Below are 144,179 nucleotides of genomic sequence, written 5' to 3'. Positions count from 1 at the left end.
TATGGAGACTTACTCATGGTGATTTAGGATTCAGTATGTACCTCCTTCTTGTGTAGATTACACAATCCAAGGCTTGAGAATGTAGAATCATGGTCTAGAGATCAAGAAGGAGACTTTAGAAATCATATAGCCCAAATGCCTTATTTTATAGGATATCCATTTTCTTATTACACTTCTCTGAGTGTTTCATCCCCAGGTGACTGACCCTAGTCCTGGCTTTTCCCATATCTATAGCTTTTTATTAAAAAGGCTTTATATTACTTCTGAAGCTTACCTAAATGACTGACAAATCCCTTCACTTCTCTGGCCCTCAGTTTCCTATGCTATATAAGAATAAGAACCTTCTGGCTCTGAATGTATGATTTTTTTTGTCTTGGCTGCTACTCTGAGCTCCAAGCTCATGCAGACAACTGCCCTTTGGACATTTTAAATTAAACATACTGGATGTGTATGTTTCAATATGTCGAAAACAGGATTTGCTATCTTTTCCCCAAATCCTTCCCTCTTTGCTACTTTCTATCCACAGTCTACCAAGTTCACAACTTTGCTATCATTCCTCCCTCACATTCACCCCACATAGCCCATCTGTCTTGTCATTTCTATTTTCATCATATCCTTCATAGATATCCCATTCTCTCCACTCAGATAGCTTTGGCTCTGGTGCAGATCCTCTGTACCATATGCCTGAATGACTGCAACAGGATTTTGATTCATCACTCCTCACTCCAGCACATCATCCTCACAAAATAACTTTCCTAATGCTCAAATCAGGCCATGTCATCTTCTCCAATTCCAATCAATAAATTCCAGCAGTTCTCCATTATTTACAGGATCAGATATAAAATTCTCTTTCTGGCATTTAAAGCTTGTCACAATCTGACCTCTTACTAGTTTTCTAGTCTTCTTAGCATGTGAAAATTTCCCCTTGGAAAGGGTAGAGGAGAATAATTTGTCCTAATGGCCAAGAAGGCAGATAAAACAGTTGCTATGGAGTTTGGCTGAAGCTTGGTTAGACATCTGAGATACCAAGGTCATCTCCTGCATCCCAGTCTATTGTCAGTCCTCTCAACTTTTGTCTTATCATTAGACTTCCATGACTCAAGAAGAGCTGAGTGTAATTCAGATGCAAATCAAGTCATCACCCCATGATGTTACTGGTTCTCTTTAAGAATAAAATACAAACAATAATAACAATAAACAACATTATATTAATTACCCCAAATTTATTCTGGAATTCAACTATCCTGACATTCTTACTGCTCTTCACCTACAACAATCCACACAACTCCAGATCTTTCGACTGGCCAGTCACCATTTTCAAAATGCCCTGTTACTTCCCTCTCCTTCCTAATTTATGAGGCTTCCTTCAAGATTTTTTGACAGGAAGCCTTTCCCAGTACTCCCCATTGCTAATGCCTTCCCATTAAGACACCTTTTACAAAAACATATCTTTTTATTGTTTATTTATTTCAGTTGCATCCAACTCCCCATGATCCTATTTGAAGTTTTCTTAACAAAAATACTGGAGTGGTTTACCAATTTTTTTTTTCTTCCAGTTCATTTGACAGGTGAGGAAGCTGAAAGAAACAGGATTAAATGACTTACCCATGATTAGTTATATAGCCAGGAAGTGTCTGAGACTAGATTTGAACTTAGGTCTTCCTGACTCCAGATCGGAGCTCTATCCACTTAGCTACTTAGCTGCCCAACAAATTTCCTATCTACATAATTTTTATATCTCCTCCATTAAGGTATGAGGGCAGAAACTGTGTTTTTGCCTTCCTTTTTATTCCCTGCCTGGCACAGAGTAAATATTGAATAAATGTTTATTTACTGATAGATTGATTCTGTATGGTTATGCAGTTGTAATAAAATACTCCTTTGTTGAATGAATGAACAAATGAAATGTGGTGAAAAGAGAACTAAATTTGGAATCAAAATGCCTGTTTTTGAATCTTATGTGTCTTGGAGAAACTACTTACCCTCTGCTCCTGTTAAGAAAGCTTAAGAGTGAATATTACCTCAGTTTTGGAGGCAAGAGATCAGGCTTTGAATCCTGTCTCTAGGATTCACTTACTAATTCTTTGACCCTGGAAAAGTAATGAGTTTTCTGAATTGTCTTTGGAGATTAAATTATTAATAATTTCTGTTGTTTGTTAAATTTTTTGTACTGTTAAAATATTGCTTATCTTAAATTATAAATAATTCTATTTCAGACTATAAATTCACTATGTACAGTTCTGTGTCTGTTCTGTGTTGCATATTGTTATTTAATGATGAGTGTTTAATGATGATAAGCGTGTAATTGGGATGAAGATGGAGATTATTGCCCAGACCTAGTTCCAGATATAGGGACATATGTAGAAAGAAGCTACACTTCTCCCATGACTCAAGTTTTTTTTTTTTTTTTTTTTTTTTTTTTAATACTTCCTGATTCTGAATATGGAAGAAAGTTTAGTCCTAGTTCCCCAACTCTCCTATCTGGCTATAAAGACCATCCAAATATGCATTATTTTCATATCGGATAATCTGAGAGAAATGATTTTTTTTTTCTTATATTAATAGTCAATTATTTTGGAGAGATCCAAGATTTTTTCCCTTCCCACTTCCTCATTCTCTACTAGGTCAAATCAGCTCCTGAAGAATAGGGCTGATAATGAAATTAGATTTAACCTTCTCGGTCTAGTCAAATCCCACCCAATTGGGGAAACCCATTGTGTTTTACTCTGGTTTGGTTGGAGGAGATCTTTTGTCTAAATTGCCCAGGACTGGGAGTGGTTTGGGAGAAAGACTGACATGATCAAATCATACCCCTAAGCTCCTTATGAGAATAGGCTCATTTCTAATTATAATATTCACTCATCTCATTAATTTCTAGCCAATCAGAGTTGATTGCCATCTGTCAGGCACACCCACTCTTCTGAGGCGTCAATAGCCACTGTGATCCATCTTTTGGTTGATGAGAGACAGTCAAATGACCATCCTTGTATTGATTATTTGCTAGCCATAATAAATAAATGAAATTATATTTCTTGAACTTTTCATGCATCACAATTCATAATAATGCCAGTGCCACCATCTGATCTTTATAACACATTATTGGCAAATTCATTCCAAGAACTCATGGTTCTGATTACCAAAATACCCTGCCTGCGTCCTTAAAAACCGTTTTGTTCAATTGTTTCAGTCATATTCAATTCTCCATGACCCTACTTTAGGTTTTCTTGGGAAAGACACTGGCTTGGTTTGCCATTTCCTTCTCCAGCTCATTTTACAAATGAGGAAACTGAGACAAAAAAAGGTAAATTGACTTGCCCAGAGTCACACAGTAAGATCTGAGGCAAGATTTTAAACTCAGGTTTTTCTAACTCCAAGTCCAGAGTTGGGACATCTAACTGATCTCAAAAACCTTTAGTAGCTTCCTATTGCCCACCAGGGACAGGAATAGTGACTGGATCTATGATTTCTTTGGAATAGGAAACTCCTAGATGAGATCACTCTCCCTTGACCATCACAAGCCAACACCTCAGCAATCTACTATCTCAGAAAGCTGTCTAAATTGTTGAGAGGTTGAGTCTTTCCTAGGGTTACAATATATTGGAGGCAGGACTTGAACCCAGGTTTTCCTGGTTGTCATCCCAACACTGTCCACTACAATATGCTGCCTCACTTGCCCCAGTATATTCCAAACTCCTTAGCTTGTCATTCATGGCCCTACAAAATCTGGCTCCTATCTCCTTTTTCAGCTTTGTTTTTTTCCCCCACTCCCTCCTATGTACCAGCCAGATGGTCCATCTCATATTCATGCCTTTCTCATGCCTCAAAATACCCAGTGTTTTCTTGCATCTATACCTTTGTCCCTTCCCTTCACTGTGTCTGGGCTGCCTTCCTCTTACATGACTGACCACTGAAATCTTGCTCATTCCTGCACTTGTTGTCAATTGTTGTTATAGGGCAAGTAGGCAAGTCAGCGAATGGAGAACCAGGTCTGGAGTCAGGATGACCTGAGTTCAAATCCAGACTCGGACACTTACTGTCAGAGTGATATTTGGACGAGTCACTCCACCCTGTTTTCCTCAGTTTCCTCATCTGTACAATGAAGTGGAGAAGAAAATGGCAAACCACTTCCACGTTTCTGCAAAGAAAACCCCAAATGTGATCACAAAGAGTGGGACACAAGCTAATAATCAGCATCTTTGATGTCTCTCAGAACTCTGTGTTAAACCTCTTCTGTTTACTATCACACTCCATTTCATATTGTACCTTTTTTTAAACAAAAGTATTATTTCATCCTACCTAATTAGAAGGTTCTTGAGGGAAGAGATCCTGGGTACCTTCCTACCTGTATGACCTTATGAGGCCCTTCCCTCTTCTAAATCTAGGATTTAAATTCTACTTTTGTAGGTTGAACACACAATAGGTGCTCAATATGTTTCTTGAACTCTGTGAAATTGGACAAATTATTTACTTTACCCCAGCCTCAGTTTCCCCATTGTAAAATGTCTTTTTTTTCTATTTTTAGTCTTTTTTTTCTATTTCATGGACTCTTTTTTTTCCCCTGAGGCAATTGGGGTTAAGTGACTTGCCCAGGGTCACACAGCTAGGAAATGTTAAGTGTCTAAGGCCAGATTTGAATTCAGGTCTTCTTGAGTTTGGGGCTGCACCCCCTAGCTGCCCTGTGTTTCATGGTCTCCTTTGGCAGTTGGGGGAATTCTTTATATTGCTTTCTTAGAATGGTGGTTTTAATTGAATAAAATAAAATATGTAGTATTCCAAGGGAAGCTAATCATATTGAAATGGAATTATCAAACTTTTTTTTTTGCATGGTCCCCAGGTTAAGAACTACTAAATTACACAACCTTATTTGTTGTTTTTGAGTTGTTTCAATCATATCCAACTTTCTATGACCCAATTTGGAGTTTCTTGACAAAGTACTGGAGTGGGGTGCCATTTCCTTCTCTGGCTCATTTTACAGATAAGGAAACTGAGGCAAATAGGATTGAGTGACTTGCTCAGGGTCACACAGCTAAGAAGTATCCTACAGTTAGATTTGAATTTAGGACTTCCTGACTTCAGGGGAAGTATTCCATCTACTGTGGCACCTCGATGCCCTAAAGTCTAGGGTTCTCAAAGTATAGTCTAGAGAATGCTGGGAATCTCTGAAACCCTTTTAGATTCCCAGATTTTAGATTAGAATAAAATTCCCAGAATTTTAGAGGGTCTACAAATTCAAAAATAGTTTTTATTTCCAATATGGTAAATGTTTATAAATATAATCCGGATAAACAAAAACGCTTTGGAGAGATCCTCAATAATTTTTAATAGGATAAAGATACTAAAAACAAAAGTTTGAGAACCACTGCCCTAGACAATCTTTAAGATCTATAAATCTTTGATTCTATGATCCTATGAATTGACTCAACTAATTTCAGAGGCAAAGAAAGTTCTGGAATCCAGAACTTCTCAAGCCATTCCACTCCCATCCTCACTGACATTTCAGAGAACAGCCTGGGGAACAGAGTTGGGATGTGCTTCTAATCAATTTTATTCTCAAACTCCGAAGTAAACAGTAGTTCAGAAAGAAAGTCACTTGAGCTGCAGAAGGAAATGGGCAATTATGGTTTGGGGTTTTCTTCTTCTTCCTTTCCCATCTTCTTGACTCATTCTTCCTCTTCCCTTCTCTGCCTTCTGAGCTCCTAGCAGGGAGCTTAATGGGTAAGGTATTTGGGGTGGTGGTGAAAACACACACCCACAAGGGAAAGTCAAGCTTTCCATCCACTTCCTCCTGAAAGAGCTTTCTGAACCTCTTGCAGAAGGCAGCTAATGCGCCTTGCGCTAATCCACCAACCCGATAATTCTCACCGAGGGCCTGGCAGGCTCACCCCACTCCTCAGAAAGAAATTTATTAGCCGAGGCTGCGGGGAGGGCTCATGTTACTAAGACTTCATTACTCTTACAAAATATACTATGGGACGTTTACTAGTGTACCGTGAAGTATGGCCGTAAATCAACTCCAGCTCCGTGGCACTTGTCAGAATAAATGAGCAGAAGGCCTTCTGTGCTACGGTCCCTGGCTCTAGTTCATCCTGGGGATTTGACTCCCAAGCTAATTCCCAGAATTTGGGAGCAAGAAGCCCATGCCCAACTCCTCTCCTACCCCATACCGCACCTCTAAAACATATCCAATCACCAAGGCACACACACTCACTTTTCTTTTTCTTTCTTTCTTTCTTTCTTTCTTTCTTTCTTTCTTTCTTTCTTTCTTTCTTTCTTTCTTTCTTTCCTTTCTTTCTTTCTTCCTTCCTTCTTCCTTCCTTCCTTCCTTCCTTCCTTCCTTCCTTCCTTCCTTCCTTCCTTCCTTTCTTTCTTTCTTCCTTCCTTTCTTTTTTTCTTTCTTTCTTCCTTCTTTCCTTTTTCCTTCCTTCCTTCATTTCTTTCTTTTTCTTTCTTTCTTTTTTCCCTATCTTCTTTTCTTCCTTCCTTCCTTCTTCCCAGCATTTATTAAGGTCATGATACAGCAGAAAGAGCACTGATCCCAGAGTTTTAAGACCTTAATTCAAATCCCACCTTTGACCCTTTCTACTTGTTTAAACTTTGAGTCTTCAGTACAATAGGTATGATGTAGCTTTGTGCAAAACAAGAACCTCAGTAGCATAAAGAATAGAATCTTCTGTCAGTAAAAATAAGTATATATACAAGAAGCAATCATATTTTTAAATGTCCTTTATTGCATTTCCTTGAGTTCTGCACCCTGTATTGGCTACCTTATTAAGCACTTACCAAGGTGGGCAACTAGATGACTCAATAAATGGAGTGCTGAGCCTGGAATCACAAATTTCTTAATTTGAATCCATTCTCATACACTTATTAGATTTATGACCCTGAGCACATCATTTAACCCTAATTGCCTCAGTTTCCTCATCTGCAAAAGGTGTTGCAGAAGGAAATGGCAAACTACTTCAGCATCTTTGGTAAGAAAATCTCATGACAATGTGGTCCACAGGGATCACAAAGAGTGGTGGTGGTGGGTGGGATGGGATAGATATGAATGAATGACTGAACAATGTATTGAACTCTGGAAGTGCAAACAAAGGCATAAACATAGTTCAGTAGAGATTGCCTTGGATCTTCAGAACAAATTCCCCTGCAATTTTAAACCAGAATCCTAGATTGTTAGAGATGAAAAGACCTTAGAGGCCATCTCATCAAACCTTATTTTACAGAGGGAGAAACTGAGGACCAGAGAGGAGCAGCACTTGGGAATGTTTGCTTGGAATCTGAGAGTATTGCTCATTTTTCCTTCCTATGCCCCTGTCCTAGAACCCACTTTTGAAAATTCGGCGACCAGATCTTTACCACCCACTGCCTATACAGTCCCATGCTTCCCACCCCCATCTCCCAGTCCCCACCCCCATCCACCACCACACACAAACTCTTTCTCAGACTGCATTGAAAACATTCAGCCCAAGGAATGCTGGCCTGGACTCACTTCCGTTGTGACAATCTGGAACAATCAGTGCTCCCAATGAACTTTTTATGGAGTTTCTTACTTTGAAGCTAAATAATGAGACTTGGCCTCTGACCAGCCCTTGAAATGTTCAAAGTGGCCTTCCCACCATCAATTAGTTAATCCACCCAGCATCCCCATGCGGTAGGTCGGGCCCCAGTTTATGGAAGTGGAAGTGGAGACACAGTGGGGTTATGTGATTTTGCCTGGGGCCAGGCAAGGAGATTGGGAGCAGGGGAGGGGGTGGGCAGCAAGTCAACCTGGCTAACTGAGCCAGCCCTTGGCCCTGACCATGAGCAACTCCCGACTGCTTGGACAGCTTTGCAGCTGCTGCAATGTCACAACATTGCAAAGTTGCAACCTGCCGTACCCTGTCCCAGACGATCCCCACCGTGGCTACTGACCTAAAAGCAAGCCCACCCTAAATGAGTAAAACCTTTTGCTGTTTTTGCACTCTAAAGGGAATAGGGAGAGGATCAAGGATGCAGGGGAAGTTTGCAAGTCCCTGGGCTCTGTTCTGGGTTAAGATAGAGTCAGAGAAATATTTGCTTTGGTGAAATCAGCCCTCCTTGGTCGAGAGAACCAAAGCTTGCTGGAGCTAGCTACGGTTCCACGGCTTTGAATTCGTGATTTCCAATTACCCATCACATCATATTAGGAAAGGAAAGGGATCTTCAGTCCACTCCAGCTAATTTTTTTTCCCTTGTATTTTTTTGTGAGGCAATTGGAGGTAAACTTAGGTTACATACCTAGTAAATGTCAGGTGTCTCAGGCTGGATTAGAAATTAGGTTCTACTAACTCCAGGGCCATTGCGCTATAGCTCCTAGCTGCCCTTTGTTTTACTTTTTTTACTTGTTTTACTTTTTAAAAAATATTTAGATCACTGTCTTAATATCGTTGGTTACTTTTGTAATCCTAGGCATTTTATTTTGTGCATTTAAAAAATTGATTCTGAGAAGGAATTCCAAGGTTTCACTAGTCTGCTGGCAAAGGAGTCCACAATATTAAAAAAAAAAAAGTGAAAAACTCTTGTTTGGTTCTTTTGCCCTTTCAAAGATACTGGTAGAATTGATGAAGAAATATTATAATTTTCTTTTCCAAAGAAAAAAGAAAGGGAATCTTATTTTCATCTTTTCACTAATATAATAAGGAAATACTCTCTCCTGCTCCTTCCCTCAAATAAGAAAGAGATGAACTAAGAGAACATTGTATAAATAACAGCAACATTTTTTAAAGAATGACTTTGGCCAAATAAGAACATTATAGATACCTAAATTAACTACAAAGTACACATAAAGAAAGACATTATTTGTATACAAAGAGAGAACTAATAAATAGAAATACATATGGAATAATATACCTATTTATGTCTCCTGATAGCTATCCCTGATGCAGAAAGGGAAAGGGAAAAAAGAGAGGGAAAGAAAATTTATATCTGCTGTGTATTTAAAAGAAATGACAAATTGCACACTGTGGATTTGCTGTTTGGTGTGCAATCAGCTTTTTTATCGTATTATGTTGTGAAAATGATTGTTTTATTCCATAAATTTAAAAAATATATTTTTTCAAAAAAAATAATCTTAACAACAACAACAAAACCTATTAGAAAATGTGAGCCATTGGTCTATTTCATTCAGAAGTGGCAAAACAGTTTTATGTCTTAATAATAGCATCTTGTTTTTAATATGGGACTTTAAGGCTTGCAAATTCTTTGTAAATTTGAATATCTTATTTGTTCCTCCCAACAAACCTATGAGGTAGGTGGTTTTGTTATTATCCACCCCATTTTAAAGATGAGGAAACTCCTGAGGCTCAGAGAACTAAGTTATTTGTCCAAGTTCATAAGACCATCAAGTATCCAAAGCGGAATTGGAATCTGGATCTTCCTGAACCTCTTCCCCAAAGTCCAGCACTCTGTCAACCATGCTGTGCTTCCTCCTTGAGCTGGGGCTCTTGCAGGGGCAATGGCAAGGCTTTCAATGGCATTTGGTTTTGATAAAATGTTGGGGGGGTGCTGTTGCCTGACACAGTTTTGTGTGTTTTTTTTCCTCTTGGCAGCTGGAAAGAGCCTGGAGATTGTGAGCCCTTGTTGCTGCCAGGATGGAAAAGAGGAACCGAGTTCTGTTTCAGTGGTAGCATGTTTAGGTTAGAAATAAGAGGAGTGAAAAGAAGATCCAGATTTGGGGAGGTGAACTTAAACTAAAGTGAGACAGAGAGAGAGCAAGCAGGAAAAGACCCCCAAAATCTGTCTTCCTCTCTACTGTAAATTATTACCCTGCTTCTTAAAAGTTCCTTCCCTGGAACAATGTTATTCATTCGATTCCAAAGTAAACAGGGGGCTTAGGCACTCAACAGTTTGGGAGAACAAACTGTCTTCTTTTTTTTAACAGCCTTTACCTGTCAGGAGCCTGATTAAACACATATATTTTCATGGCAGGCATCAAAAGCAAGGGTGGCCAAGGAGGCAGCCCTCCCTCCCCACACCCTGAGTTACCAAGTGGCATCTCCCTCCAAGGCCAGGCTCCAGGAGGGATCATCAACTTTTTTTTCTCTTCCAATCATGAATGGAGGTACAATAGAGGATCTGTTCACGGCTTGAACTTGGCCCATGAACCTTTGGGGCAGGGGGGATAGATTAAAGTCAGAAGGCCTGGAGGGCATCAGGAAATGGGGAGGAGGAATGGAAGGTGGTTCTTGAAATGTCTTGCAAGTGATAGATGTTTCTCCTGGAAAGGGTGATGACTTTGGGGGAAATTGGGGAGGGGTTGTGATAAATCATGTCACTGTTAGGAAAATGAAAGTCTATTTCCTTTCTAGTACAGAAGGCTCTTAATTAAGGTGGCCTTTTCCCCATAAATTTTAGTAGTCCTTGGAATCTTTTAGGATGGCAGTAGTGAGGAGGAGATGCTATCTAGGTTGCCCCTGAGCAAATAGATGGGCAAGCTAGGCTAGTAGCCTAGAATTCTGAATGGAGGGTTAATGCTAAGCTCCTTGAAACTTAGTTTCCCCATATTGGAAAAAGACATCATTCCGCTGAATAAAATGAGAAATTAGGTTAGCAGCAAGTCACCTCCCCACTCTAGATCTCAAGGAGTCAGTCCCTGCCATGTGCAGTTAAAAAGTCCAAAATCAAAAGTAAAGAGGAGGAATGTTGGCCAGAGGGATCCATATTCAAATCCTGGCTCAGTCACTTGAATTTGGGCAAATCATTTCTCAGTTTCCTCCTTTATAAAATTAGTGGGTATGGCTACATGAACTCCAAGGTCCTTTCCAGCATTTAAGTGTCCAATCCTATGCTAGTAGGCTGCTGCCCAGAATTTAGAAGTTGTCGATGTGAAACTCTGAAGGCAACCCAGATTGTCTCCCAGGACCCAGATGAAAGTTGCAGATGTCAGGAACATCAGGCTCCGAACATTTCCAAAACCTAGCTCTGGTGCCCCATTTCCTCGGGTCCGCCTTCCTCTGACACCTGCGGCTGGAATATTAAGCCTCCAATGGGTCCTCAGAGGAATATTTCATTTCCAAAGTACAGCCTGTTCCTCTTCCAGAGAGACTGATTTCTTCTCCTGGCTTATCTCACAGTGGCTTTCTCAGGGAGCACCCTGTCATCTCTCATTTTCCACACAAAGGAATATGAGCAGTTAGAAAGCCGGCAAAGATGTCCTTCCATGAATCTGACACCATGAACCAAGAGGAGCCAAGGTTTATGAGGAACTAAGGGAGGATCTGAAAATTCAGACTAGGCACATCATACTGAGGAAAGAAAGACAAAAACATACGTGTTTAATAATAATAATGTGACACATATATAGCAATCTAAAATATTCTTTTTATATTATTTCATTTGAGCTTCACAATAATGCCACGAGGTACACACTATAGGTATTATGCTTCTCATTTTACATAAAAGGAAACGAAGGCTTATCTAGGTTAAATTATTTGTTCAGATCATATAGCTAGAAAATTTCTGAGATGAAATGTAAAACAGTCTCACCTTAAGGCAGCTAGGTATCATAATGGGTAGAGTACTAAGCATAGAGTCAGGAATTTAAATCTGGCCCTAGAAACTTACTAGCTGGGTGTACAACCCTGAACAACTCACTTAATCCTAATTTATCTCAGTTTCTTCATATGTAAAATAAACTGTAGAAGGAAAAGGCAAACCATTCTAGAAATTTTGCCAAGAAAACCTCAGATAGGGTCACAAGAGAATCAGATATGAGTAAAGATATGACTTACAACAAAGAAACTTTTCTTCTTTGATTAGAAATATTGATTCTAAAGATTTCTTGGACAGAATTAACTTTAAAGGTTGTCTCATTAGTTAATTTGATAACACAATCTTTTATCCAGTTAAAAGGAATTTCCTGAGCAGCATGCCTTTTAAAGAGAGATGATCACTTATGTGACTTCTGGGACTGGAGGAACAAGAAGGAATTAAAGACATCACATGGGGGAACAAAAGACTTGAACCATTCTTTATTAGAGACAATCAGAATCTATGAGAAGAAAGATGCCCATCTAGCAGCCCTATTGTGTTTCCCTTCCTTGGGATTCAGAGAATTTCCAAAAAGAAAGCTAGATCCCTGAATTCTCCAACTTGCAATTATTAAAAAGACAATTCCTTAAGCTTAACATTGCTCAAGAAATCTTTATTTTCTAGCCAGAAAAGCCTCTGCTTTGCCTTTTCTGGAAACTCCTAGTTCCCTCTCTTTAAGGCAAAATTTAAGAATAATCATCTTCAGGAAGTCTTTCTTGATTCCCCATCTATAGTTCACATACACATACACACACAAAAAAATTCTATGTATTTTATATACATAGAAATATGCATTTTATGTACATATATGTAGTATAAGTGTATTGTATACACAAATAAATATATAGGAGATATGTCTCTATGCTTAGTATATGTTTATATCTTAGTATATACCTTAAATATATCTATAGCATATAGATAGATAAATCTCATATATTATATAGATAGATAGTTTATATAGAGATTTACAGATATATCTTTTATGTTCAATGATCTGTGAACATTTTCCTTGAGGGCAGGGACTATCTCATTGAACTTCAGAAAGAAAAGATGGTTTATTCAAGGTGACACATCCAGTGACATATCCAGATACTATTATCATTGCCACTGTTGTCATTGCTGTTGTGATAATAATTATTATTATTTGAGACTTATATGATCTGGGATTATATTAATATAAAATTATTGTTATTATGATTTGTTATTATGATACCAGATTATTTTATTACAAATTTTATATTAATATTACAAATATTATTACCTGGATTGTTGAGTTCATTTCTAGTAGTGTCCAACTCCTTGTGATCCCATTTGGGATTTTCTTGGCAAAGATACTGAAGGGGTTTACCATTTCCTTCTTCATCATTTTACAGATGAGGAAGCCAAGGCAAACAGGATTAATGACTTGGGCAGGGTCATAGAGCAAGTAGTATCTGAGGCCAGATTTGAACTCACGAAGATGAGTCTTCCTAATTCCATACCCAGAGGTCTAGCTACTGTACCACCTAGTTACCCTTTATTATATGGGACCAGGATCTAAATCACAGAGGCCCAAGTCAGAGATTTATCATTAACTATCTATGAGACCTTGAATAAGTCACTTTCCTTCTAAAGTGTTCAGTCTCCAGTCTCCAGTTTTGTCCCTTGTTCTTGAGGAAGACAGTGATATCAGGGAGATGATGTCATGATATGCAAGTGAATTGGATTTAAGTGAGGGAGGTTATACAAGGTTACCTGCCTCACTCTCCCCTCCAGAGCCATCTGGGTCCAGTGGTCAAATATAGATCAAGATGACTGGAGATGCATGGTATGACAACACTAGTCTACTTTTCAGAGAATCATGAAATGAAGAGCTAGAAAAGACCTGAAAAATCTAATTCAACTCCTATATTTAGAGTGGGGAAACTGAGGGTCACAAAGAGGAAGTGATTAGTTAGTAATAGATAATAGGGCCAGGATTTGAATTTATTTTCTCTGCCCACAGGTCCACTGATCTTTCCATTGTAGTAGCCTCATAAGGCAGTTGTGAGGTTCGGCTGAAAGGACGTATGTAATAAGTACTCGAAAAACATAAAGCTCTGGAGAAGTGAGAGGTATTGTTTTCTGATAACTTGTGGAGAAAGAAGTAGCTGGGAGATGTGCCTTTGGCAGATAAGATAGAAGGAGCTACAATTTGGGATTTTTTTGCACCCTCAAACCCTGAATGGTGAACTCTGCCCTGGGAGTCATCCCCCTCCATCCCTGTGTGCTGACTGTTCCCAGGGTACGCCCTAGCTGGTTTTCCTGTTGCTGGGCTATTTGTGTAGTAGGCCTGGTTTTCCTGGCTTGGGGTTGGTCTGCTTCCAGAATACAGGGACTTTACAGTAATGATGGAGGTGACTGAGTGCTGACCAGGCACTCCTCTCCCTACCATGACCCTTAACTCTTCCCCCTCACCAGCTGAACTCTTTCCTGCTCACTCAGCCCCTTGGTGAGACTAGGGAAGAGGGAGGAAGGGGGATGAGGAGGCATGATGGGAGAGCATCATCAGCCAAGTTAAAATAGGCCCCAGGGACAGGCACTCACTGGTAACATATAATCAGTATGGGGGAACCCACTGCCACAGGAAATGGATGAAGCACCAAGTTTGAAGAGATTTTAAATTAAATTAAAGAGGAAGAAACACACAAGAAATGCTTACTATAGGTTTCCATGGAGCGAGTGTCACAAGCAGAACTGTAAGGATGGAAAGAACCCAAAGTCTTACGAGGGAAGGACTTTTTTTCAGTCCAGGATAGCATCCACATGAACACCAATGCTTGTTCTAAATTCCGGAGCCTAGTGAGCAGACATCAAGACTGCCTGCCTGCTTTTCAGCTTTCCTTCCTTTACCCCTTGATTACCTTTCTTCTGTAATACCCTGGACTCCCCCGACTCCTAAATAGTACCCAGATTTGAACTACATTGCTTGAGTCAGCATCCATTCAAAATCATAATTCATAATCCCCCACTAATGTGCAACTTTTATTAGCCAACCAAAGTACATGACTAGTTCAAAGCAAATGATATTTGGATAAGGCTTAGCTGGCAAGTGGCAAGAAAATTTCCCTTTTGCACACTCCTCACTCATGCTGAGAAAGCACTGGTGGGGGAAGTTCTAAGCTTAAGGAGCATAGGTGATCAGAGAACATTAATGGTAGGACATAACATCTGACCAAAGCACATTGAGGTCATCAACCTAGTATTGCAAAGCCACCAAGATCCTCTTGTTGAGGTTCAAAGAAGACCCCAAAAGGTTGGGGTTTCAGATCAGTGTCGAGAGGTATCTCAAAAGAATTTGCAAGCTCAAACTCACTTCCAAAATCAAGTTTATTATAATTGTAATGCCAATTGAAGTGGGCTAATTTCCAAAAGAATTTAGCAAAGAAGCAGAAGCAAGGAAATAAATCTATAGGAAAAAGTTAGAGAGACCAGGAGCTTCATGTTACTGATTTGCTAGTTTTATGGTTTACAGGCAGGTTTGAAGGATGGTCTGTTCATTATTGTCTCAGGAACTTTGTTATCACTGACCAACAGACAGCAATGTTGTTGAGACTTTACTATAATATTCCTAAGACAAGGGGACTTTAGGATTTTTGACAAACAGATTGTTAGAACAAATGCATTCCTAAGGTCAGGGGGCCTCGGGATTATTGTGACATTCCCCTTGAAGCTGCACCCCATCACTCTGATGATATTAGCAGAAAAGCTGTCATTTTCTGGGATCCTCTGCTATTCTATTCTCTATTCCATGCTGCCTTTACCTCAAATCTTCCACTCTTACTGGATATCTCTGCTAATATTTAATATCTGTGTTACTGCTGCACTGTGCTATAATATTCTTCAGCTCAGAGGGATCTAAAGATCTTAGAGGAAGGTGCCTGCTACCCCTTTAATCCCAGGAATTTTCTCTAGCTCTTTTGTGTTATAAACCTAGCCAGCCCTTACCCAGAAGTTAGTTAGAAAAGCCCCGACTTAATTTTAAGCTTCTCTCTTAAATTCCTTTTCTCCTACTATTGCTGCTCAGGATATCTCAATCTAAACTCCAATCTGAATCATGGTCCAAAATTCCTTATATCATTCTCTCCCCCTTACATAAAAGCTCTCTTTCTGTTCTTTTCATCAACAATTCTATTCATCTATGTGGGAGGGGTAGTATCCTATATGTACATTCGTGTAACAACAAATTTTCTAATGTCCTTATATTTCCTCCCTTCCCTCCTTTTCTTTCTTCCTGTTTTGAACATGCTCTGGACCTACTATCCCAACTCCCTAGAATGATGAATATCCATGAAGGGTTTGAAGATAGTTTTCTAATCCTATAGAGCTCACAAGCTTTCACTGCCTGCCAGGACTATCAGTTAAGAATCATTTTCATTAATCAGATCTAAGTAACTTTTGGAAAGGGGTATTTTCTAAGGTAGTACACTAAGAAGAGTTAGTATAAATAATCTCCCACATTCTCCCCTAAGCAACTACATACAAAATCTAGGGGAAAGTGGGCGCAAATTTGGGGAATATGCATGGTAGGAGGCAACAACTGGTTCCATTTGGTGACTGGAAGTCCTTATTTCTTTTTTATAGTATGCTGAAGTAATTTCCCAATTTCTGTTGGGATCTTTGAGAGCTATAAATTCTATGTCCAGCTTATCCTTGGCTCTCAGCTACTATGTATGGTTCTCAGCAGTTCCTGACTACTCCCAGGCTTATGAGAAAATTAAAAGTCCAAATCCTCCTTCCAAATCTTGCAAGGTGCTGCTCTGGCAAAGGAAGGGAAGAAAGGAGGTGAAAGGAGATGGGAAGGGTGAGGGAGAACAATGTAGATGGGCATCTTCACTAAATAGCGAAGACTTCATTAAAATCCTAGAAAGTTTCCAAGATAAATTGAAAGGTTGTGACTTGCCTGGAACATCCAGTTTGAAAGGTCAATAATGACACTTGAACACAAATCTTCCTGACTTCTAATCACTTCCAATACAATTCCAGGTCCAGTGTTCTTTATTCACTGTGTCACTTAGATGCCCCTAACTTTAGCTGTTTGCTGGTCTTCCCAGGAAGACAAAAGGAATGGGATACAAAGAGGAGGCATAGAATAAAAGAGAAACTGATTTTATTAAAGTTTATAAGAAATAAAGATCTTTAGCAGTAAACATTTTGCAAACTAGTAAGAATTTGCCTGGAGATCAACATCAGTTGGTGAACAGTTTGTAAAACAGTGATATAAAAATTGAAAACTCTGTAATCTAAAATTCACTGTTCTCTAAACTCTGGCTCAGGGCACCAAACTGTCTAGCTCTTTGGTCACTGAGCCAAACTACATCTGGTCACTGAGCCAAACATCTGGTCAGAGCATATCTAGCCTACTGTGTCAAGGTCTGGGTGCCACATTTGCGGCAGAACAGTGATAACCTAAGGAGCATCCGGAGGAGGATAATCAAGATGAGGAAGAAGCTTGAGGTCATGCCATGTGAGGACTGGTTGAAATAAATGGCAATTTACAGAAATATCCTGAAATAGTAAACACTCAAAAGAAAGGGACAAAAAAAAGATAATTACCTTCAAGAGGCTATTTTGCAAAAGAGAGATTAAACATATTCCTTTGGCTTTAGAGGACAGCAACAGTCAGAAGTGGGCCGAACCAGGAAGAAGCGAGTTAGAGACATCTAGGTGACATAGTGGATAGAGTTCCTGACATGGAATTGGGGAGACTCATCTTCCTGAGTTCAAATCTGGGCTCAGACACTTCCTATCTATGTAACCTTGGGCAAGCCACTTAACCCTGTTCCTCATCTATAAAACAAGCTGGAGAAGAAGCTGGCAAATCACTCCAGTATCTGCCAAGAAAACCCTAAAAAGAGTCACAAAGAATCAGACACAATTGAAAAACAAAAATTGGGTTTCCCAATCAGAACTTCAGAACAAACTTCCAATGAGTTTCATAGGGATAGGAACTGGCCCTGGAATTTCTTTAGAACCACAAACTCCTATGTAAGTTAACACCTTCTCTTCATTTTACTGTCTTACAGAACTGGCCAGGGCACTGAAAAATAAAATGATCTGACCAGATCATACAGCCAGGATATAGAAGAGATGGGACTCAATCTACAACTCATCCTCTTATTCAATAAATTCCAGTGGTTCACTATGACCTCCAGGATCCAAATCTATTGGCTTTCAAAATATCTTCACAATACCCCTTCTTATCTTTCCAGGCTTCCTACTTACTCCTTTTAGCATTGACACTGGCTTTAATGCTGGCTCCTTGCCTAAGAGGTGCCATTTGCCCACTCTGCTTTCTCATTGACTGTTCCTCCTCCTTCATACCACCCCAGCCCAGACTTCTGGCTTCCTTCAAGCCTCAGCTCAAATCTCATCTTCTGCAAAAAGCCTTTCTCAGTGCTCCCTATATATAGCCTCTGAGATTATCTCCGATTTAACCTCCATCTAGTTTGTTTGTTCAAAGCTGTTTGCTTGATTTTTCTCCCATTAGACTGTGAAGTCCTTGATAGAGGAGATTGTTGTCACCTTTCTTTAAAACACTAGGACTTAAAGTTCAGTGTCTGACACATAGTAGGTACTTAAATAAAATGTCTGTTGACTTGAATTCCTATCTTTGAAACCAGTGCTTTATGCATCACACCCTGACTGTCTCTATCAATTAGAACTAATGTCAAAATATAATGGAGTGCCTCAAAAAGTAGTGAGGTTCCCTCTCAAGCCAAGTCAATTAAAAGGTCATATGGTAGAGGGAAGTATTTTTTTAATTTGAATTGAATTAAATGGCTGCATAAGCTATTACCAGTTCTAAGATTCTATGATCTTGTCTTTATTAATTGGCAGAAATTAGAATGGCAATTCTATTGTTGATCTTTTCTTTCTTTCTTTTTTAGAGGCTGCTAAGTTGCACAATAGATAGAATGCTAGACTTGGAGAGTTTAAATCCTGATTTAGATACACTTCCTACCTGTGTAACTTTGGAAAAATCACTTCATCCCTTTCAGCTCAGTTTTTTCCTCTGAAAAATGGGAATGATAATAGTACTGTTGCTGTGAAGATCAAATGAACTAGCATGTGTAAAGTACTTGGCAACTTTAAATAAAGACTGGCTCTAATAGTTTACAATTTATTTGTTTTTGTTTTTAATATTTATTTATCCTCTTATACTATTGCAGTCTGAATAAGTTAGTACAAGTTTTTTTTTTCTTTCTTTTTAAAAAATACTTAAAAATAATTTATATAGTATCTACTATGGGCCAGACACTATATCACACTCTGAATTTTGTACATATTATTTCATTTGATCCATATAACAACTCTGCAAAACTTGTTTTCCTGAGGAAACTGAGGCAAACAGAAATTAAGTGACTTACCCAGGATTATATAAACTATGTACTGCCATGTGATTGACTCCACTTTCTATGATGTTGTTTAGTTTCCTGGAAGTCAGCCACATATGCCCTGAATAATCAGCTCTGGTTAGATTTGAACCAGATCTTCCTGACTCCTAGAGTCAGACTTTATCTACTATGCCTTTTAGTGTATAGCCTAGTAGTTCTTCCACCAACTATCTTAAAATTGATTATCCCTTTGACCCCAAGAACCCTTTTCCCCACCATTTCAGTAGTGTCTTACTCTTCATGCCCCCAACTGAGGATGGGGATGGGGAAGTCTTGGCAGAGATACTAGAGTGGTTTGCCATTTCCTTTTCCAGCTCATTTTATAGATAAAGAAACTGAGGCATATAGGATTAAGTAACTTGCCCAGAGTCGCACAGCTAGTAAGTATCTGAGGCCGGCTTTGAACTCAGGAAGATAAGTTTTTCCTAATTCCTAGCCTGGTGCTCTATACCTCAGCTTTCTAAACTTTGGTTAGCAACTCCATATGATGTCTCATAATTGAACTTGGGGGTCATGAAATTATGATTTATTATCAGTAAATGTTTGATTTGTACACTTAATTTATATATTAATGGAAAAAGTCCTGTTCTAGCCACTGTGTCACCTAGCTGCCTGATTCTAAGCTACAGTAGGGCTAAAACCAATTGGGCATCTGCACAAAGTCCAGCACTAATATAGTAACTTGAAAGGATTGGAGTGGTAGGACACCAATCTGCGGAAGGAGGGACAAACTGGCCCAGGTTAGAAAGTGAATATGTCATAGTTTCCCTGCCTATCAGCAATGCCATCATGACTATTATATTTTTGCAGTTTGAGAAAAATAAAAAGACCAAGTCTCAAAAAACAAATTAACTGACTAAAAAGTAGAAGAAGCTAAATGCAAAATATATCATGATATGATCTGAAATAATACCCACTGAAATCTCACTGAGGCTCATTCCCCTTTGCTAAGAAAGAATGCATTCATGCAGTATTGGACGAAGTACGGGACAGGAAGTCAGGAGACATTTTACCTGGCTTAAACACTATGTGTGTGGTCTTCACCAAGTCACTTCATAGATTCACAGGAGCATGGACTTAAGACTCAGAGGCCACCTTAGAGACCACAGAATCTCAGGAAGAAGCCTTAGAGGTCACTGAACTTCACACTTCTATTGCTTGTTTATTCTAAGCTTATAGGATTCCTTTAGCAGCTTGCCTATTATCCAAATCACTGTTTTTTCTGCAAAGAGATGCCTTAACCTGAACCCCAGTCTCTCCTGCTGACTTGTCTATACTCTTGGGCAAGCTGCTTCCTCTCTCTGGCTACCAGTTTCCCTATCTGACAAAACGGGTTTGAACTCAATGATCTCATAGATCCTTTCTAGCTAAAAGCAGCTCTAGGAAGAGAGAGAAGCTGAGAATTAATTGCAGAATTGTTTAATATGTTAAAAAAAATCCCTTTCTACAGTATACCTTACAAGTGATCATTCAGTTTTCCTTAAAGACTTCTGGTTAGGAAGAACCCACTATCAAATTCCAAAACATGCCCTCCTCTGCTCTGCCCAGGCAGCATATTCCCCTTTTGAAAAACTAGTAGGAAAATTGTCTTACATTAGACTAAATTTGCCTTTTTACATCTTTCATCCTTTGCTTCCCTTAGAACTAGGCAAAATAAGGGTAATCTTGTTTCCACAGCAGAACCCTTCAGATACTTGAGGACAGCTATCATTTCCCTTTGGAACATCAGGCTAAATATTTGCCCCAAAAAGGAAAATGAGGTCTTTCCATTTAAAATGTAGGAAGGAAGGAAGGAAGGAAGGAAGGAAGGAAGGAAGGAAGGAAGGAAGGAAGGAAGGAAGGAACGAAGAAAGGAAGGAAGGAAGGAAGGAAGGAAAAAGATGGGGAGAAAAAAGAAAGATAAATAGAAAGACAGGTAATAGACAGACAGACAGATAGGTATCTTTAAATGTTTTACTTGTTGGGGCCTCAGTTTACTAATCTGTAACGAACTACGTTTTCTCTAACGTTCCTTCCAATTCTGAAAAAAGAAATGGAGAAGCAGACCCTAAACTTTTCCCCAGGTTTGTGTGAAGAGGAACTTATCTCTGGTAGCACAGTGCCCCCCAGTGCCATCCCAGGGTGTCAGCTCGGGCCTAGCCCGGAGCTGGGAACACCTCCCTACTTATGTGACTGACTCTGCACTTCCTATGATGTCGTCCGGCTTTTTGGAAGTCAGCCACCGAAGCCCTGAGTGATCAGCTCTGCCCCGCTCTGCTGCTAAGCTGGGGTATATGGCCACGGGGCTTAAGTCTCCCTTGGCTGGTGTCCTGCATATTTTACAGGCCAACGTGGAAGCGGGGCCCGGGAGAAGCCAAGCCCTACCTCCCTACCCTCTGATCTGGTACCCAAGCAACTTGGCCACATCAAACGACGTTTGAGGCAGATTAAAGGAACCACAGAGCCAGGGCAGGTTTCCTAGGGCCTCTCCCGCCTTACTCAAAAGCAGAAGGGGTCTCTGTTAGACAGAATTTCACTCCGGGAGAGCAAGACTCAGGACTGTGAGATGCTGAGCCAGTTGTTTTGCTAGAGTTGAGCCAAATCCATAAGGAATATAGTCGTTTCTGAAATTCCGGGCCAGGGTCAGTCCGGGCAAGACTGATTGAGCGATGGATCAGGTTTGGTTTTGTTTAAGGATCTGCTGCTTCTACCCCATAAAAAAAGCCAAGGATGGCGACTGGAGTGGGCTGTATCCCACCTCCTCCTGCTCCACCTGTTCTGCCACTGTTTCCCAAGGGCTTGCAGGAAGGGAGGGCCTTCTCAGTCCTCTAAGAAGTTTTATGCACCTTCAGTGACCATCCAAATGGGACAAGGAGGGCGTAGGGAGCTGAGTTTGTGACTCAGGAAGACTGGGTTCCATTTTTGTCTTTGACCTGTCCAGGCTGTGAGAACCTGAGCAAGTTAACATCTCAGAGTCACCCAGAAGGCACTGTCCAGGTGGGGCTGACCTGGGTTGGTCGAAGCTCCCTGTGGCACTCTGCTCTATGAGCAAAGCAGAATTACAGGAGATCAAAAGAAACCCGAGATGGGCAAATTTAGAGACATCTCCACTCTAAATGCTCATATGAAATCACAGGTAAAACCCCAAACAGTCATTGCCAGCAATATTTGTGGTCTCCAGAAGGCACATCTAGCACTGTGCAGACATTCCCGCACGTGCTCTCTTGGCACTGATACGAATTGGGTGGGAGGAATAGGCCAGGGAAGAGGAAATAGGATTCAATGGGGAAAAGAGACTATAACTTCATCCATATGGCCAATTCCAGGGGCCTCACACCAACCTCATGGTTGTTCTAAGTTCAGATCACTCCTCTGGCTTCATGATTTTTATCTAAATCATTGTTTCTCTGAAGAGATTTGTTAACTTGAATCTCAGTCCTTTCTGTTGGCTTGTCTGAGACCGGGTAAATTACTTCCCTTTCCTGAACCCGTTTCTCCACATGACAAATGAGGGGTCTGGACTTAATGATCTTTTAGGGCCCTTTCAGCTAGAAGCAGTTCCAGGGAGCAAATAGAATCTGGGAATTAATTTCAAAATTATTTCAGCTAGGATTTACCTCGTACATTTTGTGGATATTTTATTTTTCAGTCTAGTCCAATTCTTTGTGACCCCATTTGGGGTTTTCTGGGAAGAAACTCTGGAATGGTTTGCCATTCCTTCTCCAACTTTTATAAATGAGGAAATTGAGGCACACAAGGTTCAGTGATTTGCCCAGAGTCACGCAGCTAGTAAGTGTCTGGGACCACACTTGAACTATGAGTCTTCCTGACTCTAGGTCCTGAACTCTATGCACTTTGCCATCTCCCATAGCTGTTAATACTCTCTCTCTCGTATTCATTGGTATACAAAATATTCGTATTTTTCCTTGTATTCATTTTATATACCCTTATATATTTATGTTTTGTACCCTTGCAAAAAGGTGCCAGAGTTATGACTAGTTTAGAACAAATAGGGTTTTGTCCCAGAGTACTGATATAGATGAGAGACCACTTCCTTGCCAGCCTTCCTTTACAATATCTGTCCTTCTATCCAGTCCCACAGTAGCTACTCAAGTATAAACTCTGAGCTCTTCAAATCTGGATTATAACAATAGTCTTCTCCCTGTCTCAAGTCTCCCCATTCCAGATCATCCTCCAACCAGCTGCCAAAGTGATCTTCCCCAAAGCAGAAATCCAACTAGATAGCTGCCACAGCCCCCTGCAATCCCCTGCATGATAAACTTCAGTGGCTTCCTAACACCCCAGGTTCAAATTTAAATTCCTCCAGCAGTTAATGCTGCTTTGTCTCTTTCCAGTCTTCTTACCACTCTACTCCTTTCCACTTCTACAACCCAGCTTCACTAACTACTGCAGTTTCTCACACATAATACTCCTCCTGACTCCATGCATTTTCATTGACTTTCCCCATGTTTAGAAAATTTTCATTCCTCATGTTTGTGTCCTGGCTCCCTTTGCTTCCTTCCTTCAAAATTTTAGCTTCAATGATATTTTCTACAAAAGGCTTTTCCTGATCCCTGCCCCTCCTCCATCAACACCACTTCTAATCCTTACTGCCAATGCCTTCCCTCTATGTTCATGTAGAATACAGGTGCTCCTGTAGAACTAGACTCTCTGGGATAGAGGCTTACTGAATCCTTCCCAGGTCTGCTCATCTACCTCTGATGTTCACCTGTTACCCACCTCTCACCTGTGGCTTCATGACTACCACACTCGGGGAAAAACCATTTTTTGGCAGGTTGGCTAAAGGAGATGAAGGTAACTGACAGACTTCAAATCTGTCAGTGAATTAGGGGGATACCTCCCCTAACCATGAATGCAGAAGGGGCAGATGAGAACAATTTGTTCCAACAGCCACCCTGATGCTGTTACTGTGGAGTGCCTAGAGCTTGGTGAAACATCAAAGATATCAAGATCATCCTCTGAATCATAAGCCACTGCCAGTCGTCCTGACTTTTGTTTTGCCATTAGACTTTAATGACTTGGAAGAGAGAGGGAAGCTGATGACTTTATGCAATTCTGCCTCATAAATCCAATGAACATCAAGTCAAGACATCAACCCACAACATCATTGATCCTCTTTGAAAACGAAAAACAAACAACATTTATTTACAGTCAGCTGGTAACAAGAATTTGTTTTAAAAAAAAAACTTTATTAGGTAAGGACTAAGCACTAGGTGCTGAAAACAGACATGCAAACACAAAAAGAGATTCATACATCTACATACATATATTTACATACATAGTATATATATATATATATCATCTAAGTACATATTTTGTATATCTTTCTTAGTAGGATATGAGCTTCTTAAGAACCAGTCTTATGTTTTTGCCTTTTCTCTTATTGCCAGTGCTTAGGGAATTAATTGCCTGAAACAGTGTTAAATACTTAATAAATGTTTGTTGCCTAGCTGACCGATTCAGAGCAGTCCACCATCTTGTAGTCCCTACCTATACCTTGAAGTTTGCTATTACCACATTTGTTCTACTTCATACATTGGAAGTATTTTTACTCCTGAGGCCTCACTTCTGATTGGCTGTTCCTCCCAGAACTTCTAATTTTGGGAGGAAGCCTTGGCCAAAGATGATTTCATCCCTCCACTGACTGTAATGCAGCCTCCTCCTCTGCAAAAGACTTTCTCTATCATCTCTAGATACTAGATACCTTTCTTTCCCTTGCTCCTATAGCTTCCCTTTATATATTATCCTCCCCCATTTGAATGTAAGCTCCTTGAGATCCGGGATTTTTTTTTCTGTTTCTATTTTTATCCTCAGTCCTTAGTGACTATGTAGCATATATTATGCATAAAAAATGTTTATTGGTTGACTGACTGTTCCCTTACCCAGTCCCATCATTACAGTGTTCCTCTTCCTTGGTTCATCCCACACCTACTACTTCTCTACAGACTACCACCACCTTCAAGTGGAGGCTCTAGACTCAAGTTCAAGCGAACAATGGTTGTAGAACCCCATGTGCTCATGGGTTCATGGACTGAGTATTAGGAAATAGGCATTACTACACCAGACTGGAGCAGGGTCTTCTATTACATCATTTTTTTTCTTAACTTAATTTGTTCTAGGTGCAAGAATTCTAATTCCAGCCCCGGGACTGAAGCAGAGTAAAATAATTGCCATCCATATTAAGAAACCTAAATGTTCTTTGCTTCCTGTACCATCTGAATAATGAACTTATCACTAGGGCAAGCCAAGATTTTGTTAGCTGTCAAAAGGAAACACCAGCAAATGTCCAAAGAATTGAAGTCCTCTATCTCTACTATACCATATTTCTATTATAGGTTTATAAACTATTTCCTAAACTCCTCATCTATTTTCTCAGTTTCCTCATCAGAAGGAGTATGAGGTCTCTGGAGTCCAGCTCTACCCTGTGATCCTATGGAGGTTGGGTGGCAAGTGGATGGCATGATAATGGACTTGCAATCAATACGATCTGTGTTAGAATTCTGCTTCAGACATTCACTTGCAGCATAATTCTGGACAAATCATTTGATATCATTGTGCCTCAGTTTCTTCACATAGAAAGTTCTTGAATTTCCTTACATGAACATACTTTCTTCATATAGAGTGATACTCAATCCTTTTCCCCCTTCATCTACCTTCAGCATTTTGTCTATTCTGATATTTTTGAATAATTTAGACCCTTCTAGAATCATATGCCATTCATTAATTTCACCAAGTTTCCATGAAGACTGTCATGTCAAATCTGCTTTCATGTGTTACAATATGTAGTTACTCTTGCTTGTTATCCTTAACTTGTTTAATTATGTATAAACACCATTGGTTTCTTTAAGGATTTTGTCTCCTGTGATTCCGCAGGCATTTTTATTAAAATTTTTCTTGTGCTGTGGCTATTGTTTTCTATATAATCTAATTTATTAAATCTATAGAGTCAGCCAGGTGTAGTACTACAAATCTCTAATCCCTGATGCTGAGGGAGGCTGAGATCATGGAACAATTAAGTTCAGGAACTCTGAATTGTAGCAAGGCTAAAACCAATCCAGTGTCTACACTAAATTCAGCAGAGGACCACCACACTGCTTAAAGAAAGACAAAGCAACCTAGATCAGAAAAGTAAAATAGGTTAAAACTTCTATGTGAATCAGTACTGAGATGAGCCTATAAGTGGTTATTATACTTCCAAAACAAGGTGAAATAGAAAGACAGTTTCTCTCTTATCTCTCTGTCTCTGGCTGCCTCTGGCTACCTGTCTCTTTGTCTCTCTCCATATATACGAAAATTCATGTGTATGTATATGTATATGATACTATATTTCCAAGTAAGGTGAGATGGGGATATGATCTCAAATGATAGATAAGGAGAAAAAAAGATGAAAGGAAAAAAGAAAGAGAGAGATGGAGGAGGGAAGGAGGGAAGGAGGGAAGGAGGGAAGGAGGGAAGGAGGGAAGGAGGGAAGGAGGGAAGGAGGGAAGGAGGAAGGAGGGAAGGAGGGAAGGAGGGAAGGAGGGAGGAAGGAGGGAGGGAAGGAGGGAGGGAAGGAGGGAGGAGGGAGGGAAGGAAGGAGAGAAGGAAGGAGGGAAGGAAGGAGGGAAGGAGGAGGGAAGGAAGGAGGGAAGGAAGGAGGGAAGGAAGGAGGGAAGGAAGGAGGGAAGGAAGGAGGGAAGGAAAGATCTGTTGGGGGAATGAGATGAGGGGCAATTTTCTCCCTCTCTATGTATAGTTTAAAATTCTCTTAAGCTGGATTTTAAAACTCTAGGTTCATATATATTTAACCAGTCTTCATTAGATAACATTTTATCCCTATCCAAGAGCCTCACTACTCCTATCCAGAAATCCATGGTCCAAAAATTCAAGTGCCATTCTCAGATAAGATCTATTTAACCAGGTATTTTGCAGGTAAGGGTTTTGGTTCAATTTCTTCATTTGACATGTGAGGAAACAAACCCAGAAAGAAGTGACCGAACCTAGTATGTATAGTCAAACCGTGTGTATAGTTGTTGTTATTCAGTTATATTTTTCAGTCATGTCCAGCTCTATGTGACCCCATCCTCAGATATGATTTTCTTGGTAAAGATACCGTAATGGTCTGCCAATTCATTTTCTAGCTCATTTGATAGATAAGAACGAGTCAAATAGGGTTAAGTAACTTGCCCATGTCACACATCTATTAAGTGCCTGAGACCAGATTTGAATTCACAAAGATGGGTCTTCTTGACTTCAGATCTGATGCCCTGACTACTTGCACTGCCCAGCTGTTCCCTGCACAAAATAGAACTTAACAAAAGTTTGCAAAATTGTATGCATTTTAAAATCAGAATGTCATTTTTCATCTTTGTCTCAGGCACCTAACAGTGCTTTGCATTGATGCCTGATAAAGTATTTCTTGTTTTATTATGTTGTTTTAAATTCAATTTCTTTGCCAAGGTCAGACATCTAACAGTAATGGCAAGCTTTGAATCTGGGTTACCTAAAATTCCAATCCAGTGCTCAATGGATAGATGGATGGATTGGTGGGTGGGTGAATAGATGGCTAGATTGCCAAAGCCTTCAGAAGGAAGAAGAGGCTCTCTACAAACCTAAAGAAAAGTTACTATTGCTGTTTTAAATATATCTGTTTTCACACACAAACACAACCAAACTATTTCTTTTCCTAGGAGGCAAGAAAAGGAAAGAAACTTTCCCCTTTAGGTCTCCAGGAAACTATCCATAGAAATAAGGGCAGAACAGGAAGGCTTAAAGGAGGAAACTGTGGGCCTTTATGTCAAATGAAACTAGACGGAGCCAATTTTCCTACTGAAATAGCAAACGGGCACAAAATTAAGCCAATCCCCAATCCTTATTGCTTCTGCAAAGAATTAATCAACCATGACAACTTCTGAAAAAATCTGCTCCTAGATGCTGGGAAGTGCTTTATTGGGTTAGAGACGTTATGCCTTGATGATTAGAATGGTTGTACCACTCCATACCATACTGAACCACACCACACTGTGCCATGCACAGAGATGGGAAATTTGCCAGGAAGCAGTAGCTCAGTACAAACATGTAGCTTTGCTCCAAGCTACAATGCTGGGGATCAAAAGATCATAGAGCTAGAGCTGGAAAGGACTTTAAAGTTCATCTAATTCAACCCTCTCGTTTTACAAATGGGGAAGTAGGGAGTTGGAGGGCTATGGTATTTCTCTGCCCAGCTTAGAGCAAGAGAAGGGTCATAGGAACATAGGAACATAGACTGAAGTGTAGCTAGGTGGTTTAATAGATAGAGCTCTGAGTCTGAAGTTAAGAAGAACTGAGTTCAAATCCAGTGTCAGACCCTTAACTAGCTGTGACCCTAGACAAGTCATTTAATCTCAGTTTCCTCAACTGTAAAAAAAGAAAGAAAAATAACGATAATAACATTTACCTCCTAGAGTTGTTGTGAGGAACAAATTATTTCTAAAATTCCCTAAACATAGTAAGCACTACATAAATGCATTTTTGTATATTATATTTGGAGCAGTTAGATGGCACAATGGGTAGACCACCAGGCCTGGAGTCAAGGAAATGTGAGTTCAAATCAGACCTCAGATATATGCTAGCTTGTGAGACCCTGGGCAAGTTACTTAATCCTATTTGCCTTAGTTTCCTTATCTATCAAATGAGCTAGAGAAGAACATGGGGTACCACTCTAGTATCTTTGCCAAGAAAACCCTAAATTGGGTCACAAAGAGTTAAACATTACTGATCCACTAAGCAAGAACAAAAATATTGTATTTATATGTGATATATGTGTTTATATGAAAATATATTTAATACTTAAATAATGTTTGTATGTGAATATGTCAAATAATACAATTATCTAAATATATTTAGATAATATACTTATGCAAATATGTCTATATATTTAAATAATATATGTAGCCAGGCACTATGCTAAGTACTTTATAACTTTTGTCTCATTTGATCCTCACAACAAGCCTGGGAGAAGTGATATTATTAGTCCATTTTACAAATGAGGAAACTGAACCAAACATAAATTAAGTGATTTGTTCAAGGTCACATAGGTAATATACAGCCAAGCCAGGATAAAGAAGGAAAGAATAATTAGAGTCTTTAACAGAATTTTCCCAAATATTTTATTTATTTATTACAGATGGCATTCTCATCCCTTCATTCATTAGTTGCCTAATTTTCTTATGCTGCAGGATCATGGAGCATTATCCCCAGCCATAAATTTCCCTCTAGGGAATTAATTTGAAATTGCAACACTAGTGATTTCATTCAACTTTGTGAAAGGACTTTCCAACAGTGAGAGTTGACCCTGGCATGTTACTGAGGGACGGAACTTTTTATTGCACTTCGCAGCCACAACTAAATAGAATTAATGGGCCCTGGTTTATTACGGCTTGACTGTGACAGCGTGGACACGTTGACTACAAAAATAAATACAAGATAATTGAATAGGAAGAGGTACCATCAGCAGGGGGAAATCAGGAAAAGCCAGATGGAACAGCACCTGGTATATAGTAAGTGCTTAATAAATGCTTGTTGGATTGATATTGGGGTGGCATTGAGATGAGTTTTGAAGAAAGCCAGGAATTTTAAGAAGTGGAGGAAGGAAGCAAAACATTTCAAGCACAGGGAACAAGGCAAACACTCCTGGGTAATATGAGAAAGAGCAAGATTTCAAGTATTGGCTTCATCTTAAAAGTACTTGAAGAGGAGTAAAGTATAAAAAGACTAGAAGGGACTGCAGGAGTTAGACTGTGAAAGATTTTAAATGACAAACAGAAGAGTTTATAATTGATCCTGGAGGCAATAGGAAACCATGAAGAATTGGGTAGCAGCAGCAATATCACTAAAATCAGCAAATAGTAATAAAAGTATTTGTAATAATAACTATACTTGTTAAAACAGTAACAAAGTGACAAAGCAAAATCATAATCCTTATTCTAATCTCTACACAAAAAATCTTTTGAGATCAGGTATTTTTTCCAAGTATCATTCTAATTTGCCAGATGTTTATCTCATTGGAAGATATTAAGCAACTTGTCAAAGGACCCTCAGCTTCAAGTCTTAGACAGGCTTAATTTTATCTTTCAATCTGGCATTTAGGTGGCACCCATCCTGGAGTCAGAAATACTCATCTTCCTGAGTTCAAATCCAGCCTCCACTTACAAGCTGTATAGCCCTGGGCAAGTCACTTAACTCTGCTTGCCCCAGTTTTTTCATCTGTAAAATGAGCTGGTGAAAGAAATGACAAACCACTCTAGTATCTCTACCAAGAACACCCCAAATGGTATCACGAAGAGTCAGACACAAGTGAAAAACTGACTTAATAACATCTTTACTCTAAAAAAATGGACACCTAACCCACCCACCCCCCAACCTCTATCCTATCCGAGTAGTGCTAGGATTGCCCAGATTTTGAATGTCCAGTATTACTCCTATTACTTCAGACATAACAAATGAATGAGTTCAGCTACTATAAAGTATATACTTTACTTAACAAGCAAAATATAAATTTCTTGAGAACAGAGGTTGTTTTCTTTTTGCTTTTGTGTCACAGAGCTTTATACATACCTAGTACATGCTAGACACTAATTGAATTGCATAATCATAATGACCAAATTCAGCCCTAGAGAAGGGATGAGAAAATACACCTGCCTCCATTCTTTGTTATCATGGAGGATAATGACTAGGGAGCACTGCATATACTGTCAGATTCAATTAATGTGTGGGTTAGTTTTGTCAAATTGCTTCCCCAAACCCTACCCACATCTCTCTTTTATTTTATTTTTTTGCAAAGTTTGATTCACTATGTCTGGGAGAAAGGAAGGATGGATTTTAAAATGAGGATGATATAGGAACAAAAGAAAAAAACATTTTAAATTTTAAAAAATTATCCATAAAACTTTCAACATAAAAAATGCAGGATGGATGGATGGATGGATGGATCTCATCTTAGTTTGTTTTCTATACATGTTCATGCAATAGTGGGCTATTAGAGCAGCCTAACTCACAAACCTGACACAACACAAACATCCTACACATATTACCAATGCAACATGGGAAGAGATGAAAGACCAAATATCTAAAAGCCTGAGGCCTCTCAGATTCAATTTTGCTCAGGCCTATGCTCATTGCTTCATTACGAATTCTATTACTACTATACCGTGATAAGATATTGCCGTCTTATATCTCCTATCAGATTGTAAGTTCCCTGAAGACAAACTCTAAATTTACTCACTTTTATATTACAAGCTGAGCATAATACAGTACTCTGAACACATTAGGAGTTTAATAAAGTAGGTTAAATGAAGAGACTTTTAGGAGTTTTCTTAGTGAAAAAGCATGGCATAGTAGGGAAAATAAGGGATCAAGCATTTATTAAGTCTTATACAAATAATATCTCATGTTCAAATGTGAAAGATTTGGCTATTTTGATCAATACAACGATCTCAAGACAATTCCAAAGGACCCATCATGGAAAAGTGCTATTCCTTTCCAGACAGAGAACTCATGAACTCTGGGTGTAGATTGAAGAATAATTTTTTTCATTCTATTTATATTTCTTGCTTTTTGTTGTATCTTTTTTGCAATATGATTAATATGAAAACATGTTTTAGTGACTTCACATATATATAATTGGTGTCAAATTGCTTGCTTTCTCAAGGCAAGGGAGAAGAGTAAGAGAGAGACAAAATTGAGGACTCAAAATTTAAAGGAATGAGTGTTAAACTAAGTTAAGCATAATTAAGAAGAAAGAGGAGAAGGAAGGGGGAATGAGTAGGAAGAGAAGAAAAAAGAAGGAGGAGGAAGAGGAGGAGGAGGGACTAGATAGAAGGGAGGACAAAAGTAGGGGAAAGACATAGAAGAAGGAAGGAGGTAATAAAAGGGAGGGCAGATTGAGAGAGGGGGTGGTCAGAAGCAAGAAGAAAGTGTCTAGCCTTTTCTCCAAGAGATACTTTGTATATTCTATAAGAGAGTGAGATATTATATAGGAGAATATGATTCCTATTTACATGGACTATTATTACCTTCTCAATGGGGGGCAGGAGAGAAATTTTGGAATACTCAATTTTTAAAAAAAATATTTAAATATTTAAAATGAATGAAAACAATGGATATTTTTCAAAAAATAATATTTCATTTGATACAACAACCTTAGGAGGTTATATCATACCCATTTACAATTGTAGCACACAGTTTCACAGAACTAGTAAGTCTTTGAGGCTGGATTTAAACTCAGATACTCCTGATTTTAGAGCCAACGCTCTATCTACTTACGCCACTGAGTTACCTCTGGAAAGAGTCCCGGACCTGGATTCAGGCAAGATTGGTTTCAATTCTTTCTCACTTAATCAGTTCTGAATGTCTCTAACTCCTTATTAAAAGCAATAGAAAATCAAACCACTTGAGCCAAAACACTTGGGCCTCAGTCAGCTCAATGAAACAGGTGAGAGCGGGTTTGGGGAGGACCAGAATGATCCAACCTTGCTTTCATCCCCATCTCACTCTCCACGTGTAGACGCAGATCTAAGGACCAAAATCTTTCCGTCTGTTTCATCTTGTTCCATCCTCCTGGGCGATGGGGAACAGCTGTTCACCATTTTCTATGGAAGAGCCTTTCAAATACTTGATGACTTATTAAATCATGGCTTAATGGTGGCAAGGAAGATGTTGTGTCACAGCTTCCACGCTGATAGAAAGTGATAGGCCGAGCGGAACAGGCATTGAACTAACTGGACTCAGGGCAGGGCCGCATACGGTAGAAATTGAGCAATTAGAATCCCCTTCTGGTTTGGAATGTTTTACCTGGAGGCAGAGAGAATTTATTAAAATGTACAGGCTCCATGTGAAGACTATCAGTTTCAATCTCTTGAGCACAGAACCGGAGCTCCTCCACACAGCTAGGGGCAAAAAAAGTTGAAGAAGGGAAAATCGGGAAAAGGCCACGGAAGAAGATCATCTCATCACATCAGGAATGATAGAGAAGCCTAGAAAACGAAAAGTAGAAGGTAGATTTGGGAGATCATAGTGACTAGCCCCATGCCCAACTTGTACTGATGAGTAGTCAAGGGAGGATGTCACTGATGGGTAGAGTTAGAATTAGAAAACTGGTTTCTCAAATTCTCAGTTAATTTTTGTCTACAGCACCACACAGTTACTCAAACTCCTTTGAATGCAAAGCAGAGGAAGACCTAGGCTGAGGATCATAGTAATGCTCAGCATGGAAGATTTATTTAACCTGCTACAGTATTCTGCCGCTCCTCTGGCATTCTGATGGCTGTTCTCTTCCAGGAGCTCACCTTATTAGTGACATCTTGGGCTCACACCTGATGGACTTTAGCCTATCTGCAGCTTAGAACTCCCCAATTCAAATGCTGCTCTGACATATATGCATATATGTGTGTGTGTGTGTGTGTGTGTATCCCATTTCTTATTTCTTCCTCCTCAATAATATTTTATGTTATTTTATTTCAATTATAAGTAAAACTAGTTTTCACGGGCAGTTAGTGCACTAGAGCGCCATCCCTGAAATCAGAAAGACCTGAATTAAAATTTGGCCTCAGACACTTAATACTATGTCACCCTGGGCTAGTGCCTCACACACAAAAATAATAAAAGCCAGTTTACAAAATTAATTTTTGTAAGATTTTGAGTTCCAAATTTTTCTCTCCCCCTTTCCTTCCCTTCCATTGCTCCTTCCCAAAACAGCAAGCAATCTGATATAGGTTGTACTTCTACATTCTTATAGAATATATTTCTATATTAGTCATGTTGTGATAGAAAAAATCAGGACAAAAAGGAAAAACCAAGAGAAAGGAAAAAAAGTGAAAATGTACACTTTGATCTTCATTTAGTTCCCATAACTCTTTCTCTGGATATGGATAGCATTTTCCATCATAAGTTTTAGAACTGTCCTAGATCACTGTATTGCTAAGAAGACTTAAGCCTGTCATGGCTCATCACACAATATTGCTGTTAATGTGTATAATATTCTCCTGATTCTGTTCATTTCACTCAGCATTAGTTGATGTAAATCTTTCCAGTTTTCCAGATTTTCTGAAATCCACCTGCTCATCATTTCTCATAGAACAATAGTATTTACATTCATATACCACAACTTTTTCAGCCACTTCCCAACTGATGGGCATCCCTTCAATTTCCAATTCCTTGCCACTACAAAGAGCTGCTACAAATATTTTTGCACCTGTGGGTTCTTTTCCATCTTTTACAATTTCTTTGGAATAGAGACCCAGTATTGGTATTGCTGGATCAAATGATATCCTCAGTTATAAAGCTCTTTGTAGTTCATTTCTTATTAATCAAATGAGATGTTATAATATCTAAATAGCTTAGACTAGTGCCTGGCATATGATAGGTATTTAATGAAAGCTTTTTCACTCCCTTCCCTAACAGAAGTTAAACTCCATGAAGACAAAGATTATGTCATATTTTTTTTCTTCCCAAATCCTAGCATAGTTCCTGGCATGTAAGAAATGCCTAAGAAATACTTGTTGAATGGCTGATATGGAAATATGCTTCATATGACTTCACATATATAATGGATATAATATTGCTTGCCTTCTAAATGGGGGAGAGGCATAAGGGAAAAAATATTTGAAACTTAAATTTTTTTTTAAATGAATGTTAAAATTTTTATATGTAATTGGGAAATATTTAATGAAATAAATAAAAATATTTTAAAATAAAAAAATTCTTATTGAAAGAACAAATTAATGAACCTGGAAGATTTTTGACCATAAGAATAAGGCCCATTTATTCCAACTTTCTTACACTTAGTAATAATTTAAAACTAATTTACCATATATCTTTATTCTTCAACTGACATCCATTCCAGTGACTCATCATGGTGTATAAATGACACTAGTTTCTCATTGTGTCAACAGAGAATGAATCTGACAATGAAGGATATGTCTGACATGTGAGGACCAGTTTAAGTAATTTCAGATAGGTCTATTACCAGATAGTTATCCTACTGATTATCTTGAGGAGGGCTACAGTATCTCATGAAGGCCAAATATTTAGAGGAATGGAGATTTGCTTCAGTGAAGATCAAGTGCCAACATGGATGAAATCATAGATTTTAAAAAAGGATTTCAGAGAATATCTCACTCTGAAAACCTTATCCACCCCCACCCCCAAACAAATGTTATCTAGATCTCAGGTGATAGGGAAACAATCTTTTTTGCCTACTTTTGGATGATTTTACTCACTGGGAAGTTTCTTCATCTGTGAAATGAAGGGTTGAACTAGATAACTTCTGAGAACAGAATCAGTTCTATTTCTGTAGCCTTAAATGTAACTAAGCCATCCTATCCACTAGTTTCTCCAGCATCTGGGATTGTACAATTAATCCTTAACATTTAAACATTTAACTTTCACTACTTTAAATATTCATGTGATTTTATTGGTAATCTCATTTTTACTTTTGAGTTGGCAGTAGGGCACATTCACTGCTATGCATAATAGAGAAAAAACTTGCAATTCTTGCAAGTTTATATTTACAAAAAGAAAGTCTTCAAAAAAGCATACATGAATTCACTCCAGAAAGTACTAAAGTTTTCTCTCAATGAAGGAATTTTAAAAAGTGGAAAAACGGCTTCTGTCTATGGGTAAATATGATCATCCCATCCCTCTCAGGCACTCCCTAGAGTCCAGTTGGGGAACAGTGCAACCAAGAAACCCAAACGGAGATTAGAGATTGCAGGTTTCCCCCTTTTCCTTTTTTTACCTGTGGTTTTTCTGACATTACTGCCCCTGCCCCTCCCCACCCAGTCTGGAGTTGCCTCTCCTCTCCCTTGAATTTTTGGAGTTATTTCATGGTTACTGCACTAGGAAAACTGCATATTGTCAGAATTTATGTTTTGTTATAAAGAATTGTATGCAAAAAGTGTATTTTCAGCCATCTCTAGTGAAAGATTATAATTTTTGGTGGTTGCAGGAATTTCCTCTGTTACAGATTCAATGTATCAATATTTGTACTTTTTTATTTTTGTGCCATTTTCTAAGAATGTTATTAAGTTGAGGATTGACTATAATTCTTTCAGCCTTGTTCGAGTCAAGTCTAAGCATTTAAGTGATTATTACTATGTGCCATGGAATACAAATACAAGCAGAAAGGAAGATAGTCTCATGAGGAAAATACATAAAGGAAGCTGAAAAAAGAGGGGAGGGAAAGAACTAAAACAGGGAAATGGTAGAGAAAATATGGAGATTAAAAAATACAGCCTGCAGAGGAGTGAAGACATGGCTGGCTTGAGTATTTTCCTTAATGGACATTCTTAGAGGAACCAACCAATAAGAAAAAGGGGGCCTCAAAGGTCCAGGGGTAAAATGAACTTCCAGGGTAAGGATACTTCTGAGGTATGGTAAATAAAGTTGCGAGACTCAATAATGGAGCCTAGAGAGTTTCATTGGTAGCTAGATGCTGTCTTAGAATTTTCTTCAATCATCTTTGATTTCATTTCCTATGTAAAGCTGTATAGTACAGGGGAAAGAGCCTTGACTGTGGGTTTGAAGACTGTGAGTTTAAGCTCTACCTCTGGTATTACTAATGCAATTGTAAATAAAATACAACCTCCTTGGGCTTCAGTTTCTCACCTGTAAAAAGAATCTCCTGAGCCTCTGAGATCTTCTCCAGTTCTAGACCTGTGATTTTTATTTAGCCAATTTTCCTTATCCAAAGATTTCTCTCCTTCATAGAGAAAACCAATGAAAGTAAAAGTAATTCTGTCTTGAAATATGACAATAAAAAAAAATGCTGGGCTTAAGGTCACAAGATAATTGAATTCAAACCCACCTATGAGACTCATTAGCCATGTGACCATAAGCAATTCATAATTTCTGAAATCCTCAATTTCTTCATCTGTAAAATGAGAAAAATAGTGCCCATTGTAAGAAGGAAGGGAATAAGCATATGACACCTACTATATGCCAGGCACTATGCTTTACAAATATTATATCATTTGATACTCGCAACAACCCTGTAAGGTGAATGCTATTAGTATACTCATTCTACAATTGAGGAAACCAAGGCAAATAGAAGTTATGTGACTTGCCCAGGAGGTGATTGGGAAGAATAAGTGAGATAATATATAAAAAGCTCCATGCAATTTCAGTTTGTTAGCATTATCCATTATTGCTATTCCTCCTACCTTGAATAATAGTCCTATCTCTTCTTGAATCTTCTTCATGCCTCAAATAGGATTGGTTTTTTTTTAATTTACAAAGTTATTTTTATTTCCCTTAGCATTTTTATAACAAGCCCTAGCTTATTCTGAGCTTTCATCCTTGTGAGGCAGCCTCTGATAAAGCCATTTGATGAAACCAACAATTCTTGCAGCCCTTAGTCTTGGAGCAAGACTTAGATAGTGATACAAATGAGTTTTAGGAGGAGGTTTGGAAATACCAACTTTTGCAAAAAAAAAAATATAGAGATAACTAAAACAGGGGTTTTCACATATGCTCCTTCCCAGGAGGCCTAGGAAATTCAGAAGCCACCCTTGCATTTCAAAAGTAAGCTCTCCTTCAAAGTTTATAAACACCGGGCATCCCAGATTGGAGAAAAACAAATAGACAAAGAAATCACAGGGAGAGACAGAAGCCAAACAGCTCTGCGGGTATGCATCAAGCTGCCAAGGAACAAGATGCGCCAGGCGACCCAGGAGGCAATGGGACAAAACTGGAAATAAACGAGAAGCATTATCATTCATTGGAACCAGGTCATTGATAGTGCAAAGGAACGGATGGTTCATGAAAGGACTGGGACATTTGAACAGAAGATTAAAACAACTGAAAAACCAAAAGAAAACAAAGGGGAATTTAATAAAAACAACTGACTCCTTGTGAAAGTAAACAAAGACAAAAGGAAGAAGGAGAAAAGAGAAACCAGATGCATAACTTGCCTTCAACTAAAGTGGTGACTGAACAAGGCAAAAGCAATGATGGGAAAGCAAATCAAAATCATGGCAGAGGGACACACTGAAAAGAAGCAAGCTGGAACTGAGTGGAAAGAATGCCTGGTTCTGGATTAGGAGTCTGGCTTGATTCTGGCTATGTCACTTAGCTTTGCCACTTTGCAAATGACTTCAACTCAAGGAACCTCAATTTCCCCATTTGATTTAGTGTAGTTCCTAGGATATCTCCTCTCTCTTTCATGTGAGCCCTTAGAAAAATCATCCCAGATTCAAGACACTGTGCATCATCATCTATTCAGAGCCAGAGGTCATGGCCCTCATCAGTGTGCTTATTTTGATCAAAAATTAGTGCAAAATAAGACATTTAATCAAACAACATGGCAAAGTGACAAAAAAAAGTTCCCTGTGAACACATTAAGTTCACTGACCCACAGATTATTAGCCTAGCTCTAGAAGATTCATCATATATCATATGATCATATATCACCAGGAATCATACATGGAGACTATACATAGGTAATATGCATAAAAGCAAACATTTCAGCTACCCATTTGGTCAGAGCATATATATTAAAAATCAGTGTGGCTGCAGTAATTCATATCTCCAAAGTTGCAAAAATGCCAAGGTCCTCTAGTGATGTTATTGGGCTACTTTTTGCAGTTCTCCACAGAGCATTGTTCCTCTACTCTACAACACATTTCTCTCTCCATTGCTGAAAATCTTTCTTGGTTTTATAATTGCTGAGCCATTCTCTGCTCATAAGTCCTTCAAGGGCATTTATTGCTTTCTGCTCCTATCTCTTGAAGTGCAATGATTAAGCCTATTTTTAAATTGCCCTTTGTCAAGTTCTGATTAGGATTTATGGTCCCAATAAGTATATGACTTAGAAATGATTCCTTGTAACTAATTATGAGTTTGTATACTTCACACTCATTTTGAAAGCGTGGATTAAAAAGAAAAAACATGAGAAACTATGAAATAAATAGTACAAGCATTATTATAACTATTTGACAGAGGAAGAAACGAAGGCAGGAAGATTTTAGATAATTTGTCTAAAGTCATGCAGGTAATAAGTGTCAAAGCTGGGATTTGAACCTTGGTCAATTGACCCTAGTTGAGAAACTAATGAATTTTTCCTAAAAAATTCAAACTTAGAGGATATTGACAGTATTTGTAATTCTTTGGCAATGTGGAAATAATTCAGCTTTGCATCCAGTAGCAAGAATATTTTGTCAAAATAAAAAGCTCCCCAAGTATCTCTGATAAAAGTTTCATTTATCAGATATATAAAGAACTGAGTCAAATTTGTAAGACTACAAGTCATTTCCCAATTGATAAATGGTCAAAGGGTATGAATAAGGAATTTTCAGATGAAGAAATCAAAGCTATCTATCAATAGGCATATTAAAAAGGCTCTACATCACTATTGATTAGAGAAATTCAAATGAAGATAACTCTAAGGTACCCCTTCATACCTATCAGATTGGCCAATGTGACAGAAAAGGAAAATGATAAATTTTGAAGGGGATGTGGAAAAACTAGGGCACTAAAACAGTGCAGTTGTGAATGGACGCATCTATTCTTGAGAGCAATTTGGCTGTTAGGTCTATATCTCAAGGAATTTTTTAAAACAAGATTTTGGAGAGGGAACAGGGAGAGGACCTAGCTATATGAAAAATATTTATAGTAACTCTTTTTGTGATGAAAGAATTGGAAATTGAGAGGATTTCATTAATTGGGGAATTGCTGAACAAGTTGTGGTATATGATTTTAATGGAATATTTTTGTGCTATAACAAATGGTAAGCAGTATGTTTTTAGAAAAACCTGGAAATACATAGGAAAGACATATGCAGAGTGAAGTGAGCAGAACCAGGAAAACATTGTACATGGTAACAGCAACATTGTACGATGATTGAACTATACTCAGCAATTCAATGATACAAGATAATCTCAAAGTACTCATGAAGAAAAATGCTGTATGCTCCAGAGAAAGAAGTGGCGGCACGGCACCTGAATATAGACCAAAGCAGGCGTTCATATATTCTCATTCATTCTCTTTCTCTCTCTCTCTCTCTCTCTCTCTCTCTCTCTCTCTCTCTCTCTCTCTCTCTCTCTCTTTCTCTCTCTCTCTCTCTCTCTCTCTCTCTCTCTCTCTCTCTCTCTCTCTCCCTTCTCTTTCTCTCTCTCTCTCTTCTTCTCTCTCTCTCTTCTTCTCTCTCTCTCTCTCTCTCTCTCTCTCTCTCTCTCTCTCTCTTCTCTCTCTCTCTCTCTCCTTTCTGTTTTTCCTTTCCTTCTTATTTGAGTTTTTATGAGTTTCAATTCTCCTTCACCCTTCTACATCTTCCTTCTCATCCCCCAGAAGTATTCCCAGCACCAATCTTGATTCCCTGTCCTATGGTCTCTATGTTTATCTATAAGATATTTTCTCATACCTACGCCCAGGCACTGCTTTGTAGCATTTGCCCAAGCATTAAAATATCTAGTTATGGCTCTCTCTAATTCCATTCTTTCCACTACCCTGAAGCTAAATTGACTTGATGAGAAAGAAGCATGCTTTGGCTAACCCTAAACAGACTTGTTCATTGAAGTTATGAGAGAGCTTTTTCTGTGTTTATATTTGTCCTTCTATCCCATCAGCTGTCATTTCCATATGTTCAACTGCTTTTTGAGGTTGAAAAATAAACTCTGATTTTGTGAAATAGTTGAACTTTTAAAAAAAATGTGGCAGAGTGGAGAATGGAAAGTGAGGTATGGGAATAGAAGGAAAAAATAAAGACATCATTCTCAATCTTTCACAAATTATTTCAGGCCCTTTCAAAATTGATTTTTTTCTAAAGTAAATTACTCAGGATCTGACAAACACTAGGCTGACTTTTCTTCTCTTTCCAGCTGCTTTTTTCTCTTTCTACTTTTTCTAACTAGAATACTGGATTGGAATTATTTTTAAATGACTAACATTTCCAGCTTGTAGCTTTCTCAGTTTAGAAAACCAAGATGAAACCTTGTCTTCCTCAGAAATACTATCCCTTCCTCTGGAGACCCCCTAGCCTTCTCCTGTTACCCCTTCTCCTCTTCTTTCTCCTTTTACTCCATATCCAGTCCCTGTCCTGTGGAGTGCTAAATGGCTTTCTGGAATTTGCTCAGCTTAAAGGATCATTCCTTTTCCTTGACTGTTTCTCCTGCCTCTCACCCTTTCACCTACTTTCTTACCTCCTTTCCATCCCCTTGGGTTACTTTTAAACTGTGCATTTTTCCTTCCTCTCTAGAGTTCTTCCTGCCTCATTAAAATATATTTTTACACATATACATACCACCACCACTACCACCCTGCTTCTATAAAACCTTAAAGGATTTGTGGGTTTGCTGACCTGGCCACTATATTTGCTAGGCTTCCTAGGTGGTATGAGGGGTGTGAGACTAAACAGAGAGCCTGATTTCTTTAAGGCCCAGGTTTCATTCCTTTCAGATCCTAGGACTATGAAGTGATGCTGAATGGTATGAATGACTCCAAATGTTTCGATCTTCTCTTCTCTCTTTTTTTTCCTCTTATCCTCTCTGTCTCTCTCTCTGTCTCTCTCTCCATGTCTGTGTGTGTGTGTCTGTCTGTCTGTCTGTCTCTCTCTCTCTCTCTCTGTATGTCTGTCTCTGTCTCTCTTTCTACATATGTCTATAAACTTCTGTTTAGTAATTGCTAATTACATCTATCCAGTAATATGTAACCTGAGACAGAGTATAAACATCATTTGGGAAACAAGGATTTTTAAAGTACCAATTGTGTGTCAAGAACTAAAAAACTCAGCCCAACTGTGCTAAGAGCTAGGCAATGAATTGGGCCCAAATTTTTTAAAAAAGGAAAAGAGCAAGCTGGAACTACCTCTGAGAAATGAAACCCCCAACTTCTCCAAAAAGCAAATGCAACAGACATAGTACTCTGGTAACCCCATGATTTCAAGAGAAAGCAAAGAAGATCTATGGCATTGTTGAGTGATGCCCTATAGTGGACTTATGTGGGAATATAGACAAAGACGACTACAGGCAGGCAGGCATGGATGAGTTGCAATCTGCATGTTGGAGCATCTGATCGGATGAGATACCAGTCCCATTTAAGGATGGAATATTTTAGTAACTCCACACACTCCAAGATATAAATATTGATTTTAATATCATAGAACTTATTCTTTTTTCTGATTTTTTCTTGTAGGTATGAATTTATGACTGTTATTGTCCCTCATTTCATTGGTGTAATTTGTGTCCATATTGTTCTTTTATCTCTGCTAGTTTCATTCTGCATCACTTTACATTTTTCAATAATTCTTGGAATTTTTCTGATTTGTAGATGCTTTTGCCATGATGATATCCACTTAATTCCATATACCAGAATTTTTTCAACCAGTCTTCAATCAACACATACTTAATTTTGGAGGTTGTTCCCTCATCTCATCTCAGTTTTCTTATATTATGAATAATGCTTCCATTAAATATGTTTGTGTCAATAAGAGTTCCCAGGCAGCTAAATAGTGTAGTGAATAGAATAATGGGCCTGGAATCAAGAAGACTCACCTTCCTGAGTTCAAATTTGGCCTTAGACAATCACTAAATGTGTGAACATCATCAAATCACTTAACTCTGTTTACCTCAGTTTCCTCTCCGTCAAATATGCTGGAGAAGGAAATGGCAAACCATTCTTTCCCAAGAAAACTTCGAACAGGATGAGAATGATTTGGACAGAACTTAGCAACAACATCAATATAGTTTTCTCTTGTAAGTAATCACTTTGAGATATATTCTTAGTGACAAGACTATTGGATCAAAAAGAATACACAGTTTTTTTTTCCCTAATTCATTGTATAATTCAATATTGTTCTTCAAAAATGTGGACTAATTCACAACTCAATCAACAACAATATATTAAGTTTCTTCTATGTGTCAAGCATTGTACTGGTATCTGGAATTAAAAAAAACCTTTCCTAAACTCATGATCAGCAGCAGTTACCAATATCTGCCACATTTACCATACTGGCATAGAATTTGTAAAATCCTTTGCCAACTCAGGAACTTTTAAAAGTCTTAAAGTTAAACTCAGTGAATCTCTTGTGAGGAATTCTCCAAGTATAAAAAACTCCTGTGAAGGTGGGTAGTGAGATTACTATACTTTCTCCATACCTATTTTGCTAATGCATTGCCACTATGATTTTTCTCTTCCCTACACCTGGAAATGCGCCCTCCTTTCCATTTGCCCAAATTTTGATCATCCTTCAAATCTCAGATCAAATTTCACATCCGCCACACACTCATCCCCATGGACTTCCATCCTGATAGATCTGTCTGCTGTAGATTCCCATAACACTTATAAAATTAATAAGGAATAATTCATCACTTTACTTGCATACTGCCCTGTGATCATCTGATCTCCTCAGAGAGGCTTTTTGAGGAAAGAAACAAATCTTCTATTTCTTTTGTCCTGTCCCACCCTCCAACAATGGTGATGGAGATACTATAGACATTTAATAAATAATTAATTGACTAACATGAACTTTTATGAAATTATCAGGCTATATTATTATGTCCTACTGCAGTCTGTTTTTCAGAAACACACACACATAAAATAATAGACTGTAATCAATAAAAGAGAGTATCATATATCAAAGAATCATACAAAATTTTGAGACATGAGAGGGATCTAAACAGCACTGGGTCCAATTTTACTCAAGAAATCCCCACCACAATATACTTAACAAGTGGTCATCCAATGTCTGTTTGAAAATCTCCAATGAGTGAGAATCCACAGTCTCTCAGAGTAACCAACTCTTTCACTTATGTATAACCCATTGCAGCTATATGACACAATGGAAAGAGTGTCAAGGAAGACTTAAGTCAAAACTGACCTCAGATACTTATTAGCTATGCAACCCTAGACAAATCACTTAATCTTATTTAATTCAGTTTCCTCATCTGTAAAATGACCTGGAGAAGGAAAAGGCAAGTCACTACAGAATCTTTGCCAAATAAAAACCAAGTGAGGTCACAAAGAGTCATGATTGAAAACTATTGTACAACAATAAGAATAATAATGGAAAACATACACAAGAAAATAGCAGCATTAATTTTTCTCCTGATACAAGCTCTTTGAGTTCATCATCAACCACATCAAAAGGCAAAAACAATGACATTCTAAACTAACTTGATGAGAAGTTAGCCAGATAATTCAAAATTATTAAATAATGAGAAGAGGTCCACAGGCTTTATTAGATTGTCAAAGGGATACATTGCACAACAGTGGTTATTAACCCTTTGCTCTAGAGAGAATTCTCAGTCAAGCACGGAGTAGACTAGATAGGAAAAAGAAGAGAATGAAGAGGAGAAGGAAGAAAAAAAGAAAGAATCCTAATCAAAGAATAGAGTTAGGCTTTTTTTGGCCAATATTAGGATAAGGGACATTGTCTTTGCCTAAAAAAAGATAATACTAATTTAACTGAAGGTATTGGATTGGCCTGAAGCTGAAAATTATGGATACTACAGTCGCTATCAAGGAGAAAGCTGAGCTAAGCAGAGGAAAAGTTCATAACTGGAGTATCTGAAAAACAAGCCTAGCGAGAGGTAAATATCCAGCACTCCATCATTCAGTTGTTCCTAGCAGTAGAAGTATTTGTTTACACATAAGTTATACTTATCAAGGAATCTTCATGCATAATTTCTGAAAGAGGAGTATGGAAAGGTAGACCTTTCCAGACCCATGAATTACCCTGGGCATATGGCTTCTCAACATATGTGCCTTTCAAGCCTAGGACTTTAAGTGTGTGCCCTTCTCCCCACAGATGTTAAGTGTTTTGATGGTACTATGATTAATGTGTATGACAGAAGTATTCTATAGATATTATACATTTGCTTTCCATTTTACTTTTTGTATAGTAGGTTTATTTTTTATTAAAGCTTTTTATTTACAAAACATATGCATGGGTAATTTTTCAACACTGACCCTTGAAAAACTTTCTGTTCCAAATTTTTCTCTCCTTCCCCCCACCCCTTCCCCTAGATGGCAGGTAGTCCAATACATGTTAAATATGTTAAAATATATGTTAAATCTAATGTATATACAGTTATCTTGCTGTACTACTTGCTTTGCATTTTAGTAAATATTTTTATAAACATTAATTATGATTTATTTGTTCGCCAGAAATGAACTAGTGGAGATCTATGAACCTGTGTTAGTAAAAATTAACTCCCATAAGGATTACACCTAGATTACTGAAAGTCTTGAGTGTATAGCTGTCTCCTTCTGGAGATCCCCTAATTTGTCAACATAGAGGCAGGTAAAGGGAAACAAGCCACAAATAGAAAGAGAATGGGAGTTCTGGAGACCTGTGGAATAACATGCACTTTTCAAAAAGAGAGAAAACTTAAGAGTCTTTCCTAGAAGAAAGATATCAGAAAAAGTAAAAAACCAGAAAGCTTCACTTCTTCTTTTGTCTCAATCTGGTCTCAAAATAACACTGAATTCAAATTCTTCATCACAAATTAAATCAGTCAGGAATGCTAGAAGAATATATTCATCACCACTATTACTATGTTTACTCTATGAAAATGTGTCACCATTCCTGACCCGAGTCCCCCGGTATATAAAAAGACAAATCCAGCAGAAAGACTAAATAGGAAGATAAATGGACATTCATTGCCAGAATTTTTCATATAAAATGCTAAAAATTCTATTTTAAGGTTGCAATCATGAATCCTATCTTTGGTGACTTAGTACTGATAGTTTTAACCATTGCAACCTTCAGGGAAGGGGGATGCAGTATGGGAGATGACAGAAGAAAATATTATCTCCTTAAAATGAGAGGGGGGAAGAGAGAGGGAGAATGAAAGGGAGAGGGAGAGAGAGAGGAGACAAAGAGGTAGGGAAGGAAGGAGGGAGTGAGAAAGGGGGAGAGAGAGAGAGAGAGAGAGAGAGAGAGAGAGAGAGAGAGAGAGAGAGAGAGGAGACAAAGAGGAAAGGGAGAGAGAGAAGAAAAGAGAGGGAAAAAGGGAGGGAGGGAAAGAAGATGGAGAGAAGGTAGGAGGGAGGGAGACAGAAAGAGAGAGAAATGGGCAGCTAAATAGTGCAGTGGATAAAGCACTGGCCCTGGATTCAGGAAGATCCAAACTCAAATTTAGCTTCAAACACTTAACACTTACAAGCTGTGTGATCCTGGGCAAGTCACTTATTCCCATTTGCCTCACCAAAAGAAAGAGAGGGAGGGAGGAAGGAAGAGAGAGAGAATATAAGTGTTTTGAGTACAGGGATAAGTTTTTATTATTGTTACCTCTATATCCTTAGCACCCCGCACAAATTTTTGTTGTCGTTCAGTCATGTCCAATTTTTTGTGACTATTTGATGTTTCCTTGGCAAAGATACAGGAGTGATTTGCCATTTCCTTCTCCAGCTCGTTTTACAGATGAGGGAACTGAAGCAAATCAAGTTTATGTCTTGACCCGGGTCACACCACTAGTAAGTGTTGAGGCAGATTTGAATTCCTGACTGCTGGTTCAGCACTCTATCCACTGCAGCACCATCTATCTGCTCCTGCTCAAAGTAGAATCACATAGGCTTATTAGATAATTAATTTAGTACAAGAAAGAACATCTAGTCCAACCCCCCTCATTTTACAGATGAAGAAACTGAGGATCAGAAAAGTAAAGTCATCTGTCCCAAATCATAGAAGTAATACATAGCATAATTGGGATTTTCTGATAATAATGTTGCTTAGTAAATGCTTGTTGAATTGGGTGGTACTGACTGGTGGAAGTGATTTGGTAGGCAGGAACATAAGGAGATAGTCATAATACAACAGTGGCTGCTACTCTTTGGATGATAGCTTGACAACATAATGGTAGTTTTCTCAAGCCTCAAGGGCATGAGGCTGATTAAAAGAGCTCCCAGGGAAGCCATTGCATGTTATTCCAAAGAGATCCTGCTGGGTAGCAGGGAGAAGTGATCATAAATTATGTCACTGTGATATAAAGGTATCTATCTAAAAATTCCTCCTAGCACCCTAGTCTGGTTGACTTTGCATTATTGAGTTGAGTCATTTACATCCCATGAGAATGTCAATACCTCAGCTCCTTTGGCAGCCCAGAAAAAAAAATGTTTACATGATGACATTGCTGCTGACATAAACGATAAATGTTATTTATTTGCTCAAGATTCCTATTTCCCAGCAGGAGTGATTTTATGGAGCTGTCTACCTGCAAAAAGCAAAGCAGCAAATTTATGAGGGATGATTTATGGTGCTAGTAAAGCACCCACCACCATGCAGAACATGAGTCCAGTGAAAGCTACCCAGGGGGGATTCTTGTTTGAATCAAGTCATCATTCATTATACAAATATGGGATGACTGAAAACATATAAACTAAAACAAGAAGGAATGTACTCTTTTTAAGAGCTTCATACACATTGCTGCCATCATCATCATCATCACTGACATTGCCATTCCTGCCACCATTACCATCTTCACCATTACATTATTACTATCATCCCCATCCTTGCCATAACCATTAACACAATTATCACTATTACCACTATTCTCATTACTATTAACCTCATTATCAACATCATCAATACTACATTACCATTACTGTCATTGGGTGAGTGATTAGCCACCAAAGCCAAAAGTCTGTAATGCACATTATGTCTCGGATACATTTCATACCATTTTTAAAAATCCTATGGGCTTGTCAAGGGTTTATCTGCAAGTCTAAGTAACAGGCTGCCATCTGATGGCCATTTTGTATCTCTAGTGTATTCACTTTCCATTGGCATGAATTAGGCTTCAATCTATCTTTTCAGAATTATTTTTCTTGATGTAGTTGTTTCATTTGAGGTTGACGCCAAGAGCAGATCTGATCAGTATCAGAGATGGAGAACCTTTTACACAGCAGATAGGAAAAACAGTGAGGTTTAACATGGGCCATCTGTAACAGGAACAGTTTCTATAGTGAGGGTCCAGAGGCAAGCATCATAGTCGATTATGGGTCAGCAAAGTGAAATATTCAGGACCCAAAAAGAAAAATAGATTAAAAGCATCTAAATTCTAAGATTTTAGAAAGAATTACAAAAAGGTTTGAACTCAAGTAAAAGGAACTTTCTCCATGCTATGTATTCATATGTATCCATGAATATGTCACAATCATCAGGGCTAGCATTTATAGAGCCCCATAAGATTTATGAGGTTCTATACATATGTAATCTCATTGGTTCCCCACAACAACTGCATGAAAGTAGTAGACAGTATTATCCCCAACCTAAGTTAAATGACTTGCCCAGAGTGATCCAGCTAAGAAGTGTATGTGTGAGGCAAGAAGTACACTCCAATTTTCTTGAAGTCCAGCATTCAATCAATTATACCATCTACCTAGATCATTATGGTGGCCTTTTTAAATCCAATGTTTAGGGTTAACTCATACTTGGCTTGGATTTATGAATGAGGTACCTTATAACTATCTACATTTCCAATATAGAAAATTACTGTGTTCATGCAAACAGTACATTGTCTGTTGTCCTACGTGAATAGTCTACCCTATTTTTTAAATTTTTCAATTTTTTAAAATAGTCTTTCCTTATTCCTACCTCAGAGTCTTTTCTCATGTAGTCCCCTCTGCCTCATATGCCTTCATCTTTCTTCTCTACTCATCCAAATCCTACCTAGCTCAAGTCCTCTCAGTGAAGCTTTCCTGACCTGCCCAGTGCTGGCTTTCTCTTCTTGTGGAATCCTGCAGTACTTTATATTGCTCCTTTAGCATTTCAACAAACATTTATCAAGAATCTACTGGGTGGAAATCAAATTTTGGAGAGGTAGAGCCAACAAAAGGTCAAAGTTAGACATTTTCCAGTCCAAGGCTACTTAGGAGGTTGACAGGAGAGGTCTGTAACACTGGGATGGAGGCTTGTCCAGAGCACCAGAGCAGAGACAGCAACAGTGGCAGTGGCAGAAGCTGTTGGGGAAGGAAGAAAAGGGAAGAAGAAAGATTCAAGGGTAACTCTGAAATCCTTATCAAAAATATAGAATTTGGAAAGAGTGGCAGGTTTCCTGGAGAAGGGCAGTGAGGGGATCATTGTTAAAGTTCTATTTTCAACAATTTAATTTTGAGATGCTTATAAGACAGTAAAATACATAGGAGGCAACTGATGATATGTGACTGAAGTTTAAAAGAGAGATAGGGACTGAGGACCTAGATTTGAGAGTCATCTGAATGGAGATGATACCCTGGGAAATGCTAAGATTTTTTAAAAGACTGAAAGGGAAGGGAAAAAGAGAAAAGGAGAAATGAGAGGCCCAGACAGCTCAGGGAAGAGCAACTCTATTTTTTAATTAAAGCTTTTTATTTTCAAAACATATACATAGATAATTTTTCAACATTGACCCTTGCATAGCCTTGTGTTCCCAATTTTCCCTTGCTTCCCCCTACCCCCTCCCCTAGATGGTAAGCCATCCAATATGTTATGCATGTTAAAGTATATGTTAAATCCAATATATGTAAACATTTCTACAATTATCTTGCTGCACAAGAAAAATCAGATCAAAAAGGAAAGAAAATGAATAAGAAAATTAAGCAAGCAAACAACAACAAAAAGAGTTAAGATGTAATGCTGTGATCTACACTCAATTGCCACAGTCCTTTCTCTGGTTATAGATGGCCCTCTTCATCAGAAGATCAGTGAAACTGGCCCCAATCATCTCATTGTTGGAAAGAGTCACATCCATCAGCATTGATCATCATATAATATTGTGGAGGAATAGCAACTCTAAAAGAGTAGGAAATGTATGATGTTGCCTAGAGTCACACAGTTGGGAATTGTCTGAGGTCAGATAGGAACTCAAGAAGATGAATCTTAACTCCAGGCAACATATTCACTGAAACACCACTTAGCTACCTTCAAAGTTCAACTCATACATACTATCTAATACATGAGACTTTTCCTAAACCCTATCTTCCCTTCCATTGCTAATGTTTTTCCCCAAAATAATCTTTCATTTATTTTACACTAATATATATGTATGTGTATACTTATATGCAAACTCATATATATTTTATGTTTTAAATCCCCTCCCAATAGAATGTAAACTTTTTGAGGATAGAGACTTTCATTTTTATCTTTTGTATACTCAATGCTTAGCTCAAAATGTGGCACCTTTTTTAATATGTGGGTTGATTAAGTCAGAAGACCTAAAATTCAGATCTCAGTTCTAACATTCATTAATTTGGACAAAGCTTTTAACCACTGTGAGCTTCAGTTTCCTCATCTGCAAATTAGATTAATAATGCTTACAGTACCTACCTCCCAGGGCCATTATAAAGAATTTCCCAAAGGAAAAGTGAGCTGAGTTATAATGTATATAGTCAGTACTCAACAAATACTTGGTAGGAATGAATGACAAGAAGGTAATTTTATTCTTTTCTCTCACTGCTGCTATTGTTTTCCATCTTCCCAACATGAAATAATAGTATTTTCTGGTGATATGGAACAGGATGAACAGTGTGGATTTATATTTATCTAATACCTTGGAAGCCAGAGAAGAGTTGCCATAAAAACTAATAGCAGCACTGTTATAGACAGAGGAGGATTCGTGTGATTAGTGACCACCGAAAGCATTGCAGTAGAACAGTTAGTGTTCAGTCATATCCAATACTTCATGACCCCACTTGAGGTTTTCTTGGAAGAGATACAGGAGTGTTTTGTAATTTCCTTCTCTTGCTCATTTTATAGATGAAGAAACTAAGGCAAAGAGGGTTAAATGTTTTGCCCAGGTTACACAGCTAGTAAATATCTCAGGCCAGTTTTGAACTTATACAGATAAATCTTCCTGACTCCAGACCCAGTGCTCTATGCACTATGGTCATTAAGCAGTACTGTAATGAAGTAATTAGCAGTAAATGATGAGTTAAAATTTCTAGACAGAATTAATGTTGCCAGCTCCTGCTAGGTCATGCTGCCCCAAAAATTGCTGTTTCTTACTCATAATTTTATTTGGAGATGTTTAGAAAAAAAGTAGTATGATAGTTCTTATTTTTTGAAGCATGAAATAAAAAATTACCTCGAGGGGGTTTCATGGACAATATGAAGTCACCAATCATCTGAAACCAACTTCTCTTCTGAGTTTGAAATCCAGATCCCAAGAAGCACCTCCCTAGGGGATGTAAGGTGGGGGAAAGTGGCTCAGATCCAGGTCACATGAGGTCTAAGTTTGGAAAACTGATTCACTTAAGGATGGAAATTAATCACTGTTATTATTTTTATAAACCAAACTCTTCTGTTTGGATTTTCAAGATAAGTTCAGGTCCTGTCTCTGCTATTTGCTACTTATTTGACATTGAGCAAGTCAATCTCTCTAGTTCTCAGTAACTTCGTATGCAAAATCAAAGGACTGGATTAGCTTCTAAGATCCATTTCAGCTCTATATCTAGGGTCCTATCACTTCTCTGAGCCTCAATTTCCTCATCCATAAAATGATAGAGAGTTACAGAGACAATATGGTGTATTGGACAGAGAACTGAGCTTAAAGTCAGGAAGTCCTGAATTAAATGTAATCTCAGACACTTCCTAGCTGTGTGATACTGAACAAGTCACTTAACCCTGTTTGCCTCAGTTTCCTCATCTAGAGAAGGAAATGGCAAACCATTCCAGTATCTTTGACAACTGGGTCATGAAGAGGCAGAAATGACTGAACAAAAATTCCTCTTCTCCTCCTTCATCCCCTCCCCAAGACTTCTCTCTTCCTCATTAAATGTTCTCTTTTCAACCAATCTTCATATAATATAATCTGATTGTTTTCCTCTGGATCTGTTCCAGTTTGTCAATGTTTTTCCTAAAATGTGGTGCCCAGAATTGAAGAGCTCACAGGACCATAAATTTAGAATAGATTTAGGTCCCTTTCTCAAAGATCATCTAGCTCAAGCTGCTACTTTTATAAATAAGGAAATAAGGCCTCAGAGAAGCTACATTATTTGCCCAAGATCAAACCAAAAATCTCTAAATATAGTACCTTTTCTCATTATCCTAGATGTAGTCTGATCAAGACAGAACCCAACAGAACAATCACCTCTTTCATTCTGGGCATGATGCTTCTATTACCATAGCCAAGATTCTGTTTATTTGGAGGGTTTTGTGTTTGTTTTTGTTTTTGTTTTTTGTAGACTGTCCCATCACAGGTTTGATTCATCTTGAGTTTTTGATTCACTAGTTCCCTGGTGCATTTATATTCAAACCAATGTGTAGCATAGCAGGTACCTGTTTAATGTTTATTCCTTAACTGATAAGTTGATGCACATTTTGATAAATACACTACCCTAGTTGGAATATCATAGTATCATAGAGTATTGAAATTGGAAAAGACCTTGAAGCACAAGCTGATCACAAATTCTTGTGGGTTTGTCAATTTGGAGACTGTTTCTCTTCTGACTAGTAAGCACAAGAGAGCTTTGAAATACACATCTGTCTGAGTAATGGTGATACTCTTAAGTAGAATGGTTTGTTTTTTATAACTTTCCAAAACATCCTTGTTTGATTTTCCTCCGACCATCAAGATCAACCTTGAGTAAAATTTTGAAGTCTGAAAATTTGTCTCTGGCAACGTCATCCTCATTTTCCATTTCTGTACTCCTTTAATCAACCCTCATCCATCTTAGATCTCCAATGTCCTTATTGGGGGGAAATGGAGATAAGTTTGATTCATTCTTTTGTGCTAACTTGTTTCATGTATTATCTAACCCTCTCAGGGGTATTCCCATTCAAACAGAAAAAAGGGAAAACCAGTCAGGATTGGCTTAGACCAGTTCTTCTGATCCCTAAAAGAAGAGAAATTAGAAGACACAATGAAAAAGGATCATTTGTTGGACTAGATGGTCTTAACTCTAACATTCTGTATAAATCTAATGGTCATCCCAGCTACTGAATAACAAAATCAGAACTAGACTAATTCCCATCACATGTCACTTTCTGCCACTGAATTTGAGTTAAGGTCCATTTACTTCTACCTCCTCACTTAAAAGGCAGAAAAGAATACTGATTAATAAGGGGGAAAGGGGGAGGGGAGGAAGAGACATGATGATTAGCCATGGAAAGACAGAGACACAGATGAAATATTCTGTGCCTATGCGTTCCAACCATCTCCCCACGCCAGTACCCTCTCAGAAAAATCACTGCTCCTTGGAGCCCACATCTCTGCTGATTAATTCAGGCAGTTGAGCCCTGAACAAATATCAGCTACCCACCCCTCCTCAGCTTGCATTTCTGAAGATTTCCACATTGCCAGGACACTTACAGTAAAGTTTTCAAGTCAAAATGCATACCACATGGGGAGCTGCCTACAGCTTTTCCCTGGCAGAGACTGAGAAATTGAAAGAGGGACCCTTAGCCTCAGGAGTCCCGCCTCCCTCCCTCCCGTCTGGGGAGACAATGCATCCTTTGTCTTCCCCCTCCTCTTCCCAGAAGAGTGGAACCCTGTAATGACTATTGGAGCCGCCCGTCTGTTCCTCCCGCCTTTCTTTCTCCACCTTCCCAATCCCCTAACCCTCCTCATTGTTCTAGCCATCCACAATGCCACAAAACACACTTACCGATTACTGAAATTCCTCTAGATTTTTGCCTTGAGTTGAGACAGTGACCCTTTAGAGTTTATGGTCACTTTGATTTTATCATGAGAGCCAGAGAGACCTAGAAGAAGAAAAAGGTAAATGATGATGGAAGATGCCCAGGGAATTAAATTACTTGCCCAAGATTACACAGAGAGAAAGCAGTCAGTCAATCACCTACCATTTATTTACTGTCTACTGCATGCCAGGCATTATGCTAAGTGCTGCAGAAAAAACAAAAACAAAAACAAACAAACAAACAAAACACTCCTGCTCTCAAGGAGCTCACATTCTAATGGGGAAAAGAAAAGGTCTGATGGGAGTGACCAACCTGAGACTATAGAGATTTGAACTGTGCTCCTTTGACTCTGAAGTCAGATCTCTTTCCATTAATGGAAAGTGGCCATCCCATTTCTACACTGCATGCACACAGAGCCACTAAGAGATTCATATATTCTAATACAGGTACACTCTAAATTATAGACATTAATACACAGATTATATATATATATATATATATATATATATATATATATATACACTAATGCACACATGACACCAAATTCATTAATATACACATATTCTAATACATAATATACACTAACATACTTGTACACACTAACACATACACTAACGTATACATAATACACACATATACACTAATGTGCACATACAGTAATACACACTAATACATAATATATACTAATAGATTTGAACAAACTAAAACATATACACACTAATATAGACATTAATACACACATACTTATATGCTCATATAGACTAATATACACATACACACTAATACACACTATTTAGTGTTTATTGCTTGACTGATAAGTTGATGCACATTTGGTAAATACTCTACCCTAATTGTAATATCATAGTATCATAGAGTATTGAAACTGGAAAAGACCTTGAAGCACAAACTGATCACAAATTCTTGTGGTTTTGTCAATGTGGAGACTGAAGCCACATGCACTAATATACCCATATATACTGATATACATACATACTTACCCATACAATGCACTACAAATACACAGTAATGCACACATATAATGCCACACACTTATACACATATACACACTAATACAATACACACTAATAGACTTGTACAAACTAACACATATATACAAACTAATTAATGTGCACTTATAATGTCACGTATACCAATACAAACATATATACTGATATATATATACATACACACACACATACTTATACACACCATTTACTACTTATACATACTAATGTACACATATAACACCACATACACTAATACTAGTATACATACATACTTATGCACATATATACACACTAATATACACAAATGCACACTAATACACTCACTCATATACCATACTAATACAGACACACTTTTTTACACATATACATTCTAAGACATCCATATACACACTCATACACATATACACAATAAAATACAGATATGTTATAGAGAGGCAGCTAGATGAGCACTTGTCCTGAAGTCAGAAGGACCTGAGTTCAAATCAGAGCATCAGTAATTACTTTACATATCCTAGCTGTATGATCCTGGGCAAGTTAATTCCAATTGCCTCACAAAAAATAAAAATTATATATCATATACATACACACTAATACATACCAATATATATTCTAATATATATATACATACATGCTGAATCCATATGAATATACATATAATATGCATGCATACACATTAATATATACATTAACACACACATATATTTTACAAAGAAAGTCACATGCCCAGTCACTTGGACACAGCAACAGAGATTGAACCTGATCCAGACTTCCTGATCCCCAAATCTGATGTTCTTGACCTTCTCCCCTCCACTGCCTCACTGCCAGGATCAGGCCCAACATATATTGATGCAAGTCTTGACCTCCAGGAGAATAGTCAGGCTGGAGGAACTCACATGGCTCACCAAATAGTTTTTGGTTTTTTGTTTGTTTTGCTAAGGGTCAGAGTAGAGGTTCTAGCAATAAGTACTTGCAAAGAGCTAGAAGGACTCCAGTCACCAAGGACTGGGAACAGTTAGGAAAGGATTCCTAGAAGAGGTAGGACATAGAGAATCTGAAAGGAAGAGAAAGTATTGTAAGTAATAGTAGTAAAGTAAGTAAAAGCAGGGGCAGAGGTGAATGGAAGAAGAGAACACTGAGAACAGACCTGGTTTGACCCAGAGAGGCCTCTCTAGTCCTTTGAACCACATAAGACAATCCCAGGGAGCTCTCATGGGTCCCCAATTTATTTAATTATTTATTTTGTGAATTTTAGCACCTAAAAAAGTATTTCCACATACACAAAATGGAATACAAAAAATGATAGAGCCCTTTTTTAAAAATAACCTATTCAAACAGTTTTTATTAATATTCATAAATATACACAACAGTGCGCAGAGAGATCCATTGTTCCTCTCCCATTTGAATGTGGAGTATTAGGATGCTTTTGCTTGTTCAGGTACAGGAAACAGAAATCACCTCTACAATGCTAACTATATTTACCTGCTAGAAGTAAAAATTAGTTAACTAGAAATAATGATCATATTCTTTTTCTTCCTTCTTTTTGAATGCACACAATGAATGAGAATGACAGACCTGAAATTACAGATACTAAAACAAACCCAATATAGTTGTTGTCCATTCTCATTGACAAAATATAGCATGGAGGACATTGTCTACAAACTGAAATGTCATCAGAGGAGGTGGTGGAGATTCATTTCCTTTCTTACTCTTTGAAATATAGATTTTTTTCTTTTTTCTTATTATATTTTAAGTTCCAAACTATCTCCCTCTTTCCTTTCCCATCCTGCACTAGAGAGGACCACCATTAGACATAAATATAGATATCTGTAAAACCATACTATGCTCACTTCTATTTATCAATTCTTTCTCTAAAGGTGGAGAGCATTTTCCTTCCTAGGTCATTTATAGTTTATTTAAATATTTATAATAACTTAGTAATTCTTTGAACAATATTGCTGTATATAACTATCCCTTCTATATCACAGGGATCAGCGATATAGTACTCCTGTGATATAGAAGGAACATTAAATTTTTTGGCCCTCCCTTTAATACCAGAGAAGTATGAATTATTATGATATTAAGAGATAAAGTATGTTGATATTAAATACTACTACACATATGTTTTGTGCATTTCAGAGTTTCTAAACTTTTTCTGTGTTATCTTCTGACCTTGATGTGATATCAGAAGTTTACACAAAATTCTCACCAAATTCTCTTTTAGTTTCTTATGCCAACCTACAATATATCGAAACCACAATAAGGAAAATCACAATGTGGAAGGGTTAATGGTACAATGTTCTCTTGGTTCTGTACAGTTCACTATGCATTATTTCATACAGGTAAATTTAGATTTTCTAAAGCAACAAAAGATATAATATCTATATAACCCATGACACCAAAACCTTCTCCATTAATCCTTTTCTGAAGAGGATTTTTCTTTACAGTAGAAGCTCTTGGACAAATAGATCATTTCCTCACTTTCCATCAACTGATACTTTGTTTTTTAACTCTTACATTAAGACAATAAGAAGCAGCTTCAGAATAATAACAATTAATAAGTGTAATAATTTGTTTACTTTTTTGCATTTTATGGGTCAATTATTGCTATTGTTGTATAATTGCAACAATGATGCTATTCACATTTATGTTGCATTATGGACTGTTACCATGCTGCCTGTCCTTGTCTACAAATAGCTGCAACTATTATAAGTAAGAAGCCAAGTAGCCGGAGGAATTGAGGTAACCTCCTACAGAATATTCTGTCTCTGATAATTGAGATGAAAATTCAATCATAGGATCCAACATTTCCCTATTGCCCAGAGAAAATGAATATTGAGAAGAAGAAAACCCACCAATAGAATAGCTAGTCAAGTACATATTCTATGGACATACATATCTCCTAACTCCTTGGCAAGAGTAAAATATTTGGGGCAGCTGGGTGGCACAGTGGATAGAGTACCAGCCCTGAAGTCAGGAGGACCTGAGTTCAAATCTGGTCTCAGACACTTAACATTTCCTAACTGTGTGACCCTAGGCAAGTCACTTAACTTTAACTGTCTCAGAAAAAAAAAAAAAAGAGTAAAATATTCTATGTATGCGTAGAATTCTACTCTATTCATTTAAATGTCTGGAAGAAGTGATGGAGACTGGATAGAATACTGGGCCTGGCATTAAGAAGACTCATCTTTGTGAGTTTAAAGTAGGCAAGTCATTTAACCCTGTTTGCCTCATCTGTAAAATGAGCTGGAGAAAGAAATCGTTATCTTTGCCAAGAAAACCCCAATTGCTAAACATAATAAAATTCAAATGTAAAATTTGCTTACTTTAAAGTTAGCTATGAACTAGTTAGGATTTCTATCAGGTAATACTACACAGATTTGACAAATTTTTTCTGTGGATGTTTCTGAAATGTTCAGAAGTAGCATGTTTGAAAAAAATATTTCCATATAACCCATTTTTTTTACAATAAGGATAAATATAGGCAAACCTTGGAGATATTGCAGATTTTGGTTCCAGACTACTGCAATAAAGCAAGCATTATCATAAAGTGAGTCACAAATTTTTCTGGTTTCTCAGTGCATATAAAAATTATATTTATACTATTCTATAGTCTATTAAATATACAATAGTATTATGTCTTTAAAAAACTACATGCCTTCATTTAAAATAATTTATTGATAAAATGTTAAGCATCATCTGAACTTTTAGCAAGGCATAATCTTTAAACTGGTGAAGAACCTTGCCTCTGTGTTGAAGGATGCAGACTGACCAGGGTGGTGATTGCTGAAGGTTGGAATGGCTGTGGCAATTTCTTAAAATAAAACAACAGTGAAGATTGCCATATCAATGGACTCTTCCTTTCAATTTGTAGGGTTATTAAATGGTGTAATTTCAATATTGTTGTGTCTCAGGGAATAGGGATGTCTAAGGAGATGGAGAGAGATTGACTCCAGTCAATGAGTGGAGGAGTCAGAACACACACATTAGTTAATGAATGTCACTGTTTTATATGGACCAACTCATGACACCACAAAACAATTACAATAGTAACATCAAAGGTAACTGATCACAGATCATATAACAGATATAATAATAATTTTTAAAGTTTGAAATATGATAAGAATTACCAAAATATGACCCAGAGACACAATGTGAAAACATGCTGTTGGAAAAATGGGACTAACAGATTTGCTTGATGCAGGATTGCCACAAACCTTCAATTTGTTAACATACAAACAACACAAACACTACAATAAAGAAAAATAAAACAAGGTATATCTGTAAAAAACGGCATCTGCTCTACTGAGAAAGCTTCTCAACCACAATATAAATCAAAATCTATCCTTGTTAAAATACACTGCATTAGATGGTCAATTGCATGCCTTATTATTATTGCATCATTTTCATAACAAGATGTAAAAGCAAATAAACACGTGTATCTTCATCCTCAAAAATTTTCTTTTTTATATGCATCAGAACTGACACCTTCACCTTGGGACATCCCAGCTTATCTGATGTAGGGAACTGACTGAGGGAACTGTTCTGAGCTGACTGCAGGCAGAAAGAGAGTTAGATGGTGCCATGAATAAAGTGTTGAACTGGGGTCAGAAAGACAAAAGTTCAAATATGATCTCAAACACTTATTTGATATATGATTCTGGGCAAGCCATTTAATCTCAGTAACAACAGTATTGTAAGATGATCAGCTGTGAATGACAGAACTATTCTCAGAAATACAATGATCCAGGGCAACTCCAAAGGAGAAAAATGCTGTCCATATCCACACAAAGATCTGATGGTGTTTGAAAGCAGATTGAAGAATATTTTTTGTTTTTACTTTACTTTTCTTGAGAGTTTTTTTCAAGTCTGTTTTCTTTCAAAACATGACTATTATGGAAATGTTCTACTTGATTATACATGTGATAATCTATATTGAAGAGTTTGCTTTCTCAATGAGGGAAGAGTGGGAAAGGAAGAAGGGAAAGAAAATTAAAAGTTTTTAAAATGAATATTAAAAATTATTTTTACATGTAGCTGAGAAAAATAAAATACTAAATAAAAATTATTTTTAAATTGTTTTAAAAGTATAAACAAAAAATTGTTATTATAACAAAAAGGTATAGTTAAACAAAATAAAGATCCATAATGGCTGCAATGGAACCTTGACTGTGACATTCTTAGATTAATTTCACCTCTTTCCAAGTTAATGTCCTGGCCAACTTCAATTCTCACATTTCTTTCTGGAACTGAAACTTGGAATCCTCCTGTTCTTCCTTCTCAGGCTTTGCTTAGTACTTCTCTTAGGCTAGCCCAATACAAAGTCATTGAGTAAGCTTTGCTATCAGCATCCATAGTTAATATTTTTAGAATCCTTCTCCTCCCTCTTTTGCCCAACTTTTGCCCTCTTCTCTAATGATTTAATCTTGCTTTGGTTCGGATTTTGATGGCTCAGAGTGAGTATAAATAGCAATTATTTCTGTTCTGTTAGGAAAACATGAAGGTTTTCCCCTCCTAGACTTATTCTTTTGTGAGAACAAACTAGACCATCTTTTACCTCAGTTTTTACCTAGTTTTAATCACTGAATAGATGTTACCTCAAACAAAGACCTGGGAAAGATCTCAGCTTAAAAAGTCCAAGATCTCCCAGTGCATCTGGAGCCATCTCCAGTCATCCTGATCTGATGATTCTGGAAACAAATGAGCTGATGATTTTGCGCAGCCCTACTTCATTAAATCTAATTCTCTTATACATCATGAACCTCCTGATGTCACTGGTTCTCTTTGAGAAGAAAGGATGAACAATGTTGGCTCCAAAACTCTGGTACTTCTATCCTCTCATGACCCCTGTGGATTTCCCTCACTATTATTCTTCTTTTACTTTTCTCAAGCTGTTTGTTTTTATGAAGGTGTCTTTAAGTATTGCATATCTTTTCTTTCTATGATTGCCATTCCTTCTATGAGCCAATTGTGCTGCCCACAAGCAAAAGTAAAAAATACTGGGGCTGAAATGAGCAATCATCCTGGGCAAGTTAACTGAGCTCTCTGAGCCTCATTTCTGTAAAATGAGGGGGTTAAATTTGATGGGCTTAAAGGTTCTTTCCAATTTTAAATGTATGATCCCTCTAAGCTAACTTCCTCATTTTCTAGAAAAGGAAACTAAGTCTCAGTTTATCACCACTGTAATCAACATCATCATCATCATTATTAGTTGTTGGTATGGTTATTGTCATTATTAGTAAGCATCTACTGTGTGTAAAGCAAGCACTCTGGCAGGGGCTTGACTTTCAGAGGTGAAAAAGGGCACAGTCCTTTCTCTCAGAGTATAATCAACCATCAAAATCACTTTCCTAAATTACAAGTTCTACCATGCCCCATTCCCCACCTCCCATATTCATTATACTCCAGTGGCTCTCTATTTTCTTCAGTATCAAACACAAAATCCTTCATTTGGCATTCAAATCTCTTAATAGCCTAGCCCCCTCCTACCTTTCCAATCTTCTTGTTATTCAGTAGTATATAATTCTTCATGACCCAACTTGAGATTTTCTTGATAAAGATACTGAAGTGATTGATTTGCCATTTTCTTCTCCAGCTCATTTTACAGATGATGAATTGAAGCAAACAGAGAAGTGATTTGCCCAGAGTCACATAGCTAGTAAGTATCTGAAGCCAAATTTGAACTCAGGAAGAGGAGTATTCCTGTTTTCAGGTCTTATACTCTATCCACTGAGCCACCTAACAGCCAAATAGTCTGGAATCAGGCATACATGTGCATGCCCCAAGTGAAGAACAGAGCACCTTTATTCCACAGCATCAGGCACTTCCAGAAGAAAGCTTACCAATTACCCATGATCCCAGGACCAAGCTCTCATTGGCCAGTCTCCTATTATAAAGGAAAATTAAGTTTTGTCCAGTCTGGAAATGGGCAAACAGAAAGGCGAAAAGATGAATCATTTAGGACATCCCCTAGTCTTCCTTAAAAGACAAAACTCTGCATTCCAAATTGCATTGGAAATAATGACTAGGCAATTGTCTTTCTGCATTGTCCTGGGGCTTCAGTGTCATGATTGTGTTCTTAATTTATCCCAGACCCTATCCAGGGAGTGAGTTGGTGGCAAGATGGAATGAGTTATTTGGTCTCCTGTCCCATCCCATCCTTTCCTCTAAGCTAACCACCATACCACACCACGCTCCCTCCATTTGTTTTTCATCCTCTTCCACCCACCAGGGACCTATGCTGTGGCTTCTGCTACCATGAACTAAGTTGTCTTTGCTTCTGTTAGTCACATTCTCATCAGCAAACAACAATCCTCTGGGTATCACAGATAACCAGTTAACCAGTCAGGGAATATTGCCCCCAGGAAAGGGGGAGGAGTGCCAGACGCAAAATAGAAGGTTGGCAATGAAGTGGAAAAAGTAGAAATCCAGAAAAGATGGAGGAAGAAGAGAAGATCCTTGAAGACATATCCATGGAGACAACATATGATGCTATACCCGATTCCAAACCACGCTGCTTCAGAGTTTGTCTATTGAAAGCCAGTGGGAGTGTTTTCTCTGCCATTATTAATAATCATCATCCAGAAATTGGAGAGGTGGAAGCAATAATAGGAATGGATGAGGAAGGAAAATTAGAAGCAAAATATGAAGTTAATAAAAATACTTTATCCAATCAAACTCCAAAGTAACAGCAATGACATAATGGTAAATGAAGTTGGTCTTTCTGATTTTTCACTTTGGTTAATTATCTAATGGTTTGCAGAGCTTCCTGGTATTTTATAGCTTTCACATTTCCTTGCTGTTTTTTTCTTATTTACACACACACACACACACACACACACACACACACACACTCCTAATTCCAACTCTGTTTCCTTGTAGTCTGATCCCCTCAAAACGTCCTTCTCCTGCCTTTTTTTTTTTTTAATGAAGAGAACACCGAATCAATCCTTGAATCTAATATCTTCTGAATCCTTATTGCATGCAATACCCTGCTAAATCAGTGTCAGGGGTACAAAAAGGCTTAAGATGCAAATCCTCACTTAGAGGAATTGAATACAGTAAGCTGTGGTGACCAGAGATACTTCACAAAATAAATGGAATAAGGAAGTTTCGGTTAGATGCAGAGGCAGAGAGAGAGAGAGGGAGAATTCCAGGAAGGGGAGCAGGAAGTGAACAAAGGTAAAGAAGTAAGAAAATTTGAGAAACATTCAGAGATGAGTGAGCAGCCAAGTTTGTTGACATAGCATGGCTTTGGTCTTACTCAAGAGAGACAGAAACATTTTGCAGGAGGGAACTGACCTACTGGAAAGGCCTTTCCCCAGAATCTCAAGTTCTGCTTTTGATCTTGATCTTGGAAGGGAACTAGTGGAAAGGAGAACACAACTCAAGTGAGAAGATGCCTAAAATGAGCTTTTAGTATAGTTTTTTTTAATACTAGCTTTTTATATCATAAAGTTTTTAAAATGTCAATATTATCACAACATAGCCCATAGTGAATGAATATTAAAGTTAGAGTCAGGATGAACTGAATTCAAACCTCACCTCAGTCATTACTCATTCTGTAACTAAAGGCAAGTCAGTCTCTTTGAGCCTGAAACAATTGCTTAAGAAGTTCACATTTTTAAAAATGTTTTGAATATATGGAATAAAATAAACATCATCATAGCATATCACAACAAAAAAGGACAATTGTACATGAAATTGCAAATCTACTATGCACAACTTGCTGTTTTCATCTAAATATACAATAAAATATTTTGTAAATTTAAAAAAAAACACTAGCTTTTTATTTTCAAAATATGCGCAAAGATAGTTTTCATCAGCCTTGAAAGATCTTGTGTTCCAAGTTCTCTCCCTTCCCCCCACCCTCTCCCCTAGATAGCAAGTAATCCAATATATGCTAAACATGTGCAGTTCTTCTATACATATTTCCAAATTTATCATACTGCATAAGAAAAATCAGTTCAAAAAAGAAAAAATTGGAAAAAAACAAGCAAACAATAACAAAAAAATGATGTTGTGATTCACATTCAATCCCCATAGTCCTCTTTCTGGATGCAGATGACTCTCTCTATCACAAATCTATTGGCCTGAATCACCTCATTGTTGAAAAAAGCCAAGTCCATCAGAGTTGATCATCACATAAACTTGTTACTGTGTAGAATGTTCTCTTGGTTCTACTAACTTCACTTAGCATCGATCAGTTCATGTACGCCTCTTCAGACCTTTCTGAAATCATCCTGCTGATCATTTCTTATAGAACAATAATATTCCATAACATTTATATACCACAACATATTCAGCCATTCCCTGATGGGCATCCACTTAGTTTCCAGTTCCTTGACACTACAAAAAGGATTATGTAGTATAGTTTTTATAATTCTGGCCTTTGTCTCAAAAAGATACTTATTAGCTATGTAATCCAAAAGAAATCATTGAATTCTTCCATGCCTCAGTTTCTTTATTTGCAAAAATGATGAGTTATACCCAATGATTTCTAAGATTCTTTCAAATCTAAATCTATGATCCATGAGAATCTTCATGAGGGTTCCTTCATTATAAATCAGAACCATGGCTAGGAGAATTAAATGTTCAATCACATGCAGTGAGAACATAACTGATGCTATATGACCCTCAGGAACAATCAAAAGTGCAGAACCAGGAATGCCCATCAATTGGAGAATGTCTGAAAAATGACTATGAATCACTACATAGAATTCCCAATTCCTCTATTTTTGTCTGCCAGCATTTTTTTATTTCCTTCACAGGTTAATTGTACACTATTTCAAAGTCCGATTCTTTTTGTACAGCAAAATAACTGTATGTACATGAATATATATATATTGTATTTAACATATATTTATATACGTATATAACATGTATTGGTCAACCTGCCATCTCGGGGAGAGAAAGGGGGATGGGGGGAGGGAGGGGAAAAATTGGAACAAAAGGTTTTGCAATTGTCAATTACCCATGCATATATCTTGTAAATAAAAAGCTATAATAAAAAAATTAAATAAAAATTTTAAAAAGTGCAGAACCAAGAATCAGCAGTCCCTGGTTTGCTGAGAGACATGCATCTAGGTTAACATTTTCCCTTGATTTTTTTCTCCAGAGAAGTCAATATCCCAGGATCCATTAATTCATTTGATCTCTTTAAAGAAAAAAGTCACTTATCCTCTTTCCAAATTGCAACAAAAGTAGCTAGGCATATACATAATATCTACATCTTATCTTTTCCTTTCAATTTAGATATACTAAATTACTTATCATGAGATGCACTGGCTAGTGTTTCCAATCTTGCTTGATTATAATGTGCCATTCAAAAGGGATGGAGATCTAAAGTGTTGAAATTTTGTAAACTCAATCTGAAGTGAGCTGGTAGAAACTGATGGGAAGTTCCAAGCTATACTTTTTAATTTATGTAAGAATTTGTTAGGTTATTTAAATAGATGCCCTGTTAGAAAGAGAGGGAACCATATCTGAGAAGATATTCCTAGTAAACATTTACTTTACAACTCTACAGATGGAAAGGATAATGGGGAGCAAGCAAAGTAGTCAACTGGTAGTGTCAACTGATACTACTCACCTGAATGAGAAGGAAGGAGTTCTCCTAACATGCACAGATTAAGTCCTATGTCTCAGGAATCATTAACCTATTTGCACAGCTCAAATTGCCTTGCTAAACAAAACCACTTAGTATCTATAGTAGAATGTAAATTAATATATTAAGAAGTCTTTAATCCCAATCTACATCCCCCTGAGACCTTGGAGACCCAGAACAGAAATCTAAGGATACTATCATCCCCATCGCCTTTCAGGTGACTCCAAGACTCCCAAATCCAGCTGAGTTATGGTCTAGATCCTTCTCTCCCTACCACAGATAATATATGCCTCACTGACTATCTGGCGTTTATACCATAGAATCCTTAATAGTAATAATGGCTATGTTCTAGCACTAAATTACATATACTATGTATTTTATAGAGCACTTTAAGGTTTGCAAAACACTACTTTGGAATCTCATAACAACCGGGAGGGGGGGGCACTATATATTTGTTTGTTTGTTTGTTTAATCTATAAGGAAACCAAGGCTCAAAAAGGTAGTGATTTGACCTAAGTCACACAACTACAGTTATCCTTTCTATATTATTATGCTTGGGGCATAGCACTCCCACAACATGGAAACTCCACCCCAAATTTTTTTGGCCTTCTCATCATACCAGAGAAGAAGTGTGAATTATTACAGTATTAAAAGGTAAAATATGTTGATATGCATATATTTTATCCATTTCTAAGTTTCTAAACTTTTTTCTCTGTCTTGCTGGCCTTCACATGTCATCTGTAACTTCTACAAAACTTCCTCAAAATTCCCATTTAATTTCTTATGCCCACACATGATATATCAGAACCAAGATGGGAAAAGAGTCATAAAGTAGAAGGGATAACTGTAATAAGGGGCAAAAAGCAGAATTTGTAAACAATTCTTCCTGATTTCAGCTCCAGTGCTCTCTACTACTCACACTGCCCAAATGCTTTTCTAGATTTCATAGCAGATGGTGGGAACAACCCATGAATCAAGATAAAGGAAAGGAAAGGGATGGGGAGGCCAGCATTTAATCAGCAGTGGACTGTAATATTACCTAACATCCAAGAGAATGATTGTTCAACAGAGAGTGGGGAAAGAGAGGGAGAGGGGAAGGAGGAGGGAGAGAGAGGAAGGGGGAGGGAGAGAGAGGAAGAGAGGGAGAGAGAGGGAGAGACAGAAAAAGAGAAAGAGGGAGAGGAAGGGAGGGAGAGAGAGGGGAATGGGGGGGAGGGAGAGAGGAAAGGAGGGAAGGAGGAAGGGAGAGAGGGAGGAAAAAAGAGAGGGTGAGAGGGAGAGAGAGAGAGAGAGAAGAGAAGAGAGAGAAGGGGAGAGGGAGGGAAAGAGGAAAGAAGAGGGAGAGGGAGGGAAAGAAGGAAAGAGGAAGGGAGAGGGAGAGAGGATAGAGAGGGAGGGAGGGAATAGGAGGGAGAGAGGGAGGGAGAAAGGGAGAGAGGGAGAGAGAGGGAGAGAGGGAGAGAGAGAGAGAGAATAGGAGGGAGAGAGGGAGAAAGGGAGAAAGGGAGAGAGGGAGAGGGAGGGAGAGAGGGAGAGAGGGAGAGAGGGAGAGAGGGAGAGAGGGAGAGAGGGAGAGAGGGAGAGAGGGGGAGAGAGGAGAGAGAGTAAAGAAAATCCTGCCAATGATTAGAAAAAGTGATTTCATCTGTAGGAGGGCTCCACTCCCCTCCAATACCCCAACTCCACCCCAACTCCTCCCCAACCCTCTGCACTTGCCCTGCCCCAACAGAGAGCTGTTGATGAGAGCTCCTCATCTTTGAGCATACTATGAACTTTTGTGCGTCCTAAAGGACCAACAACCAACTTCTAAGAGACAGATCAAAAAGGTATAAAACAAGGTTATTACTCTGAGATCAGCTGGAATTCCTAGCTATTACCTCTTAAACCTTTCAGGTGGGAATAAAGCAGAGTCTGTAACTCTAAACCTTATGATGTCCAAATCGTTCTGCCGAATAGGAAATCAAGTCCTTTCTATGGGCCCCAGTGGATGCTCCCTGGCAAGGGCAGACCATCTGTGTGATTTAACCATTACCATGTGTATTGGGTGGGTTACAAGTACTTTCCAATTCCTGCTACCTGGGTGCTGCTATATGCAATACAATTGATAGCATTCAGGAATAGATCAGGGCATGTAATTAATAAAGGAAAAGGGAAGAAATAGTAAGAACCTCCATTTTTTACTGTATTTGGAGCCATGGTCAATCTCTACCTTGATTATCAAGGCCCAAGCTCAGCTAATTAAGATGGGAGAAAGTGATAGGAGGGAAGACAGCAACAGCTATAAGGAAAAACATGCACTTAACAAATGTTTAATAACTTGCCTCTCCCACCAAAAAAAAAAAATATGTTTACATACATACTTTTAAGTTTAATCTTCATTATTAACCATTTCTTAAGTCTAAGCCAGAAGTGTCAAACGTGACAGGCTGCATGAAGCCCACAACACTCTATTGAAGTAGGACCAGATAAAGATGTAATGAGGATATATTTCACCAAATAAATAAAAATATAATAAAAACACATATAATATTACACTAAATATAATGTCAACAAAAAGCTGTCATTATACAGTCTGCAAAGATTCTTATATGCAGTTTCTATTTGAGTTCAATACCATTAGTATACTCACTAAAACAATAAATAAAGCCTGAATTTGCAGTGTTTCCTGTTTTTTCAAAGTATAAATGTTAACCCTAAAAATTAGCAATTAACTAAACTATCCCAGGCTGATTAGAGCTGTCTCCAGCACACCTTTGGGCAGAGGAAGGAGAATTCAGCTTAGAGGGAGGAAACCTGAGTTTGAATCTTCTCTCTGAGAGAGTACAAGTCATTTAACTATTATATTCAATTTAGCAAGCATGTATTTGGCAATAGCACTATACCAGGCCTGAGTCCTCGGTCTCACAGCAGGGATACAATAAATTTATAATACAAAGTAAATAACTAATAAACACAAAGTAGTTGTATTGAGGGGGGAGGAGGTTTTGAAGACTATTGACTTAATGGCTTTATGTCAGGAAAGGCTTTATGTAAGAAGTGGCCCTGATTTGTGGGTTGGGATTAGGATTCCAAAAGGAAACAAGTGTGTGCAGGTGGTCACATGTATTCAAATTTGTTTTATTAGAAATTATACTTATTTAAAATATGGTTAATTGGTTGTAATACAATGGAAATTTTTATTGCTGAAATTTTATTGCTCCATGACCCCACTTGGAGTTTTCCTGGCAAAGATATTGAAGTAGTTTGTTATTTTCTTTTGCAACTCATTTTACAGATGAGAAAACTGAGGTTAACTGGTAAGTGACTTTCCAAGGGTCACATAATAAGTGTGTCAAGCCAGATTTTAACTCAGGTCTGCCTGACTCCGGGCCCAGCACTCTATCCATTGTGTTACCTAGTTGTCTCAACACTGGAAATAATCAGCGTTCATTTGAATAATGTAATTGCTTTGTGGAATTCATTATTTGCACTATATAATCAATCTACAATCATTTGCTCAATACTATTTCTGGGTCATTCACTCTGCTGAATGTTGGAGACATAAAGACAAACATGAAATAGGCCCTAACCTAAAGAACCTTATTTCTATAAAGGAAACAAATATGAAATGACTACAGAAAAATAGAAGACCAGTACTAGATGCTAAGGGGAGAGGATAGGATAGGTAATCTAAGGGTTTGAGTCTGAACTGAACTTTTACAGAAAAAGAGATTGTTAGAGACGGCTAGGCGGAGCCATAGTGCACAGAGCTCCAGGTCTGGAGTCAAAAGATTCATTTTCCTGAGTTCAAATCTGACTTCAGAAACTCATTAGCTGTGTGACCCTCTTTACCTCAGTTTCCTTAGCTGTAAAATGAGCCAGAGAAGGCAATGACAAACCGCTCCACTATCTTTGCCAAGAAAACCCTAAACGGGGTCATGAAGAGTTGAACACAACTGAAAAATAATCCAACAAGAAAGAGATTGTTAGAGACAGAACCCAGGAATGAATTCCAGTCATGGGGAATGATCTGTGAAAAAGTACAGAAATAAGAGATGAAATAGCATGTGCAAGGAACATCCAGAAGGCCAGCATGGAAGGACCAAATAGTAGTGTATAAATGGGAATAACATATTAGAAAGCTGCTTTAAATTGCCCTAATCGTGAACTTAATAGTTTTTAGAGAAGGAAGGGTTAGTTTCCAGCTGGGAGAATTAGGGGAGGGTTTGAGGTGATGTACTTTAAAGAAAAAAACATAAAGGCGTGAATGAAATATGTTTTCAAGCATGGATAAGATACACACAGAGTTGGATGAGAAAACAAAGGATAAGTTTGAGAAAACTCGAGTTGTTAATCCTTTTTGGTGAAAGCATAGAGTATGTGAAGGATAAAAGTATGACATGAAGATGGAAGAGTAATTTGGAGTCATTCTGTGGAGGATCTTGAATGCAAAGCCAAAGATTGTAGATTATTTGGAAGACTATGAGGAGTCAGTTAAGCTTTTTGAGCCAAGAAATGGTAACTAGAACTGTGCCTTAGGAAGAATATTGCAGCAGATGTTTGAAAGATAGAGTGAAAAGAAAAAAAAAGGAGACAAGGAGACTATTTTAGAGGCTCTTACAGTAAATTCTCAAAAAAAAGTGATGGGGGTCTGAATCAGGAGAGTGGAAGAGGCGAGGATGGGAAAGGTAACAGAGATATCATGGTAGTAGAATCAACAGGACCTGATAATGGATTGGCCAAAGGAGGAGAGAGAGAGAAGAAAAGGCTGAAGTTCTAAGTTTAGAGCCTGAAAAGTTAGAGATATCAAGAAAAATAAGGAAGTATTTTTAGAATACTGGAAGAAAGTCAAATAAGTTCTGTTTTAAACATGTTGAGTTTAAAGTATCAGTAGGGCATAGAAGTGAAAATGCCCTACAGACCACTAAGAGTACAGCTCAAGGCTGGAATTTTGGACCATAGAGTGATTACTATATTACTAATTCAATTTGAGATATTATAAATATCTAGATATAGATAGATGGCTCAGTGGATAGAACCTTGGGTTTGGAGTCAAAAAACCTGAGTTTAAAATCAAGCCTCAGACATATACTAGCTGTGTGACTTTGGTAAGGCACTAATGTATGGTGCTTGTGCTACAGCTTCTTGGAGCCCTGGTAAGCTCTGGGTGAAAGATAGACATCAAAGGTGGATGAGCAGGCTGAAAAGAGCTAAACAAACTCCCACTGAAGTATTAGTTCTCATACATCCCTAGTTCCTTAATAAGTGTTTGGTTTTTGTGATTAACTATGATGGACTTGACTCTTTAACAATGAGTTGATCCAAAACAATTCTAGTAGATTTATGATGGAAAGTGCCATGCACATCCAGAGAGAGAACTATGGAGCCTGAATGTGGACCAAAACATAGTATTTTCACCTTTTTGTTGCTGTTTGCTGGCTTGTTCTTTTTTCTTTCTAATGTTTTTCCCTTTTGATCAGACTTTTTAGTGCAACATGATGAATATAAAAAGAGTTTATGTGCATGAATTGTGCATGTTTCACCTATATTAAGTGGCTTGCTTTCTTGGGAAGTGGGGTGGGAGGGAGAAAAGGAGAAAAAATTGGTATACAAGATTTTGCAAAGATGAATGTTGAAAACTGCCTTTGCATGTATTTGTAAAAATAAAATACTATTTAAAAAATAAATGTTTGTTTTCTTCTGATGGTGGGAGATGAGAGAAAGACTATTAAGCTCTCCACATCTACCTTAGATAAGATCTGGGTTTAGAATTGGAGTCCAACTATGTCATATTTACAATGAGGAACTGAAGGCAAACACAGAAAGATTGGAGAGAGCATTTGAACCAATGTCCTCTGACTCTACAATGTTCTCTACCATTTTGTAGAGCTTTGATTTCTTCCCATCTGGAGAGTCCTTCAATGTAATTTCTTTACAATTCAATAGACAATCTTCAGTTGTTGGCCTTTTATGCATCATCAGCTTCCAACCATTCAGAAAATCTGGGAACATAAGAATTTAATTTAGACCCAAGCTCATTGAAGAGCCTTTCTGAATTAAGTTAGACTAGTCCTTAGGTGACGGGGAAGCTAGGTGGTACAGTGGATAGAGTGCCAGTTCTGGAGTCAGGAAGAGTTCAAATCTGGCTTCAAACATTTACTAGCTGTATGATCTTAGACAAGTCACTTAATCTAGTTTACCTCAGTTTCCTCATCTGTAAAATGAATTAGAAAAGGAAATGGTGAGCTACTCCAGTGTGTTTGCCAAGAAAACTACAAATGGGGCCACAGAATCAGATGCAACTAGTCAGAAGAGATGGGAATAAGGTAGAAGAAAAGGAGATTGCCCTCATAAAGGAGAAATGACAAAGGATATGATAGCTATCCAGCCCTAAAGACAAGGTTCTTCTATGTCACAGGTTTCTCCCAGGGCAAGTGGGAATTAGGATCCTTATCCAAATCCAAAATCAAAATCATAGAATGTTTGAACCAGAACAGAATGTTTGAACCAGAAACTAAAATGAACATAATAATGTTGGAATCCTTACAAAGTGTTAACTCATTAGAGTTGATAGAGATAATAATTATCTAATTTAGCATGGTTCAGTATGATTGATCTGATCTTAGAAGGAGATGTTATGGGCCAGAACTTGAAATAAAGTACTAAGTAGAACTGATAGAAACAAGGCTAGTGTTCACATCTTTAGAGAGCTCATATAAGCTAGAAGCTCTTAGGGCCAGAGAGCACTCTGGAACAGACACGGAGCACTTTGGGACAGACACAGGGCACTCTGGGAGAGCCAGAAGCCCTCTCTCGGAGGCAAGACAGATTCATTTCAACTTTCACCTTGGTGCTGGCTGAAGATATTTGGAATGGTGGCTGGCCTCCTGCACTTCCCCCACTGCAACCAAGGCTGATCTGAAAGGCTCTCCAGAAAGCTGACCAGCCCCAGGCAAGGAGACAAGAGATTCATTCCATTTTCCACCTTTGTGCTGGCTAAAGGCTGAAGGACAAACCTTTGGGTTTGGAGACATTTTGGAAGGAGCTTTTGGAACCAAACAGAGAGATAGGCCACCAAGAAAACTAACCAGGCTATTTTGAAGGAAGCAATAAAAGATCTGAACTTTTATCACCTGGCTGCGTTTTGAGGTGATTATTACTTTTAACTGATACTAGGGCTACCTCCAGAAAATCTCCCCAGGAAACTTGCTCCCAGAGAGAACCTTCATATTATATTTTAAGGAAAAAAAAAAACACCACATAGTAATGAGAATGTTGGATCCTGAAGAAGAGAACCTGGATTCACATTTGCCCTTATTGTCATTTCATTTCTATAGACTTTCTTTTCTCATACATAAAATGAAAGTTGAATTAGATAAACCTTACAAGGTTCCATCAGGCAATCTGTGTTTATTTCTGTCATCTGAAAGGCACATTAGAGATCATTTAGTCCAAAAAGGTCATTTTACGATTGAGGAAAATAGACCATAGTACCGTCAGTATGTCAATTTAGAGCACTTCGATTCTAATCCTGAATTTACCAGCTAGCTGTGTGACTTTGAGCAAATTATTTAACTACTCTGGGGAATATGAGGGGATTAGACCAATGATTTCTAAGCATTCTTTTAGCTCTGAGTCTCTGATCTCTGATCCTAAAAACTTTTGGTTTCCAGATTCTCAGCACAATGTCCTTTGTACTAGTAACCAACAGACTCAGGCAATCTTCTCAGCCTCCTCTTTTAGGGGACCCTTCTAAACAAGAGAACAGCCTGGACGCCCCTACCTCTAACCAGAGCCAGGGAGGAGACACCTGGCTCAGGCTGCAAGAGAGATTACGTGCTCAGGGAAATCTGAACAGACATAAGAGACCCAGGCACACCATTCAAGCACTCACAGGGAGACAGGCATTAATCATTCACAGAAGGAGGAGGTGGTAAAAAGGGTGGGGGAGACAAATGGAGAATCATCCCAAAATCCCCTCCCTTACCTCCACTGGAAGCCAAGACTTCACAGACACTTTCCCCAGTGTCAGAGTTTTAAACATTTGATCTCTCCTTCTTTTCTCTCACCCCATCCCCAGGATGAATTATAAATCCATTAGCCCACCTCTTGCCTGGTGGGAGGAGGAGAAAGATGCGCTCATGAGCTGACAGAAAGTGTTATCTGTGGGATAGAAATATCTGGCTCAGAGCCAGGTACCTGGAAGGCACTACTGATAATTCAAGTTCTTGGCAACATCATCTTCCTTAAGGGATCAAAAAGAGGGGAGGATCCGGATTTCCATTTGACTCCTTCATCAGACCCAGAGAGCTTTGTGGGTGGGGAAAGGGAAGCACGCATAAAGAAGGAACAAGCCCTGAGGAACTGTTGACAGCTAAGAAACCAGACCAGAAAGAGAACTTCACCTCCACCCCTTCCCTAAGTGGTCTGTCCCCAATGAAAATTTCTTAGAAATCACCTTACTCTGCAGAGGTTCATGAGCATGAGTTCCATTTTGGGGAATCACAGGATTAGGAATCAACTCCTTAATCTTGCATTCAAGGACTTATTTGAAGTCAGCCTGTCAACATAAATCTCCTTATTCTGCACAGCAAGAAACTGAAACCCCAAGGAAAGGAAATGTCCACGATCACACAGGTAGGAAATGACAGCTACAGGATTTGAATTCAGATCCTGATTCTAAGCCCAACACTCTTTCCACAATACCACAAATTCAGATACATGAGCATTCTAAGAAAGAAGAAAACTGTTGGAATCCTTACAAACTGCTAACTAATTAGAGTTGATCTAATCTTACAAGAAGATGTTTTGGGCAGAACCTGAAACAAGGTACTAAGTAGGACTAATTAATACAAGGCTTGTGTTCACACCTTTACTCATTGGAGTTCACAAGTATGGGAGTTTCACAAAGTAAACTTTGTAACTTTATGAGTTCACATCTCCCATAGTGCTCTCTGGCCCAAAGAGCTTTAAGGGAGGTGTGAACACAAAGGTGTGAACACAAGCCTTGTATTAATTAGTCCTACTTAGTACCTTGTTTCAGGTTCTGCCCAAAACATCTTCTTGTAAGATTAGATCAACTCTAATTAGTTAGCAGTTTGTAAGGATTCCAACAGAAAACCATTTTATCTTTAATCTACTTTGCAATGTTGTCATGAAGAGAGTAGAGCATTATCTTTAAAATCGTATTAACCTGAAGTAATTTTCTTTTTTCCTACCTGCATCCTTTGTCATCTCAGTTATGTCTCCCTATCCCACTCCATCTACATCCTCCTCTATGCTTGAAGTTAAAGCCCACTGGAAAAGTCTATTAGACCATTATCTCATGGATTCCTCTAGGACAAATGTTCCTTCTCTTGACAGGAACCTTGACATGAAACCTATAAAACCCTTCTCATAATAGTTTTTGTTGCCTACATTCACGTTCAAGGGAAACTAAATCTCCTGTAGAGGTAAATGAAAATAAAGATGCCATTTTTCTCCACCTAAATTCATAGCTCTCCTAAAATCTATCCCTAGACCCCAAGTTAAGAGTCTCTGACATAAGATATAGAACAGTGGACACTATTTGAGAGTAGATAATATAGCAATATTAAGTCAAGGATCATAAAATTTCGAAGTTAGAAGTTAAACTCCTACTAGAAAATGAATCCACCCTACAGAATACTTGACAAGTTGATCATCCAGGACCACCTAAGAATCACTGGGAATTACCATCTGCCCTGCAGCTGCACCCTAAGGAACCCCCCATCACTTGCCTTATGCCCTGTAACTGAACCTTTCTATATGTGTTGTCTCTTCCAATTATAATGTAAGCTCTTTAAGAACAGGGATTGTCTTATTTTCTATTTGTGTCCCCAGTATTTAACATGCAGTATGTATTTGGTAACTACTTCATCCAGCCTTTGCTCGATATCTCTAATGAGGGCCATTATAGTACTTCCTAAGACAATCCATGACATTTAGAGATAGCTCTGGTTGTTAAAAAGTTATTTCCTTGTAACAGGACAATGGCTTTGTATGGGCTTCTCCTATCATTCCTGTTCCTCTGGGCCCAAGTTAAACAAGTATTAATCTATCTTTCACATGAAAGTTCTTCAAATACTAGAAGACAATTATTGTATCATCCTGGGCATCTCCTCTTCTCCAGGCTAAATACCCCCCCAGTTCTTCATTTGATTCCCATGGAACAAATACTCAAGTATCATCACCAAGCTGGTTATGTTCTAGAAATTCCTTAAAAGTCTTTTCATCTGTCCCCACTCTCATCTCCCTACTGTCCATGAATGAACATGGCTTTTACTTTTTGATTCTTCCTGGTATTCCCCGAAGAACTGGAGCATTAATGTTCCTATTTCTGAAGCAGGCAAGGGAAAGAAGTAGGGAAGGGAAGGAAAGAAGGAAGGAAAGGGAAGGAAGGAAGAAAGAGAAAGAGAGAAAGGAAGAAAGAAAAAGAGAGAGGGGGAAGAAAGAGAGAAAGTGAAAGAAAAGAAAAGAAAAAAGAAAAGAAAAGGAAGGAGGGAGGGAAGGAGGAAAAGAGAAAGAAAGAAAAGGAGGGAGGGAAGGAGGGAAAGAGGAAAAGAGAAAAAAAAGAAAGAGTTGAAAAGGTAAGTTAAATTTTCAATGTAGAGGACAAAAAATGCCAACTTAGGGAGTTATTAATTACTGCATTTAAATGGGAGGAGGGTGGTAAAAGTTGTACCATTTAAAGTTTTCCAGATGGTCCTTCCTTTGTTCCAGGGAAGTCTTGGAAGTTCTGAGCACCAATAAAAAAAAAAAAAAAAAACCTGAAGTCTTTGAACAGCTGGTCTTATTAAAAAGAAAAAAATTAAGCCCTACGCCCACACATCCTCTGACAAATGTAAGCTTCACTGGTATCTTTTAGGAATAAGATTTATATTGAAGCCATAAGGAAGAGAGGGAGGGAGGCAGAGTTAGTGTGGAAAACTTTATCAGGAGAGGTAGATTTCCAGGACTGCCCTTGATTGTCTGCGGATCTATGCATTCAGCAGAAGAGAGGGTGGTCCAGACACTATTACAGAAAGACCGAAGTAATCTGTCATCAGGAACTAAAGAACAATAACCCCCAGATACGTACCCCAAGTTCAGAGAGAATTTGGAGCCAATCATGCCAGGATTTTGGAAACCGGATATGAGCAATCTTCAAAGTAAGCCACATGATATCATTAATTAATCTTAACTCTTTCAAATCAGTGCTTGAACTATAATCCATCTTCATTAGACTTGTCCTTGCCCACTCCCAGCCCCTACCCTCTAAATGGTGCATTTCCTCAAATCTAATTAAGAGAGAAACATTACAAGACTTTGGATCATAGCATGGCTTCAGTCTCAGGCATGTACACACATTCACGTCCTTAGAGTTTCTACCCAGAGACCTTCATACATACTCACATATTGCAGACATACACACACCTACCTTCCCTCACCCACCCCCCAGAACACTCACGCACCCACTGACCACACTACAGTCTCAGACCCTCACAGTCTACATGGTCACAACCAGAGACCCTTATCCACTAAGTGAGGCACATTTACACGTAGACACATTTGCTCACAATGCAGCATATTCACAGACCCTCAGACATGCACACAACATACTCATTCACACATGCATATATACAGTCACACACTTACACTTAACTCACTCATTCACTCACATCCCCATGTTCTCACACTGAGAGCTTATGGAGATACACCCCATATGTTCCAAGCAGCCATGGAGTCACTGCCTGCCTGACCATTTGGCTTAATACCACCATGCCATGGTCTTCTTTGATAGAATGACAATTATTTGGTCTTATTGGTGTTGCTATAGTTCGGGCATTACAGTTGAGTCTGACTGATCCCATCTGGGATTTTTTTTGCAAAGATACTGGAGTGGTTTGCCATTTCCTTCTCCAATCATTTGGCTAGGATGCCATTAAACCTTTACAAGCAAATAGATCTCTCCCACATCCATTCCATTCATTCTCCTTAGCTTTCTTTATCTTATATGTACACTTCCTCAAAAACCCACCTATTCTGTATGTAACAATACATGACATGCATATTTTTCTTAGAAGCCTATCTCCCTCCTTGGTTCCAAGACAACTGGGCAAAGCACTGGTTTCCCTCAGTTTCCTCACTTATAAAATGGGAATAATCATAGCATCTACTCCCAGGATTGTTGTAAAGATCAAATGAAATGATAATTGTAAAGCACTTAGCACAATTGTAAAACACTTAACCTGGCACATAATAATTATTATATAACAGTTAGTTCTTGTTGATTCCCATCTCACACCTTACTTTTCCAAACCTTCTCTTCTTCCAAGTCTCCTTCTTCATCCTCCTTTGTCCAGTTAATGACCTCTACCCTCCCGCTTTAAGACTGATGCTCCCCATAGGATAACTCATTGGAAAGCTTAAGATTGTCCATGCTTCACCCGGCTAATCCCTTCAAAATTGTTTTGGGAAAAGTATATCTTTTGTCATTTAAACCCTCCAAATACTTTATTCTTTATGTGCCAAATTACAAGCTCCTTGAGGACAGAGTCCTTTTTAAAAAACAAACGAATAAATAAATAAAACTTCTGTCTTTCCCTAGCCCAATAGTTAGTTGATATTGATAAGAAATTGTACTTTTGATTTCACTGGCACTGGGGTCTCCTAAATGAAGAAACTTCTTCCACAAATACAGCTTTTTGCTTTCTCTTCACTTATTTATCCTTCCTTCTTGAAAAGGGCTAATAATACCATAAATGTGATTTGAATTTGAGTGAGGCAGAGTTGCACTTTTTTTTCTCCATCTTATATCCCTAGAGCTGTCTGTCTAGAACACTAAGAAGTTAAATAAATGCCTTACCCAGAATCACACACCATGAAGTATCAGAGTTGATCTTCAAGCCAAGTCTTTGTGGCTTTGAGGGGAACTTTCTATTCCCTGCAACACTGCACATAGCAGACAATTAATAAATGTTTGTTGAGCAGTCAAAAGGAAAAGAAACTTAGGAAGAATCCTCACAATAAATGTTCAAGTAGAACATTAAGTTCAGTTGAAATTTTGAAAGCCTTATACTAAATTAAGTAGTAGGCACACTCTGTATTAGTTAGTGATGAAGGTACTAGAAAAAACCTCATTTGTAAAATGTCACTAGACTGGTGAATTTGAGAAGGATGGAGCCTCTTTGTATACCAACGTCCATCCTTTTGTGTTTCACAGGAACAGAAGTTCTATTAAGTTCAATGAATGGGATGCAGCTAGCCAACAGAGATTTGATGATTTGAGATAGAGTTATTGTTAGGATTCTTATAAGATGCTCAATCGGTTGTCTAATTTTAGCATCGTGCTTAGCAGTTCTCTGGCTCATTAATGTATTTAGTACTCATTGGAGTTCTACAAGATTCACAAGTCCAGGAGATTCACAAGTTCACTGGAGGAGATTCACAAGTCACAGCTCCTACAATCCCACTCTCAGAGGAGGAGTCAACCTTTGAGTTCACACCTTTAAGAGATCATATATAAAGAGCTCCCACAAGCCAACTAGAGACTAAGAGGAGATGGAGAAGCCAGGATTCAGTTGGGCAGAAGCCAGGATTTGGAAGAAGAGAGGCTGAAGCTGGAAGAGGCAAAAGACTAGCAACAGGAGCTCTTGGAACCAAGATAGGCTTCTAAGAAAGATAACCGGGCTATTCTGGAAGAATCAATAAAGGACTGAACTTTTAACTTCTGGCTGCATTTGAGGTGATTATTACTAGGAACTGAAACTAAAGCTGCCTCCAGAAGCCCCGCAAGAAATCTGCTCCCAGACAACGATTATATTTTAGAGAAGAAAACACTACAAGTTATTACTTCCAAGCTCTTGTGCCATTTTAACGTTTGATATAATATCAAACAACTTTTTTTTTAAATGCATACCTGACTGGAACAGAAATCATCTCTGAGTGTGACTCTCCTGATTGGTGACTCATTCCCCTGACCCACTATTGCAGGCAGACTTCAGGCATGCTTTGCTTTACTCTCCATTTCTCAGCCCTCTCACCCATCTCACCAGCAGCCCTTCTTACCTTTCATCTTTTCCAATTCTGGAACTATGAGCCAATCAACTTTGTCATTAGTCCTACTATACAGAGTGTGTCATCAGTCCACTTCCCCCAAACTCTACTCACTATCTCAGAAACATTTTGGACCTAAAAAAACTCCTCCTTAGCTTTACTATGTTTGTTGTTTCTCTTTATTAGAATGTAAGATCCTTGAAGGCAGAGACTTGGCACATAACAATCATTTAAATGTTCTTTCTTTCTTCCTCCCTCCCTCTCTTTCTTCCTCCTTTTCTTTCTTCTTTTCTTTTTTTATTTCATAGGAGAGAGGTTCTTTACTGGGGTCCATAGATCCCTAAAAAATTCATGGGTAGATTTCAGGGGATCTCTAAATTTGGACTGGAAAATAATTACTAGCTTCTAACTGAAATTTAATATTTTCTTTGATTGTGATTTTAAAAACACATACAAAATATTATTCTGAGAAGGAAATCCATAGCTTCATCAAACTGACAAAGAGGCCTATTAAAAAATAAGAAGCCCTGTGCTAGGGATATATAACAACAAAGTGGATTTCCAGGACAGAAAACTAAGGCAAAATTCATTGTTTTCCACAAAAAGACAAAAAATAGTATGCTGTGACCCAATCAAACTTACCTTCTCTCTTTTTCCACATATGGCACTCCAGCTCCTATCTTCATGTCTTTGTCTGTGCTATGGAAGGAGGCATTGACAAGTGGGGAGACTGAGAAAGACCATATAGAAGTTGGTACTCAGGCTATATCTTAAAAGAAGAGAGGGTAAAAAAGGATATATTCTACATATTAGAGAATAGCCACTGGCGTGGGGGTCTGATTGTGTCAAACTGAGGAATCCAAACTTTGTCCACTAGGCAATGGAGAATCGTTGAAGATTTTTAGGCTAAAGAGTAGCATAATTAAAGAAGTAAATCTGTTATGAATGGAGGGGAGAAGGGAAAGATTGGATTGGAGGGGAGAGACACTGGGAATGAACGGGACAGATTGAAAGGCTAATGCAAAAGTTCATATAAAGTATAATTGGGCTAGGATAGTGGCAGTAAGATTGTGACAGTTTTAAAAGTTTTTTAAAAGAAAATATTCAGTTACAATGAAAAGTCAAATGGCCAAACCATTACTTTCTGCCTCAGGTAGGATTTCCTGTGTTTGCCACTTGATTAATTAGGAGCCTAGATCTTTTTGACAGGTGTGGCAAACTCTGTTGGGTGCCAGGAGCCCTGTGTAAAGGAAGGTTAGAGCTTTATGAGTTCACTGGCCATACTTAAATGCTTAAACATGAGAACTAAGTTCTAAAAGTCCTAAGTATTAAAGCATTTCTTGCTTCCACAGAATTTCCTGAGACTAAAACAGAATCAAACATTTCCAGAAATTCCTGCCTTGTAGGGAATGAGTTCCCTGTCACTGAAGATGATCAAGCAGAATCTGGATGACTATTATCAAGATGTGTTATAAAGGAGATTTATCCTTTGTTAAGATGAAGTGACAGAACTGGAAATAGGCAATAAGATAACTCAGCAGCTAGATAGTAGATAGAATGCCATGAATCTTCATGTATTCAATCTGGATTCAGACATTTACCAGCTATGTGACCCCGGGAAAGTCATTTAACCCTGTTTGCCTCAGTTTCCTCATCTGTAAAGTGATTTGGAGAAGGAAATGACAAACCTGTAGTATATTTGACAAGAAAAGGAGTCACAGTTGTTCATCATTTAAACAGCTCAACAACAACAAGATTTTTGCCTAGAAAGAAGCATGTTAAAAGACATTTTTACAAATTATCAAAGGAAGTACTTTGAGAGCAGGAGTGGTTTCTTTTTGTTGATGCTTTTTGTTTTTGTATCCCTAGCTCCCAACACTTAATAAATGCTTATTGACTATCTGATATTTAAGAACATCTTTCTAGTGCCAGAAAATTCTACCATCAATGGCAAGTATGTATTGTATGATGTCAATTAACCCTCGATGATGATAATAATATCCAACATTTATATAAGCACTAATGTGTGTCAGACACTATGCTAAACACATTACAGATATCATTTCATTTGATTCTCACAACAACCCTGAGAAGTAGGTGCTATTATTATTCCCATTTTACATATGAGGAAACTGAGTCAACTAGAGATTAAGTGACTTTCACAGTTCCGAGTTCAAATCCTTTACTCTACTAAATCACCTAATTGGCTCCTGATGCCTAATAATAGTATGGAGGTAAACCTTGGCTGCTAGAAGGATATACCAACCAAACTGTCATACATCTTACCAAACTAGGAAAGTCTTAAACCAGAGCCAATAATGTTTCATCTATCTGTCACCCAAAGAATTAGCTCAAACTCAGTAGGCTAGCTGTGAGGTGAGAAACTTTTCCAAAAATCAGCTTGAGAGGTTACAGTCTGTATGGGCAGAATAAGTTAATTAGTTTAAACAGAATTGTCATTTTTATTGACATTGCTTTGGCTTATCCACAAATAACTGATATTTTCCCAGTTGTTTAGATCTGATTTTATTTGTGTGAAAAATGTTTTGTAATTGTGTTCATATATATACTTTCTGGGTTTATCTTGGCAGATAGACTTGTAAGTATTTTATATTGTTTACAGTTATTTTAAATGGAATTTCTCTTGCTACTCAGCTTTGTTGGTCATATAAAGAAATGCTGATGATTTATGTGGATTATCTTATATTCTATAACTCTGCAAAAGCTATTAATTATTTTAAGTAGTTTTTTTAGTTGATTCTCTAAGTATACCATCATATTATCTGTAAAGAGTCATGGTTTTATTTCCTCATTGCCTATTGTTATTCCTTTGATTTCTTTTTCTTCTCTTATTGTTATAGCTAACATTTCTAGTACTATAATGAATAAAATAGTAGTGGTAATGGGCATTCTTTTTTCATCCTTCATCTTACTGGGAAGATGGCTAACTTAGTCCCTTTACAAATAATGATTGGTGATGGTTTTAGATAGATATTGCTCATCATTTTAAGAAATGTTCCCTTTATTCCTATGATTTTTGATGTTTTTAATAGGAATGGATTCTGTATTTTTGTTAAAAGCTTTTTCAGCATCCATTGAAATCATACAATTTCTTTTGGTTTTTATTTTTGATATAGTGAATTATATTGAGAATTTTCCCAATATAATCCCACCTGATCATAGTATATAACCTTGTAATATATTGTTCTAATCATCATACTAGTATTTTGGTCAAAATTTTTGCATCAATTAGGGAAATTGGTCTATAATTTTCTTTCTCTGTTTTAGTTCTTCCTGGTTTAGGTACCATCACCATATTTCTGTCACAAAATGAGCTTTATAGGATTCCTTTTTTTGGTCTATTTTTTCAAATAGTTTGTGTAGTATTGGAATTAATTATTCTTTAAATATTTGGTAGAGTTCACTCATGAACCCATCTAACCCAAAATTCCTAGGGAGCACTAATGGCTTTTTCAATTTCTTTTTTAAAGGTGGGATTATTCAGGCATTCTATTTCTTGATCTGTTAACTCAAGTAATTTATATTTTATTACTATATATCAATTCTGTCACATTTATTGGCATATTATTGGGCAAAATATTTCCTATTGATTGCTTTAATTTCTTTTTGATTGATGATGATTTTACTCTTTTCATTTTTGATACTGGATATTTGGCTTTCTTTTTTTCTATATTATTGGTTTTTTCCCCATAAAATCAACACCTAGATTTATTTATTATTTCAATAGTTTTTTTTAACTTTCAATATTATTACCCTCACCTTTGATTTTCAGTATGACCAATTTGATGCTCAATTGGAGATTTTTAATGTTTCTTTTTGAGTTTTTTAAGATGTATACTCAATTCTGTTCTTTTTCATTTTGTTTTTTAGAGAATTTAGAGAAATAAAATTTCCTCTAAATACTGTTTTGCCTGCAGCCCATAAATTTTGGTAAGCTGTCTCATTATTATCATTCTCTTTAATGAAATTATTGATTGTTTCTATGATTTATTCTTTGACCTGCTAATTCTTTGGGATTAGATTATTTAGTTTCCAATTAATTTTAATCTATCTTTCCACTGCTCCTTATTAAATGTAATTTATATTTCATTATATCCAAAAAATTAATTTAATTTTTTTGCATTTCTATATTTGATTATTAAGGTTTTATGCCCTGTCACATGGTCCATTTTTGTGTAGGTGCCATATGCTGAGAAAAGGTCTATTCTCATTCACTTTTCTCTAAAAGTTGGTCATATCTAAACTTTTCTAATAGTCTGTTTACTTCATTAATTCCTTTCTTGTTTATTTTTCACTTGGATTTATTGAGTTCTTGTTGGAATCTTTACAAACTACGAACTAATTAGAGTTAATCTGATCTTACAAGAAGATGTTTTGGGCCAGAACCTGAAACAAGGTACTAAGTAGAACTAATTAGTACAATGCTTGTGTTTGCACCTTTACTCATTGGAGTTCACAAGTATGCCAGCTTCACAAAGTAAACTTTATAACTTTGTGAGTTCACACCTCCCTTGAAACTCTTTGGACCAGAGAGCACTATGGGAGAAAACCCATAATCCCATTCTCTCAAAAGAGTCAGATATAAGGCCAGTGAAGAGAGAGCTATTCCAGAATATTTTTCACTTGGCTGTCTGGTGGTGGAAGAAGAGTTTTCAGAGGAAAAAGCTACGAGTGGAGAGTTCAGTGGACAACCAGATTCATCTTCATCTCACACCACTGTAGTTGGTGGCTGGGCTCCTGCACTTCCCCCACTGAGAAGGAGACAAGAGATTCATTCCATCTTTGTGCTGGCTGGAGGCTGAAGAAAGCAGAGGCAGAGGCTAAAGGACAGAACCTTTGGATTTGAAGATATTTGGAGGGTTCTAAGCTAAACCAGCTGTGTTTTGAGAAGAACAAGAACTCCAACATTATAGTTTTGCTATCTATTTCTTCATGTAACTCACTTAACTTCTTTAATAATTTGGATGCTAAACCACTTTGTGCATAAATGATTAGAATTGTCTTCATTGTCTAAGGCTCCTTTTAGCAAGATGTAGTTTTCTTTCTTATCTCTTTTATTTAGGTGTATTTTTGTTTTTACTTTGATATCAGAATTGCCAATCCTGCTTTTCTTTTTTACTTCAACTGAAGCACAATAGATCTGCTTTCAGCCCTTTAGCTTTATTCTGTATGTATGTGTCTCTCTGCTTCAAGTATATTTCTTATAAACAATATTTTGTAGGATTCTGGTTTATGGTCCATTCTGCTATCTGCCTCCATTTTATGGGAAAATTCTTCTCATTCACATTCATATCTGTGTGTTTCCCTCCACACTTTTCCTCTTTTCCTCTTCACTAAGACTTAAATGAAGAGTCCACGTAATTTAACTAAAATACTAAAAAAAAAAAAAAAAAAAAAAAAGTAAGCCAGCAATGAAGGAAAACTCCTTCCTAATATTTTGCTCCTGTCTGCCATATCCTTTGATTTGCCCTCCCTTCCATCAATCCCCCTCACTTTACCCAATTTCTTTCTCTCCTATTTCCCTGGATAAAATAGATTTTTATATTCAAGGAATCGTATATATCATTCCTTTTTTGAGCCAATACTGATGAAAATAAGGTTCAATTGATGCCCATCACTTATCTTCCTATCTTCTCCTCTACTCCAATACATCTTTTATGCCTCTTCATATGAAATAATTTACCCCATTCGACCTTTCCCTTCCTTCTGAATTCAATGAACTTCTTTTTCTCATCCCTTAATTTTCTGTCATTCCCTCAAATTCATCGTATACCCATACCCCTCTATATATTCCGACAAATTATAATAGTAGTGATCCTATTTTAAAGAATTGTAAGTATCATATTTCCAGGTAGGGATGTAAACAATTTAGCTCTATTGAATTGCTTATCTTTTCTTTTCCCTTTTTACCTGTTTATACTTCTCTTGGGTCTTGATATTGAAGATCAAATTTTTGGTTTAGTTCTGGTCTTCTCATGAGAGCTTGAAATCCTTCTAGTTCATCGAATGATCATTTTTCCCTTGATATATTATGCTTAATTTTACTGGGAAAGTGATTCTTAGGCTATTACCCTAACTCCTTTGCCTTCTGGAACATCATGACTTTTGATCTTTTAATGGTCATCTTCCATAACCTCTGATCTTTTAATGTTACAACTGCCAAGTTCTGCTTGTGGAATCCCCACAAGCTTGAATTGTTTCTTTATATTATTTTTTCCCTTTAATACATCTGAAATTTGACTATCATGTTCCTTGGAGTTTTTATCTTGGGATCTCTTTCTAGTGGTGATTGGTGGATTCTTTCAAATGCCTATTTTGCCCTCAGGTTCAAGTTTATCAAGGAAATTTTCTTTGATAATTCCTTGAAAGATATTCTTCAGGTTTTCCTTTTGATTATGGTTGTGAGGTGGTCCAATGATTTTTACACTGTCTCTGCTGGGTCTATTTTCCAGGTTGACTGTTTTTCTTATGAAGTATTTTATACTTTCTTCCATTTTTTATCTTTTTTAATTTGTTTGATTTATTCTTGAGATCTCTTAGAGTTATTAACTTCCATTTGTCCAATTCTAACTTTTAACATGTTTTTCTCAATTATTTTTTGTACTTTTTTTCCTATTTGACCTTTTGTATTCTTCAAAAAGTTGTTTTTTTCAGTGAATATTTGTGTCTTCTTTTTTATTTGGCAACTTTTAGTTTTTAAGCAGTTGTTTCTTTTCCTAAGCTGCTGACTCTTTTTTTTTTTTTAACACTTTCATTTCTTTCCCTAGTTTATCATCTACTTCTTTCATATGATTTTTAAACTCCCGTTTGAGCTTTTACAAGAGTTCTTTCTGACTGGAAAATGAATGGATGCCCATCAATTGGAGAATGGCTGGGTAAATTGTGGTATATGAACGTTATGGAATATTATTGCTCTGTAAGGAATGACCAGCAGGATGAGCAGAACCAGGAGATCATTATACGCTTCGACAACGATATTGTATGAGGATGTATTCTGATAGAAGTTGATTTCTATGACAAAGAGACCTAACTGAGTTTCAATGGATAAATGATGGACAGAAACAGCTATACCCAAAGAAGGAACACTGGGAAACGAATGTGAACTATTTGCATTTTTGATTTTCTTCCCGAGTTATTTTTACCTTCTGAATCCAATTCTCCCTGTGCAACAGGAGAACTGTTCGGTTCTGCAAATATGTATTGTATCTAGGATATACTGCAACATATTTAACATATATAGGACTGCTTGCCATCTTGGGGGGGGGTGGAGGGAGGAAGGGGAAAAATCGAAACATAAGCGAGTGCAAGGGATAATGTTGTAAAAAATTACCCTGGCATGGATTCTGTCAATACAAAGTTATTATTAAATAAAATAAAATTTAAATTTAAAAAAAAAAAAAAACAAGAGTTCTTTCTGGCCTTGAGACCACTTCACATTTTTTCTTTAGGGTTTTACCCATAGGTGTTTTGCTATTTTGTCTTCTTCTGAGTTTGTATCTTGATCTTCCCTGGCACCATAATAACTTTTAATAGTCAGATTTTATTGTTGTTATTATTTTTGTTGTGCGCATCTATTTTTGGCCTTTCCCTTTTCTTTTAAATGTGGATTCTGGTCCCAAATGGAAGAGGCAGTGCCTCAAGTTTCTTATGGCAAGGACTGCAAAAACTAAGTATTTACTTGGTGCTATACTGAGGTAGTCCTGAGACCCACTGAGGACGCTCATTTTACCTGGTTTACCTGGTGCTGAACCTCAGCTCCTAATGGCGGTATCTGGTATGTGTTGAGGCTGGTGAGACATTTCTGCATTTTCCTAGGATTATACTGAGGTACATGTCAGTCTGGTTGCTGTTTGTTCTGGGATATGCTGAAGTGGCAAGGGCCCTATACTGGTGGCTGTTTGTTTTCTTAGGCAGGTAGAGGCTATTTGTTTAGGCACATAGGACTGAAATTTACCTGTTTGACCAGAGCTATGATGAAGTACCAGGAGTCTGACAGCTGGAAGTTGCCTCTTTTCCCGGGATTATGCTGAAGTAAAGCAGCTCTCAAAGCTGGAGTCTGCCCATTCTCCTGGTTATTCTGAGGCATGGAGGGGGTGGGAGAAGGGATGTTCCTGGTGTTGATATTTGCCTACACCACCACATTGGGACTCAGGATTTCCTGCTGGATTTGCTGAAGTGAAGCTGGCTGCTGGCTTATGCATGTGATGCTTCCTGTCCTGAACTACATTCCCCTTTTGCTAGAGTTGAGGCAGACCTTTCTTGGTGATCTTCAAGTTTTTTGGATTAAAAGATTGTTTCACCCCAATTTTTTTTGCTGATTCTGCTGTTCAGGATTTGTTTGGGGGAGCTATTTTATGGCTGTTTGGAGTTGAATATGGGAGAGTTATGGCAATTTACTCCACCATCTTGGCTCCCAGAAGTGAAAAGCTTCATTGTTCTTTTAAGGATCAAATGAGAAAATATTTGTAAAGCATAATGCCTAGCACATAGTAGGTTTTTAATAAATGCTTATTTCCTTCCCTTCTAATGGCTTTTCAGTTCTAAACCTATGAGTAGATTTCAATTTGAATTTAAGGAGGCAGGAAAGCATTGTATGTTTAGGATCTAGGTTTGAGTCAGCTTTCCCACTAAATTTAGGGTCAAGTTTTGGATTGAGATTCAGACTGTGACAGGTTTGCATTCTGAACAGGGAGCTGGTTCTGACTTTGATGGGCATCTCATGGTTTAGTTTGGATCATTCTTTATCAGCACAGGATGGATCATGTCAGCAAGTGACTGATAGTTTCCATTTGCTTCCTATGTGAAAAGGTGTCCAGTAAGTATAAGCATGCTACACATAGTATGTAAAATTATCTAGGGCTATTTCTTTCATAAGCCCTTTGGGGTTTCCATAAGATTAGCAAACTTACTCTCTCATTTCTGGTTGCCACTCTCCAGAGCCCAGCTCAGCCCCCATGCCTGCCTGCTGGCTGTCATGGTTCCTGTTGGTCAAACCCTGGGGGAACTCCTAATTCCAGTTCTTGCCTAAATTACACCAAAAAGTACATGCTGTGGCTAGGGATACACCAGTCTTTACATACCTGTGGCTTCTTGCCTGCTCAGAAATTTTAATGATCCATCTAGATGATTTCTCCTTTTCACACCAGGAGCTTAGATAACCCCTGGAGGCAGTAGGGAATATCAGCCTCTTCTCATTAAAAGAGCATCCATCTTTCTAAAACAGCTTATAAGGTATTTGTAGAGATAAAAGAAATGGAGTAGAAAGGCAAATGGCTCAGAGGTCAGAAAATTCTGTCTCTGGCACATAGTGTCAAAGTGATTTTCCTAAAACTACATCTTATCAAATCACTCCCCTACTCAGTAAACTCCAATGTGTCCATATTACCATTAAAATCAAAAGTAAACTCTGTTTGATATTTAATATTCTTCACCTTCTTATATATTGCCTAACTTCCTGGATTCTTCTCTCCTGGCTAGGTAACCCTGAGCAAATTACTTAACCTTTCAGTATGCTCAGGTAACTCTGTATAATCTGACTTGGTAGATGGAGTTTCCTGATGAGATGTTCCCCATACAAATGAAATCAAAAGTTTAGTCCAATGAAAGAAAATGGACACATAGCCAGTGTTGGGTAGTGGGGTAAGGGCTGGCCTCAGAGTCTGGAAGATTGGTCTATAAATACTGCCTCTTGACACATCAATCAATAACATTTATTAAGCATCTACTATTGCCAGGCACTGTGTTAAATACTGGGTATTGACTATTTGACCATGGACAAGTAACAATATTTCAATGTGTCTGTCAACTCTTTAAAACCATATTTTGGAGAAGATTTGCAATAGGTTTTCAAAGAAAGAAGTTTCCATTTTAGGAACTCCCTACACTGATCAAATCAGAGATCAAAATATAGAAATAGAGTGAGAGAATGCATGTACCTATGTCTCTATTTTTATATGTACACAGGTCTGAAAGAGACCTTAGAGATCCTGTCATTCAACTCTTCATTGACAACTAAGAAAACCAAGGGTTCTTAAAGGCTGTAACTAGATAAAGATCAACCAGTTAGTAGAAACAACTAGGTGATATAGTATTAGACTTATCTTGATGAGTTCAAATCTATCCTCAGGCACTTCATATCTGTGTGATGCAGGGCAAATCACTTCACTTTGTTTACCTCAATTCCTCCTCCATATGAACTGGAAAAGGAAATGGCAAGCTACTCCAGTATCTTTGCTAAGAAAACCCCAAATGGATTCCTAAAGAGTCAGACACACCTGAAACAATCAAACAATACACAGTAAATGGTAGAACTGAGGGTCTGAAACCAACTCCTCTGATTCCAAATCTAGTACACAGGCATATATATACATATACATGCATGTTCATATACACTTAGATATGTGTACATGTGTATATATCTTTGCCATGAAAGTCAATATATGATAAGCAATTCGACAAACATATATAAAGCAACTTCTATGAGGAAGAAAGTGTTATGTCTCAGTTCCCCTGAATTGTTCTACCTCAGTCTTGCTGGTGGCAACCCCCACTTCCTGGCCATTAGGACTGAGATAATTAGGATTGGGAGCCCTGGCCACTAGCATTCCAAAGAGTCATAAAACCCCAGATGTCTTATCTCAATTATCTAGATGGGACCCTTTGAACCAGACAGTGTCTCCTAGCCTCTCAACTTATCAGAATTTATGATCCTTGCTCCTTACCCCCAACCTGTCAGAACTAAATTTATGGTCCTTTCCTGGAAGTTTCCACTCACCTGTGTTCTAACCCTGCCCTTTGCCTTTGTTTTTCTGATTGCTGGAACCCTATAAGAGTTTCTGAATCTCCTCCTCATAGTTGGATGCTTTGAGACAAGAGTCCCATTCTCCTGGCTGGGGTCAAGATGGATCTTGTTTTGCCCCCAGTCAAAACTCTCCCTCTAATAAAATATTTTAAAACTTCTAATCGCTATCTTGCCTCAGTTTCTCCAGCATTACAAAAGAAATTACTTTCCCTCTCCAGACTTCAATTTTCTCCTCTATAAAATGAAACAGTTGGATTAGAATATTCCCTCAGGTCCTTCTCAGAGCTATTATTCTCAGATTATTTTTGCATAGAAAACATTGTGTGTGTTTCTTGAGTGTAAGAACTATTGATGAAAAAGTGACTATCTTCCCTTCTTGGCAGACATAGAATATATGAGTGGGAAATATTCATATACTGTCAGAATCAATTGATATGCTAGTTAGTTGGGCTACTTTTTTTTCCTCTTCCTTCATTGTTCAGAATATAGTCTATGAAGGTAAAGGAGGGGAGAGATTTATTTGGAAATAAAGGTAAAAACAAATTACATCCATAATTTTTTAAAGAAAACATGAAAAAATAAACAAAAAATCTTTTAAAGAAAACATGGAAAAATAAACAAAATGTCAAGTTTCATTAAAAGCATTTTACAATGTTCAGCTATTTAAGTAAGTGGCAAAGAGAAACAGTGAGAAGAATGTTGTATTTGAGGTCAAGAAACCGAGTTCAATTTCACTTTTTAGCTGTATGATCTTGGGCAAATCACTACCTCTGAGACTCAATTTACCCATCTTTAAAATGAGAGGCTTGAATTTGACTTCAACCTTATTTTTTCCAGTTCTAAATTCATACATCTATGATTCTATAAATAAAAATGTTAGAAATCAATTGTGGATTAAAAGGATACCTTGGTTAAATAGGTTGATTGTTAAATGGAGAGAGATTTGTGAACGGGTTTAATGTAAAGGATCTTTCACTAATAAGTATAATAAATATATATTATAAATATAGTATAAAACATTCCAATATACAACAATTACATAATAGAATAATATAATATATAATATAAAATACAATTATATATAGTATATAATTATGTGTAATTGTATGTATGTATGTATAATAAATATTTTAATGTATTTTTTAAAATAAAATGCAAGGAAAAGAATATTAGATGGTAGTTGTTAGTTTTCTAATTTAGATTCAAATCCTAGCTCTAAGTTACTACCATCATAAATTTGAGAAGGTCATTTCATCTCAATGCACCTGTTTCCTCATCTGTAAAATGTGGAAAATACAGACCTAACTTACCACTTGCCAAAGGTATTGTAATAGTTACTTCATTAGTTTCTCTAAATCTAATCTCTTCTCTCTCAATCCATCCTCCACACAAGATTCAAATTAATGCTTTTAAAGCATAATTTTGATCTTGTCACTTCTCTACTCAAGAAGGAAACAGCATTTATTAAGCACCTATTGTATGACAGGCATTGTGCTAAATGCTTTGCAAATATTATCTCACTTGCTCCTTACAACAATGTTGTCCTATATGTTCTATTTTTATCATCCCCATTTTACAGTTGGAAGACTGAGGCCCATTGAGATGAATTACACAGGAATTCAATGTTAGAGCTAGGGTTAGTAGTTTGCTAGTATGAGTCTTAAGTCTGGAATTGAGGTCTTCTTAATTACAGGCTCAGAAGATACTGAGACACCTACTACCTCTTTCAAGAAGTTTCAGTGTTTTCCTATTGCCTTGGAATCAAGCACAAATTTCTTTATCATTTAAATCCCTTTATGATCTATCTATAGGCTTATTTTTACTAATCTGTGAGCATGTTGTATTCTCTTAGCATAATGGAAACTTCTTTAGGACAGGGATTATCTCTTTATTTTATATTTTATCTAGCACATAGGAAATCCTCAATACTCATTGAGTAAAGTCCTTTATGCACCAGGAATACAATATAAATGTAAAGTATCATTATTAGAAGTTACAAAGTCTATACCATACTCTAGTTGATCCCCACAACAAAGCAATGTTCCAGGTAGGCAAGGCAGGTGTTACAAACCCTGTTTTTCAGGCTCTGAAACAAAAAGTGACTTAGTTCACATAGCTCCTAAGTATCAGAACTGGAACTCAAAATCAGGACTGACATGTTCCATAGAATATGTAATAGCCACATCAGAATGGCAAGCCTCATATGGCCAATGAGTTTTTATTTATCATCAAGTAAAATTTATGCTGCATATTCCACACAACCACCTGCCCTTGGCCATTCACACCACTGGACCTGCTTTTTCCTAGTTGGAAGTGTTGCTTAACATCAACAGAAAAGATATTTCCAATCCTTTGGGGAGTTAAGATACTCAGCTTCAGAACTCTTTCCCTTGGCCTAAATAGCTCTTTTGATTAGTGAATGAATGAATGGAACTTCAACTATCCCACTAATAGCTAGCCAGCATCAAATCTTCAGAGCATTCTTTATATCCCATCTGAACATCTTGCCATACATTGCATGTACCTCCTTTTCAGAAAAGCCTCTTACACTTTTCACTTCTTGCTCTGGTTTACATGATCAAATCAATACTATTTTACTACTTTTGTTCTTGGTAAAGTTGTGTCAATTAACTGTTCTATGGATCCCCTGACATCCCTTTCCTGGTCCCTACTGCTCTATGTGTTTTGTCTGCTCCTATTAAAATATAAGTTCCTTCAGGTCTTTGAGTCCTGTCTGAGGATTAGTGCACTTTAATCTTTGTACTCCTGGTGTCTACTAGAACTTTAATAAATATTTGTTAATCAATTCAAATTAGAAAAATTTTATTGACTATATAATAATATGCCAGGCACTGTATTAAGCACTGAGTGTATCATAAGAAAAAAAAAGCCTCTACCTTAATGGGGAATTGGTGGGAGGAGAGAAGGAGAGGGATAATGCCAAAGTCCAAAAAGGTCAAGAGTAGAGCAGAAAAAGAATGAAGGGGTGCCCTGAAAACTTTCTCAAAACAGAGGCTCAAGGAGAAACTTGCTGATGAGAAAGGGGTGTCACAAAAGCATAGGGATCTTTCAGTGTGAGAACACTGACTGCCAAAGTGAAGATTCAGGAATGAGCATTCACTCATTCAATCTATTTTTTAAAGTACTGTTTTAAAGTAATGTCCAAATCAATGTAATGAGAATAAGGATATGCTCAAAAATCAGCCCTCCAGGATAAAGTGGGACAGACCATACAAATAGACCAATAAATCTTGGCCAACAGTCAAGCTAGTCATTGCCTTTGGGGGAAAACTAATAATGTAGCTAAATTTACTGACACAACTGTCTGCCTTAGTGGAAACATTGCCTAAAAACCTACATTAAAGAGAGAAACAAATCTGTCTGAGGGATTCCAGCCAACACAGACATTGTGGAATATATCCCTCAAAAGACAGTCATGACCTCAGTGATGAGGATGGTTTCCTGTATATTCAGTATGGTGATGTGGGGAAACTAATAATATCTCACTCCCAAAAAGTCCTTTCCCATGTACAAAACACTTCGATATTTGTTGTCTTATAGGATATGGATAGCAATCATGTGAGAAAGAGCAAACATTATTATGGTCATTTTTTAAGAAAGGAAACTGAAGCTCGAGCATCTAAAGGGACATGACAAGACTTTTATATATTGGACTCAGAATACAAAACCAGCTCTTCTGTATCCAAATATGGTTCTGTTCCCTTTCCACCCTATTCTTCTCAGGATCAGACTGGATCATTTCTCTGAGGTCCCTTTCAATTCTAAAATTCTGATATTATTAAGTCATTGATTGGATGACTTTCTGGTTATTCACCTTTTGGCAGTGATTCCAAAAACAATATTTCTAGGCCCTTGTCATATCACCAAGAGAATTCTACCCCCCAAACAATAAGTTATTGTAATGTATCTGGCTAGACCTCAACTATTTCCATGGAATTACACCTGACTCATCTGTTACAAATAGTAAAAATGATGATGATAGGAATAATGCTAATAGAACTTTTATAGTCCCTTTCCTCCCATAAGCTCAAAATGCAGTCATCCATACTCCATAATTTGCCTTCAGAGATTGTTATGGGTTATGAGTCAAATAGTCCTGTGTCAGTTTTTACAGAGAAGGAAACAGTGGCTATGATGAGCTGTCCCAAGATAAATAATGTATAAGACTCAAAGTCACCAGCTCATCCTATTTTAGAACAAGGAAGACCTAGTCTGATCCTCTCATTGTACATATGAAGAGATTGAGACCCATAGAGATGAAGTAACTTTTTCTGAGTCAATGGCCAAAGTTAGAATCTAGCTTCTCTGATTTACAAGTTTATGCCTTTTCCACAACCCCATGTTGCCTGCTTCCCCTGGGTTGTAATCTTGTTCTGTGACTGATTTAGAAAACATAGACAATAGCTGTCTTCCCCAATAGATGGTAATCAAAGGATATGAACAAACAGTTTTCAAGAGTCACAAAATATTCATAACCACATGAAAGAATTTTCCAAATCATTAATAAGAGAAATGCAAATCAATACAACCCTTAAGTTTCACCTCACACCCAAACTGCATATTGGCAAAGATATCCAAAAGCTGGCAATAGTCAGTTTTGGATGGGTAATGGAAGATAGGCACATTAATTTGGAACTATACAAATAAAGTAAATAAAATGTCCAAATCCTTTGAACTAGACACTTCACAACTGGGCTTAGACTTAAAGAAATTATCAATGAAAAGAAAATCCCCACATACATCAAAATATTTATAGCAATACTTCTTGTAAAAGCAAAGAATTGGCTCCAATTGATAAATGGTCAAAAGATATGCACAATTTTCAGATGATGAAATTGAAACTATTTCCACTCATATGAAAGAGTGTTCCAAATCACTATTGATCAGAGAAATCCAAATTAAGACAACTCTAAGATATCACTACACACCTGTCAGATTGGCTAAGATGACAAGAAAAAATAATGATGAATGTTGGAGGGGATGAGGGAAAACGGGGACACTGGTACATTGTTGGTGGAGTTGTGAGTGAATCCAACCATTCTGGAGAGCAATCTGGGATTATGCCCAAAAACTTATCAAACTGTGCATACCCTTTGATCCAGCAGTGCTACTACTGGGCTTACATACAAAGAGATACTAAAGAAGGGAAAGGGACCTGTATGTGCCAAAATGTTTGTGGCAGCCCTGTTTGTAGCGGCTAGAAACTGGAAAGTGAATAGATGCCCATCAATTGGAGAATGGCTGGGTAACTTGTAGTATATGAATGTTACGGAATAGTATTGTTCTGTAAAAAATGACCAGCAGGATGAATACAGAGGCTTGGAGAGACTTACATGAAATGATGCTAAGTGAAATGAGCAGAACCAGGAGATCATTATATACTTCAACAATACTGTATGAGGATGTATTCTGATGGACGTGGATTTCTTTGACAAAGAGAAGATCTAACTCAGTTCCAATTTATCAATGATGGACAGAAGCAGCTACCCAGAAAAGGAACACTGGGAAATGATTGTAAACTGTTTGCATTTCTGCTTTTCTTCCCAGGCTATTTTTACCTTCTGAATCCAATTCTCCCTGTGCAACAAGAGAACTATTTGGTTCTCCACACATATATTGTATCAAGGATATACTATAACATATTTAACATGTATAAGACTGCTTGCCATCTAGGGGAGGGGGTGGAGGGAATGAAGGGAAAAGTCGGAACAAAAGTGAGTGCAAGGGATAATGTTGTTTTACCCAAGCATATGTTCTGTCAATAAAAAGTTATTAAAAAAAAAAAAGCAAAGAATTGGGAAAGATGACCATGAATTTGACAGGTGGCTAAAGAAATTGTAGTAGTCCATGAGGATAATGGAATATTTCTGTGCTGAAAGAAATAATTTTGTGATGAATACATGGTAGCATAGAAAGATCTGCATGAAGTGAAGAAGAATCAAGGCAACAATTCACATAGTGACTTCAACTATGTAAATAGAAAGAAGTACCACATTCCAAAAAAATCAAAGGTGAAGGTAACAAAATTCAAAACGTCCAGCAAGATTTGAATAAAGACATGAAAGAACACCTCCAATCCATTCTTTCATAGAAGAGGGAAATCTCTACAAGTGTTACACATTGCAGATGTTTTCAGAACATTTCATTATATCCATTAATTGTGTTAGTTATTTTCGACTTTTAAAAAAATACTGTTTGTAACATGGGATAACTTTCTGGGGAAAGTTGATAGATGGATATTGTAGTTATCTATGATAATGTAAGAAACAGAAGGCATCAAAAGCTTATTTTAAAAGAATTTAATGCCTCTTAGCTGATTCTGATAAAATGTCTTCTTGAAGGCAGCTAGGTAACATGGTGGATAGAGCACTAGTCTTGTAGTCAGGAAGATCTGTTTAAATCCAACTTCAGACACTTACTATGTGATTCTGGCTAAGTCACAACCTCTGTTTGCCTCAGTTTCTTCATACATAAAATGAGTCAGAGAAGGAAATGGCAAACCATTTCCAAATTCCAGCATCTTTGCCAAAACAAAACAAATGGGGTTATAAAAAGTTGAACATGCCTAAAGATGACTGAACAACAACAAACTTCTTCAGGACATAAGCAAGATTGCTTATTTTTGTCTTGTATCTATAATAAACACTTAACAAATGCTTAGCACTTGATTCATCTTTCTGGATCCTCTTTGATTATCCCCCAAAGGATTAATGACTACCTATGGGACCCAGATATCTTGGAGGGAAAGGCCCCCAAAACCTTCAGCTCCTAAACACTACTGGCAGAGATACAAAAGAAGAAGGTTCTCTGAGGGTAGGGGTACTGATTTGTTCATTCAAGGGAAAGGAATCCATTCCTTCAATTCCAAATCAAGATACACATTTTCAAATATCTGAATGTTTTCCCAGTCATCTTCCCTTAGGACAGACCATCTGCCAGAGATCAGGTTCCTGAACCAGGAATTTTTCTTATAATACTTTGTCCAGGGAGGAGCAACCCAAAATGGCAAAGAATGGATCAGAAGTGGGTTAAAGGCCAAGGCCAGAGGAATCATCAGGAATATTGAAACATTAACCAACCTGGAAGTAATGTTGCATGCAAGATGGTATGACTTCCCATCTCTGAGCCTCAATTTCTTTATCTATAAAATAATGATCTTTTGACTCAATAGCCCTAAAGTTTCTTCCACGTCTTGATCAATGATCCTATGATTTCTAAAGCCCCTTCCAATTGTTGCCAATCTGTGATCTTCAAAGTTATGATTGTTGAATCTATCATTCAAGCATTTTAAAAATAGAATTCCATAATCGAATGGATGCCCATCAATTGGAGAATGGCTGAGTAAATTGTAATACATGAATGTTATGGAATATTATTGTTCTGTAAGAAATGACCAGCAGGATGATTTCAGAAAGGCCTGGAGAGACTTAAAGGAACTGATGCTGAGTGAAATGAGCAGAACCAGGAGATCATTATATACTTTAACAACAATACTGTATGTGGATGTATTCTGATGAATGTGGCTCTTTTCAACAGTGAGATGAACGAAATCAGTTCCAATTGTTCAGTAATGAAGAGAGCCAACTACACCCAGAGAAAGACCTATGGGAAATGAGTGTGTACCACAACATAGCATTTCCACTCCTTCTGTTATTGTCTACTTGCATTTTTGTTTTCCTCCTCAGATTATTTTTACCTTATTTCTAAGTTCGATTTTTCTTATACAGTAAAATATCTGTATAAATATATATACATATATTGTATTTAACATATACTTTAACATATTTAACATGTATTAGACTACCTGTCATCTAGGGGAGGAGGTGGGGAGAAGGAGGGGAAAAGTTGGAACAGAAGGTTTTGCAAGGATCAATGCTAAAAAATTACCCATGCATATGTCTTGTAAACAAAAAGCTATTTAAAAAATAGAATTCCATAATCATGTTAGCCTACATTAGGTTCAAGGTAAGAGTTATAAATATGTGATTAAGAAATATGTCATTCTGTTTTCAAGACTTGAGGAGATATTTTGTTTTATTTGGGAGGGCTAGACCTGTGCTTTCAGGTAAGCTGTAATGAATTCCCAGCTTAGAAATTCTCTCCATTGACTTAGATCATCAAATAACCTGCAAAGTTATAGTCTTAAGAGAGATGAATGGAGCATGAAAGGTTAAGTATCTTGCTTATGTGGCTGAAGGGTAAGGTTTCTTGATTAACATGTCTTCAAGGCGGGATCTAAAGAAGACAAGTCATCTTGACTCAGTCAGTCAGCCATCATGCCAGCGTTTCTCAAACTCTTTGATCTCAAGACCCTTTTACACTCTTTTTTCCCCCAAGACAATCAAAGTTAAGACTTGCCTGGAGTCACACAAGCTAGCAAGTGTTTAAGGCCACATTTGAACTCAAATCTTCCTGACTCCCAGGCCAATGCTCTATCCATTATGCCACTTAGTAGTTCCACTCTTTTGCACTCTTAAAAATTGATAACTCCTCTTAAAGAGCTTTTGTTTATGTAGATTCCATCCAAGAGTAAGCTAGTAAATGTTTAACAAACCAACTGGGTGGGGCGGTAAAAGGGGGGATTTCAGGACACCTTTTAAAGTTTAATCTGCATTATTAACATTTTCTCTTCACTAAAGTCTAGACAGTCAACAAAGCAACAAATCAAACCCTGATTTGTATTATTTTCTGGTTTCTAAATTGTAAATGCTCACATTGAAAATTTTATTATCAATTGGGGAGCCAGTAAGAGCTGGCTTCAGCACAGCCATTATATAGCTATCATTCTTTTCTGTATTCAAAATTAAAACAACCCACTATTATTAAAAAAAAAAAAAAAGAGTTACCTCTATCACAGACTCCCTGATAGAGTAGATCCACATACACTACACCATTATTACTTCTCTTTCATAGTACATGAGAGTATTTTATAGCAAATAATAGAACAATTTAGAGAGATAATGGAACAATAAGGAACAATTGGGGCAATTAGGTGGCTCAGTGGATAGAATGCCTGGCCTAGAGTCAGGAAGACTCATCTCCAAGAGTTCAGATCTGGCCACTTATTATCTGTGTGACCCTGGACAAGTCACTTAACCCTATTGGCTTCAGTTTCCACTGATGTCAAATGAGTTGGAAAAGCAAATGGCAAAACACTCTAAGATCTCTGCCAAGAAAAGCCCAAATGGAGTCATAAAAGAGTCAAACATGACTAAAAAATGACTGAACAACAATAACTGATGAACAGTACAGAGAGGCAGACAACCTCCAAGTCAAGACAGTCTGAGCTGATTCCTACCTCTGACATATATCAACTCTGGGCAAGTTATTTAACCTCTTACTGCCCTTAAACAACTCTATTGAGTCAGGGGTCCTCAAACTACGGCCCGTAGGCCAGATGCAGCAGCTGAGGACGTTTATCCCCCTCACCCAGGGCTATGAAATTTCTTTATTTAAAGGCCCACAAAACAAAGTTTTTGTTTTTACTATAGTCCAGTCCTCCAACAGTCTGAGGGACAGTGAACTGGCCCCCTATTTAAAAAGTTTGAGGACCCCTGCTATAGACTGTAGGTTTCATAATAGCTACTGATCTTTGTGGGGAGTTTCCTATAGCAATGGAATTATAGATTTGATGGAGTGAATAAGACCCCAGCAAAAGACCAGGATCCTTCCAGGTAGGACATAGGGAAGGGCACTAACAGGAGAGAATCAAATTTCTTGAACTGACTGGATTTCCTTGACTCCATAGTTACTGTACACAAACAGAAGGCCAAGATGTCCACCTCTGAGGTATTTTGTATCCTATAAAAGGTCTCTCCTTTCTCCTTGTTTATTGTGACTTCCACTAGGAAACTTGGCCTGCCCTACGGTATTTTTCCCCTTGTAAATGCTTGAATTCCTTAGGAACTTTACCCACCTTATGACATCATAATAAAGCTTTTTTGCCCCTTAACTAAAAGAAAACCTGAATGTGTGAATTCCTTCCAGATGACTCCCTACCTCCTTGACTTCTTGAACCTCATCACTATGACTTCAATTATCATCTCTATTCAGATAATTCTAAGATCGATTTGCCCAGCCTAACCTCGCTCTAGATCTTCATCTAGAAGTTTTGCATTTCCAACTCCCTATTAGACATCTCAAACTGCATGGCCTATGGACATCTTAAACCAGCATGGTTTAATGCTGTATATGGAACTTACTATCTTTCCCTTTAAATCTTGCCTTCTTAATTAATCTACTGTTGTCAAAGATACCACTATCTTCCCAGTCATCCAGGCTCACAACTTAGGTGTCATCCTCACTCTCTCACTCTCCATATCAAAGCAATCTTGAAAACTCATATTATTTCTACTTTCATAACATTTCTCATATATATCCCTTTCTCTTCTCTGACATTGCTGCCATTCTAGTGCAAACCTTCATCACCTTATGCCTGGACTATAGAAACAACCAGCAGGTGGATCTTCCTGCCTCAAGTCTCTCCCCACTCCAAGCCTCCTCCACTCAGGTGTCAAACTGATCTTTCTAAAAATATAGATCTGATAAAAACAACCTCCCTCACCCCTTAAATAAACTCCAGCCATTCCCTATTACCTTCAACATATAATATAAAATCCTTTGTTTGGCCCTTCCTAACATGGCTCCTTCTTACATTTCCAATCTTCTTGTCCCTTACTCTTCTATATATTACTCTATTATTCAGTGACACTAGCCTCTTTAGTGTCCCTTCCCTACTCTATCTCTGGACTCTGAGCATTTTCACTGGCTATTTCTCTATTTCCTATCTGGCTGACTTTCTCAGATTTCTTGAGGAAGGGCAAGTCCTTCTTTGCTTTCCTTAATACAAGTGCCTTCCTTTCTGATATTAGCTCTAACGTATCTTGTATATATCTTGTTTGTATATAACTGTTTACATTAGACTGAGAGCTCCTTAAGAACAGGGACTGTGTTTGTTTTCTTTTGTTTGTTTTTGCCTTTTTTTATCCTTTACATTAAGCACAATGGTTGGAATATAGATAGCACTTGACAAATACTTATTCTTTTCCCCACTTCTTCCTTCTATAATGCACTCTCTTGAGTCATAGAAACCCTTCATGATGAAGTTCAAACAGTATCTTTTATACAAAACCTTTTTGAGGTCCACCTCCATTGCTAATGTTCTTCCTTCCTAGTTATCCTATATTTAGCTATTTTGTTGTCATTTTGTCATTCAAGTAGGTGCTATAAAAATGTTTACTATTGTTGTTAGATATATATATATGTATACACACACACACACACACACACACACACACACACACACACATACTGTTTCTTCCAAAGGAATTTAAGCTGTTTGAAAATAAGGATTGTTTGATTTTTTTATATCAGTAGCAGAAATATCTAGCAGAATGCTTGGCCCATAGACATGTTTGTTCATTGATTTATATTGTGTATACTGTTTTCCTGGTTCTGCTTACTCTTCTTTACATCAGTTCACAGATGTCTTCCCATGCTCTACACTATTTCTTATGAGGAAGCCATCATTGTTAGCATACCACAGCCTACTCAGTTCCATCATTTATCTTTCCATTGCCCTTTGAGTCACCTATTAATAATGACAAGGACAACGTATTTCCAGGGTTATGTTCTCCCTGATAAGTAATAAAGCACCCAAGACCACAAGGTCATCTCTGTCTGTATATTTTATAGCCATTCACAGACACAGAATCTTTGCCAAGTCCTATAAAAATTAAATATCTTTGCTCCCAAGAGTCTTTGGGGAAGTTATATTGAAAGTAGTAGCAAAAACTGAAACCAAGGCAACAAAACATAATTCTGAACCTAGTCAAGGGGTAGAAATTCGGTAACTTCTGCATTCAAATTAATACTAACAACAAGGCCTTAATATTTGTCCTGGGATATAAGCAACACAATTCAGATCATCTATTTGGCATGTACTGTGCACCTGGTAGATTCCCATATACCACATTCTATCTCCCTCCTCCATGTCTTTGTACTAGCTGCCCTACATATCTTGAATCCTTGGCTCTCTTCAAGGCTCAGTTCAAATACTACAAACTATTCAAGGCTTTCCTTTATCCCTCAAATTGTTAGTGCCTTCCCTCCACTCCTTAAATTATTTTTCATTTGCTTTGTATTGTATTGTATTGAAAACTAAAGGACAGCTAGATGACATGATGAATAAAGAGCTGATCTTAGACACTTACTATCTATGTGATCTTGGCCAAGTCATTTTACCTTGTTCACCTTAGTTTTCTCTTCTGTAAAATGAACTGGAGAAGCAAGTGGCAAACCAATCTAGCATCTTTGCCAAGAAAACCCCAAATGGGATTTCAGTCAGACACAACTGAAATCACTGGGCAACAGAAATACAAGATTAATTTCAACTCCTTATCTGATCATACATTTCCTGAATGATGTAACATATGTATAGGATTTCAATGGAAATATTTTATCATCTATTCATCTCTATTAGTCTTCCCTCTGTTGATCTCTAGATCATCAACATTTTTAATTTGTCAGACTGTGTTGCTGCAGAATTCAAAATAATACAGCATCAACAAAAAGGAATTCATATTTTAAAAAATATATATGGACTTTAATGCCAGGGAACAGTTAGGAATTATTCATCTCAGTATACAGTATTCCAAAAGTAATTCTGTTCTTTTCCTCCTATTCAATTTTAAGTCCAATCCATTGTCTATATGAAATACTTGTCCCATATGTCTGTACTGATATACTAATTCAATGGACAGGGTTCTCCAATCGCATGTTAGTTAACACAATAGGCATTTCTCATTTATTGTGTTTTTCTATATGGATCATATGTTCTATTCTGTTTTTCAGAAATTCTACTACTGGATTAGGTTTTACACCTTCTTTTATAAACCATTTATTCTCCTTTCAATTTTTATTTTTAGAACTCTTACTTTCTATATTCTTGCTTTATTTCTTCTATCCACTCTTGGAGTCCTTGTGGTAAAGTCATGATTCTTTTCTCTTAGCCTTTACTTGTACCTAGAATAGAGTTACTTTCATCTACTAGGTTCATCTCTCAAGCTTGTCTTAACCCATAGTACTTCTTCATTACTTTTGTAATTTTCTTCTATTTCTTTTTCTCTCCAGTTCAGTTCCTATATTAATACTTTGTGTCAGGACCAGACTGTGCCTTTTTGCATAGTCTCAGATGGGACAGAGGGTCCCAGTTAGGTTTTATTATCTCTAGTATAATTGCTACTGCCTCTGACATTCCAGTTAGGAATGAGTTCTACCAGAAGACTAGGTCCCAAACTCTGCTGCAACTCTTGATCTGTCTCTCCATCTTCTGGCCTCATATGTATGCTGGTCTCATATCTATATTTTTTTTTGCACCATCCCCAATCAGGAGTTAACTCCATTCCCTGATGGAAACTTTGTTAGAAGTCAGGGATATTGCTGGTCTTAGGTCTTCTGGAAGGTCTCCTCTCACTAAGTTGACTCTGTATTCTTCTGAGTGTCCCAAGATATGTATTAGCCATGTTTTCCTGTGCAGTATCAAGATATCTCCAATAATTACTCCCCGAATCCAACATCTCACAGGCTTCATGTCCTGTTTACAGGAATTTGTACTGATTTCCACATTTCTCTCCTTTATCTTGACCTATTTGTCTTCTAACTAAATACCATTTTCTGAATAGTCATTTTCTTACATAGTCTTGGGCTGGATAGAGAAGCTTTCTGATTTTCTTTTAGTCTTCCTGATTATTGTTCCACCTGAGGTCCTTTTAGATCTTTTCTTGGGATCTTTTACATTCCCTTTGTTAATCAGAAATTTTCCTCTATGGATATTTAGACTTATTCATTTGAATAATTGTGGAACTTACCTGCCTTCATCATAGAACCTCTCCCTCCATTCACTGACATTCTCCCTGACTCATTCCCAATTAGTTGGCATATGCTCTCACTTCTCCAGTGATATTGAAACCACAAATGCCAGAGAGCAAATCACATTTTTCAAACTCAGCTATATGTTCCCTCATTCCCATGCACTTCAGTCCTATTCCCTTAATGTCCCATTCCAGAATTCCCACAGGAGATATCAAGGAGAGTTATTGACCTTACAGGTATTTCAGAGTGAGAACTCAGATTGAGAAAAGGCTCAAGAAAAAAATCAGCTCTTTCCCCAACTTCCCTTCTTGATGTTTATCTACATACACATACTATAATATCATCTGTGATAAACCAAATTTTGCCTCAACAACAAAAAGGCCAAGAGATAACTAGAAATAGATGTTATTGTAAGGTTAGATAGACAGTTTAATATAGGTATTGGGAATTTTCCTAACTGTGATCCCAGAGCTATTGTAATCAAACTCAAAACTTTTCATCTAAACATCCTAGAGCCAAATAAAAGGGACCCAAGGAGACATTTTATTGCCTCTAAATTTTATGTTTAAAATGAGCTACAAAATCATTTGTAATGATTTTACAAATTGGGGGTTTGTCTGGGATAGCTTTTTCTTTTCTTTGAGAGTTTAAATACTGTACTAAATTTTAAATGTATTTTGTTGTATCATTTTTGGTTTTTAAGCAGGATTTCCTACTTTGTTATTGGAAGCATTATATCTGAATCATTATTTGTTTTAAGCTTTTAATGAAAGTAAACTTAATTTTAATCTATGTCCAATAGAAAACTGTTGCCATAATCTGCTGATTATTGTGGTTGGCAATGTTATTACCATTTCTAATTTGTCTTGTTGGAACTGAGCAAATTATTTTGTGGTTGGGTAAACCTTTGGTATTATTGAACAACATTGTAAAGGCATAAGAATGGAATTTGGAAGACATTGTTATTTTATTAAGAGTAAAATTCATAAGGGACTGCTGATAACATGGCATAGAACCAGTGTTTGATGAGGATATTGTAGACAACATGAAGTTCCAAGTAGAAGAATTATTGAATTGCAGAAAAGTAGACATGGGAGGCAAGATCAGGACAATCCACTCATAATATGTTCTGTGAATTACCAGAGTCATTGAAACATTCAAATATACCTGATTCGAGATACAGTAAAGTGCTTGGAAACTAGATCACAGATATCTATTTGAAAGGAAGACATATAATACACTTGCCTTGATGAATGGAAATTATGACTCGGTGGAGCAATTAAAGTTTGAGTTTGAAATAAATTAAGTGTTTCACCTATACAGAATTTTACAAAAAGATCTTTCCTGGCAGAAGTACACTTGAGTGATACTGATTCTGCAGTCTTTTCAGCAAAGATATTTCTCCTACTACCACCTACTTGTTAATGGAAGGCAGACCTGTTCTCCTCAAATGAAAGTATGAATTTGGAGAGAAAAGCCAAAGATAGTTCCAGAATGTTGGAAAGAGCCATTTCACCAATATATTAAATGGTAGCTAGGTTTCCCCAAAAGGTACAAAATAGCTTCCCCTGAAGATAGATTGCAACTGCACACATTTTTACATGCAGTAAAGTTAACCCCAATCTAGAAACATGCTCAGGGAAGATCCCTGTCTCCCTGAGAAAGACTCTTGAGAGGACTGAATTGGGAGGATTGGCAAGCTGTAACTGTGACAAGATGTGATGCTTAATGGAAAACCTTAAAGACTTGGCTTTTGAGCACTTGTGGGGTATAAGGAAATGAAAACCAGGCCTCACACACTTAGAATGCATACATTAAACTCTTATGGTTCTATGGACCAAGCCAAACAGTAGCAGTGGTCCTAATTATTTTGGGGAGGGAGGATTTTTTCAGCAAAGAAAGTAACTGCCCTCCCATTTCCTTTGATGAGTGGACAGTCGTTTATCCAATCTAATATAAAGAAGAGAATTGTCTCTGCATTTCTACACCCTGTTGAGAACATATCTTTGACCAGTATGATCCAAGTAGCCAAAGTATTATGGTTTGCCCTAAAAGCATCTATAAAGACTTAACACTAAAATAAATTGTGAACTGCAAGGAACTGTCATTTTTCAGACAAGTCTGATTCTTCATGATTCCATTTGGGGTTTTTGTGGCAAAGATATTGAAGTGATTTGCCATTTACTTTTCCAGCTCATTTGACAGATGAGGAAACTGAGGCAAACAGGGTTAAGTGATATGCCCAGGGATACATAACTAGATTTGAACGCAAATATTTTTTTATTCTGGGCCTAGCATTCTATCCACTGCACTATCTTGCTGAGCAGGAAACAGATAGATTATATGAATCTTTTGAGTATGTAGATAATGAATCAAAAACTGTTTTATATGACAAATTCAACTGCAATCACCCTGAAGATCCTTATCCATTCATTGCACTAAGAATCAAAAATGGAAATAAAAGTTATAGATACTGACTTTGCTGAAGGAAAGATGTACCAAAGGACAAATCCATCCCACCCAGAAAAATAATACAGGGGAAAAAGAAGACAAGGGAGAGGACTTGATATTAAGATTGCAAGCTCTTCAAAGGCTAGCTCTTATCTTGTGTTATATCTCAGTTTCTGGCATAGTATCTAGCACTTAATAAATGTTCTTGCCTGATTTCAGTCAATAACAAAAATCACCCTAAGAAAAGTGACTATTCTGTATTTTACAATTGTGGAGGACATGCCCTACACAAGCCTCATGAAATCCAAGAAGAGAATATGATCTTGATAGTTCAGAGGTTTAAGTAGCACAGGAGCAACTCTAAGGAAAGGATATGGGGACAAGGAATAAGATTATTCCAGTCTATGTGAACAGGAATCATGTTCACAGCAGCCATTCTCAAGGGATTTTCTCCAGCAGAATTTCATAGAGAGGTGACTATGAAAATTGAGAATGTACACCTCATTGCTGTCTTAGACAGTAGAACACAAGTGACCATCATGTTCCAGTTATTGTATAAGAAATATATGTAGAAAGTACCTATACAAGCTTCTTTAAAGCCTTGGTGGATTAAATGACAGAAAATATACAAACATGAGATGTAATTAAGTAAGGGGGAAGGAAGGAAGGAAGGGAGGAAGGGAAGGAGAGAGGGAGAGAGGGAGAGAACGAGGGAGGGAGGGAGAAAAGGAAGAAGGGAGAAGAGAGAGGGAGAGAAAGGGGGGGAAGGAAGAAAAGAAGGGAGGGATAGAAGGAGAGAGGGAGAGAGGGAAGGAAGGAAGGGAAGGAGAGAAAAGAGGAAGAAAACAGGCAGCAAAAAAGGAAGGAAAAGGAAAAGAAAAGAAAAGGAAGAAAAGAAGATGAGAGGAAGACAATACATCAGTTGAGAAGCAGTTCTACACTAGTAAGTACTAAGCCAGCTGCTTCCCAAGCAATTAATTTGAGAATGAAGTTCCCTACCATTCATCTGTTCCCTGGGAGATTTTCAGAACCTGCGTGTATTGTCTTTTTTGAACAGCTGAGCAGTTTCATGGATTTTTATGACCTTTCGTTAGGAGAGGACAGAGGTATGGAGATGGTGGGAGATGGGAGATTAGACAGGCTTCCACCAAGGGAATATAAGGACATTTGATGCTACAATAAACCATTCTTCTGGCCCTGTTCAAGGATGAGGCACCAAGGTGTTGTTAAAAAAAAAAAAAAAAGAAAGAAAAGAAAAAAAAAAGACTCTGAGTCAATGAGAGGCAGCTGGTTGAAGCATTTCCCAGTTTTTCATATGACTCATAAATTTGTTACATGGTGAGGAAATTCCCTGAAAGCTTTTTGGCAGACTTCTCCAGTCTGACCAGTAGCTAAGAAACACATAACCTTCCAGTTAAGGAGAGGAAAGAAAACACATAAGATTTTGACTTAAGGCTTGAATATGGGGTCATTTTAAAAAGCATTCCTTCCATTGAGGTCAGAGCTGCTGTTTAGGATCAACTATAAGAGTTAATAGGCAATTTTGTAGTTGTAAAGCATCTTTAAAGTCTGCATGCATTGTGGGTGTGTTTGTGTCTGTGTCTGTCTGCGCTATTTATATATGCGCACAAAATATGTTTCTGTGTTACCCTGATGTGAAACTTAAGCCTGAATATGTTAATACTGTAAGCCAAAGCTATAACTCAGGTGAGGTAGCTAAGGCTTTCTCCTAGAGTATCAGCCTCTGGATAGGACCTGATTATACAACATTACTATCCGCTTTTCCCATATTTTGGGCCTCATAATCCTCTATGGGGTTGTATGCCCATGAGGGTTGTAGCTCAAAAGGATATTTGTCCTTATGGGACAGAAGAAAACCCTCTGGAAAGGATGAGGGAATTCTGTCATCACATAATAACAATAATAATAGCTAATATTTATGTAACACCTACTATGTGCTGGGCGTTATGCTAAGCACTTTATATTGTTATCTCATTTGATCTTCACAACAACATTGGGAGGTAGATGCTATTATGAGCCTCATTTTACAGTTGAGGAAACTGAAGCAGAAAGAGGTAAGATGATTTGCCCAGGGTCCCACAGCTAGTAGTTATAGTAGTAGTAATAGAAACTAACACCCACTGTGTGCTCGGTATTATACTAAGCACTTCACAATCCTGGGGGGTAGACAGTATCATTATCCTAATTTTACAGATGAGGAAACTGAGGCAAACCAAGATTAAGTAGCTTGCCTAGGTCCACACAACTAGAAATGTTTGAGGCAGAATTTGAACTCAGGTTTTTCTGACTCCAGACCCAGCCCTTTATCTACTGTACCACACCAGCTGTTTGCTGGGATAAGCAGAGAATGGGGGAGCATGATCATCTCCTCTCCATATAGAGCTGCACTCATAGTCCAGCTTCTTCAGTACCCCTACTGCCCCCACCCATCCCGAACCCAACTGTTCTCAATAGCTACCCCTATTTGTCTCAGGGAAAAAAAATTCCTCATTACCCTTTCACTCAAAACCAAATATGAATTGCTGCTTGTACTTTCAAATATGGTACTGAATTATTAGTTTTGTTTCACTGTTTTCTTTTTTTTACAAGTACTCTCATGATGTAAAGACAATCTGAACATGCTTATAATATAAAATGAAATTTTTTTTATTTTTAAGTGGGAATTAATACCTCATCTGATCTAGCTTTTAATTCATATGTGAATAGCTCTACGACATTGCAGTCAAATAGAAATGGGAGCCATTGATCCATACATAAGTATCCCTGTGTACCATGTTAATTTAGTTTTTAAATGTGTTACTTATGTTTTTATTTCTTTTGCTAAATATTTAATGAAATAATTAGATGTATTTATTACAATTAATTGCACTTGGGAACAGCTAGGTATTATGGTGGATAGAGTACTTCCCCTGGAATTAGAAATCTGATTTCTGACACTTCCTAGATGTGTGTCCCTGGGCGAGTCATTTAACTCTATTTGCCTTGGTTTCCTCATCTGTAAAATGAGCTGGAGAAGGAAATGGCAAACCACTCCAGCATATATCTCTGCCAAGAAAACCCCAAAGAAGTCATAAAGAATCAGACCTGATTCTTAGATTTTAACCAGTCTTAGGCAGTGCAGGGAATATAGGAAAAGTACTGAATTTAGACCCAAAAAGCCCAAGTTTGAGTGCTGGCTATTGGGGATGAGGGTGCATGTAGCCTGTGGGCCATATATTTGATATCTCCACTGCAGGCCACTGAAGTAATCTCTGGAAAAATGTTGTCCAGTGCACCTGTAATTACAAGAGCACATCCAGAATTTGCCCTTGTATGCATTTTTCATGCCTGTTGATCTCCCTGAGGTTTCCTTTCTCTATAAAACGAGGGCTAGGTCTCCAAAGTCCCTTTTCATTGTTCTCTGCTACATGCAGATTATAGGTATATCCCACATAACATCACTCCAAGCAACATCATTTTGTAATAATATGTAGATGAGTCATTTTATCCAAACTCAGGAAATTTCGAGCTGGAAGGGAACTTAAGGGCTAGCTAACCCAAACTGCTTATTTTACAAATAAGAAAACTACAGCCTGGAAAGATAAAGTAACTTGCCAGAGTCATGAGGGTAGCCAGAGGGTGGCTTTCTGACTAAACCAACTCTAACATTCCCCAACCCAGCTGAAGGAATCTTAACCCAGGCATCTGAGACCAGCCCAGGTCAGGCCCAACTCCTCCTCCCAGCCACCTGGCCTACGATGATTTTCATAAAAAACTGTCAGGTAGTTTCTCTCCCCTGGGTTCATCAAACTTGGCAGGCTCCACATTGTCTCTCCACCAAATCAATAAACATTTATTAAATGCTTACTACTTGTCCCACATTTTGTTAACCATTCAGGATACAAAGAAAAGAAGGGGAGAAAAAACCCAATCCCTGCTCTCAAGTAGTTCACAGTCTAATGGCAAATGACTAAAGCAAACCACTAGAGGATATATAAACAAGATGTAAATAAAATAAATTGGGTCATCTCAGAGGGAATGTGCTAGCGTTAAGGAGTGTTGGGAAAAGTTTCTTACAGAAGGTAAGATCTTAGAGGAACTTGAAGGAAGTTAGGGAAGCCCGCAGGTGGAAATGAAGTAGAGTTAAATATTTAAAAGAGACTTTTAAAAATGGAAAAATGATAAGTACTCAGTAGAATTAAGTTGAAATGGCATAATGATAGGCATTGAGGTCAAAGTGAGGAGGAGAAGGGGTCACTTACACTGGGACTCCCTTCAAAAAAAACATGTCACAGGAATAACTACTAATTTACCTAAGAACCCAAATATAGAACTTCATGCTAAAGAAGCTGAGGCACATTTGCCCAATGCCATTCAGACCTCTTCACAAAGCAAGAAAGTGTATCTAGAACATCAAGATACTAGAAGACACCCTGTTTTCCAGCTGTGCCCCGAATTTGCCATAACAACAATCCTTTGTGTTCACCCTCTGAATGATCTCACCCTCTGGCAAAATGACATAATTATTATATTCCTTTGACCAGCACCAGGTGTTCTGAGCCTGGACAAGCACCGGAAAAGCTCACTCAAGTACATATGTTCTGGGCACATAACCCTCCTGCTATGAGTTGACCTTGTCTCATTGTTGCCGTAATCTGTCATTGTCAGAGTTACAACTCATTGAGTAGCCATTGGTATAAGTATTGGGATCTCCCCACATTGCCTAAGCCCCCCCATTAGGGGGAGGACCCCAGCACATGTGTGTTTAATTCCTCTCCTTGCGCAAGCAGTTTCCCACACCTTGAAATTAAACTTCTGTTTGATAACCGACTCTCCTGTCTTTAGCTTGCTCTGTTTGCTGCAGCCAGCCACAGATTGAGGTGAGTTTGGTGACAAAAAATATATGAAGGGCATTTGATATGCTTATACAAACTAAAACCTAAAAGGACAAAATGTATACATTAATGTTTTCACACATACACACTCCATCCATGAAAAGAATCTTTCCTCTGGCACAAACTCTACCCTCTAAATCCTGTAGTTTAAAAAAAAAAAAATTTTGGACATTCTGGTCTCTTCTACTTTGGAAATTTGCAAGAGGGAAAGTAGCAACTGGATTGCTATGCGTTGAGCCGATTTTGTCCCACAAGGTTCAAACATTAGAGTTCAAGAGAAAAGAGAAAATAAAAAAGGATTCTGGAGGGCACTCCAGATTTTGGCCTGAGCAAAGCCATTCTTTTTATGAGACAGACATCTGACGCCTGGATACGCTCTCTTACTTAAGCAAAGTTTTAATGGCTCCCCTCGGGATGTGTACAATTAAAGCTACAAGAAGATCAATGACAATACCAATGTTTCCAGCTTGATGTAAGGCTGCAGACATTTCTCTTTGTCCTTGCCTTCCATCCCCTTTGCACCCACCTCCTCTTTCTCCGTTCCACCGCCCCCTCCCCAAGTCATTCCCCAATTCTACCCGTGCCCTCCTCCCCCCCTGTCTTTCCCCATTAGCAGGGCTGGCTTAAAATCTCAGCCTGTACCCAGCTCTAATGGCATAAATTCTCTGGAGTTCAGAGACTATCCCCAGTGATGACTCCAGACCAGATTTCCCTATGTGCTGGTTTGTTGTGCCCGCCTATGTATTTTTTGTTTAATTTAGTAAAGGAAGTTAAGGCAAATGGTTTAATCATGACCATCCCTGGGGGCAATTTAGAATCATTTTCTCATTAGAAAATATAACCCTTCAACCCCACTAATGTTCTGTTGGTGGGTAGGCAACAAACTTCAAGCCCATGTGCTTCTCTAGGGTTACAGCTCTCCCTGGTGCTCTGAAGAGTGTTACTGAGGACAATCTGGCATTACTGGGCAGGGGTGGGTTTGTTTAAGCCAGAGTCATGGTTCAGCCAAAGAAGCAGGGTGGAGGGGAGAAGGGGAGGGATGGACTGGAGGATTGGCAGAGAGGGAATAGGGGTGGAAGGTCTGGTTCCCAAGCGAGCTCCCTTTGAAAAATAAACAAGAGAAATGAAATAATAGGACTCCCCAGAGCTAAAGAGCTGCCTTGATTAAAGTTGGAGGCAACTTGATCTCATGGGTGGGGAGAGACAGGGAGAGGAAAGAGGACCTGGGTTTGTCATTGATTCCAGCAATGGAATTCTCCCTCTTCTCCATTGCTCCTTTTTTTCCCCTTCCTCACCTCACTCTCTCTGCTCCTTCTTCTTCCTCACCATGTCTTCCCTTCCTCCTTTCTGTCTGCCTCATTTCTTTTTGTAGCCATTTGCCTGAGAGAGATTTTAACTAGAAGTATATATTGTCTCTATTGTCCAAACTTAAAATATAGAAAGTCAAGGGGGAAAGAGTCAGGAGGGATTGTCTTGTCCTGAAGTTCTTAACCTTTTGTCGGGGAGGGGGCTCCTTCAGCAGTATGGGAAAGTTGATTGATCCTTTCTTTGAACCATGGTGCATAAAATAAAAAGATTACAAAGGAAATCACATATTGAATTATAGCTATCAAAATATTAGAAAACAAGTTTACAGATGTAAGAGAAGTTTAGATCTACCTTTTTTTAAAAATGAGAAACTGAGTCCCAGAGAATGGAAGTTACTTGTGAATGGAAGTTACTTGTCTGAAGTACATCCTAGTGGATGGCAGAAAAAAGACTAGAGTCCAGCTTTTTCCACTACCCATTGATATTTTAACTTAAGCCCTTGGAAAAGGCTATTGAAGGATCCAGAGAGGGAGTCTCTCCCTAAGGTCTGGCCTTTGGCAGACTTGAAATCACTGGGTTAATCTCCAGTCACTGAACAATTGGGCTTCTACTTATATCTGTGAAGCATAAAATAGATAGAATGTTTGACTTGGCAGCAAAAATATGAGTTCAAATTCCACCTTGATACTTCACAAGCTATGTGACCCTGAACTAATCAATAATCTGTCTGGATCTCAGTTTTCTCATGTGCAAAATGGAGAAGTAGGTTTGATGAGTTCCCTTTTGGCTTTAAAGCAATCATTCTATCTCCTCCCCCAGGCTTCCACTCAAAGCCACAGAGGACCTCCTATAACACAAGCAGTTCTCAAATACATTGAGAAAAAACTGAGCATATGGCCCAGAGGCTTCTCCACTGCTTCTTCCCATAATCACCAAGCAAAGGACCCAACTAATTTGCTTCAGGGGTGACTGCACGGAGGCCCACTCTCTGCAGCAGCTTCTGTCAGCCCGGGAACCACCCTGCCCTCTGCCTTTCAAAACCAATGGGAACCACATGGCCAGCCCTGCCCCTCCCTGCCTCCTTCCCTTTACATCTCAATTTTTTCATCAAAGTTTGTGGAATTCTGAGCAAAGCTCAGTCTTGGCCCACAGTATACGGGCCAGCCCTAGAGGAAATTTGGGAAGTAAGTTTGGTTTGACTTAAAACCCAGAGTATCTCTGGCTACCCATGGCACATGTCAGCCACCCAAGGGGACCCACAGAAGACAGTTTCCTATATTCTAGACCAAGGGTCTCCAGAGTTAAGACTGTGACATGGTGGGGAAAGAGGAAATGAGAGATATGACATAACTCCAGGAGCTGGGTGACCAACCCATCAGAGCATGGTTCAATCTCACTGAGATAACATAGAGCTTTTCTCCAACAAAACACAACACAACCAATACAACATATCCTTATCCTCCAATATTCCTGTTCTTTACTCCCTAACCTCTACTGTATATACTCCCAAAATTGCTTCTTCTGTCATCTTCTCAGAATAGTTACGACTTAAGGCTCCAGGGGTCCTCAAACTACAGCCCGTGGGCCAGATGCGGCAGCTGAGGACGTTTATCCCCCTCACCCAGGGCTATGAAGTTTCTTTATTTAAAGGCCCACAAAACAAAGTTTTTGTTTTTACTATAGTCCAGCCCTCCAACAGTCTGAGGGACAGTGAACTGGCCCCCTATTTAAAAAGTTTGAGGATGCCTGAATCACTACCCACAGAAGATTGAAATGAAAATTTCATCTCAACTTCTCCATTCCCCAGATTACTTTGCAGTGTGGCCAGCAGGCCTTGGAGGAAAGACCTTCAGGTCCACCTTCTCTCCTCCCATTCTCATTTTGGTTTTTTGTTATTGCTTGGAAGCAATTGAGGTTAAATGATTTGCTCAGGATCACACAGCTAGTAAGTGTCTAAGGCTGGATTTGAACCCAGGTCCTTCTGATTGATTCCTATAGTCACTGTGCCATATAACTGCTCCCACCCACTTATTTTATCTGGAACAAGGGGAGGACTATTAGTAATTTTGATTTATTGGAATTAGGAGAAACTGTTTTCTGTCTGTTTTGTAAACCACAAGTTTCCCAGCTGGGTAAGTGCCATACTTGTTAATACTTAACAATCTCCGATTCAGAGACCACTAGGGCAGTAAGCTTGGAGCCATCTGTATAGACCAGGACCAGAGTTGGCCTAAAATGTGGAATTTTTCAAGAAAAATCTGTTCTATTGAAAACAACAGTCTAATAGAAAGAAGCAAACTAAGGAAACAAAAAGCTGTTAACATTTTAATTGTTCTATGTGGTGTTTTGTTTTGTTTTGAAGATTAGTCTAAGAATTTTGACTTTATATATTTGAGATAAAATATCAGAATAAAATTAAATAAAAAAGGAGTCCCATAAGATAATAGGTTTGAATAAATTGTGGTGTGGATTACAGATATCTTTATATTATTTTTCCCTTAAATCCATCTCTGCTCCAAAAATTTTTTTTATAACTGTCTAAGGCAGCACTATCCTCAAGTCACTTTCAGCATCATCTTTGACTTCTCACTATCTCCCCCCACCACTTCCCTACATCTTTATACCCAATAAATGGCCAAATCTTTTTGGCTCCATCTCCACATCTCTTTCCTTCCCTTACTCACACAGCCTCCAGCCTAATTCAAAAATGTTACTGAGAGTATATGATTAAAAAATATGTGGAGACTATCATTTTAGACAGCCAATTATGTATGCTATAGAGGTTAGATTGATGGATAGATATGTTTTATCTGTATCTAAAAACATATCTAGGTATGTTTTCCAGACCCATCACCTATTCGATTTTGAGTCCAAAATATCATTGCTTAGCCATATTATCTCCTTGCCTTTCATTAAACCCAATAATCCCTTGCTGCATTCTTCAAAGCCCTGCTCTAATTAGAAAAAAAAATCCTGATCCAGAATTAAGACTCATAGAACCAGAGATTTAAAACTGGAAGGGATCTTAAGGAAAACTGAGTCTGGCCGTCTCTTTCTACAGATAAGAAAATGGACCCAGAAAGGTTAAATAAAATTCACAAAGATAGAAAAGGGAGAAACAAAGGATATGAACATAAGTTCCCTAGCTCTAAATCCTGGATTCTTGCCACTATACCATGCCATAGCCCCTCAAATATTTCTTGAATTAGATTGTACTAAACAAATTGATTTGAATAGCTCAAGTAAAGTCTGGCCTGTGTAAGAGATATTTTCAAATCTTACAAAGAAAATACCTATCCCTCTTAGGATGTCACTTATATAGAGACATCCAAATATGTTAAGTCATTTTTTTAGGGAAAATCTTAGAATCCTGGATAATTAGAACCGAAAGAGGTTTTAGTGATCATAAAGTACAATTACTTCATTTTACACTTAAGAAAACTAATGCCAGAGGCTTCAATCCTTAGACACTTTTGTTAATACATGATTTCATCAATATTAGTATCCTTTACACATCTTCCCATATGATATGACTCATATTCTTTTCTCTCAGTCCTCCATAGGAGATATATCCAATGCAATAAATATCTTCCTATACTTCTTTTAAGGCAGCTAGGTGGAACAATGGATAAAGTGCCATGCCTAGAGTAAGGAAGACTGCTCTTCCCGAGTGCAACTATAGCTTACTAGCTGTGTGACCCCGGGCTAGTCACTTAATGCTTTTTGCCTCAGTTTCCTTATCTGTAAAATGAGCTGGAGAAGGAAATGGCAAACCCAGCACTTTATCTTGCCACTCAGCTGTCCTATTTAACCTTGGTTTTTGTTCAGTTCCTTTTTCAGTTGCATCCAAATCTTCACAGTCCCATTTAGAATTTTCTAGGAAGAGATAATAGAGTGGTTTGCCATTTCCTTCTCCAGCTCATTTTACAGATAAGGAAACTGAAGCAAAAAGCATTAAGTGACTTGCCCAGGATCACACAACTAGTAAATAGCTTTGGCCACATTTGAATTCTGAGCATTGAGTTTTCCTGATTCCAGATCTGGATTTTTATCTATTGCATCAACTAGCTGCCTCATTTGACCTTACTGAGTCTCAATTGCCTCCTCTATAAAATGGGGGAAATAATAGCATCCACTTCAGTGAGCCATTGAAAGGATCAAAAAAGAGAACATAAATAAAACCCTTTGCAGACCTTAAATTGCCATATAAATGTCAGCTGTCATTATGACCCATTTCTGATCAATCCAGGAGGCTTTATGGAGAAGATAGGATTTAAGGAGCTGTTTAAGTGCTGGCCCAGGAGGCGCAGGGAGGGAGGGAGGCAAGCGCAGGTGGGAGAGTGTCCAAGCCCATCTGGTGCCACTTTAGAGAAGGCGTAAAGGCAGGAGATGAAGAGAGCTTTGACTTCATGGAGTGGAGCCTTCCTGGATAACCCTGTTTATTAGATTTGGCAATTCTTCCCAGCTGGAAGCTTTAAAGTTAGGTGGAGCACGTTTATTTTACTGAAAGGAGCAAGACCCAGTGATCATCTGATCATCACTGTCAGTGTCCCTTCACATCATCATTTCCCTGCCTGTTTCCACAAAATCAAAAAGTTGCATCTTCTGGGCTTCAGTATCAATTTGTAAAGTGAGGGAGAGAAGAAACAGGGACTGAGCAAAAAGCAGCTAAAAAAACTGAAGCAAGATAATACTTGAGATCGGGGATCTAGACTGCTGCCATAGTAGCTCCTGGCAAGGAGGATGGATTGGCCCTCCCAGGATCCTGTGGGTCCCCTGGAATAAGCTTTTCCCCTACCTTACAGACCCTTCCAATTCACATCCTTGACCCAGTGATTGAGAGCAAGTCCAGTTCTCTCCATAGCCCTAAGACATGACCCCATAGTGTACTTTAGGGGCTGTAGAAACCAAGCCCCAAATTGTCTCCCCCAACAGCCTATAACAGAGTTTATATAGTTATTTTTGAGAGCCTTCCAGAGACAAGTATATTCTAAGTTCTTGGATTTTCATTTAGAAAAGACCACACAGATATTAAATAGCAGAATCATGTTTTGAGATCAGGTCATCAGACTTCCAAGACCTACATGCTCTTTCTAAACTGCACCAAGGATTTCCTCCCCAGTTTTCTGCTGTCCTACCGCAGCTAGAGAAATGGTGACAGCTGAAGTACTGAAGATTGGTAAGAAGCTCTATGAGGGTAAAATAAACCAACAAAAAAGTCTATGAATTGTTGAATAGTCCTCTTGCAGTTTAAAGACCTGATCACTGCAGGCAACACCACTTTTAAAAAAATCACCTGGATGGAAAAGTTGTGATCTCAAACAAGATTACCAGCGGTATTTTCAAGTTGTTACAGGAAGCAGGTATCAAAACTAATTTCACTAAAAAATGTGGTGAGGCATCTTTCATTGCACTTCAGGATGAAATGATTCCAATTGAATGGTTGTAGAAGAATTGCAAGAATTTCATGAGCCAGGTCCAGGTCTTCTGCTCTCTCCCTCCTTCAAGAATAGGCTCCTTCCTCAGCTTGTACTTCTCCATCTCTCAAAAATTAGATATAGTTATGAGCACTTAAGACAACTTTGTATCCCTACAGAATAACTCCCATTTTATCAATTCCACTCTTTACTCACGTCCTTCCTTTTACCTTTGTTCTTCCTTGCCTATCCAAGAAATCCAAGTGTCAAAGAAGGACACAAGTTCTACCCATCTAAAGTGGAGTGGTTTTTCAACAATGATCCTCAGTGATCTGAAAGAACAGATTGTGGCTGCAAAATGGTGTTTTCTTAGACTTAGCATAGATCAAGTCAGACTGAAGTGGATATCATGAGTCATTCCACACAAGCTATTTTTGAAATACTGGAAAAATCCTGGTTACCCTAAAACTGTACACTAGTTCACATGAAGATTGAATTTGGTGTTGATATAACTGCAAAAGAAATTGTTCTTGAGTATGTTATCAATAATGATTTCTGGAGGCTCTGGCTATCTGGTGAAAGGACCCAACAGTCATACTGGGACCTTAAGGAAGTGACTCCTGAAGGCCTCCAGATGGTGAAGAAAAAGTTTGAATGGGTTGCAAAAGGAGTTGCTTCATAAAGTACAAAGTTCATTGAGAGTTGTGGTCTTGATGAGCTCAACTAATGACTTTGGTCATTGTGAAAAAATTAAGTCTTAGGGAAACTATGGCATTCCCTGTGAACTTCAAGAAACATCTGTCCATAAAGGCCCAGATGAAACTGTAAAGATTAAACCAGTGTATGAAGGAGATAGTGTTTCTACTGTATTTGAGGCAATAGCTGGCAGAAGCAATGGTTTGGGGCCAGTAATGTCTGGTAATACGACATATCTAGTAGTCAACTATCCTCCCCTTACACCTGATTGGGGAGCTCAGGATGTATGGTTCTGACTTTGAATGCCTTGTGGTCTTGGCTGTTCCACTATATTTTCATCTGAAGGAGCAGCTCAATTTGAAGCTCAAATATTTGAATTTAATAACCATTTGGTAGGGGCTAAACTTTGAGGAAGTATGTTAAACACATGGGCTTCCTTGAAACTTTCCATGATAAGAAAATCGCAATACAGTTTATAAGAAGTTTGCAGTGCATTTTTGAAACAAAAAGATTATAACAGCTTCAGAAAGCATTACCAATTAGATAAGAGAAAAGATGATTCCAAACTAATCATAGAAAAGAACACTAATAAAATTTCTTACTCGGTTTTACGTTAAATAAATAAATAAACTATCAACAGAAGGCATCAGGGTTTCAAGGACCTACCCAGCTAAAAGATTCATTGGCAAAAAGCCATGGGAGTTTACTGTTTGTTTTTGGTTTTTTCTGCCAAAGGTAGCTTCTAAAAACCATCTACTAAGGCACAGAAGAGTCAATATAGATATCTGTAGAAAGATCCACATGAATAAAACTGTAAATTTTAAAGTGTTGAAATAAGGAATTAAATTATCTAAAGGAGACAATTGGATGGACTTGGGGCTGGAAGCAAAGAATCAGCTCTGCCATTAAGATTCTATGATCTTCAATGATGGACAGAAGCAGCTACACCCAAAGAAAGAACACTGGGAAGTGAATGTAAACTGTTTGCATTTTTATTTTTCTTCCCAGGTTATTCATACCTTCTGAATCCAATTCTCCCTGTGCAACAAGAGAACTGTTCGGTTCTGCACACATATATTGTATCTAGGATATACTGTGACATTCAACATGTATAGGACTGCTTGCCATCTGGGGGAAGGGATGGAGGGAGGGAGGGGAAAAACCGGAACAGAAGTGAGTGCAAGGGATAATATTGTAAAAAATTACCCTGGCATGGGTTCTGTCAATAAAAAGTTATAATTATTTTTAAAATAAATAAAAAGAATGTAATCTAAAAAAAAAATTCTATGATTTTCACCTGTGATGGACTTGGTTCTTCTCAACAATGTGGTTATCCAAGGTAGTGTCCCTTGGTATCATCATTTCCCTGCCTGTTTCCACAAAATCAAAAAGTTGCACCTTCTGATTCTTCAGTGTTAATAAAGAACTTATTATTTTTAAAAGAAATCATTTGTAGCTGGAAGGATCAAGAAGGTTACACCAGAGCTGGGCCTTTAGGGGAGAAAGAATGCCACAGGATAGGCAAGCAAGAACAAAGGTAAAAGGAAGGACATGAGTAAAGTGGTGGAATTGATAAAATAGGAGTTATTCAGTAGGGATAGAAAGTTGTCTAAGTGCTCACGACTATATCGAATCTTTGAGAGATGGAGAAGTGCAAGCTGAGGAAGGAGCCCATCCTTGAAAGAGGGAGAGACCAGCAGACTTGGACCAGGCTCAGGAGGCTGTAGCACTTATTGACTGATATATGGAGCTTTACATATCCCATCCTTGTTGACTCAGAACTAAACAATATAAATCATTTTCACCTGCAAGCCAGGTGGCTGCTGGTAAATGGAACACTCTTAAATCACTGGGACTCCAATCAGATGAAGTCTTGGCCCCTGGAAAGTCAAGGAGTCAAGCAGGTGTTTCATATCTTAAAATTAACTCTGCTAGCCAGAGCACTTTCTTCCAGAAGCTTTGGAAAATACTGTAAAATAACGTTGATGGACAAGTTGGAGTGATGGGAAGCTTTTTATGGACTGGAACATGCCCAAGGGATCCATCTCCTCTTCAAGAGAGGCAACACAGCAAAGAGAATCACCATCAGGAGATCAAGGTTTGAAAATCTGATTCACAGTTTGCTAGCAAAGAGATTCTGTTTTTTTTATAACATGAAGAAAATAATAGATAGCCCACCCATCTCACCAGACTGCTTTAAGGAAAGCACTTTGTAAAACTTAGAACATCATATGAGAGGCAGTCATGTCCAACTTCATGATCCCAGGTAGCAAACTGTTTATGGGGTTTCTTGGCAAAGATACTGACTGCGTGGCCATTTCCTCATCTAATGGAATAAGCAAATGGAGGTTAAGTGACTTACCCAGTATCATAAAGCTAGGAAGTATCTGAAATGTTATTTGAACTTAGTTCTTCCTGACTCCAGGCCCAGCAGTCTATTCACTGAGTCACCTAGGTGATATGAGAGGTATTGTGGATAGTAAATAGAACGGGCTTTGCTGCCAGTTCCCTGGTTTCTTCTTTCCTTGGTTTCATACTGGGTGTCCTATTCACTTCACCTCAGTCTCCCTAGTGATTCTGTATAATTATGAGTAGATTCTAGAGTAAATGGTGATCAGCATTGGGAAGATTTGCTCACAGAGAACTCCTTAAGTTGATAAAATCATAGCGATGGACTTTAAAATGTTAGGCACTATACAGGGTTTTACAAACATCTTAGTACATTTTTAAGCTTTAATAACTTAACAATTATTACTTTCCCTTTGATTATCCTAAAAAAGTTTGTCTTGTGGCACTGTGCTTAAAATCGGAAAGCCTTGAATGTGAATTCACTCTGATACTAATTAGCTAGACAAGTCATCTAATCTCTATCTTACTTTTCTCATCAGCAAAGTAATCATAGCATTTATATACCTCTTTGACATTTACAAAGTGATTCACAAATGTGTCATTTGAAAGTAGGTGCTGTTATTATCCCTATTTTACAAATAAGAAAACTGAGGTAGAGGTCAAGTGACTTGTCCAGAGTCACACAGTATCTGAATGGATTCCAGGTCCAGTACTCTATCCACTGACCCAGCTAGGTGCTTACAAAATGAGGGGCTGTAATGTGATGACCACTAAGTAATTCTCCAACTCCCTCAGGCTTTCAACCCCTTTCTCTCTCTTACCTCAAATGCTTAAAGTTCAGAAAACTACAGGAGAGAGAAAGGAGTTGAAGTCTGGAAGATCCCTTTGCAGGAATTATATATAACCAAGATACCTGAAATGGTTCATAGGATTAGCAATAGAAAAAAATCTTGGACATAAATTATTGATGAAGAAATTAAGATCTATGGAGACAGAACTAACTTGCCAAAAGTCTCATAACTAGAATCCACGTCATCTGTTTCCACCTCCAGCATTCATGGGACAAGGAAAAATACAGAAGGAAGGGACCACTGCCTCACCTTCTATCTAGCTACATCAGCGGCTGGCCAGGGTCACACAAACAGGCTATTAACATCAAGCCAATTAGCAACAGTTTGGGATGGTTGTTATTCTACTGATGCTGATTGACACTTCAATCACTCAATGATTGTGGACATAGAAATTCTGGACTGTGTTATTTTCTACTTCTCCCTGACTTAGTTCAAGAAAAAGGTACTAGACGGGTAGTCTGAATGGGAGGCAATGTCTCTGCTTGACATGAATACACAAACTATTGCTCAGCATCTCTAGCATTGCCCTATTAGTAACTGGTTCAGGAGGAAGGGAAGAAAAGGAAAAACAATTCAATCTGGGGCCAGGGCATTGTTCTAAATGTGTCAGTGTGGTCAGGTCCCTTGTTTGAGGGAATGTCCTTGTTTCAGAAATGGGAATGCCTTAAGCAACTCTGAAGAAATGTGCTCTCCAAATCCAAAAAATAATTACAGAATAGGAATAGTGGTGGCGTAAGTTACTATTCTAATTGCCCAAATGGAGATGATCTCATCCTTTTATGACAATCCCGATGGGTGTCCATGAACTCATAGATTAGAGCTAAAAAAGACTTTAGCAGTCACTGAGTCTTTCCCTCTCATTTTATAGAGGAGGAAACTCAGTTTCATAGAAGTTAAATGACTTCCTCAAGGTGATACTGGAAGGGCTGAAATTTAATTTTAAATTTTCTAACCACAAATCTTATGCTTGTCTATTGTACCATGCTGTCAAGGAATAAAGTTCTTTGCTTATGACGCTCTGATGACAAATGTTTTCCCACACTAGATTAATAGCATAAGCTAGGTGTTAAGACCAGATAGAATTCTAGACTGAAAGTCAAGAAGACTAACCATAGGACCCTGGTCAAATCACTTAACATTTTAACCTCAGTTTCTTCATCTGTAAATTGGATGGCAACTACATTACAAAGTTATTGGGAGGATCAAATGGGATGATATATGTAAACTAATTTGCAAATCTTAATCCCCTTCATAAGTGCTAATTATTATTATTATTCATGTAAGAGAAAGCTCTTTGGGGATATGAATGGAACCTATAACTCTCAGCACAATTGTGCCCTGCATGTAAAAATTTAAAAAGCAGCTTTTGCATTGAATTGAATTGTGATTGATGACATTAAGTCTAAGATATGTAGGCTTATTTCATATATCACTGGTCAAAATGTGATATATATGATAATAAATAGCAAGAAGTGTGGGGAGGGTTTAGGTCCAAGTATCATATAAGACAGTAAGCATAACTGGCTAGCACATTTTCCAGTAATAATCTGAATAAGGGATCTTAATCTAGGGTTCATTTTGGTTTCTTTCTTCAATGTAATTGTTGTCCTTTGTAATCCTGGGCATTTTATGTTATGCATTACAAAATATTCTGCCAAAGGGATCTGAAAGAAGTAAAGAACCCCTACTCTAAATAAAGAGTCACATGCAGCGCATCTCCTTCCTTTTATGACCTTCCTCTTTCTTCTCTCCTCTGTTATTCTCTCCTCTTTCTACCTATTTCTATCTGATGCTTTCTGCCTCCTCCCATCCGTGATTAGTGGTGAATGGGGAAAAGGGTAGGTCATGGATATAAAGGAGGACAGGAAGGACTGCAGAAGGTAGGTCCTTCATAGGGAAATGATCATTGAAATGTGGCTTCCTCTGATTTGTAAGAACACAGATGGATGTGGGTCCATGGAAATCCCTTTGCAAATGAAATGGAAAAAAGGGGATCACACCCCAAGAAGATGGCAACAATCCTAAATGGGTATTGAGTCAACCAGTCTTCTTCACAAAGAAAACCAAGAAAAGTACAGTTATAGTTAATGAAATGGAATCTCCAATGGTCTTATTCATGGCACATCCAAGTTGAGCCTTAGGAGCAAGATAAGTAGCTACTTAGCAATGAATATCCCCCCACACTGGCCTGCCAATGGACTTGAAATTCCCATTTTAAAAACCACTCTACAATTGTTATAATGAACATAATGGAATATTATTGCATTATAAAAAATGACAAATATGAAAAAAATCATAGAAACCAAAAGACTTAGATGAACTGAAATCAAAGTAATCAGAAATAAAAGATCCATTTACATCACGATTATAGTATAAGCCAGGTATCAAGAGAAGATGGTATTTCCAGAGGAACAGAAAGCCACCATTCAACTGCTACTCATACTCTCTTCAAGGATCCTAGGAGTAACTAATGTATGAAAGTTATATTCTAACTACTCATCATGGTTACTCCTGAGCCCCTATCAGTCATAAAATGAGTTACATCATGTCATTGTTTCTTAAATGTGAAAATTTAAATTAATGATAAGGCAAAAACAAGAATACTCATATTTATTCAATACAAGACAAAAATAGGAATAATCAATGTATAAAAGTCCATTCATAAACGTGGGTCATACTTTCTCCCACAGATTGTGTGTGTATATTAGTTGGAAAGTAGGTACATACAGAGATTTAGAAGAGAAGTGCATAAGTAGGGGAAACCATGAGAGTCATGACCCTCACCTCCCCTCAATCTTCTGGACTGGTATCCCTTCCACGGAATTGGACAGGTACTCTGGTTCCTTCCTGATGATTTTGGGTAGGAGGATGAGTCAGAGTGATCAAGATAAAACCTGATCCCCCCTCTTTGGCAACAGGTTCTAAGATTAAACTTGGTCTTTGTAAGTCCAGACCCTGAAACCCTTTATGGTGAAGATAATGTCTAAGTCACAGATAACAAGTAAAGAAGACATTGGAGTCACTGCAGGTTTGAGAATATTTCCAGAGGACTATATATGTAAGAATCTCTGATCCCTTCATAACCCTGGTACTGATGTATGTGGACTTTGAACTTACTCTCTTCCCTTGTCAGGAAGAAGCCCATATGGCTTTTTTTCAGGCATAATCAAGTCCTAGACTCTGCTGTTTGTATATAGGGATTATGAGAATGGAACTTTTTATCCACCTCCATGGTCTATCCCTCAAACCTTTGGGCATCTCTAAGCAACCTTCAAGATACTGATTAGCATCTTTAGATAGGTCTTAGACCTGGCCTGCCAGATGCATTTCATCTGCCTTCTCTTTGAGCCCTCCTCTTCCAGGGTACTTTCTTTCTTCCTCTGAGAAACCCCCAAGTTGTATTTCCCCTATAAAAGATCTGTCCATGATGAGGATCTTTGCTAAGTCTATTTCAGGACTAAGTCCACCAGGAACTACTCTCTCTTTCCCTTCTCAGAGTGACTTCCCTTTAATGGTGTCTTTCTTCTTACTATCGCTAACTCTGGTTAGTCTGCTAAACTCCTCTACAGATTTAGGCTACCAGTCAATGGCATATTCATGGCATTTTGCTTCAATGGATTCTTCCGAACTCCTTTCTTTGATACCCCTATTGCTCTCTTAAATCTATTTCATATTTGCCACTCCTGGTGCCTATTTTACCTCTTCAAATTGTCTGTAACCTTTTCTCCTAAATAAACCTACCTTTTGGCAAAAAGAATGACCATTGTAAAATTGTTACATATTTATTTCAAAAGCTACTACCCTGACCTCATCAGAATAATGAGAGGATTTTTGGTGTTCCTGTGGGAAAGGCACGTGGTGGGGGACAGGGATATAAGGAAGGGGACAAGGGTATAAGGAAGGCGTCAGGGATAGGGAAATGGTGAGTTAGAGTAGAATGGGTGTGGTAGAATAGAAAGATCAGTACATTTTTAATCTAAATTTCAGGCAAATCCCTTCCCTTCTTTATGACAGACTCGGAGCTCATTTTATTCCCTTAACTTACAGAAGAAGAAACTAAGGCACAGAGCAGAGAAAATTTACCCAAGATCACAAGTGGCCAACTCAGAATTTACACTTAGATTTTCTGACTCCAAACTCCGAGCTCTTTTGGTTGTACAAACCCTCTTATTTTAGAGAGGAAGACACCGAAGGGTAAAGGGACTTGCCCAAGATCACCCAGGTATGAAGTAAAAGATCCAGATTTAAAGTTCTACTCTCTGGATCTAAATCCAGTTACCTTTCTGTTTCACCACACTACCCAAGAAGGAAAGAGCCAGACGGGAAGATTAGGAGGTGGAGAGCGGCTTGACATCAAGCTCCTTCTCCTACAAGGTGGTGCCGAAGGCCAACCCTGACCTCTGGAGGCTAGTTTGGAGAAGGAAAAATTGTTCTGAATCCCTCCAGCATCCCCAGAGCCATCGGTTTCCCCTTGGGCTGGGTGACCATTAGCAGGCCCCACCCACAGGGCCCAACCCGCAGGGTACTCTCACATCAGCACAGGCCATCTTTGTTTGAGCTGAAGCTGGTTTTCCCACATGCAACTGAAATAAATTAGAGCTTTTTCAACAAGGGAGGTTTAAGGCGGCCCCTCTTGGAAAAATCTCAGCAGCTGCTCTTTATTGGATTATAACTAGGAGCAAAACACCCTGAACCACCCGATTGCCGGCAATGGGGAAAACACACACACACACACACACACACACACACACACACACACACACACACACACACGTCAAGTCCAGCATTGTTGGAGGCGGCTGGAAAGTGTTACCCAGCAGGGAAAAGCAGCCTGGGAACCTGGTCAGCAGGAGAGGGAGACCCAACTGCTTTAGAAGGTCAGACACAGTGTGTGCACACACTGCCAGGGACCAGACAACCACACACATGCACAGTGGAAATGAGACAAAGGCAAGCCGCCGACAGAAAATGCAGTGAGGGGCATCCAAGGCTCGACCTAAGGGAGTCCCCACCAGGAAGAATTGTTCGGAGGAGGCCTGTGGGAGTTTAGGCTAGTTAGTCTCCCACCCCAAAGGACTATTAAAACAAGTCTACACTGCCTCTTCCTGGGAAGAGCAAATTACAGAGCTGCGGGAAAGTGACTCGAGTAAGAGATCAACCTCCAAAATCTGCTATTTTCAAAGCACTATAATCAGTTGGAGGACACAAAATGAGCTAAGGGAAGCAGTAGAATGTATGCAGGATGTCTTAACCTTCTGTGTGTTGTGGGCCCCTTTAACAGTCTGCTGAAGCTTATGGACCCCCTCTCTGAAAAATGTTTTTAAATATATAAAATAAAATACAAATAATTAACAAACACAATTATATTGAAATGCAGTTATTAAAACTTCAGCAAAACATTTTGAAATGTCAGGTTAAAAACTATTGGTGTAATAGGAGGAACCCAAGACTAGTATTCATGAAATAAAAGATACAGACTTAATTCTTGGTTTTGATACTTACTACCTGTGTCTCTCTCTCTTTTTTTTTTTTTTTCTTTTCTTCCTTCTTTCCTTTCCCTCAATCTACCTAGGACATTTTACCCTTATCTGCCAGGTGTTCTGCCCAAAGGAATGTCAATTTTGATGAAACTTCACAAGTTATCTTAAATCATTAGATTTCTGTCTTAAGGACCATGTCTTAAACCCAAATCACTCTGACTCTCATTAATTGGTCAAGAATAGGTTCCAAGCCAAACCTCACTCGGTCATCATCTGGATATAAATTAGTTTGTGAATATAAATAACACTTGTTTCTATTTTGACCAGAAATCCTGAGGGTTTTCTTCTCACAGATGATTGATTTTTTTTTTAATTAGGTAAAAGAGGCCATTTTCTACCTCACTTCTTATCTACCCTTAATCACAGATTGGGCATTGCCTCAGTCAAACTAAGACCTTAAAGTCTTTAAAGACTTTAGTTTAAAAAGGGCAAGGTATCCCATTGCATGCAGGGCCATCTCCAGTCTTCCTGATCTGTATTATATCAGTGTGTGTGTGTGTGTGTGTGTGTGTGTGTGTGTGTGTGTAATATATAAATAAATATATGAATATATAAAATATATATAAATTTTATATATATATATATATGTCATTATTATACCCATTTTTGGAAGATGAGAAAACTGAGTCTTAGAAAAGCTAAATGACTTGCCCAGATTCACAAGGTTAAGCTGGTTGGGCCAAGATTCAAATCTAAATCTTCAGGGCCAGGGTTGTCCACTACACAATACTATCTCTCTTCCACAAAACAGTATTAGCAAGGCATAATTTTAATTCAAGAAGAAAAAATTCTATTTTTTAAAATAGAAACAGATAAAGCCCTAGGCCTTGGTCAAGAAGATCTGAATTTAAACACATATTTCCCTGTTGGCTTTATAATAATAATAGTTAACATTTATATGGTACCTACTATGTGCCAGGCATTTTACAATTATTCTGTTATGCCATGGGAGATAAGTACTACTATTATTCCTATTACAGATGAAGAAACTGAGGACACTAGACATTAAAACAATTTGCTCAGACACTAGTAAGCATCTAAGGCCAGATTTGAACTATAGTTCTTCCTGACTCTGAGTCAGACACTGTATCTATTGTACTAATGGTTGCCCAGTTTCCTTATCTTTAAAATTAAAGTAATTAATAGTACCTATCATTCAGGGTTATGTTGTTGTGAGGATCAGATAAGACTATATTTGTAAAAAGAACTTAAACAATGACTGGCACATAGTAGGCACTTAATAAATGCTTATTGCCTTCCTTCCAGTCAATCTTGCCCAGAGAATCCAAGAAGCATAATCAGGGCTGCTAAGGGCCCATAGTCCCTACTGGCCTAGCCCAGTCCATTGTCCAGTAAACCTCCACCCTTATCTCCCTTGTAGATGCAGGGCATTCTGGTCTCAGACACAGGATCCTCAACTTGATGGCCAGGGAGCTTTACTACCTGCTCATATAGTCGATACTCAATAAATGCTTATTTCCCACCCTCACCTCACATATATAAGACTTTTGTATAAATTTTCTTATTTTATACATTACTCTTATTATATAAAGAAAGATATTGATTAATATATACGTGTATAGATTTATAAATTTGTGCTTTATTTTCTTCACATATTATTTGATGCATTTTTAATGAGAGACTAGGTGTAATAGAGATCCAGCCTTGATTGGGAGTTTATTTGTTCTCATATTGTACAACAAGTTGAGATATGGATAACTTTGGTTCTGCTTCATAACTGATTTGCTAAGTTATTTTAAAAAAAAAAAGGATTGCCTTTTTTAAAAAATGGTTAAAATGAGGTGATTCAAGGCAATTCCTATAGACATGATAGAGCCAGCTGCATCCAAAGAGAGAGCTATGGAAAGTGAATGTGGATCCAAGCATTGTATTTTCACCTTTTTGTTGTTGTTTGTTTGCTTATTTTTTCTTGTGTTTTTCTTTCACCTTTTGATCTGTTTCTCTTGTGCAGCATGACAAACATAGAAATATGTCTAGAAGAATTGCACATGTTTAACCTATAGGATTGCTTGCTATTTAGAGGAAGGGGGAGAGAAAGAGAGGGAGAAAAATTGGGAACATAAAGTTTTCCAGAGGTGAATGTTGAAAACCATCTCTGCATGTATTTGGAAAAATAAAAAGCTATTAAAAAAAAAGAAGAAAAAATAAAAAGAATGGTTGAATTACAATAATCACTAGCTGGATCTGACTTAAGGTTTTAAATATATACACATATTTATATTAGCGTGCCCCCTTCCAATTGTATTCACACCATTCAGTTCAAGGCTTTGTTCTGAGGTAGCTATTCCATGTGGAGACGCCAGTCTGCCCGGCACATTAGCTGTTATCCACACACACTCATCCCTTCTTTTCTCTTGCCTTCCAAAAAAGAGAAACCAGAGCTTAAGGGGAAAACAAAATGGTTAACCTCTCTTTGGACCCTGTGAAACCCTATCCTGACCTCAGAGTTTCAGCATTAGGCTTTCCCCCTGGTCTAGCTTGAGACACAAGCTGGTTTCCTGACGGGTTATTGCCCAGAAGCCAGAAAGAAAAATAGCCACCATAATTAGGGGGTTAGAATAGAGAAACTGTAGAACATTAAAGAAGTAACAGATCTTAGAGGTCATCTATTCCAAAGCTCTCATTTTATAAATGAAGAGAGGGAGTCCAAGAAGACCAGTCAGTGATTTTTTCCAAGGTTACATAGTCAGTAAATAATAACTAGCATTGATAGAAAATTATAAAAATCAGTAAATTGCTTTACATGCATTATTACCTTATTTGAACTGAATTCACAGCAACTCTGTGAGGTGGGTATTATGGGTAATATCTCCATTTTTCAGATGGAAAGGCTGAAACTTAAAGACCTCAAATGGCTTGCCCATGGTACCATAATTGGTGCCAGAAAAGATTTGCACCCTCTTTTTCATAATATCCAATATTATAGGCTCTCAAATTCAATCATAGCATCTCCCTAGCAGAGCCAGGTTTCAAATCCAAGTCACACAGATCATAGATTCAAAGTTGAAAGACTTCAGAAAATGTCTAGTGCAATCCTTTCAATTTACAGATGGGTTAGGACACAGAAGTAGTTAGGGGGCACAATGGATAGAGCATTAAATTGGAAGTTAGAAGACCTGATTCACATCTGGCTTCACACTTAGAAGTTGGGTGACCCTCTTCAAATTATTTAACCTCTGTCTGCCTCAGGAATATTAATAGCATCTGTTTTATAGGGTTGTTATGAGCATTAAATGATATAACAAATGCAAAGCACTTTATAAAGATTTTTTTAGTTAAAATTTTTCATAGTTTTTCCAATTATATGTAAAAACAATTTTTTACATGTGGTGGTTTTTTTTATCTTGAGTTCCTATGCCCAAAAGTCTATAAAATTATGTATGCTCTTTGGTCCAGCAATATTAATATTAGATCTATATCCCAAGGAGATCATAAAAAAAAAGAAAAGAACTCACATATACAAAAAAAAAAATTTGTAGCAGTTCTTTTTTGTGGTGGCAAAATACCAAAAATTGTGGGGACACCCATCAATTGGAGAATGGCTGAATAAATAATGATATATGAATGTAATGAAATACTATTGTTCTGTAGCAAATGATGAGCAGGCAGATTTCAGAAAGCCTGGAAAGATTTGTATGACCTGATGCTGAGTCAAGTGAGCAGAACCAGGAAATAGTAACAACAAAATTGTGATGATCAACTATAACAGACTTAGCTTTTCTCAGCAATAAAATGATCTAAGACAATTCCAAAAGATTCATGATAGAAAATGTCATCCACAACCAGAACCAAAACCATGAAGTCCAAATGCAGATCAAAGCATACTATTTTCACTTTTTTGTTGTTTTTTCTTTTTCTCAGTTTTTCCTTTTTATCCTGAATCTTCTTTCACAATATGATTCATATGGAAATGTTTAATGTTATTGTACTTGTATAACATATCAGATTCCTTACCTTTTCAAGGAAGGAGTAAGGGAAGAGAGGGAGAAAAATTTGAAGCTCAAAATTTTACAAAGAATGAATGTTGAACTGGGAGATGAATATAAACTGCTTGCATTTTTGTTTTTCTTCCCGGGTTATTTATACCTTCTGAATTCAATTCTCCCCGTGCAACAAGAAAACTGTTCGGTTCTGCACACATATATTGTATCTAGGATATACTGTAACCTATTCAACATGTAAAGGACTGCTTGCCATCTGGGGGAAGGGGTGGAGGGAGGGAGGGGAAAAATTGGAACAGAAGTGAATGCAAGGGATAATGTTGTAAAAAATTACCCTGGCATGCGTTCTATCAATAAAAAGTTATTTAAAATAAATAAATAAATAAAGAGAAAAAAACAAAAACAAAAAAAAGAATGAATGTTGAAAACTATATTTACAGGTAATTGGGTTGGGAATAAAATACTACCAAGTAAAGTTTTGAGTTTCAAATTCTCTCTCTCCCTCCTTCCTCTTACTCCCTTCTTGAGAAGATAGACAATTTTATATGAATTATATATGTACAGTCATGCAAAACATTTCTATATTGTTAGTCATTATTTTCAAAGGGGACTAATGATATCACAAAGGGATTTCTTGCGCATGAACTGGATTTAAGGGAGAATTGTATAAAGAGCCTAACTCTCTCTTCCAGAGTCATCATCTTCAAATATATATATATATATATATATATATATATACAACTAATAAAAATAAAGAAAATTTTTAGAAATGTATTTCAATCTATATTCAGACATCAATTCTTTTTCTGGAAGTGGAAAGCATCTTTCATCCTAAGTGATTTAGAATTGTCTTAGATCATAGTATTCCTGAGTATAATTATTCACAGTTGGTCTTATACAATATTGTTTTTACTCTGTACAACATTCTTCTAATTGTGCTCACTTCACTTTGCATCAATTCATATAAGTCTTTCCAGGTTTTTCTTAAACCATTCTGATCATCATTCCTCATAACACAAGAGTATCCCATTACAATCTTTCTAAGGATTTATTAACCCCTACTCTGGGCATGCAAAGGAAAAAATATAACTTTGAACAAAAGAAATCCTACAAAGAAGCAAAGAGGGACAGCCATGTGTAGCAAAACATAGGAGAAGATTCAAAATAAAAAGCAATAAAATTCTATTTTGAAAATTTACATAATAAATACTCCACATTGGCAATTTTTTTCAGAGATTTTGTTTGAGAGGATTCCTGTTCAGGTAGGGATTGGACAGATCAAAGCTTCTTAAACGTATAATTAAATTTTATTTTTTAATTTACTTTCATAAATTAAAAACATTAAGATAAACATTTCCATAATACAATTTTAAAAAGATGACTGCATGTGAAACTGCAAATCTACTATGTGCAACTTAACTATGTGGAATATTTACAAGGAATAGCATGTGCAACTTGCTATTCCTTGTAAATATACCACATAGTTATTGTGAAAATTTCTTTTTTTCCCTCTTTTTTCTAAATTTATTGAACTGTGTTGGCTACCCAAAGTCCATGAATCACATGACTTTGGCTAATAATAATAATTAGCATTTATATATCACTTTAAGGTTTCTCCAGCTAATAACAACTGGCATTAATATAGCACTTTAATATTTGCAAAGTACTTTTCAAATGTCATCTCATTTTACAATCTTGGAAAGTGGGGACTATTATCATCCCCATTTTACAGATGAGGAAATCGAAGCAGAGTTTAAGAAATTTGACCATTTTCACAACAAATAAGCTTCTGAAGCTGGATTTGAACTCAGGCCTTACTGACTAGGTTCAGCCATCCACTGCATCACCTAATTGCTTAAAAAAAAAAAAAAAAAAGACTTTAATCAGAATTTGAAAGTACAAGACCCCATTTCAGGAGTGTGCTAGTAACTATTTAACAATTGGCTTTCCCACTCTTCAATTCACACACTTTAAGTTGTAAAACCTCTCCTCACACTTCCACTTCATTCACATAAGTGAGGAAGAAAATGGCAATACAATTAATTATAACAGAATCTACCTTCCTTCTGCCCCATGAATTCCTAATCCCAACCCTCTCCTCCAGCCAGTGCTCCCACTTTGTAAGCACAGGCTAATTACATTTGCAGATCATCAAATAAAGTTTAAAAGAAAGCTGGCCTAATGAATGTGTTAAGATGTCTCTCTCTATTTCTCTTGTCTTTCTCTATTTCTATCTCTCTTGTGTCTGTCTGTCTGTCTCTCTCTTTTTCTCTCTCTCTTGTGTCTGTCTCTCTCTCTCTCTTTTCCTCTGTGTATGTGGGTGTCTCTCTATCGCTATATCTGTCTCCTATGTGTTTGTTGTGTGTGTGAATCTATCTCAGTTTACATTCATAATTCAAGCTGCTCATTGCATTATGAAGTCCTATAAAAATGGCTAGTCATATCCCAGCTTGAAAAGTTAGCATAATCAACTATTTAGAGACAATGTTCTCAGCTTGAGGTCTGTGAACTTTTGTTAATATTTTGATAACTGTTTAAATACAGGGTAGTTAGGTGGCACAGTGCCAGGAGCCAGGAAGACTCATCTTTAGGAGTTTAAATCTAGCCTCAGACCCTTATTATCCATGTGATCCTAGGCAAAACACTCAACCCTGTTTGCCTCAGTATCCTTATATGTAAAATGAGTTGAAGAAGGAAATGGCAAACCATTCCAGTGTCTTTGCCAAGAAAATCTCAAAAAGGATCACAAAAGTCAGATGTGATTTAAGAAAAAATGAATCAAAATGATAATATAATTGGTTTCTTTGTAATTCTTCATACTTTATTTTATATATTAAGAACATTCTTCAGAGAAGAAGAATTCAGTCATGTCTAACTCTATTCCAGACCCTTCTGTTCTCCACTACCACCCAGTCTATCCCAAGATCTTCTATGATACTAACTATCCATCTCATGCTCCACTATCCCCTTTTCCTTTTGCTTTCAAACTTTCACAACATATAGGATAAATATGAAATAATAGAGAGAAAGTGCCAAAATTGAGACATTGGAAAAGGCTACAATAAAAAACAGGATTTTAGTTGGGATTTCAAGGAAGCAAGAAGTCAGTCGGCGGAGTATAGAAGGGAGAATGTTCCAAGCATGGTGGACAGCCAGGGAGATGGACTGGCTTATTCCTGGAACTGTCAGGAAATCAGTGTCACTGAATTAAAAAGAATAAGGTGTAAGAAAGTGTAAAAAGACTGGAAAGGTAGGAGGGGAGTAGGTTATGAAGGACCTTAAATGACAGCACATTTTGTATTTGATCCTGGAAATGATAGGGAGTCAATGGAGTTTATTAAAGGGATGACATGGTTACATCCACATTTTTGAAAAATCACTTTTGTGGTTGAATGGAAGATAGTTTGAAATGAGGAAAAAAAGCTAGGTCTAGAAAAAGACCTAGAATTCATGGCAAGCTCGTAAAAGAGAACAGAATGGAAGGAGTCTTCATACTGCAGGAGACATGTAGAGATGTCAGGACACAAAAGTCACCAAGCCAGAAAAAGGGAGGGGCTGACCCCACATTGGCCAAAAGTATCAGCAAAACAAAATGATAATTCTCTATCCACAGTCAAATCCAGATCCTGGATCACAACCATTTGAGGAGGAAAAGAATTAAGCTTACTTCAATCAAAGAAGAAATAACAGTTTGCATTTCTATAGTAATTTACTAATCATGACCTTGTCTGGAAGGTGAATATTGCCAAGAATTTTATTCCCTAATCATGAAACTACCCAGAGGAGTATGAAATGACTTGTCTAAGTTTATATTAGCATAAAGATAGGTCCAGGAGAAATTCAGGGATCATCTAGTCCAACCTCTTCATTTTACCAATGAGGAAATTGAGGAAGGAAACATTTATTAAGTGCCTATTGTATGCCATGCACTGTGCTAACCACTCTGCAAATATTTTCTCATTTGATTCTCACAACTACTGGGGTGGGGTTATTATCTGCATTTTTATAGTTGGGGAAACTGAGGCAGTCAGAGGGTAAGTGACCTGCCCAGTTAGTTAATGTGTAAGGCTGAATTCCAACTCAAGTCTTCCTGATTCCAGGCCAAACATTCTGATTATTACATCACCAGCTTAACTCCCTGAGGGCTAAAAAGGCTAAACAAGGGTCCTCAAACTTTTTAAATAGGGGGCCAGTTCACTGTCCCTCAGACTGCTGGAGGGCCGGACTATAGTAAAAACAAAAACTTTGTTTTGTGGGCCTTTAAATAAAGAAACTTCATAACCCTGGGTGAGGGGGATAAACGTCCTCAGCTGTTGTATCTGGCCTGTGGCCATAGTCTGAGGACCCCTGAAAGTGATTTGCTCTATGAGTGTCACATACATAAGAAGTGCCTAAGTAGGGATTTTAACAGAGAAAGCCTGGATTCAAACCCAGGGGTTTACTGGTTGCACTACAGCCCACCAGCACACTGTCAGAAAGAATTAGATGGGCAGACAAAGAAACAAAGATGGAAATATACAGAGAGAAACAGACAGAAACAGACAGAAAAAGAGAGAGTCAAACAGAGAGACTGAGAAAAACAGACAGACAGTAACAGAAAGAGATAAAGTCAGAAATAGACAGGCAAAGCATGAGACACAGAGAAAGAGAGAGAGAGAGACAGAAACAGATATAGTAAAAAAGAGACAAATAGAAACAAATGGTAAGAGCAATAGAGACAGAAAGACAGACACACAAGGAAACAGAGACAGAAAGAAAAAGAAAGATGCAGGAAAAGACAAGAGTTACAGTTACATAAGAAAGAGAACAAGAATGAGAAAAATATATAAAAGAGGAAGAGAAAGAAATAGAGGGAACAAAGGAAAGAGAGAATTTTCTCCCTTTACTGTAATGATGGTAAAGTAAACCCCAATGTTATGGAACAAAAGCATCTTTTTAAGTTGGCTCCCTTTATTTCTGAGCTGAAGACAGCCATCTGGTGCATCAGGGGCACAGCCTACTGGTAGAAACTGGACTTGTCCTTCAAGCTGCTACATCCAGTTCTTTCCTTCCAAAGCTATGAATTTATTCGGGGGCTGCTGTTATCTACAAAGGGAGAAATGCCCTTTTGATCCATCAGTTTGCTAAAGCTCCTTGGCCATTAAGCAGAGGACATTTTCCAGTCATGTCTGACTTTCTGAGATCCTATTTGAAGTTTTCTTGTCACAGATAATAGAAAGATTTGCCATTTCCTTTTTCAGTTCATTTTATAGATGAAGAAATGAAGGCAAAAAGGTTCTGTGACATGACCAGCATCATACAGCCAAGAAGAGTCTAAGGTCAGATTTGATATCAGGAAGATGCCATTTAGTGGTATGCTGCTGATTTAATAATCAACTCTTCAGGGAGGAAATATATGCAGGATACATTATTAACATTTTTCCTAACCACTTTCTTAAGTTTAGAAGATCAAGAAAAAAAAAAATCAAGTCCTGCTTCATTTGCCCATTTCCAAGGTACAAATGTTCACAATTAAATTTTAATAATTGATTCTCTCAAGTTAGGTCAATTGGCTCCAGCATACCCAAATTTAAGAATCTGGGCACCAGTCATAGTGGGAAATTAGCTGAGTAACTCTTCACAAATCATTTAAATTTCTGCTTGCCTCTGTTTTCTTATCTGTAAAACAAGGATAATAATAACACCCATCTCCCAAGGTTGTTTTGAGGATCAAATGGGATTGTGTTTGTAAAATGCTTTACAAACTTTAGTTTTTATAGAAATGCTAACTGATGACTCAATGTTTGCCTTAAAAGTAATTTTTTTTTAAAAATTCCTTTCTGTACACTAAAATACATTCAGGTCATGAGAATGCTGATTGTGGACCCTGGACATCTGAAAGCTATTAAAGAAATGGGCTAAGAAAGACAAGATGGCCACTGGAAAGAGCTCTGGGATAAGAGTCATAAAATTGGGATTTCAGTCTCCCCTCTCCCAAGAAATCTTTCTCAATCACTTTGACCTTCCATTCTTTCCCTTATCAGAATACTTGTCTCACTTATAACATGAACTTCCCAACCTAATAGAACCTTAGGAAGTCTTAGAGATCACCTGGTCCAACCCTTTTATTGAACGGGGAGGGAACAAAGCTTCAGAAGACACAGAGAAATTTGTTCAAGGTCACACAGCTAGCCAGTGGCATGGAAGTGATTTGAACCTACTCCCTTCAGCTCTACCTTTCCCCTCCCTCATTCCTCTCTCTCCCATATCAACTTGTCCTATTTTATGTGCTTTCATATTAAAACTTAAGAGAATAGAGACTATGACTTCTATGGATCTCTTTTAGAATCCTCAATTGAATTCTCTTAGATCCCTCAAGAATCATGAAACATGCATTTATTAACAGAATAACAGGGAAAAAAATCCATAGAGAGCATTCACCCAATTCCCATTGGCTGTGTGTCCATGACACTCCTGATTCTTTCAGGACATAGTACCAACTTCTAAACTAGGGATTCTCTAACCTGAGAGCTACAACTTTGGCTTTTGGTTTTGTTTTGTTATTTAACATTTTGATAAGTATGTAAGTACACTTAAATAAATGGTATTATATAACTATATATATACTATAATTGGTTTCATTTTAAAATCCTACATGTTTTATTTTATGCATCTAAAAAGTATGATTCTGAGAGTCTTTTTAGGTTTCCTCAGACTACCCAAGAGGTCCATGATTCAAAAAAAAAAAAAAAAAAAAAGGTTGAGACATTCTCTCCCTTCCCTCAGCCTCCTCATACCATACCCCACTCTTAATCAAACAACTTGAAGTCAGGGCATCTGGATTAGAATATTGACTGTTACATAACCACAGGCAAGTTGTTCTCTCTGTGGGGCACCTTTTCATCATCTATAAAATGAGGGGTGTTAGAGATATTAGAATACAGTGGGAAAAGCATGGGTTTGGGAGTCAGCAGTAGTTTAGTCATGTCCCCATTTAGGGGTTTTCTTGGCATAGATATTGGAGTGGTTTGCCATGACCTTCTCCAGATCATTTTTGCAGATGAGGAAACCAAGGCAAATGGAGTTAAATGCCTTGGCCAGGATCATACAACTAGTAAGTATTTAAGGCCAGTATTCTATCCATTGAATTACCTAGGTGCTCTGGGGGTCAGCAGACCTATATTCAAACTCCAATTTGGCCACTTACTGTCTGTGCGACTTTGGGCAAGACACAAACCCACTGAGACTCATTTTTTTCATCTGTAAAATGAGTGCAGTTGTACTTGATAATCTCAAAGATCCCTTTTAGCTCTAAATTTATGAGCCAATGAGATTATCATCTTAAGTATTTTTCCAACTGATAAAATAGTCCAAAGATATGAACAGGCAGTTCTTAAAGAAGGCATCCAAGCTACTAACAGCCACTTAAATCTCTATTGATTCAAGAGATCCTCTATACAATCACTTAGAGCTCTCTGTTTTATACTACATAATCCCTCCTACATGACTAATAAATGAAATTGGATTTTAAGGAAGTCATATAACCTCAGTTTCCTTTCCTGAAAAATGGGGAGAATAATAACTATTTTCCTTACCTCTGAAACTTACTGCCCCCATGTAACATTCAGGAAATTATATGAGAAACCTGATGTGAAAGACAATTTAAGGCATTATTAACAGTCTGCTTTGGGGACGGACACACACACGCGCGCGTACACACACACACACACACACACACACACACACACACACACACACAAATTAAAAGGATTTTCTAGGTTTAAAAAAAAAGAGGTTCTAGTGAACTAAATTGTTTTTAAGAATAGCAATCACTTGTTCTCATTTCTTGCTCCCTCCCCTTGCCCAGTAACAATTCCAAATCACAGGTTGGGTTTAGGTTTAGAAGGACAAAGTGAAGGAATGGGGAAGATGGGAAGAGGAGGGACAATGAAAGCAAGGGATGTCCTTAGTCCAGCTCTCTTCAGATCACATGGGCTTTCTAGATTAAAGAAATACAGACTAGCTATCTTTTACCTGCTGCAGGCAGGACCAGATCCTCTCCTGGCTCTGATTCCTATCTATTTCACACCCCTACACCCTGTGTGCTAATAATATGTCCCTCTCCAGCGAGGAATATGCAAACATATGAAAACTGAGGGAGGAGGAAAGATCTCCTCAGCGTTGAAAATGTATTTCAAAGCAACAGTTTTACTCTAAGAAAGGTAATATCCTGGTTGGGCTGTCTGCCTTCCTGCAGTTAACAAGAGTACTATCCAACAGGATTTGTTGGTTACCATTTCCCATGGAAATGCCTCAAATATTTTTTCCCTTGGTATTTTTGCCTTGGAGACAGAGGTGTAGATAATACTATTACAAAAGGAGACTTGTGATTTTTTCTTTCTATCCATGAATGGACAGAATGAAACCAGATATGCCACTGCTGTGCTCCACTCCTTGTAATTCCTACCTCTCCTAATAGATAGAGGGTGTGATGAGGAATAGTAGATATGACCACATCATCTTGCTTGGGTCTCTATGGGGAGGCTATGGAATCAGACAGTAAGGCTGTTAACGCCTCCATCTCCAAGTCAATATGGTACTAGAGGGATCCCTGGAAAAAACAGGCAAAAGGAATTGATAGTAAAATAGAAAAATAACTAGATTTGTTATCCCAAAGAAGGGTTCAAATCCCGGCTCTCTCATTTACTCTTTTGTGTAATCTTGGGCAAAATATATGCCCAAATGGCATATTCTTTCTTTACAAAATAAAGGGATAGTTAAGGAATCACCTAACACTCTGTTAGAGCAAATTGCTATTTGCACTTTTAGGCCAGGTTTATATTTAAGGGGAGTACATCCAAATTAAAAAGATGCTGAGATCATTGGCTTAATTATGTCTCCCACTGATGCTCCAAATTCCATAATTATTAAACTAATTCTACCATTACTGCTTGTTGTTATTTACAAAGTGCTTAATACAATGCCTGATGGATAATAGGAGTTTAATAAATGCAAGTTCCCTTCCTCCTGCTTTTGCAGTACCAAGCAGATATAGAGGGTCCTCATGCTCTTAAAAAAAAAAAAAACCTCTAAGGAGGAAAAAGAAGAAAAATATCAATTTTAAATATCAATTTTACCTTATTTTCATTTCTGAGGTGCCATTATCAGCAGTTTCTGTTCCTTTGAACCTTTTTACCTTTATCACCATTCAAGAACTCCTGAAATCCCAAAGTTGATCCAGTCTTCTTTAGATATTTCCATATATGTTGTTTTATGTGACAATAGAATTTTAAATCTAGAAATGATTTTGGAGATCATCTAGTACCATCACTTTGCATAAGAAGAAGGCTAACCCTAAGTCATCACATGGCAGAGACTTGAACCCAGATCCTCGGATTCAAAATAGAATTCTTTTATGACTACACTTGCCATATAAGCAAAGAAAAAATAACTAAAGATAGAAGCTGGCCACATCCATAGCCACATATTCCAGAGTAGGGCTAAAATATGGTAAATGTAGGGAAGAGAGCAGAGTGGAAGGCGGAAAAGGAATAGGGAGCAAGCAGGGGCCACATTATTCCGTGGTTCAGTGACTCACATGCAGTTGGCCTCTATTTATAACATAGCAAGTGGATGTGGTCATTAATTTTCTTTGGCGAACCAGAATTGGGACCAAAGTATGTTGCCCTGTGCTTAAGAATAGTAATGACCAAGAAGGCGGGAACTGTGGTGTTTAAAGGGAAGAACCCAACAGGAAGAGCAATGTGTGGGGAAATGAATTTTGGTATTTTGGTTTGAGTTTTTCAACCATGAAGACACATGCTTTGAAAGCCTGCCTGGCAACATATTGTTCATCAAGCAATCATTTTCTGGAGTGAGACAGATTCTGTAAGACTGGAGAGATAGTGGTGTTTGATAGGTCAGGCCAGATTCTTTCTTATAGGTATCTTGAATGTAATTATGGTAGCTGCCACTGGATGGATAAGGGTACATTGTTGTTGTGCTATCATTCTATCTGCATCCAAATCTGTGACCTCATTGGTGTTTTTATTTTGGCAAAGATACCAGAATGGTTTGCCATTTCCTTCTCCATCTCATTTTACAAATGAGGAGTAAATGTAAATGACTTGTCCAGGGTCACATTGCTAGAAAGTGCCTGAGTAGTAGTAGCTAGATTTGAACTTAGGAAGCTGAGACTTCCTGACTTCAGGCCCAGCATTCTATTCATTGCTCTATCTGGTGTGTTAGGTGACGGACTGATGCATATCTACACCACCTCCTTTCTCATCTTACTTACCTTGATGAACAAAGGTTCTATTCTTTCCTTAAGAAGCTGCCAATAGAGTAAGAAGAACCTGACAATAGAATACAGTCTTGTATAACCTATTTCACCTTGAAAACCTAATAGTAGTTGTAATAGTAGCAGCAGCAGTAGTATATTGTTGTAGTAGTAATAGTAGTAGTAGTAGTAGTAGTAGTAGTAGTAGTAGAAGTAGTAATAGTAGCAGCAGCAATAGTAATAGTGGTAGCAATAATAGTAGCAATAGTAGCAAAAGTAGTAACAATAGCAGCAGCATAATAGTGATAATAGTAGCAGCAGCAATAGTAATAGTAGAAGTAGTAGTAAAAGTAGTAATAGTAGCAGCAGCAGAAGTAGTAGTAGTAGTAGCAGCAGCAGCAGTAGAAGTAAGTAATAGTAATAGGAGGAGGAGGAGGAGCAGGAGCAGCAGTAGAAGTAGTAGTAAAAGTAGTAGTATCAGTAGTAATAGAAATAGTAGCAGCAGCAGCAATAGTAATAGTAGTAGTAGTAGTAGTAGCAATGGCAACAGCAGGAATAATCATCATCACATTTATATAGCATCTACTATGTGCCAGGCTCTTTACAGATAATATCTCATTTAGCTCTCACAACCACTATAAGAGGTAGGTTTTATTATCCCCATTTTACAGTTGAGGAAACTGAGGCAAACAGGAGATAAGTGGCTTACTAAGGTCACATAGCTAGGAAGCATCTTAGAGAAGATATGAATTCATGTCTTCCTGACTCCAAATCCAGCACTCTAATCTCTGCATCATTTAGTTGCCTCTAAGAGTAGAGATCCTAAATTAGCAAATGTGTCTTCTTTACCAATTTGAATTGGCAACAATCTCTGGGAAGCCTCTTCCTATATCTTCAACATCTTCCCTCAAGTCTTAGATTTTTCTCTCCCCAAAATATTTGATGTTTAATAAATTTCATTTTTTCATTCTTTTTAAAAATTCTTTTTTTTACAAAGATAGCTTGCTGAATAGGGGCAAGGACAAGGCATACCTTTGAAATAAGGGTGATATAAAAAATAAAAGATAAAAATAGGACTAAAAAAGAAAACAAACAAGTACCATCTGGAAAATATGAAACCAAACAAACAAAAAGGGAATTTGAGTTTTTATCACTACTACAATAATCTTGGCCAACTCTGATTAGGTTAACATTTGTTTTAAAAGTTAATATATCATTGTATCTAGGATATACTGCAACATATCTAACATATATAGGACTGCTTGCCATCTAGGGGAGGGGGTGGAGGGAGGGAGGGGAAAAATCGGAACAGAAACGAGTGCAAGGGATAATGTTGTAAAAAAAAAAAAAAAAATTACCCTGGCATGGATTCTGTCAATATAAAGTTATTATTAAATAAAATAAAATAAAATATTTTTAAAAAAAGTTAAAATATCTCACGAGGTTAATGATACAAGGCAAAATCCTTGAATCCTGTCCTTACCCATTCTCTACTGCTATTCTTCTAAGAGTTTCTTAGCATATTTCATTTTTTATTGTTTTTACACACTTTATAATCCCTGTCTCCACAATCACACTCTCTACTTAGGCACTAATCCACAATGTGATGCTGCTCCCACAGGTACTGCTCATCAGTTCCCCTCCTTGGAAGAAAAACTCTCAGGGGAAGGATATTCTGCTCAATTACCCATAAAGTCTCAAGGGAAGGAGACCCAACTCAATTATCCAATCACATCCTGAGCATGCTCTCTAGATTTCACCTGTACAAACAGATCCAAATAATCCTTCTAGTGCTTCTTCCTGTCCTATGAGTCCTGAAACAGCTTCACTCATAGCAAGCCCTGAATTGGTCCATTTTCCTCTGTTATCTCATCTTTTTTTTTTTTTAATTCCTATAGGGAATAGAGCATAGGCAGAAGATTCCCAAACTGTGCACCTTATAGAGGTTTCTGCAGCAAACTTATAGGGACTCCACCAGACATTTTAAATTTTCAACCTCACTACTTAATAAATGGAACAAGTATGGTGTAGGATTGCCATAAAAACACACTAAAGGCATCATGAACCAAGAAAGTTTGGGATTCTCTGGTATAGATTCATGAGGAAAGAAGATTGTCCATTAATATTAAGTCTTCTATTTACTCTGTCCTATTATTTCTTCCATCTGTTACTGTCTTTTTATTGTATGACGATTTCCTTTACGCAATTTATTTTTGGAATCTCACAGCCTCTAATTTGTTACTGATTCATTTGTTTTGGGGTTTTTTGGTTGGTTTTTGTTGTTGTTATTTTTGAGACAATTGGAACTGTTACTTGCCCAAAGTCACACAGCTAGTCAGTGTCTGAGTCCAGATTTGAGCAACTTTGGTTTTGTAACATGTTCCAATTGCCAATAGAAGTATACACAGGAAAACAGAGATGGGCTTAGAAGGTGCTGACAAAGATGTCACTGACCTCTAAGTACAGATAATCTAAGGCATCAGGCAATTTACTATGTAGCCCAGAACCCAAGACTTCTTCAGAAATGCATACAAGGACACACAGAGAAAACCTATAACAAATAG

General features: G+C 37.8%; 1 pseudogene; it reads left to right on the top strand.

Moving 5' to 3' along the window:
- The first annotated feature begins 117,693 nt into the window (after positions 1-117,693).
- LOC127561451 (bifunctional phosphoribosylaminoimidazole carboxylase/phosphoribosylaminoimidazole succinocarboxamide synthetase-like) lies at positions 117,694-119,134 on the top strand (annotated as a pseudogene).
- The last annotated feature ends 25,045 nt before the right edge of the window (positions 119,135-144,179 follow it).

The sequence above is a fragment of the Antechinus flavipes genome, chromosome 4 (assembly GCF_016432865.1).
Source record: "Antechinus flavipes isolate AdamAnt ecotype Samford, QLD, Australia chromosome 4, AdamAnt_v2, whole genome shotgun sequence".
Classification (NCBI taxonomy): Eukaryota; Metazoa; Chordata; class Mammalia; order Dasyuromorphia; family Dasyuridae; genus Antechinus; species Antechinus flavipes.
Note: the sequence above shows the minus strand (reverse complement) of the source record. Positions and strands in the feature narration are given on the sequence as shown.